Below are 121896 nucleotides of genomic sequence, written 5' to 3' on the forward strand. Positions count from 1 at the left end.
GACAGGAGATTGGATTGTGGACAGAATGTGCGGAGTGAAGTTTCGATTGTGGACAGCATGTGTGCAGTGGAGATTGGATTGTGGCAGGATCTGTGGAGTGGAATTTGGCTTGTGGACAGGAGGTGTGGAATGGAGTTTGGACTGTGGACAGGATGTGTGGACTGGAGTTTGGATTGTAGACAGGATGTATGGACTGGAATTTGGATTGTGGACAGAATGTGTGGATTCAAGCTGAAGTTTGGATTATGGACAGAATGTGTGGAATGGAGTTTGGTTTGTGGACAGGCTGTGTGGACTGGAGTTTGGATTGTGGACAGAATGTGTGGAGTGGAGTTTGGATTGTTAGCAGGCTATGTGGTGTGGAGGTTGGATTGTGGACAGGCTGTGTGGAGTGGAGTTTGGCTTGTGGAAAGGATGTGTGGAATGGAGTTTGGACTGTGGAGAAGATGTGTGGACTGGAAATTTGATTGTGGACAGGTTGTGTGGAGTGGAGTTTGTATTGTGGACAGGATTTGTGGACTGAAGTTTGGATTGTGGACAGGATGTGTGGACTGGTGTTTGGATTGTGGACAGGATTTGTGGACTGAAGTTTGTATTGTGGACAAGATGTTTGGACTGGAGTTTGGATTGTTGACAGGGCGTGTTGAATGGAGTTTCTTTTGTGGACAGGATATGTGGACTGGAACTGAAGTTTGGATTGTGGACATTATGTGTGGAGTGGAGTTTGGCTTGTGGAAAGGATGTGTGGAATGGAGTTTGGACTGTGGACGGGATGTGTGGACTGGAGATTGGATTTTGGACAGGATGTGTGGAGTGGAGCTTGGATTGTGGAAAGGATGTGTGGAATGGAGTTTCGACTGTGGAGAGGATGTGTGGACTGGAAATTTGATTGTGGACAGGTTGTGTGGAGTGGAGTTTGTATTGTGGACAGGATTTGTGGACTGAAGTTTGGATTGTGGACAGGATGTGTGGACTGGAGTTTGGATTGTGGACAGGATTTGTGGACTGAAGTTTGTATTGTGGACAGGATGTTTGAACTGGAGTTTGGATTGTGGACAGGATTTGTGGAGTGGAGTTTGGATTGTGGACAGGATGTGTGGAATGGAGTTTGGTCTGTGGACAGGATATGTGGACTAAGTTTGGATTGTGGACAGGTGTTTGGATTGTGGACAGGAGATTGGATTGTGGACAGAATGTGCGGAGTGGTGTTTCGATTGTGGACAGCATGTGTGCAGTGGAGATTGGATTGTGGCAGGATCTGTGGAGTGGAATTTGGCTTGTGGACAGGAGGTGTGGAATGGAGTTTGGACTGTGGACAGGATGTGTGGACTGGAGTTTGGATTGTGAACAGGATGTGTGGATTCAGGCTGAAGTTTAGATTATGGACAGAATGTGTGGAATGGAGTTTGGTTTGTGGACAGGCTGTGTGGACTGGAGTTTGGATTGTGGACAGAATGTGTGGAGTGGAGTTTGGATTGTTAACAGGCTATGTGGTGTGGAGGTTGGATTGTGGACAGGCTGTGTGGAGTGGAGTTTGGCTTGTGGAAAGGATGTGTGGAATGAAGTTTGGACTGTGGAGAAGATGTGTGGACTGGAAATTTGATTGTGGACAGGTTGTGTGGAGTGGAGTTTGGATTGTGGACAGGATGTGTGGACTGGTGTTTGGATTGTGGACAGGATTTGTGGACTGAAGTTTGGATTGTGGACAGGATGTGTGGACTGGTGTTTGGATTGTGGACAGGATTTGTGGACTGAAGTTTGTATTGTGGACAGGATGTTTGGACTGGAGTTTGGATTGTTGACAGGGCGTGTTGAATGGAGTTTGTATTGTGGACAGGATATGTGGACTGGAACTGAAGTTTGGATTGTGGACATTATGTGTGGAGTGGAGTTTGGCTTGTGGAAAGGATGTGTGGAATGGAGTTTGGACTGTGGACGGGATGTGTGGACTGGAGATTGGATTGTGGACAGGATGTGTGGAATGGAGTTTGGACTGTGGACAGGACATGTGGAGTAGAGTTTGGATTGTGGACAGGATATGTGGACTGAAGTTTGGATTGCAGACACGATGTGTGGACTGGAACTGGAGTTTGGATTGTGGATAGGACATGTGGACTGGAACAGAAATTTGGATTTTGGACAGGATGTGTGGACTGGAGTTTGGATTGTGGATAGGATTTGTGGAATGGAGTTTGTATTGTGGACAGGATTTGAGGACTGAAGTTTGGATTGCGGACAGGATGTGTGGACTGGAACTGGAGTTTGGATTGTGGTCAGGACATGTGGACTGGAACTGGAATTTGGATTTTGGACAGGATGAGTGGACTGGAGGTTGGATTGTGGACAAGATTTGTGGAGTGGAGTTTGGCCAGTGAACTGCATGTGCGGAATGGAGTTTGGATTGTGGACAGGATGTGTGGACTGGAGTTTGGATTGTGGACTGGATGTGTGGAGTGAATTTTGGATTGTGGACAGGATTTGTCGAGTGGAACTGGAATTTGGATTGTGGACTGGATGTGTGGAGTGAATTTTGGATTGTGGATAGTATTTGTGGAGTCGAACTGGAATTTGGATTGTGGACAGGATTTGTGGACTGGAACTGGAGTTTAGATTGTGGACATGTCATGTGGACTGGAACTGGAATTTGGATTTTGGACAGGATGTGTGGACTGAAGTTGGGATTGTTGACAGGATTTGTGGAGTGGAGTTTGGCCTGTGGACTCCATGTGCGGAATGGAGTTTGGATTGTGGACAGGATGTGTGGACTGGAGTTTGGATTGTGGACTGGATGTGTGGAGTGAATTTTGGAATGTGGACAGGGTTTGTGGAGTGGAACTGGAATTTGGATTGTGGACAGGATTTGTGGACTGGAACTGGAGTTTATATTGTGGACAGGACATGTGGACTGGAACTGGAGTTTGGATTGTGGACAAGATGTGTGGACTGGAGATTGGCTTGTGGACAGGTTGTGTGGAGAGGAGTTTCTATTGGGGATAGGATTTGTGGACTGGAACTGAAGTTTGGATTGTGGACATGATTTCTGGAGTGGAGTTTCGATTGGGGACAGGATTTGTGGACTGGAACTGACGTTTGGATTGTGGACATGATGTGTGGAGTGGAGTTTGGATTGTGGACAGGATTTGTGGAGTGGAGTTTGGCTTGTGGACAGGATGTGTGGAATGGAGTTTGGATTGTGGACAGGGCTTGTTGAATGGAGTTTGTTTTGTGGACAGGATGTGTGGACTGGAACTGAAGTTTGGATTGTGGATATTATGTGTGGAGTGGATTTTTGATTGTGGACAGGCTGTGTGGAGTGGAGTTTGGCTTGTGCAAAGGATGTGTGGAATGGAGTTTGGACTGTGGACAGGATGTATGGACTGGAGATTGGATTGTAGACAGGATGTGTGGACTGGAGTTTGGATTGTGGACAGGTTGTGTGGAGTGGAGTTTATATTGTGGACAGGATTTGAGGACTGAAGTTTGGATTGCGGACAGGATGTGTGGACTGGAACTGGAGTTTGAATTGTGGACAGGGCATGTGGACTGGAACCGGAATTTGGATTTTGGACAGGATGTATGTACTGGAGTTTGGATTGTGGATAGGATTTGTGGAGTGGAGTTTGTATTGTGGACGGGATTTGAGGAGTGGAGTTTTGCCTGTGGACTGCATGTGCGGAATGGAGTTTGGATTGTGGACAGGATGTGTGGACTGGAGTTTGGATTGTGGACAGGATGTGTGGAGTAAAGCTAGAGATTGGATTGTGGACAGGATGTGCGGAGTTGAGCTGCAGTTTGGATTGCGGACAGGATGTGTGGAGTGGAGTTTGGATTGTGGACAGGATGTGTGGAATGGAGTTTGGTCTGTGGACAGGATATGTGGACTAAGTTTGGATTGTGGACAGGTGTTTGGATTGTGGAAAGTAGATTGGATTGTGGACAGAATGTGTGGAGTGGAGTTTCGATTGTGGACAGCATGTGTGCAGTGGAGATTGGTTTGTGGCAGGATTTGTGGAGTGGAATTTGGCTTGTGGACAGGAGGGGTGGAATGGAGATTGGACTGTGGTCAGGATGTGTGGACTGGAGTTTGGATTGTGAACAGGATGTGTGCATTCAAGCTGAAGTTTGTATTATGGACAGAATGTGTGGAATGGAGTTTGGATTGTTAACAGGATATGTGGTGTGGAGGTTGGATTGTGGACAGGCTGTGCGGAGCGGAGTTTGGCTTGTGGAAAGGATGTGTGGAATGGAGTTTGGACTGTGGAGAAGATGTGTGGACTGGAGATTGGATTGTGGACAGGTTGTGTGGAGTGGAGCTTGGATTGTGGAAAGGATGTGTGGAATGGAGTTTCGACTGTGGAGAGGATGTGTGGACTGGAGATTGGATTGTGGACAGGTGTTTGGATTGTGAACAGGAGATTGGATTGTGGACAGAATTTGTGGAGTGGAGTTTGGTTTGTGGACAGGCTGTGTGGACTGGAGTTTGGATTGTGGACAGAATGTGTGGAGTGGAGTTTGTATTGTGGACAGGATGTTTGGACTGGAGTTTGGATTGTGGACAGGATTTGTGGAGTGGAGTTTGGATTGTGGACAGGATGTGTGGAATGGAGTTTGGTTTGTGGACAGGATATGTGGACTAAGTTTGGATTGTGGACAGGTGTTTGGATTGTGGACAGGAGATTGGATTGTGGACAGAATGTGCGGAGTGGTGTTTCGATTGTGGACAGCATGTGTGCAGTGGAGATTGGATTGTGGCAGGATCTGTGGAGTGGAATTTGGCTTGTGGACAGGAGGTGTGGAATGGAGTTTGGACTGTGGACAGGATGTGTGGACTGGAGTTTGGATTGTGAACAGGATGTGTGGATTCAAGCTGAAGTTTGGATTATGGACAGAATGTGTGGAATGGAGTTTGGTTTGTGGACAGGCTGTGTGGACTGGAGTTTGGATTGTGGACAGAATGTGTGGAGTGGAGTTTGGATTGTTAACAGGCTATGTGGTGTGGAGGTTGGATTGTGGACAGGCTGTGTGGAGTGGAGTTTGGCTTGTGGACAGGAGGTGTGGAATGGAGTTTGGACTGTGGATGTGTGGACTGGAAATTTGATTGTGGACAGGTTGTGTGGAGTGGAGTTTGTATTGTGGACAGGATTTGTGGACTGAAGTTTGGATTGTGGACAGGATGTGTGGACTGGTGTTTGGATTGTGGACAGGATTTGTGGACTGAAGTTTGTATTGTGGACAGGATGTTTGGACTGGAGTTTGGATTGTTGACAGGGCGTGTTGAATGGAGTTTGTATTGTGGACAGGATATGTGGACTGGAACTGAAGTTTGGATTGTGGACATTATGTGTGGAGTGGAGTTTGGCTTGTGGAAAGGATGTGTGGAATGGAGTTTGGACTGTGGACGGGATGTGTGGACTGGAGATTGGATTGTGGACAGGATGTGTGGAATGGAGTTTGGACTGTGGACAGGACATGTGGAGTAGAGTTTGGATTGTGGACAGGATATGTGGACTGAAGTTTGGATTGCAGACACGATGTGTGGACTGGAACTGGAGTTTGGATTGTGGATAGGACATGTGGACTGGAACTGAAATTTGGATTTTGGACAGGATGTGTGGACTGGAGTTTGGATTGTGGATAGGATTTGTGGAATGGAGTTTATATTGTGGACAGGATTTGAGGACTGAAGTTTGGATTGCGGACAGGATGTGTGGACTGGAACTGGAGTTTGGATTTTGGTCAGGACATGTGGACTGGAACTGGAATTTGGATTTTGGACAGGATGAGTGGACTGGAGTTTGGATTGTGGACAAGATTTGTGGAGTGGAGTTTGGCCAGTGAACTGCATGTGCGGAATGGAGTTTGGATTGTGGACAGGTGTTTGGATTGTGGACAGGAGATTGGATTGTGGACAGAATGTGCGGAGTGGTGTTTCGATTGTGGACAGCATGTGTGCAGTGGAGATTGGATTGTGGCAGGATCTGTGGAGTGGAATTTGGCTTGTGGACAGGAGGTGTGGAATGGAGTTTGGACTGTGGACAGGATGTGTGGACTGGAGTTTGGATTGTGAACAGGATGTGTGGATTCAAGCTGAAGTTTGGATTATGGACAGAATGTGTGGAATGGAGTTTGGTTTGTGGACAGGCTGTGTGGACTGGAGTTTGGATTGTGGACAGAATGTGTGGAGTGGAGTTTGGATTGTTAACAGGCTATGTGGTGTGGAGGTTGGATTGTGGACAGGCTGTGTGGAGTGGAGTTTGGCTTGTGGAAAGGATGTGTGGAATGGAGTTTGGACTGTGGACGGGATGTGTGCACTGGAGATTGGATTGTGGACAGGATGTGTGGAATGGAGTTTGGACTGTGGACAGGACATGTGGAGTAGAGTTTGGATTGTGGACAGGATATGTGGACTGAAGTTTGGATTGCAGACACGATGTGTGGACTGGAACTGGAGTTTGGATTGTGGATAGGACATGTGGACTGGAACTGAAATTTGGATTTTGGACAGGATGTGTGGACTGGAGTTTGGATTGTGGATAGGATTTGTGGAATGGAGTTTATATTGTGGACAGGATTTGAGGACTGAAGTTTGGATTGCGGACAGGATGTGTGGACTGGAACTGGAGTTTGGATTTTGGTCAGGACATGTGGACTGGAACTGGAATTTGGATTTTGGACAGGATGAGTGGACTGGAGTTTGGATTGTGGACAAGATTTGTGGAGTGGAGTTTGGCCAGTGAACTGCATGTGCGGAATGGAGTTTGGATTGTGGACAGGATGTGTGGACTGGAGTTTGGATTGTGGACTGGATGTGTGGAGTGAATTTTGGATTGTGGACAGGATTTGTGGAGTGGAACTGGAATTTGGATTGTGGACTGGATGTGTGGAGTGAATTTTGGATTGTGGACAGGATTTGTGGAGTGGAACTGGAATTTGGATTGTGGACAGGATTTGTGGACTGGAACTGGAGTTTAGATTGTGGGCAGGTCATGTGGACTGGAACTGTAATTTGGATTTTGGACAGGATGTGTTGACTGAAGTTGGGATTGTTGACAGGATTTGTGGAGTGGAGTTTGGCCTGTGGACTCCATGTGCGGAATGGAGTTTGGATTGTGGACAGGATGTGTGGACTGGAGTTTGGATTGTGGACAGGATGTGTGGACTGCAGTTTGGATTGCGGACAGGATGTGTGGAGTGGAGTTTGGATTGTGGACAGGATGTGTGGAATGGAGTTTGGACTGTGGACAGGATATGTGGAGTAGAGTTTGGTTTGAGGACAGTATATGTGGACTGAGTTTGGATTGTGGACAGGTGTTTGGATTGTGGACAGGAGATTGGATTGTGGACAGAATGTGTGGAGTGGTGTTTCGATTGTGGACAGGATGTGTGTAGTGGAGATTGGATTGTGGCAGGATTTGTGGAGTGGAGTTTGGCTTGTGGACAGGAGGTGTGGAATGGAGTTTGGTCTGTGGACGGGATGTGTGGACTGGAGTTTGGATTGTGGACAGAATGTGTGGAGTGGAGTTTGGATTGCTAACAGGATATGTGGTGTGGAGTTTGGCTTGTGGAAAGGATGTGTGGAATGGAGTTTGGACTGTGGACAGGACATGTGGAGTAGAGTTTGGATTGTGGACAGGATATGTGGACTGAAGTTTGGATTGCGGACACGATGTGTGGACTGGAACTGGAGTTTGGATTGTGGATAGGACATGTGGACTGGAACTGAAATTTGGATTTTGGACAGGATGTGTGGACTGGAGTTTGGATTGTGGATAGGATTTGCAGAGTGGAGTTTGTATTGTGGACAGGATTTGAGGACTGAAGTTTGGATTGCGGACAGGATGTGTGGACTGGAACTGGAGTTTGGTTTGTGGTCAGGACATGTGGACTGGAACTGGAATTTGGATTTTGGACAGGATGAGTGGACTGGAGTTTGGATTGTGGACAAGATTTGTGGAGTGGAGTTTGGCCAGTGAACTGCATGTGCGGAATGGAGTTTGGATTGTGGACAGGATGTGTGGACTGGAGTTTGGATTGTGGACTGGATGTGTGGAGTGAATTTTGGATTGTGGACAGGATTTGTGGAGTGTAACTGGAATTTGGATTGTGGACTGGATGTGTGGAGTGGATTTTGGATTGTAGACAGGATTTGTGGAGTGGAACTGGAATTTGGATTGTGGACAGGATTTGTGGACTGGAACTGGAATTTGGATTTTGGACAGGATGTGTTGACTGAAGTTTGGATTGTTGACAGGATTTGTTGAGTGGAGTTTGGCCTGTGGACTGCATTTGCGGAATGGAGTTTGGATTGTGGACAGGATGTGTGGACTGGAGTTTGGATTGTGGACAGGATGTGTGGAGTAAAGCTAGAGATTGGATTGTGGACAGGATGTGCGGAGTTGAGCTGCAGTTTGGATTGTGGACAGGATGTGTGCAATGCAGTTTGGACTGTGGACAGGATGTGTGGAGTAGAGTTTGGATTGTGGACAGTATATGTGGACTGAGTTTGGATTGTGGACAGGTGTTTGGATTGTGGACAGGAGATTGGATTGTGGACAGAATGTGTGGACTGGTGTTTCGATTGTGGACAGGATGTGTGCAGTGGAGATTGGATTGTGGGCAGGATTTGTGGAGTGGAGTTTGGCTTGTGGACAGGAGGTGTGGAATGGAGTTTGGACTGTGGACGGGATGTGTGGACTGGAGTTTGGATTGTGGAATTGATGTGTGGATTCAAGCCGAAGTTTGGATTATGGACAGAATGTGTTGAATGGAGCTTGGTTTGTGTACAGGCTTGGTGGACTGGAGTTTGGATTGTGGACAGAATGTGTGGAGTGGAGTTTGGATTGCTAACAGGATATGTGGTGTGGAATTTGGATTGTGGACAGGATGTGTGGAGAGGTGTTTGGATTGTGGACAGAATGTGTGGAATGGAGTTTGGACTGTGGACAGGATGTGTGGATTGGAGTTTGTATTGTGGACAGGATGTGTGGACTGGAACTGAAGTTTGGACTGTGGAGAGGATGTGTGGACTGGAGATTGGATTGTGGACAGGTTGTGTGGAGTGGAGTTTGTATTGTGGACAGGATATGTGGACTGAAGTTTGGATTGTGGACAGGATGTGCGGACTGGAACTGGAGTTTAGATTTTGGACAGGACATGTTGGTTGTAACTGGAATTTGGATTGTGGACAGGATGTGTGGACTGGAGTTTGGATTGTGGACAAGATTTGGGGATTGGAGTTTGGCCTGTGAACTGCATGTGTGGAATGGAGTTTGGATTGTGGACAGGATGTGTGGACTGGAGTTTGGATTGTGGACTGGATGTGTGGAGTGAATTTTGGATTGTGGACAGGATTTGTGGAGTGGAACTGGAATTTGGATTGTGGACAGGATTAGTGGACTGGAACTGGAGTTTAGATTGTGGACAGGACATGTGGACTGGAACTGGAATTTGGATTGTGGACAGGATGTGTGGACTGGAGATTGGATTGTGGACAGGTTGTGTGGAGTGGAGATTGTATTGGGGACAGGGCTTGTTGAATGGAGTTTGTTTTGTGGACAGGATGTGTGGACTGGAACTGAAGTTAGGATTGTGGACATTATGTGTGGAGTGGATTTTGGATTGTGGACATGCTGTGTGGAGTGGAGTTTGGCTTATGCAAAGGATGTGTGGAATGGAGTTTGGACTGTGGACAGGATGTATGGACTGGAGATTGGATTGTGGACAGGATGAGTGGTCTGGAGCTTGGATTGTGGACAGGTTGTGTGGAGTGGAGTTTGTATTGTGGACAGGATTAGAGGACTGAAGTTTGGATTGCGGACAGGATGTGTGGACTGGAACTGGAGTTTGGATTGTGGACTGGATCTGGAATTTGGATTTTGGACAGGATTTATGTACTGGAGTTTGGATTGTGGATAGGATTTGTGGAGTGGAGTTTGGACTGTGGACAGGATTTGTGGATTGGAGTTTGGCTTGTGGAAAGGATGTGTGGAATGGAGTTTGGACTGTGGAGAGGGTGTGTGGACTGGAGATTGGATTGTGGACATGATTTGTGGACTGAAGTTTGGATTGTGGACAAGATTTGTGGACTGGAGTTTGGCCTGTGAACTGCATGTGCGGAATGGAGTTTGGATTGTTGAGAGGGCGTGTTGAATGGAGTTTGTATTGTGGACAGGATGTGTGGACTGGAACTGAAGTTTGGATTGTGGACATTATGTGTGGAGTGGAGTTTGGCTTGTGGAAAGGATGTGTGGAATGGAGTTTGGACTGTGGACAGGATATGTGGAGTAGAGTTTGGATTGCGGACAGGATATGTGGACTGAAGTTTGGATTGCGGACACGATGTGTGGACTGGAACTGGAGTTTGGATTGTGGATAGGACATGTGGACTGGAACTGAAATTTGGATTTTGGACAGGATGTGTGGACTGGAGTTTGGATTGTGGATAGGATTTGTGGAGTGGAGTTTGTATTGTGGACAGGATTTGAGGACTGAAGTTTGGATTGCGGACAGGATGTGTGGACTGGAACTGGAGTTTGGATTGTGGACAGGACATGTGGACTGGAACTGGAATTTGGATCGTGGACAGGATGTGTGGACTGGAGTTTGGATTGTGGACTGGATGTGTGGAGTGGAATTTGTATTGTGGACAGGATTTGTGGATTGAAGTTTGGATTGTGGACAGGATGTGTGGACTGGAACTGGAGTTTAGATTGTGGTCAGGACATGTGGACTGGAACTGGAATTTGGATTTTGGACAGGATGAGTGGACTGGAGTTTGGATTGTGGACAAGATTTGTGGAGTGGAGTTTGGCGAGTGAACTGCATGTGTGGAATGGAGTTTTGATTGTGGACAGGATGTGTGGAGTAAAGCTAGAGTTTGGATTGTGGACAGGTTGTGCCGAATGGAGTTTGGACTGTGGACAGGATATGTGGAGTCGAGCTGGAGTTTGGATATTGGACAGGATGTGTGGAGTGGAGTTTGGATTGTGGACAGGATGTGTGGAGTAAAGCTAGAGTTTGGATTGTGGACAGGATATGCGGAATGGAGTTTGGACTGTGGACAGGATATGTGGATTCGAGCTGGAGTTTGGATATTGGACAGGATGTGCGGAGTGGTGTTTGGATATTGGACAGGATGTGCGGAGTGGTGTATGGATTGTGGACAGGATGTGTGCAGTGGAGTTTGGATTGTGGGCAGGATGTTGTGGAGTGGAGTTTGGCTTGTGGACAGGAGGTGTGGAATGGAGTTTGGACTGTGGACTGGAGTTTTGATTGTGGACAGGTTGTGTGGAGTGGAATTTGTATTGTGGACAGGATGTGTGGATTGGAGTTTGGATTGTGGACAGGATGTGTGGACTGAAACTGGAGTTTGGATTGTGGACAGGATGTGTGGAGTGGAGTTTGGCCTGTGGACTGCATGTGCGGAATGGAGTTTGGATTGTGGACAGGATGTGTGGACTGGAGTTTGGATTGTGGACTGGATGTGTGGAGTGAATTTTGGATTGTGGACAGGATTTGTGGAGTGGAGTTTGGATTGTGTACAGGATGTGTGGAGTAAAGCTAGAGTTTGGATTGTGGACAGGATGTGCCGAATGGAGTTTGGACTGTGGACAGGATATGTGGAGTCGAGCTGGAGTTTGGATTGTTAACAGGATATGTTGTGTGGAGTTTGGATTGAGGACAGGATGTGTGGAGAGGAGTTTGGATTGTGGACAGAATGTGTGGAATGGAGTTTTCACTGTGGACAGGATGTGTGGATTGGAGTTTGGATTGTGGACAGGATGTGTGGAGTGGAGTTTGGATTGTGGACAGGATGTGTGGATTGGAGTTTGGACTGTGGACAGGATGTGTGGAGTAGAGTTTGGATTGTGGACAGGATGTGTGGACTGAACTGAAGTTTGGATTGTGGACATGATGTGTGGAGTGGAGTTTGGATTGTGGACAGGCTGTGTGGAGTGGAGTTTGGATTGTGGACAGGATGTGTGGAATGGAGTTTGTATAGTGGACAGGATGTGTGGACTGGAACTGAAGATTGGATTGTGGACATGATGTGTGGAGTGGAGTTTGGATTGTGGACAGGATGTGTGGACTGAAACTGGAGTTTGGATTGTGGACTGCATGTGTGGAATGGAGTTTGGATTGTGGACAGGATGTGTGGACTGGAGTTTGGTTTGTGGACAGGAAGTGTGGAGTGGAGTTTGGATTGTGGACAGGATGTGTGAAGTAAAGCTAGAGTTTGGATTGTGAATAGGATGTGCGGAATGGAGTTTGGACTGTGGAAAGGATATGTGGAGTCGAGCTGGAGTTTGGATATTGGACAGGATGTGTGGAGTGGAGTTTGGATTGTGGACAGGATGTGCGGATATGAGCTGCAGTTTGGATTGCGGACAGGATGTGTGGAGTGGTGTTTGGATTGTGGACAGGATGTGTGGTATGGAGTTTGGACTGTGGACAGGATGTGTGGAGTAGAGTTTGGATTGTGGACAGGATGTGTGGAGTAGAGTTTGGATTGTGGACAGGATGTGTGGACTGGAGTTTGGATTGAGGGCAGGATGTGTGGATTGGAGTTTGGATTGTGGACAGGATATGTGGACGAAGTTTGGATTGTGGACAGGTGTTTGGATTGTGGACAGGAGATTGGATTGTGGACAGAATGTGTGGAGTGGAGTTTGGATTGTGGACAGGATGTGTGCAGTGGAGTTTGGATTGTGGGCAGGATTTGTGGAGTGGAATTTGTCTTGTGGACAGGAGGTGTGGAATGGAGTTTGGGCTGTGGACAGGATATGTGGACTGGAGTATGGACTGTGGAAAGGATATGTGGAGTGGAGTTTGGATTGTGGACAGGATGTGTGGATTCGAGCTGAAGTTTGGATTATGGACAGGATGTGTGGAGTGGAGTTTGGATTGTGGACAGGCTGTGTGGACTGGAGTTTGGAATGTGAACGGGATGTCTGAACTGGAGTTTGGATTGTGGACATAACGTGTGGATTGGAGTTTTGATTGTGGACAGGATGTGTGCAGTGGACATTGGATTGTGGGCAGGATTTGTGGAGTGGAGTTTGGCTTGTGGACAGGAGGTGTGGAATGGAGTTTGGACTGTGGACAGGATGTGTGGCTGGAGCTTTGATTGTGGACAGGATGTGTGGAGTGGAATTTGGATTGTGGACAGGATGTGTGGAGTGGAATTTGGATTGTGGACAGGATATGTGGAGTCAAGCTGAAGTTTGGATTGTGGAAAGGATGTGTGGACTGGAGTTTGGACTGTGGACAGGATGTGTGGAGTGGAGTTTGGATTGTGGACCGGATGTGTGGAATGGAGTTGGATTGTGGGCAGGATGTGTGGAGTGAAGTTTGGATTGTGGACAGGATGTGTGTACTGGAGTTTGGATTGTGGACAGGATGTGTGGAATGGAGTTTGGACTGTGAGCAGGTTGTGTGGACTTGAGTTTCGATTGTGGACAGGATGTCTGGATTGGAGTTTGGATTGTGGACAGGATGTGTGGAGTGGAGTTTGCCTTGGGGACAGGATGTGTGGAATGGAGTTAGGATTGTGGACTGTATGTTTGGAATGGAGTTTGGATTGTGGACTGGATGTGTGGACTGGAGTTTGGATTGTGGACAGGATGTGTGGACTAGAGATTGGATTATGGACAGGATGTGTGGACTGGAGTTTGGACTGTGGACAGGATGTGTGAAATGGAGTTGGATTGTGGACAGGATGTGTGGACTCGAGTTTGGATTGTGAACAGCATGTGTGGAATGGAGTTGGATTGTGGACAGTATGTTTGGAATCGAGATGGAGTTTGGATTGTGGTCAGGATATACATGACAGACGTGCAGGATAACTGTATCTCAGCATGTTCTGACACACTGAACCACACAATTCAGACCAACATAGAAGTTCTAAGTAGTTATCAATTCCTCTATTGAAATGCAATGCTTGCACTATGGTGCTAGTTTTTTTTCTGATTTCTGTGTCTCAGCGTACCACCCCTTCCACAGAATAACGACCCTGTGTCTGTCAATTGCTGTAAAGTAGTGTGGTATATGCTCAGACCATGAAAGGCTGAGCTTAAATGCAGCAATTTTTTTTCTTATATCTTAATTCACCAAGTTTAAACTCAAAACAATTTTCACAGGTGAAATTTATGATATTCGATTATGCTTTACTGATGTGCTTTACAGGCAAGGAGGATTCATATTTAACAGTGCAACACACGATAAATTGAGTTAAACATTGATAGAGTCTGACAACCCTGGGGACTACATGAATTTTGTTTTCTTGTAGGATTAACATGAGGGTTCTATCTGATGCACATCTTTCACGAAGATGAAAGATTTGATAGCCTTTGCTAATTCTCTGTATCTTATCGCGTACAGGTAGGGAGCCAGGGCTTTTGGACCCATCATTATTACATTAGACAGGGCCCAAGTGATGAAAGTTCCCTTTTCGAACTTAATCATGCCACAATAATATAAAATCCTTTCAATTATAATCAGTAGCATTGCACCAAAGTAAAAAACGAAGACAAGAGAGTGCATTAGAAAGGTGAGTCTTGCCCTGGAGGTAAACCCTCTCCATATCCTGGAATTCCTCGTCTTCCAGTACAACATGAAGTGACAGCCCAGCAGTAAGCATACACATGACAGCAACAGGGTAATGAACATCCCATAAAAAAGGTGAGCAAGCACAGCACCGTTTGGAACAATTAGGAAAATATAGTCCAGCTGACACATTCCCAGCTTGCAAAATGGAGACTGTTGTGTAGCTAACATTAGCACGGTGATGGTAAACTGCGGCAAAGTAACCAAGATCCATATGAAGATCACCAGTTTGATCGTCCTGGAGGGAGGGAGCAGTATGATATAATGCAGAGACCAGTTGATAGCTAAGTAGGTGTCTATTACCATGGCTGTGATTGTCATAATTCCACCACAACATGAAGACGCTAGAGTGAAAAGCAACAACTCACAAACCACCTTGGCTAAGCTCAGATGGAAAGCGTTACAAAGCTGGACGCAGAAGTTTATCACCATGTAAATCAAGTCACTGAGCAAAGTGTTGCTAAGCAGCAGGTATCTGGATTCTTGGCGGAGGCTGCTTTTGGTGAAAATGGTCAGTAAGGTTAGTGGGCTGGCTAGCAAAGATGCAAAGAAGCAGATTCCTCCTGGGATGATGATAAGCCCGCTTTGACCCCGTAACAAAGCTTCAGCCCATCGTAGGTTAATTTCAGCAATGGTACTGGAGGTGAATGTGGAGTTTGGGATCTCTATTGATGACTCATTGGAGTAGAAAATAAAAGTACACTCGGCACCAAGTGAAGCCATCTTGCTGCATTTAGTGAAGATTCACAAATCATTTATCTTTATAATCTTCTGGTAAAAGGGGAAGTGATCTCAAACAGTTAGAATCTCTTCTTTTCCTTCCTGAATTTTATTCAGTTCCAGTATTCTTCCTAGATAGTTTTAACCCACTGGAAGGAGTTAATTGAGAACCAAATCCTTTAGCAGTCAGAGCAAATCACAGGGAACACTGCAGCCCCTATCCTCCTATGTGCGTCCAAAATCCAGATCTCTCACTTCCTGAGCACTCGCGCTTTGACCTCTCAATAAAACAGCATGGTCCCCCACCTCTACATCAGGGTTAATTAGCTCTGGAACAGCATTCATCTCTGCCTCCCTCTGAGACTTCAGAGCAAATATTAGCTCTTGAAATCAGCCACAACTGATTCCCTTCCCTTCAGGTGTGTGGTGGTGAGCAGATGGAACAGTCAAAGTCAAATCACTGGATTACTGCTAATGCAAACATTCCACTTTCCCTAATGGGCTACTTAGGGCAGCAGGAGAGGCCTGACAACAACAAGTTATCCGTTCAGATAACAATGATTTATTACCTGTTAGCTTATCTGACCCTTTTTCTGAGAATGACTAAAATATCCTTTGTAGCCTTTCTTTCACACCTTCTAGATTTGAGGCAATTGACCGAACGAAGAGAGGAGTTTCATTTACAAATTTAACCCTGACTGCAATAGACAACCGAGGTTGAGAGACTACTAATATTATGAGTTAGTTAGCAGCTGTGCAAAGAGAAACAGATTTACATCACTGGCCCACTACTCTTTGGGACTTTGTTTTTCTTTCCATCGACGTTACCTGACCCACAGAATGTTTCCGGCATTTTCTTTTTTTTTTGTGTCGGATTTCTAGCATCTGCAGTTTTGTTTTGTCCTAATTTCATCAGTTTAGCTTTCAAGTATTAAATATCTGTACATGACATTCTCCATTTACCGTTTTAGTTGGTGTATTTGCCAGGTCACTGTAGGATCTGTAGGGTCATGCTCAGGCAAAGAAACAGATCTTGAATTTCCATTCAAAACAGCCCAAGTATTTATCTACCAAAATCAATCAGCTCAATTTTCAATTGACTAACATCATAGTCACTGGTGATATGGGCCCAAAATTTCCTTTTGCACATGTTTCTCAGTCAATATAACTTTTCTGTGTGTCAGCCTGAAACACCAGTGTCTCTTTTTTGGAAATACTAACCTTTTTTATATCAAAATAAAAACTATTCATAATAGTATTTATAAGAATAAATGGTGCAATGCCTTTTCATTCTTAGATTGCCAGTCAATGTTTTAAGTAGTGTTCAATACCAATAGGGTTGTTGCCACTCATATGGCTCCTTGGGGAGGTTCGCCACAGTAACTGAGGTGCTTCCTCACCCAACCTGTCCAGTACTGGAAGGACCCTATATTGCGGTCCTTCCCCACTGAGTTCTTGCAATGACTGCACCAAGCTTCTGTGCATCCCTCAGCACGTACCCCTGCAGCTCAGAATGTGCCAACTGGCAGCGTTCCTCTATGGACCTCTTGACGTGTTGGCAATCCAACAGATTTTGGGCCGACCGAAGGGCGTCTTTCTCTGAGTTGATGATCTGCCAGCATTACTTGATGGCCATCTGTGTGTCCGTCCCTGGGTACAGCCTGTAGATCAGAGTCCTCTGTCATGTTACCCGTAACACAGGCCCTCACAGCTTTCTCCGCAGGTGTTGTGTTGGAGCAAGAGCGGCCGCAGGGGATTTTTGGGTCGAGCAGAAGCTCTGCCAGACACCTTACATATGCGGTGTTATTGGGCTGGAAACAACCTTACTCTTGTACTTTCAGAAGTAGCATTTCATCAAATAAAGCCAATCTTTCACCCCAGTGGTAAAACTGAGTCTCTGTAGCATAGTCTTTATAGATAAGATTGGGTTTAAATTTTAAAAATATCCCACACTGATTTACAATTCAGTGAGGAGCTAGAGAGATTGGACATCAGTGGGATTCTGCGTTGCCTTGCATCTTCCCTATGTTCATGTTGGGGCCTTAATTACAGCCATAAGTACCTCCCCACCTTTTGGACAGCTGATGTTGGGACCAAAGTAGTTGCTGACAAGTATTAGCTACATATATTAATAAATAGAAGGAGGAGAAGATGGCTGCGCGACGGCAGCGTGTGCGGCCTCTTCGGTGATGAATATCTGTTACCTGTCAAGTAGAGTACCGTGCACAATTCTGATTTGATGGAGACAGACGTGAAGGTACAGAGGAACATCTGGAAAACTTCTGAAATGTCCGCTTTGCTGCCGCTGCTGCTGTGTGGTAACCGGAATCTCCGGAGCAGAAGGCCCCGAATCCTCAGCTTTGCTTGTTTCAGCGGCTGGGGCTAGGTCAAAGGCGCTCGGCAGAGGATGGGGCTCGGGAGGCTGTATCGGAGGGGTTGGTCGGACGGATAGGCTCAGTGTCGGCTGTGGTCGGCTGCTTCCAAGTCATCGGCAAGTAGACGGTGCCTGGAGGTTTATGGCAGGGAGTTTCTCCCTTTTGCCGCCTGCTATCGGGGACTCAGGAATCGATCGACTCAGGGACTTTTGAGACCTTATTTACCATGCCCATGGTTTGTTCTTCATCAAATTATGGTATTGCTTTGCACTGCTGTAACCATATGTTATAATTATGCGGTTCTGTCAGTGTTAGTCTTTGGTTTGTCCTGTTTTCTCTGATATCACTCCAGAGAAATATTGTATCATTTCTTAATGCATGTATGACAATAAAAGAGGACTGAGTGTTCTCATAATCTAAATACTATGGTGCCTCATGGGTTAAAAGGGCAGCACACTAGCGTAGTGGTTAGCTACGTAGTGGTTTACAGTACAACTGGCCCTGGTTCAATTCCCACCACTGCCTGTCGGGAGTTTGTACATTCTCCCCATGACCGCGTGGGTTTCCTCCGGGTGCTCCAGTTTCCTCCCACAGTCCAAAGATGTATCAGTTGGTTGGTTCATCGGTCTTTGTAGATTGTCCTGTGATTAGGCTAGGATTAAATCGGGGGGTTACTGGGTGGTGTGGCTTGAAAGGCCAGAAGGGCCTATTCCGTGCTGTATCTCAATAAATAAATAAATAAAATGATATTGTTTTAATTCAGCTTTCATCACTCATTTTTGAGGAGCTAGTCAATGCCAAGGCAGAGGAGGGAAGCAGATGTCTTGCTTGAAGGGTATTAGTGAACCAGATAGATTCTTTTTAATGACAATCGAATAGTCTGTGGTCATTATTACTAACTTTGGTTGTTATTCCAAATCACCACTGGATCCAAATTCCACCATTACCATGGCAGAATTTGAACTCAGATGTGGTGACAGAGTCCAGGCCTTCTGTTCCTGGTCCAGTAACTTAAACTCATTGCCGCCGTCGCTATTCTGAGATTGCGTTGCTACAGTAATTACTTCTGCTTCTGAAGGGGGCACTTTATAAACAAAGTTACCATCGCTTACTAAACTGAGCTTATGGTCACCTACCTCATCTAGAAACAGTAGTCAGTAAATAACTTGTGGGAGCTTATTCTCTGTCACTAAACTGTATCAACTTACCTGCAATTAAAATTTCCTCTCAGCGGTAATGTAGACACAACCTGTGTGCAAGCGACTCTTGTACACAAGTTATGCCTACATTAGTCACCTGCAGTTTATGTAACAGAGATAAGCCATCCACCCTATCATCTGTGCAGCTGATTCCTCTGTTGATGAGCATCGAAAAAGCTGGATGTTACTTTTCTAGGCTGCATGAATCGTTCTCTTCCTCACAATTTAGCCTTGTTCAATGTTTTGGTGATAACACCTCACCTCTCAGGTACCAAGCTTGGGCCCGAAACGTCGACGGTTTGTGCCCTTCCATAGACGCTGCCCCTCTTGCTCAGTTCCGCCTGCATCTTGAAGGTATAGCTCAAGATTTCTGGCATCTGCCGATTCTCCAGTGTCACTAATGGAGGACTCTGGCTGGGTTCCAACCTGTGTTAGTGTAAATCCTTCTACCTTCTCAAGTCAGCTCTCTGAAGTTGATAGTTCATTGGCCTATGAACTCTCTATTTGCAGCTATCAACCAGCTTTCAGTGATGCATGTGTGCACGGACCACATGATCTCTTTGCCCTTCAGTCACCTCTCTTACCATTCAGGCCTGGTCTTTTCCTCTCGGGTAAAGTAGGATTACCGCAACCCTCCCCAGATTTTCCACAGACTTTCCCAGTCAGTTATTGTATCTGTCTAACTTCTTTCCAACTAGGCTACTTTCAACAAATTTGGAAATACAATCAATGTTATTCATAAAAATATTGTGTGTGTGGGGGTAGGGTATAGGATAGATGGTCAGAGATTTTCCTCGGGTGCGGTAGTTTAAAACTAAAGGTCATAGATTTAATATGAGAGGAGAAGCATTTCAAGGACCTCTGACGACAAGCTTCTCACGTAGACAGCAGTGGTCGTGTGCAACAAGTCACCAAAGGAACTGGTAGAGGCTGATACAATGATAGCACTCCACTGGCATTTTTGACAGGTACTTGCATGGGAAAGAACTGGAGCAACATGGGCAAATACAGGAAAATGGAATTAGTGTGGATAGGCATTGTGGTTCGCACAGATGAATTGGGTCAAAGGGCCTATTTCCCCACAATGTAACTTTATGATTCTATGAACCTCTCAGATGCACAGAGCCTTCTGACCGACTACTTGCAGAAACTCCAGTAATTAGTGTATTTTTCAAATAGTTAAACCACGTCAGTTAATTTATAAACTATTGATTATCTATTCACTGCTGATTATACTTTATACTTTATTGTCGCCAAACAATTGATACTAGAACATACAATCATCACAGCAATACTTGATTCTGTGCTTCCCGCTCACTGGATTACAAATATTAAATATTAAAAATATTAAAATAGTAAAAATTAGTAAATAGAAAATAGAAAAATAGAAAGTGAGGTCGTGCAAAAAAACCGAGAGGCAGGTCGAGATGTTTTGGAGGGTACGGCCCAGATCCAGGTCAGGATCCGTTCAGTAGTCTTATCACAGCTGGAAAGATGTCACACTGGGGGGGCACTGGGAGCAAGGGTGGACCCAAATGCAGGACACATCTTGTGAGGCTACTTAGATTTAGTTTATTGTTTGATACCAGGAGAGCAAGGCAGGAGCAGGAAATAGCGAACTGGACAAGGACTCAGGACTACGACTAGGCTGGAACGAGGGGTCTGGGCTTGGACTCAGAATCAGCTCCCAGAACTAGAGGAGACATGAAGAGGCTAGGGTATGGACTCTGAGCCCGAGACTGGGCAAGGACCCAGTACTTGGGTCTTGCCTCGGGCTCGGACCCCAGAACCAGGCATGGACATGACATGGGCTCGGGAGAGGAGGAACATGGGAACACAGAGCCTCGCTCTCGGGGAGCAGGTACATGGAACCATAGACACATACACAGAACAGAGAGCCGGGACCCCTCCTTGGGTACAGAACATAGGGCCAGGACTCATGACCCTCCGCGGGGCAACGGCAAGATAGCCTGACTTACCCTAAGGAGGCGAGGACAAGACGAGCCAAGACATGACTCTCCGCGGGGCAACAGCAAGACGGCCAGACTTACCCCACGGAGGTGAGGACAGGACAAGACCAACACGAACGCACACCAGACAGCACCTATCTAGCTCCGGCGATAGAACTAGACCGAAGTGCAGGCAGGGGCTGCAGACGAGGGCTAGAGGTGAGAGGGGCAGAGAAGGGATTCAGACAAGGGGGTAGGACAGGAATCACAGACTGCCAGGGCCAGGACTTGACTCAGAACTGGGAAGCCGCCAGGGCCAGGACTTGACTTGGTGCTAGAACGCCGCCAGGGCCAGGACTTGACTTGGTGCCTCTGGGTAGTGGCGAGCTCTCGACTCGGCCCGGGAACAGTAGACAGCAGTTCTTGATTCCCTCCGGCGGATTAACTGACGGACTCATCTCAGTGAGGAAACTTTGCAGGCTCGCTTTGGTGAGGTAACTGGACAGGGTTGCTCCAGTGAGGAAAAGGCGAATTACCGGCACTCGCTTCAGCAGAGACTAGACTTGCTCCGGCCAGATAACATCGGCACACAGTACCTTAGATGACCTTGCAGACGCTCCTGCACCGAACGGCTGAAAGCCGGAGACTATAAACTATTGGTTCTGCCGAGTGTTAATTGCCTCTAATCACCAAAGTCGAGGGACACGGGAAAACAGGGAATCAACGGTCCGGATCATAACGTAAACAAGCTAAATTTAAAGGGACCCCGATCCGGACCATGACAAAAGAAGCTGTTCCCAAATCTGGCCATATGAGTCTTCAAGCTCCTAAGCCTTCTTCCGGAGGGAAGAGGGATGAAAAGTGTGTTGACCAGCACTCATTTTTCTGAGTGCTCTGTCACTGAGTCCATGGTAAGTTTTTGGTAACTTCCCTGTGATGGGTATTAGAAGGTAAACAAATAAAACTACAGATGAAAGAAAAAGAAAAATAAATACTGGAAGAACTCATCCCATTGTTGTTTGTCATCTATATCAATGGTTTGATTAAGAATGTACAAGGCATGGTCAGTAAGTTTGCAGATGACACTAAAATAGGTGGTACAGTGAACAGAGAAGAAGATTATCAAAAATTATTTATTTATTGAGATACAGCACAGAGTATGCCCTTCCAGTCCTTCGAGCCTCACTGCCCAGCAATTCCCGATTTCACCTTAGCCCCAGGACAATTTACAATGACCAATTAACCTTCCAACTAGTTGGTCTTTGGACTGTGGGAGGAAACTGGAGCACCCGGAGGAAACCCATGCGATCACGGGGAGAACATACAGCCTCCTTACAGGCAACAACAGGAATTGAAGTCGGGTCACTGGTACTGTAAAACATTGTGCTAACCACTACACTACCTTGTTATAGGGCGATCTGGATCAGTTGAATAAGTAGGCGAAGGGTTGGCAAATGGAGTTTAGCTTGGAGAAGTATGAGGTACTGCAGTTTGGAAAGTCCAGGAACAACTTTCACAGTGAACAACAGGACCTAGAAAGTGTTGTAGAAAAGAGGGATCCTATATCTTAGAGTACAAGTACATGGTTCACTGAATGTGGAGTCACAGGGAGACAGGATAAAGAAAGCTTTTGGTGTGTTGGCTTTCATAAGTCAGGAATATGAGTATAACAGTTGGTGTGGAGGTCATGGTGGGGATGTACAAGACTCTAGTGAGGTTGCATTTGGAGTATCGTGTTCAGTTTTAGTCTCCATGCTAAAGAAAGGATGTTATTAAACTGGAAAGGGCGCAGAAAAGATTGATAAGACTGCTGCCAAAACTTGAGGAACTGAGTCATAGGGAGAAGTCAGACTGGCTCAGACTCAATTCCTTGGAGCGTAGGGGACCTGAGAGGTGATTTTATAGAGATGTGTAAAACCATAGGCAGGGTAAGTGCGTTCGGTCTTTTTCCCAGGGTTGGAGTATCAGGAAGTAGAGGACACAGGTTCAAAGTGATAGGGGAAGGATTTAAGAGGAACTTGAGGGGAAACTTTTTTTACACAAAGCGTGGTATCTACGTGGAATCAGCTGTCAGAGAAAGGTACAATAACAACTTTTAAAAGACAGTTGGACAAGTACATGGATAGGAAAGGTTTAGAAGATAATGGGCCAAGTGCTAGTAGATGGGAATAGACTGAATGAAGCATCTTGGTCAGCATGACCACTGGGCCGAAAGGCCTGTTTCTGTGCTGTATGACCCTATGACTTATTACTCAAGCAGCACCTGTGGAAAGAGGAACCAGATCAAAGACCTTTCATCAGAACGGATACAGTACTCAATATACCAGTTTGCACTGACTTCATTTCTTATTTCCTTCCTTCTTATCTAACGCTGCAGCATTTGCAATAGTCAAATCCAATGCTGCAACTCCCAAGTTAGGGCTTGGAAAAAATTGACCAATGCATCTGCATTATCTTGTAGTAAATAGATCAAATAACTTCTGGAAAATGAGTGTAAGAATTTCTGGAGAGGGTGATAATTGAGAGACCAGGGAGAATGTCTTGTGGTGGGGTGCTGAGTAAGTAGTCAAGATAGCAATTACTTTAAAAACTGGCAGGTGGGGACAGAAATGAAGAAGAAACATTAAGATATACTTACTTCAATGGAGAGACCAGAATAAAGGAGAGGTTACACAAAATTGTTAAATTGAGAGCCTCAATGTACTCAGACAAAAAATGAGGCGCTGTTCCATGACCTTCTGTTGGACGTTGTTGGAGTAATGTGTAAGGTCAAGGTTAGAGTGGCCAGGATGGGAATAGGGCAGAGAATTAAAGCAGCAAGCGATGGGCAGTTTAGGATTATCTATGTGGTCTGAATGATATTCTGCAACATGGTCATCCATCCATGTTGTTTTTTTTCTTATTAGAGTTTTTAGTCCAAACCATTAGATTGGAAGAAGTGCAAATGTACTTGGAAGGTCTGTTTGGGTTACACTAAATTGGAAGAAGTGCAGTAGACTCCTCGAGGGTGAGGTACATTTCTCTGTAAGGTTTGTGATGAATGTACTCCTTTGATGTTAACAAGAGGATGATGATACATGGTATCATTGTGAAGTACTCCCTTTTTACCATTCAGGAAAGGGGATGTACTTATGGCTCCCTGGCCTGCTGTCCCCTCTCCACCAACATTGTCTATTTTACATCAACTTCCCATGCAAACGCGGGGAATGCAACCCCTCTTCCCATCCTGCCATCCAGAATATTGCACGGATTGATGATGGACATGCTCTTTATGATCAGATTTGGTTTTGGGGAGGGAATTAGGACTTGGATCCAATAACTCAACACGGGCATCAGTAGTGCCATCCAAATTAATGGAGGAGAAACAGAGGGCTTCCCCATCATCTGGAGTCAGGCTTGCTGCTCAGTCTCTTGTGCCTTGTCCCTGTATTGTATCAAGCCTTTTACCAAATCCAGCAGAAAGGACATAGGTAATGATGCCAGGCATTCGGGACATTCAGGACAAGGCCTCAGTGAACATGAGTGACGTCAGTGTCTTCTGCTTGGACCCACAACCTGTCAATGCCTTGCAGATGCATTGTTAAAGGAGGAAGCAAGACATGCCCTGACACATTGTAAGATAATATATTAAACTGATGCTACAATGAATGCAGAAAGTAATGTTCCAAATGAATTTGCTGTATATATTATGAATGAAGTATATTTTTGATATAAAAAGCTGTAATGTTAAACGCATCTCATCATCCATCAATTAAATATTTCCCTCCAGTGTCCTCTGCTTTTGAAGTGCTTTGAGCTCCTGTATCCAGTTTTCCACACCAGGAAAATGCTGCAGCTTTTGGCGTTAAATGGTCATCTTTTGAGATTGCTTACAGAAGGTGTTTCTGAAATTACAAAACTGTAATTGAAAATTGATTGTTCAAGTTCATATCCTGTCCATTATGAATATGTCCTAAACCAAATAATGTACATACAGAGGCTGGTCTGAGAAAACAGAACATATTGTTCACTTGAATTGGTCATGCACAGTGTGTGTGAACTGAAGCGTCAAATCAAATAGTTAGTCAAAGGTAATAATGGACAGGGATTCAAAAGCAGTAAGTTGAACTGAGGTTCTGCTGAAATCTCATCTCATTTGAAAGTGAACCCTATTGCAGTACTCACAACATTTCTGTGAGGATTGTGCTCAATGTTATTCATATGAAGAAGGTGGTGTTTTGTACTCAGATGGAATGAGACTGAGTGGCACTGCGAAAAATCTGAATCTCTGCTTTTTTCAGCTTCTACGAACTGACTTTTAAGCACGTTGCTTGGGAAACTAACCGAGAAATGTTTCAAAATTAGGTTGGTGCCTCATGCAGAATGTGCATGGTTTCTGCAATTTTCTTTGGAAGTATTTACTTTTTTTGGTGTTCAAGGAACTTACAGGTGTAACTTATATCTGGCAGTTGGCATATCTGCAGAAAATATTCAGACAAAGACTTGGCTACAGTCAGAACTTTAAAATAAGTGAAAGACGCTGAAAACCATTGGAATTCTGGATACAAGCAAGCACAAATCTTTGGAACTGTGAACTTACATTAATCTGCACAAAATGAATATATCTAAATGTGAAAATTGTGATGCTTCCAATGTGATGTCTCTTCTGGGGGAAGAAGTGGCTACAGTGCAGTACTCCATAAACGTGTCCCACACTGCAGAACTCCGTGCCTTACGTAACCTGGCCCAGAAATCATTTCTTACTATGTCTCAGCAGGGAATGAATGGTTTGGACATTCTTCTTGTAATCTGTCTTTTTGCCTCACTGCTGGCCACTCCCCTGGTCCTGATGGCCATCTTTTCAAACAGCAGTCTTCGTCGGGAGACCAGGTACCTTCTGCTTGCCAACACTATGACGAATGATTTAATCTATTCAATATTGAACACCTTTGTTGCTGTCCTTAATACAGTGAGAGCTGCAATGCCCAAAGTAATTTGTGAATTGATCTTGTTCCTGTTAACTGTGGCATATTCAAATGGAATTCTAACAATCACTGCTATGGTGGTGGACACTTATGTGGCCATTGGCTGGCCTCTTCACTATCCGCTACTTTTATCCCGTTCTAGAGCAATCAAGATCATTGCTTGCATATGGGTTATCTCTGTCAGCCTTTCTTCTATCTTGCTCATAGTAATGCTGTGGACACAGGACGATCCATTTTCCTTGTTCACAGTGTGTGTGGCACCCTTGGTGCTTTTGTCTTCTCCATTTGGAACATTTTTGTTAAAATGTTCATTTGGCATTGTATTTCTTTATTTTCTAACATGCTTAGTATTAATATCAAGTTTCTATATATTGTTATACTGCAAAACAAAGACATTGGGGATATGGGTGAACAACTCAAGGGCAAAACAGACCTATCTCATCCATTCAATGCTGTTACTTCTTTATTTCTCTCCTCTGGCTGTGCTGGTAGTCGGGATAGTGATTTATGGAATGCACCCAGCTGAGACCCAGGAAGCAATCTGGATCATTGTGTCAGTAAATGATATTCTGATGTTACCAAAGGCCGTGAGCCCCTATGTTTACGGGCTGAGATATCGAGAGATTACAAACACAATCCGATCATTCTTCCCTCTGAAGTCAAAAACTCAAGTAAGGCCACTGTGAAGCAATTTGAGCAGAAAGGTTTGTAGCTGCGATGCACTTGGTTTTCCCTCCTTATGTTACCCTGATCAGGGTTTTGCACAAGTAATACCCACTCTGCATTGTATAATGCACAGTACTTGGACCATGGCAGAGTCTGTCTGACGGATGCCCTAGAATCTGGAGTAGAGACAGGCTAGTCAGCTCGCCAGGTTTATCATCGTAGCACCCACACCTCAAAACTGTCTAAGTTATTATTGTGGAATTAAATCTTCAAATATTTAAAATTAAAAACACAATCGTTACATTGCCCAATCAGTACTTCTGATTTCTGACAGCTTCTCTTTTGAGTTTTAGTCCCTTTAAGTTAAAGGTCTACGGCAGATAGTTTTGGAAATCAGATTGCGATGGACAGCTATCGCCCACACTGGAGTCCATTCATTGCAACAGGAACAGCCTGTTGTGAAATATCAGTATCTGAGCAGGGAGGCGCAACTTTCAACATTCACCTGCATGTTTTGGTGGTTGAATCTCTGTAACTAGATGCTGAAGAGACTCATTGTGTTGGGGCGCTGCTTGGTGTTTCTGAAGCATTTGCAAAGTTTTGGGTGAGGAACAGCCATTGTTTATTTTTATATGGGATGACATTCACATTGGGGAAGGTGAGTGTTTTTCAGAGGAGCTTAAACCTTAGATATGCAATGAATGAAAGAGCATTTCCTTTAGGGGCGAAAAGTTAAATCTGTGTCTCCCCGGTAGAAATAAAGTCTGCATCCCAAATTGCAGCCACCTATCCTGGGGTCTTATAATGGCAGCCAAATTGTCTGTTTGAATCAGGAGACATTATTGTTGAATGCAAATCAATACTCCTACTATGTATGTACTAAGTGGACTGTGATCCATTGAAACAGACTCAGTGAAAACCTCTTAGAATCACAGGAGATACTCACTATGGTAAATGGAGCATACCTCTACAGGAATAAAGTGTACAGCATTAACTCAGGCTCTGTGTCCCCAAGATTATGCTCGCCTAACATGCTTACACTATGGGGAACATGTTTGCAATAGAATGTTATTAAAGCCCAGCCTGCAAAATAGACTTAAAACCAAATGCTGAGAATAAAATCTTGAGCAGCTTAGATAGCATCGGTGGGAAAAGAAACTACTAATATTTCAAGTCCAGGAGTTTTCATTAAAACTGTTGAATTCACTGTCACTTTCCTCCTGTGATGGCAGTGTTGAAGAAGTTATACTCTGTTCTCCAGCAGTAGTTCCGATTTCCTGTTTTTTTTAATTTCAGATTTTCAACACTTGGAGCGAGAGTGATTTTCATTTATTGCAAATTCGACTCCTGACAAGAAGACAAAAGGGCGGGGCAGGGGGTGGGTGGGTGCGATGCTGGAACAGATTCTTAGCAGGACTGTGCAAGACTATAGCAGATAACCTTCCTGTTATCTCTTTGTCTCTCTCTCTCATTGATTTTGTTTGAGAACTTTGTTTTCCTGTCTTGAGATTTTTAGTCCAATTCCATGCTCTTCTTTTGTTTGTGGCTTTGCTTCCTGTTGTTGGGAGTAAACTCTCTGCAATGCTCATCAAAATGACAACTATATGCTCAGGGAAAGCCCTTCAGCAAGGAATGTGCAGTTAGAATCAGAATCAGGTTTAATATCGCTGGCAAAAGTCGTGAAATTTTTTGCACTGCAGCAGTAATACATTGCAATACATAATAATAAAAAGCTATAAATTACAGTGGTGTGTATATTTGTGTATATATAAATATGATGGTGCTGGCTGAGTTTGCAACTTTCTGCAGCTCTTTCTGATTCTGTGCAGTCTGCCATAAATTACAGACTGTACCTGCTCCTCTTCCCAACAGAATTTTGAAAATAGAAAAAAACAATAAAAATGATTCACAATTGTTCATAGTATTCTATTTTTCCCTATCAAGGTTTCTTTGTTGTGCGAATGGTTAGTCATCAAACATTCCGTTCTTAATCAGTATGTGTCCGCGTGGTAGGCAAACAGTTGTAGTCATCAGGCTATCACGAGTGTGATTTTTGTAATATGAAGCAAGAAGTGCCCAGGACACACTTTAACAACTTGCGTGAAGTTTAAAACAGAACTGTAATTCATTCCAGGTTATTTCCCGGGTGATTTATGAGCAAAGTCATTGAAAGCTACAGAGTAGTATTTACAGATAGAGAACAGCTTGAGGATGAACTGTGGGCACAGATGATCATGTGTACAATGTCAAACAGAAGTATTTATGAATAGATATAATCAATTATGTGAAATATATGTTAGGTAGAGAAAACAGATCATTTGTACAACAGTTTAAAGTTTTTTACATATCTTTAATTTCAGAAAATGTCTTATTGTTTATTATTTGTAGTGTTTGTACACATTATTTTATATGTTGTATGATTGTTTTTAATAAATGTTTCAGAAGAACTCTGGGCTGTGGTGATCTGTGAGCCTTGACTAGGATTTTTTTTTAACTTGGATAAATTCAGGTTGAACCCAGTGGACAGGTATGAAACCACCTACAGTACGGAGCACGATCTGGAACTCAGTAAATCTGAATGGTTGCTCATCAGAATCAGAATCAGAATCAGGTTTATTATCACTGCCATGTGTCGCGAAATCTGTTAGCTTAGCAGCAGCAGTTCAATGTAATATATAATATAGAAGAAGAAAAAGAATAAAATAATAATAATAAATAAGTAAATCCATTACAGTATATGTGTATTGAATAGATTAAAATCGTACAAAAAAACACAAATAATATATATTAAAATAGTGAGGTAGTGTTCACGAGTTCAATATCTATTTAGGAATTGGATGGCAGAGGGGAAGAAGCTGTTCTTGAATCACTGAGTGTGTGCCTTCAGGCTTCTGTATCTCCTGCCTGATGGTAACAGTGAGAAAAGGGCATGCCCTGGGTGCTGGGGGTCCTTAATAATGGATGCTGCCTTTCTGAGACACCGCTCCTTGAAGATGTCCTGGGTACTTTGTAGGCTACTGCCCAAGATGGAGCTGACTAGATTTACAACCTTCTGCAGCTTCTTTCGGTCCTGCGCAGTAGCGCCCCCCCCCGCCCCATACCAGACAGTGATGCAGAATGCTCTCCACGGTACATCTATAAAAGTTGTTGAATGTTTTTGTTACCATACCAAATCTCTTCAAACTCCTAATAAAGTATAGACGCTGTCTTGCCTTCTTTAAAACTGCATTGATATGTTGGGACCAGAGATCTTGACACCCAGGAACTTGAAACTGCTCACTCTCTCCACCTCTGATCCCTCTATGTGGATTGGTATGTGTTCCTTCGTCTTGCCCTTCCTGAAGTCCACAATCAGCTCTTTCATCTTACTGAAGTTGAGTACCAGGTTGTTGCTGCAACACCACTCCACCAGTCGGCATATCTCACTCCTGTACACCCTCTCGTCTCCATCTGAGATTCTACCAACAATGGTTGTATCATCAGCAAATTTATAGATGGTATTTGAGCTATGCCTAGCCACACAGTCATGGATATAGTGAGAGTATAGCAGTGGGCTAAGCACACTCCCCTGAGGTGCACCAGTGTTGATCGTCAGCGAGGAGGAGATATTATCATTAATCCACACAGATTGTGGTCTTCCAGTTAGGAAGTCGAGGATCCAATTGCAGAGGGAGGTACAGAGGCCCAGTTTCTGTAACTTCTCCATCAGGATTGTGGGAATGATGGTATTAAATGCTGAGCTATAGTCGGTGAACAGCATCCTGACGTAGGTGTTTGTGTTGTCCAGGTGGTCTAAGGCTGCGTGAAGGCCGCATTGAACTCATTCTGAGCTATAGACTTTTGACAAGTGGAGCCCACTGCCTGGATTCCCCACTTGGAATCCCCGTTCCCCCGCATTTACCTGAATCAGATCTGAAAGTTTGAACGTGCAGGCTGAAGGCATCCCGAACATGTCCTGTGGTGCCAGAAGTTCATGTCGAGTTCAATTACAGAATGCACTGACAAAGTTTCAGGCTCTGATCTGTCACCAGCTTTGCGATTTCATCTCTGTATCCACAGTATATGGAGATCAAAGCACATTGGAGCACTGTGCTTAATTATTTCAATTGCTTTAAGAACGTAAGACATAGGAGCAGTGTATGGCCATTTGGCCCATTGAGTCTGCTCTGCTATCATGGCAGATTTATTATCCCTCTCAACCCCATTCTCCTGCCTTCTCCCCGTAACCTTCGACACCCTAGCAAATCAAGAACCTATCAATCTCCCATTTAAATATACCCAAATGACTTGGCCTCCAGAGCCCTCTGTGACAAGGAATTACTCAATTTTATCACCCCCTGTCTTACGAAATTCCTCCTCACCTCTGTTCCAAATGGACACCCTTCTATTCTGAGGCTGGTATTGGAGTCCTCCACTATAGAAAACATCCTCTCCACATCCACTCCATCTAGGCCTTTCAATATTCAATAGGTTTCAATGAGATTCCCCCTCATTCTTCTAAACTCCAGCAAATTCAGGCCCAGAACCATCAGGCACTCCTCATACATTAACCCTTTCATTCCTGGAATCATTCTTGTGAACTTCCTCTAGACTCTCTCCAATGCCAGCATAATACTCCATGTGGTCTGACCAATGCCTTATAAGGCTTCAGCATTATATCCTCGCTGTAATGTTCTAGTCTTAAACCATGGATACTCATAGATGGTGGATTACACAATCTTACTAAAAAGTAATTGGTGATGAATTCATTTTCAGTAATTAATAAATAAAAGGCACTAGGCAACACAGGGCATCATGACTGTGTAGTGGTTAGCTAAATTAATGACTGAAATCCATTTAACAACTTAAACTACAAAGGATTCAAGTTTTTAATGTTTCTTTACAAAGCTATTAAGTTGCTTTGTAATTCTTTCTTGCTAAATAGTTAATGAAGAATCCAGCTCCTAGTCATGTATGAAAATGATTTATTGGTTACAAATAAGTCATCTGTATTCTGATGCAAAAACAAATAAATAATTGAATATAATGAAAATTATTTAGCATCTCAATTGCAAAGCATTGACAGACACTGTCACACAACTAAATGAGCAGTAAACATTAAACAGGCTATTTGAAGTATCAGCTTGAAAAATCAGCTTTAACGGATACTGAGCATAACCATCCAGTAATAACCAAAAATGTGGCTATAGTTTGGGTAAACTGATTTAATATCAATTCCTTAAATTACAGACTCAAAGCTTTTAAGAGCCAATTCATGAATGTGTGTGTGTGTGTGTCCATGTGTAAGATAGAGAGAGATGCATATATGTAAACAAAACATATGCATCTGTGAGCGAGAGACTAACTGTGTGAGAGAGAGCTATGTGCAAGCGTCAATGAGAGGATTCCTCTGTCTCTTATATTTTGGTAATGGTTAAAAAAAAATCCAAGAGGACCACCACTTGTCGTGGTTTGGGGGCTTTTGTGCCTCAATGAGCCAGAAAGCTATGTGTTGGCTGGAGTCAGGGCTTTATGTTTTGGCTCTTGGTAGAGTTGCCCATGCCAACAAGGTCAAAGGGTAGAGGGCAGACTAAAAGTGGTCCACCCATACTCTGGGTTTGGGGTTCAGCTCAGGCTAACAACACTGACAGGTGAAACAAAATCGTTATGGAAACTATACGAAGAATCCTTCTGCATATGAGTGCAATGGTGTTCCTGAGTCTCCACCAGGGACTTGCATGACAGACAGTAGTAAAAACCGAAAGAAAGCTACTGACTCGATGAACACTGCCAGACATGGAGGACTGTCATTGCTGCCCTAAACACCAGCAGCATTACAGGCAGTAAGTAACGGGAAAGAAAAGGCAATCACCTAAACGAGTGAAGTGTGGAAGGACCTTAGCGTTCTAGTGCATGAATCACAAAAACTTCGCTGGCAGGTCCAACAAATAGCTAAGAAGGCATTTTGGCCTTTATTGCCAATGGACTGGAGTTTACGAACAGGGAGGTTTTGTTACCGTTGAATATGGTGTTGGTAAGCCTGCACCTGGAATACTATGCACATCTCTGGCCCTCTTAAATAAAAAAGGACATAGTAACATTGGAGGCATTTTTCAAAGGAGATTCACCAGGCTAATTCCCGGAATGAAAAGGTGTTCATATCATGAGACAGTTTCAGCCTTTATTCCTGGGAGTTTAAGAAATGATGATGATCTTATTGAAGCACACATGATTCTAAGCAGGCTAGACAGGTAGATGTTGGGTTGATTTCACGAGTGGGACAGATACAAACAAGATATCATACTGACAAAATAAGGGAATGGTCATATAAAATTGAGGTGCATAAAAATTTCATCTTTTAGGGAAAAGTGAATTTTTGGAATCATCTACCACAGACAATGCCATGTCATAAAATATTTGAAATATCATGCAACTGAGGGTCAAGGGATAATAGAGGAATTGAGGCCAGCATAATCAGCCATGGTAATATTGAATGATGGGGCAGGGGTTGAAGAGTCGTGTGGCTTACTACTGCACCTATTTTCCTGTGTCTTTCTTGTGAATGAGAGAGCAAGATGTTCATGTGTATGTGTGTATGTGCGTGTGTGTGTGTGTGTGTGTGTGTGTGTGTGTGTGTGTGTGAGAGAGAGAGAGAGAGGTGCAAGTATAAGTGGGAGAGAAATCCAAGTGTGAGGGATACATATGTATGAAAGAGGTGTGCATGTATGAAACTGATGTGAATATGTGAAAGACACATGCGACAGCAAGAGAAATGTGCATGAATTAGTGAGAGGGAAAGCTGTGCAAGTGAACGAGGCGAGCACATGTGTGTGAGAGTGTGTTTCAGTTGTGCTATGTTTCGTAACTCCCAAAATTTAAATTAATAGAAAGCAAAACACGGACCAGGATAATTTGTGTGTTTTAGTTTCGTTTTTACGAGAGGCGATTGATAAGTTTGTGGCCTAAGGTAGAAGGAGTCAATTTTAGAAAATCTAGCACATTTATTTTTCAATATAGTCCCTTCCTACATATACGCACTTAGTCTAGCGGTCATGGAGCATACGGATTCCTTCTTTGTTGAAGCTGGTGTCTCGGACCTCCAGAAAGTGGGCCACAGCAGGGGTGATTGATAAGTTTGTGGCCTAAGGTAGAAGGAGATAAGTTATATAGCTCTTGTTACATGCACGTGCAGTTCAACTCTTTGAGTGATTATGCAGAAAGTTTGAAGTTAATAACTCACCTGCTTCTACCTTAGGCCATGAACTTATCAATCATCCCTGCTGTGGGCACTTTCTGGTGGTCCAAGACGCCAACTTCTACAAAGAAGGGAACTGTATGCTCCACGACCGCTGGACTAAGTGTGTAAATGTAGGAGGGGACTATGTTGAAAAATAAATGTGTTAGGTTTCCTAAAATTGACTGCTTCTACCTTAGGTGACGAACCTATTAATCACCCCTCGTACTTTAAGCAAGGCACACATGTATGACATGGTGGTGTGATGATGTATGCTATTCAAACATTTTTACATATAACACACAATGATTTATTTAAATAAACAAAGAATGCTTAATCGAACAATACGTTTACAATGTTACTCAAATATTAAATACACAACACTCCTCCCTGCTTAGCTATAAACTCCAACTCAATAGAGAATATAGAACATAAAACATAGAATAGTACAGAACATTACAGGCCCTTTGGCCCACAATATTGTGCTGACCCTCAAACCCTGCCTCCCATATAACCTCCCACCTTAAATTCCTCCATATACCTGTCTAGTAGTCTCTTAAACTTACTAGTGTATCTGCCTCCACCACTGACTCAGGCAGTGCATTCCACGCACCAACCACTCTCTGAGTAAAAAACCTTCCTCTAATATCCCCCTTGAACTTCCTACCCCTTACCTTAAAGCCATGTCCTCTTGTATTGAGCAGTGGTACCCTGGGGAAGAGGTGTTTGCTATCCACTCTATCTATTCCTCTTATTATCTTGTACACCTCTATCATGTCTCCTCTCATCCTCCTTCTCTCCAAAGAGTAAAGCCCTAGCTCCCTTAATCTCTGATCAGAATGCATACTCTCTAAACTAGGCAGCATCCTGGTAAATCTCCTCTGTACCCTTTCCAATGCTTCTACATCCTTCCTATAGTGAGGCAACCAGAACTGGACACAGTACTCCAAAGTGTGGCCTAACCAGAGTTTTATAGAGCTGCATAATTACATCGGGACTCTTAAACTCTATCCCTCGACTTATGAAAGCTAACACCCCATAAGCTTTCTTAACTACCCTATCTACCTGTGAGGCAACTGAACTATCTACCTGTGAGGCATCTACCTGTGAGAATGCATCTCAACTTATATAAATATCTACTGTATTATACAACTCTATAAAGACATCCACAGCATAGTAAATTTTAAATTGCGCCATTCAGGCCTAAAGATTTCAGCTCTGTGGAAGATTTCTTACTCTTGTGGCATAATGTCTTTCCTGACAAGGGAGGTCACTTTGTTGGGCCGATGAGAGTTGTGGCTGTGAAACAATCTCAGGTTCTGGGGCCTCCTCCGTGGTGTTTGTAGGAGATGATTATAGAAATGCAGGAAGTGGTTTTGACAGTTCTGGATACCTTTCTTCTGGATGTGTTGCCATCCCAAAGGGTGCATGGCAAGCTTCACTGGATGATACGGATCATAATGTGTGAGTACAGTGTCTGACATCACCATTTCTTTCACCTTTTCGAAAATCACCTCACACTGCTTTGTCCATTGCCATTTCTTCCTGATCTGTAGTAATGAGTTCAAGATGTGGAACACAATAGCCCGGTTTGGCAGGAACCTGTTATAGTGATTGACAAATCCTAAAAAGGACTGCAACTGTGCCATGTCCTTTGGCATTGGGGGTATCCATCACTGCTTGAATTTTCTCAGCGCACTTGTTTAATCCTTGTGCATCACAATAGGTGATGAGGTGATGCTTGGTTTAAAGAATTCACACTTGTTGCATGATGCTCTGAGTGCATAATCTTTTTTACACTGTCTTGAAATTTTGGAGATGTTCCTTGTCATCCTCACTAGTAATAACAATGTCATTCAGGTAACACTATGAGCCTGGGCAGCCTTGCAGTACTTGGTCCATTGCTTTCTGCCAGAATACAGGTGCAGATGCTACTCCAAAAATAAGCTTATTATAGTGACGAAGTCCTTTGTGAGTGTTTATGGTGAGAAAACACCATCTCCATCTGTAGTTAAGCCTCAGCTAGGTCCACTTTGCTGAAGTGTTTCCCTGCAGAAAGGTTTGCAAAGATAGCCTCTATCCCGGGCAGAGGGTATTGATTTCCTTTCAGTACTGGATTAATGGTGACCTTAAAATCACCAGACATCCTGTCAGACCCATTCTTCTTGGCTACTGCCCATGGGCTCGACTCAACTTAGAAAAGAAATCCTTCAGCCTCCATGTGATCCAGCTCACTGGCTACTTTATTAAGGATTGTATAAGGAACCTGTTGGGCTTCACAAAACTTGGGTGCGACATTTTCATTTAGCACTATTTTACCCTTAATATGTTTGAGTTTTCCAATGTCATCCCTGAACACTACTGTGACATCATCCAATACCTTTCTTAATTCGCTTCTAGTTGACTCTATTACAGGAAATGAGGCATGTAAGTAGTACATGGATCTCCAATTAAGCTGCAGTTGTGTCAGCCAATTAAGCCCCCACAATACTGGCCCTCCTATTTTGACCACATATAAGCCCAAATTGGCTTGTTGGTTGTTGTATCTCACTGTTGCAAATGTCATTCCCACAGGAAGTAACTTTTCTCCAGCTCTTAGTTGGACATCTGCAGGCTTCAGTCCAGTATCTTTGAAATGCCGCTCAAACTCATTTTGTAGAACGACTGTAACAACCAAGCCGGAGTCCAATTCCATCTTAATTAGTTTGTTGTTCACTTCTGGTGTAAGCCATGTTGTTTGTCTACTGTTAGTTTTCACATTGTAAATCCCATGGCTAATCAATCCTGTGCCATTCACTTCATTGTCAGATTTTACAACATCTGACGCAGATTAGTGCTTTTTTTAAAGCTGCAATTTGACTTTTTATCCTTTTCTTTTCCCTGTGCAGTTCATTTATTTTTGTCTGCCCAACATGCTTTTTGTATGTTTCTTACTTTGCTGCATTTTCTGCAAGTTTCGCCTTTAAACCTGCATGAGTCTGCTGTAGGCGAACCCCTGCCACAACAGTAAAATAATCTGTTTGGCCAGGGTGTTTTCTGTTTAGATATAGCAATTTTGTTCACGCTCACTTTCATTCCTGACTTCAACTCAATTGCATCTCTCTCTGCTGTTTCCTTTGATATAGCTATTTTAACTGCTCTTTTAAATGTAAGTTGCACTTCAGTTAGGAGGCAGTTTAAATGTTTTGTTGTAAAATTCCACAAACTAAATGATATCTCAGTGCATCGTTAAGCCCACTACTGAACTGACAATGCTCACTCGACAACTTCTTCAATTCAGTCATGTAAACTGAAAGGAACTCCCCTTCCTTTTGATTCTGCTTATGAAGCCTAAAGCAATTAACAATGGGTTCGTTCTAAATATTCCTGCATTACTTTCACAGTGAAGCTAATTTTGGCTGATTTACTTCTGGTAAAATGGTGGTGCATGCAAACGCAGTGGCCTCTCAGGAGCCAACCAATGGTGCTTTGTTCTCTGTAAAATTTGTTTTTTACAATCCAAAGACTATTCTACTCCAAGAGCTTCAGGCACTGCAGGGCTAATCCATCAGTGAGCTGCTCGTTGATGCTCTTTTAAAAAAAATTATCATTATTATCACCCGGTACTCGCTGTTTATGAACTTGTGAATTCTTCCATTTTCTGCCTTTTTTTTTAAAACTCTAATTTCTCACTGCGCTTCAACAGGTAGGTAGTCACCTCGGGTTCATTTCAAACTTTCTCATCACCATTGTTATCGTTTGTAACTCCAAAATATTAAACTATTTGAAAACAAAACACGGAGCCAGGATAACTCATGTATGTTACTTCCGCTTTTACTTTAAGCCATATGCGCATGTATCACGCAATGACGTATGCCATTCACATATTTTTACATATAACCCATAATTAATTATTTAAATGAACACGAATGCTTAATCAAACAATATATTTACAATAATACTCAGATATTAAATACACAAGTTATGCATGTGTGGATGTGTGAGAAAGAGAGATATACATGTATGTGTATGTATGTGATATGTACTAGTGAAGGATAGGTGAATAATGTTTTGTGTTCTGGAAACCTTGTCCTCATATTAATTACTTTCCTGTCATGTATGCAAGTTGCATCAGTGTTGAGTTGTGAACATCCTTCCAGCAAAGTTAATTGTTTTGTCCACTGGTTCCAAATAAATTTACCTTACACTACTGTGTTATCTGAGCTTGTTTCTCTCTAAGATTACTTGCAGTTAGATGACTCTTAGACTGTACCACTGACTAGTTAGTTCCTAAATTAGCCTCTAACCTCTGTCCTTAAAAAAGCTAGAAATTGTACCTCATTACATTTGTAAATCAACTAATTAACAGAAGAATAAATTAAATAAAGAAATCTTCTTCAAAACAGGAGGTAGAACCATTTTTGAACAACCCACATCCTGGATAGATTCACCCATTTTGTGCCATTTATCCACAATAAGACAGTAATGAAACATGGTTTTTCCAGTTTGGATGATTACTAGTACTTTTAAGGATAGAGGCTAGAAACTGATTTGTGGCTTAAATTGTTATTTGGACATTCTATGAGTGTTATTTAATTGCAAATAATCCAAGAGGAAAACTATCTCAAATACCAACACTGTGTAAAGTGCATTCATTTGGAATCAGAGTGCAAATAAAACAGGTAACATTGCTGGAAAGAAGTTCATAAATCATCTCTGGAGCTAAGTTTTGTGCCAGGAAATTAAAGACATTAGTGTGTGGCACACAAAAGCTATATGGAATCATTATTCATTCATGAATTACTAAGAGGTTCATCACTTTAGTTCAGCCAACAATAATGAAGTAGGGATCCTAAATGCAAGCCATTGGCAGTTTTCCTATGGTTGAAAGTTTTGTTTGAATGAATCAAGTATCAGTAGATTTGTTTGAATGAATCAAGTATCCTGATGGTGCTAATCAGTGGGGTTTATACGCCTAATATGTCTCAGCAATGGTAAAGTTTGGATTGACTTAGTCACCTCTCGGTACCGCAGTGCATAAACATATGGGGAAACTGCTCTAGGTAACATCATAAGGAAATTTGTCATTGACCTATTGATCCAGAGTACTGTCACATAGGAAATCAGGTCCATTTCTTGGAGTGCACCCCCTGCCACTAGACCAAGCAAGGGAATGAAGTAAAAGAATAGCAGCATTGACTGAATAAAGTAAGTCTGCCTTGCCCTGGAGTTGCCAGTCCATATTCCTGACGTCTTAGTTTTGCAGTATAACATGACATAGCTACTGGAAATCAGTACTAAACATATTAGAAAGTAAATTACTGTAAAACTGTAATACATTTTTAAGATAGGTAATCGAAGGAAAGAAAACATGAATATTAAAGGTAAAATACAAATCGATAACGTGGACAATGGATTCTGTTGAGTTCCTAGTGTTATTATAAAAATGACAGATGGAGCTGCGGCAGAAACAATACAAATACAGATAATGATTTTCAGGGCCCTGGATCGAGGTAAAAGTGAGGGATAACGAAGCGGCCAGCTAACAGCCACATAAGTGTCCACCACCATTGCAGTGACTGTCAGAATGCCATTACAATAAGACACGGTTAACACATACAATAGTGTTTGGCAAACAACTTTAGGCATCCCGACACCTGCAGCATTAAGGATGTCGATGAAGGTGTTCAGTACTGAATAAATTAGATCATTAACCAAAGTGTTGGCAAGCAGCAGGTACCTGGTTTCCTGATGAAGGTTGTTGTTTGAAAAGATGGCAATCAAGACAAGAGGTACAGCCAACAATGAGGCAATAAGGCAAATTATCAGAGGAATCATCAAAATATGTGTTTTGGAGTGTCCCAAAGCATTCACCCATGCTTGGATGTCTTCGTGCTGAAGAAAATCCATGGAATGGGACGCATTTGCAGGGAACTGCACAGTAACGTGTTCTTCAGCTAGAAGAGACATCTCATTGTGGTCGGCACGATGATTGCAATTATATAAATTCATTACATACCACTTGAAATCAACTCATGACCACAAATTAGTGTTTGCTTTCATCCAGTACAGCAATGGCCTTCAACTTGATTTGGTCATTTTGATCAAAATCCCTTCAGGCTTACTGCAGATAATACTTGTACTCATGTGATCCTGTATATTCTTGAAACGTAAAGAAGAAAAATCCTCCTCTTCAAATGTAAAAGGAACCATTCTTCACGCAATTCCTATATGCAGCTCGGAGCTGGTGCAGTATGTGCTTTCTTATTTTCATAAACATATTCATACAAATAAATCTTGCAGAGGCTGAAACCAAGATCCAGACAAATGGAATTTTATCTTCATTTGATTAAAAAAAATTCTCTACCAAAAATGATGTTCAAATGGAATTGGTTTAGTGCCCTAAAAATCAGCACAGCACCAAATCTGTGGCTTGTAGCAGAGCAGAGACACACTGCCACTTCATTTGCCAGGAGACAGGTTGTTGATTTGACACTCATTGGACACACTGTTTGATTTGACACTCATTGGACACGTTTTATCTGATCAATGCCAGCGAACAGAAGGATTTCATTAATTAAAACAGATTCTAAATGAGTAACAGCTCCATCTCGCAGCTAACACTAAACCACATTTGTCACTTCTCATGCTCCAATGACTGAATTTGTTTTTAATAGCAATATCATTATTGGTTTTGTACAGAAAATCCTATTAGTAACCTGTTATAATAATGCGACATTGGTACTGCAGTCATCTGAATAAACTTACCCAAGTAGATCACCTTGCAGTTTTTGACCTATTACATTGCCCAACTATTGATCGACACCTCATTCCTGTAAGTGGCCACCCCGAGCACGCTTTCCATCCGTGCCGGGTTGAGTGTCGAGCTAGCCACTCAGCCTCGTAAAAAATACAAGGATCGAGTCAGGAACGTTCATAATGTGACCCAATTAATCCTGACACCATGTGCCAGACAAGAAAAAAAAAATTCCTGTAAGTGTTAAGTTTGCCTCACGGGCACAGGATGGGAATGTTGGGAGAACACACACCAGACCTTTTTGAGCGGTAGGTGGTTGAGATGACCAACCTCTAGATCCCGAGCACCATCAACTCAGATGATCTCAAAGATGAGAAAATCTTCAGATGCTGGAAATCCGAAGCAACACACACAAAATGCTGGAGGAACTCAGCAGGCCAGGCAGCATCTATGGAAAAGAGTAAACAGTCGATGTTTCAGGCCGAGGCCCTTCCTCAGGATTGCCTGTTGTATTCCTCTAGCATTTTGTGTGTGTTGCTTTGTCTCAGATGGTCTATTTTGGGCCCAACACATTGATGAGGGTGGCATGCCAGCAGCTCTTCTTTGTCATAAGTCTGAGGAGATTTGGTATGTCACCAGAAGACCCTTGAATATTTCTAGATACATTCAGTGGGCACTTTATTAGGTATCTCTTAATATTGTGATCTTCTGCTGCTGTAGCCCATCCATTTCAAGGTTCAGCATATTGTGCATTCAGTGTTGCAACTGAACATAACATTTAGTGCTGCCCTTCTGCACATCACTGTTGTAATGCATGATTATTTTGAGTTACTGTCACTTTGGACACAGTATTTAGTTACACACAGCACACATAACTACGGTAAACTTCAATACAGACACAAAATAGTATTAGCACCAGTCCTCGAGTTGGATGGCATGAAGATTGATGGTGCACAGTATTTGTGGCAATTATACGTTTTTGCACAGTTCTGCTGCTACAAAACAAAGTTCACCTCAACTAAGTCAGTGACAATAAATTTGATTCTGATTGCCAATAACTTATTCTTATGATGTCCCAGGAGTTCACTGATAACCTATTTTCAATCTGATGGTGTGGGTTCTGAGGTGGCTAACGAAGCCACCAATGACAACTCCTGACACTTCTGCAGACAGGGCATCTGGTGTTAGAAAGTGTGGGTGGCTCGCGAGGAGATAAGTTTCATTTACTGCTTTTGCAAGTCTGATGCATGGTTTTAGTTCTCAACACCATCCAGGATACTTCTTCCCCACTTGGAATTTGCTTGTTATTGACACATGTACTGATGTATAGTGAAAAAATTGTTTTGCATGTCACCCCTACAAATCATTTCATCATATCAGTACACTGAAGTCATACATGGAAAAGCAACAAGAGCTTGCAGAATAAAGTGTTAGTTACAGAGAATGTGCAGTGCAGGTGGACAATAAGGTAGATAGTGGGGTCAAGACTCGATCTCATCATGCTAGGAACCACTTTAGCAGTGGGATAAAGCTGACCTGCGCCTGGTGGTACATGCTTTAAGGACAATATTTTCCTCTGTCTCACTGGTAATCTTTTCCCATTTTGAGCTCAGAATGGAGGGTCAGCTATGCTAATGATGTGAATTGTTTAGTATTCAGTCCAACTAAGACCTTTTGGGTTAGGGTCTAATCTGTTATTTAACTGTTTTTTATGCTTGCTCACATTTATATAATCCCGTATTTGTAATTTCAGTGAATTTTCAGTAATTTACACTATCTTCCTTATTGCAGCCTGTGTCATGCCATAAATAGAACTGTTTCATAGGGTGATCTTATAAAGGAATTTCCTTCCATGTCTAGCTTGAACTAGTTTTCAGTATTATGAAAGACCACAAGGAAGATCATTTATTAGAGGGAGCTGGTTAGAGTTAGTTACCTGTTGCTGTGTTACTCACTCACAGTACCTTACTGTTATTGCTTTCTTTTCAGCATCTAATAAACAGCTGCGACTGCATGATTTGCACCTCATTCTTGCCTTCTGGACAATATTATCTCCAGATCCAGCAAGAGAAAATCTGCAGATGCTGGAGATTCGAGCACCCCACACATAATACTGGAGGAACTCAGCAGGCCAGGCACCATCTATGGGAAAAAGTACAGTTGACTTTTCAGGCTGAAACCCTTCAGCAGGGCTGGAGAAAAAAGCTGAGGAGTAGATTTAAAAGGTGGGGGGGGGGGTGCGGGAGAGAGAGAAACACTGGGAGTGGGGGGGGGATGAAGCAAAGAGCTGGGAAGTTGATTGGTGACAGAGACAGGCCATGGAAGAAAGAAATGGGGGGGGGGAGAGGAGGAGCACCAGAGTGAGGCAATGGGCAGGCAAGGAGATGAGGGAGAGAGGGAAAAAGGGGAATAATGAAGGGGGGGGTTTGGGGGGCATAACTGGAAGTTTGAGAAATTGATGTTCATGCCATCAGGTTGGAGGCTACCCAAACAGAATATAAGGTGTTGTTCCTCCAACCTAACTCTGCAGGTGATGGGGCAAATTTGCAGCCATTGGAGTGAGTTGCAGTGCAATCAAAGCAAAAAGTACCAAATACTGGTCTTAAGGTGTTATACTTAAATGCACGCAGCATAAGGAATAAGGTGGATGATCTTGTCGTACAGCTACAGTTTGGCAGGTATGATATTGTGGGATAGGCAGGTAGGCAGAGGGGGTGGCGTGGCTTTATTGGTAAGAAATGATATTAAATCATTAGAAAGAGATGACATAGGTTCAGAAGGTGTAGAAACTTTATGGGTTGAGCTAAGAAATCGCAGGGGTAAAAGGACCCTGATGGCAGTTATATACAGGCCTCCAACTAGCTGCAGTGATGTGGACTACAAATTACAACAGGAAATAGAAAAGGCTTGTCAGAAGGGCAGTGTTATGATAATTGTGGGGGATTTTAACATGCGAGTTGATTGGAAAAATCAGGTCGTCACTGGATCTCAAGAGAGAGAATTTGTAGAATGTCTGCGAGATGGTTTTTTAGAACAGCTTGTTGTTGAGCCCACTAGGGGATCGGCTGTACTGGATTGGGTATTGTGTAATGAACCAGAGGTGATTAGAGAGGTTGAGGTGAAGGAACCCTTAGGAGGCAGTGATCATAACATGATTCAGTTCACTGTGAAATTTGAGAAAGAGAAGCCGAAATCCGATGTGTCAGTATTTCAGTGCAGGAAAGGAAATTACAGTGGCATGAGAGAGGAACTGGCCAAAGTTGACTGGAAAGGGACGCTAGCAGGAAGAATGGCAGAGCAGCAGTGGCTGGAGTTTATGCGAGAAGTGAGGAAGGTGCAATACAGATATATTCCAAAAAAGAAGAAATTTTCGAATGGAAAAAGGTTGCAACTGTGGCTGACAAGAGAAGTCAAAACTAAAGTTAAAGCAAAGGAGAGGGCATACAAGGAAGCAAAAATTAGTGGGAAGACAGAGGATTGGGAAGTTTTTAAAAGCTTACAAAAGGAAACTAAGAAGGTCATTAAGAGGGAAAAGATTAACTATGAAAAGAAACTAGCAAATAATATCAAAGAGGATACTAAAAGCTTTTTCAAGTATATAAAGAGTAAAAGACAGATGAGACTAGATATAGGACCTATAGAAAATGATGCTGGAGAAATTGTAATGGGAGATTAGGAGATGGCGGAGGAACTGAACGAGTATTTTGCATCAGTCTTCACTGAGGAAGACATCAGCAGTATACTGGACACTCAAGGGTGTCAGGGAAGAGAAGTGTGCACAGTCACAATTACGACAAAGAAAGTACCAAGGAAGCTGAATAGTCTAAGGGTAGATAAATCTCCCAGACCAGATGGAATGCATCCTCGTGTTCTGAAGGAAGTAGCTGTGGAGATTGCGGAGGCATTAGCAATGATCTTTCAAAAGTCAATAGATTTTGGCATGGTTCTGGAGGACTGGAAGATTGCAAATGTCACTCTGCTGTTTAAGAAGGGGCAAGAAGCAAAAAGGAAATTATAGACCAGTTAGCTTGACATCGGTGGTTGGGAAGTTGTTGGAGTCGATTGTTAAGGATGAGGTTACGGAGTGCCTGGAGGCATACGACAAGATGGGCAGAACTCAGCATGGTTTCCTTAAAGGGAGATCCTGCCTGACAAACCTATTGCAATTTTTTGAGGAAATTACAAGTAGGCTAGATAAGGGAGCTGTAGTGGATGTTGTATATTTGGATTTTCAGAAGGCCTTTGACAAGGTGCCATACATGAGGCTGCTTAACAAGGTGAGAGCCCATGGAATTAAGGGAAAGTTATATATGTGGATAGAGCGTTGGCTGATTGGCAGGAAACAGAGAGTGGGAATAAAGGGATCCTATTCTGGTTGGCTGCCGGTTACCAGTGGTGTTCCACAGGGGTCCGTGTTGGGGCTGCTTCTTTTTACGTTGCACATCAACAATTTTGATTTTGGAATAGATGGCTTTGTGGCTAAGTTTGCTGATGATACAAAGGTAGGTTGAGGGGCCGGTAGTGCCGAGGATACAGAGAGTCTGCAGAGAGACTGGGATAGATTGGGAGAATGGGCAAAGAGGCAAATGAAACACAATGTTGGCAAGAGTATGGTTATGCACTTTGGCAGAAGAAATAAACGGGCAGACTATTATTTAAATGGGAAGAGAATTCAAAGTTCTGAAATGCAACGGGACTTGGGAGTCCTTGTGCAGGATACCCTTAAGGTTAACCTCCAGGTTGAGTCGGTGGTAAAGAAGGCAAATGCAATGTTGGCATTCACTTTTAGAGGAATAGAGTGTAGGAGCAGGGATGTTATGTTGAGGTTCTATAAGGCACTGGTGAGACCTCACTTGGAGTACTGTGGAGTTTTGGGCTCCTTATTTAAGAAAGGATGTGCTGACGTTGGAGAGGGTTCAGAGAAGATTCACTAGAATGATTCTGGGAATGAGAGGTTTAACATATGAGGAACGTTTGTCCGCTCTTGGACTGTATTCTTTGGAGTTTAGAAGAATGTTGAAAGGCATGGACAGAGTGGATGTGGTAAAATTGTTTCCCATGATGGGGGAGTCTAGTACGAGAGGGCACGACTTAAGGATTGAAGTGTGCCCATTCAGAATAGAGATGTGAAGAAATTTTTTTAGCCAGAGGGTGGTGAATCTATGGAATTTGTTGCCATGGGCGGCATTGGAAGCCAAGTCATTGGGTGTATTTAAGGCAGAGATTGATAGGTATCTGAGTAGTCAGGGCATCAAAGGTTATGGTGAGAAGGCGGGGGAGTGGGACTAAATGGGAATGGATCAGCTCTTGATAAAATGGCGCAGCAGACTCAATGGGCTGAATGGCTGACTTCTGCTCCTTTGTCTTATGGTCTCATCATCTCAATGGAGGAGGCCATGGATGGGTATATCATAATGAGAATGGTTAAGTGGAATTAAAATGGGTGGCTACTCGGCGATCACATTTGTTCTGGCAGACGGAGCGAAGATGCTCGGCAAAGCAGTCTCCCAATCTACATCGGGTCTCACCGACGTACAGGATGCCACATGGGGAGCACCAGACACAATAAATGACCCTAACAGACTGACAGGTGAAGTGTTGCCTCACCTGAAAGGACAGTTTAGGACCCTGAATGGTAGTGAGGGAGGAAGTGTAGCACTTGTTCTGCTTACAAGGGCCAGGAGGGAGATCAGTGGGGAGGGACAAATGACAAAGGAGTCACGTAGGGAGCAATCCCTGAGGAAAGCAGAAAGTATGAGGGGTGGGGTGGAGGGAAAGATGTGCTTGGTGGTGGGATCCCGTTGGAGGTGACGGAAGTTTCGGATAATTGTGTGCGGAATCGGGGGCTGGTAGGGTGGTAGATGATAACAAGAGGAACCCTATCCCTGGTAGGGTGGCAGAAAGATGGGGCAAGAGCATACGTGTGTGAAATGAAAGAAATGCAGTTGAGGGCAGTATTGATGGTGGAGAAAGTTTGAAAAAGGAGGACATCTACTTCGTTCTAGAATGAAAAGCCTCATCTTGATCCTGATCGTCATCCAGATCCAATAAGCCTTGTTGCAGCAGATGTTAATGCGAGAGAAGAACAAGGTCGATTCACTTGTCCTTCCAGTGAATTTGGAAAACTTAGTCAAGAACACATTGGTGCTAACATTCCAGTGCTTTAGGATGCCGGCTGCATGTGGTCCCAGTCTCAGAATTTTAAATGAGAACAGGGATCGATTTCTGACAGCACATCATCTTCACACTTGTTAAGCTGTTCTTACTCCAACTTGTATACAAGTCCTCTTAAATGTTTGTGCTGTTTCCAATGATCTGTATGGACGGCATGTATAACAAAGTAGCTGCTACAATAATACATGAATTAACCAACCTCAAGAAACTGCAGTGACACAAAGTACAAAATTTAAAATACAATAATAATGCAAAATATTCACATAAAATCCATTTCTACCACCAAACAATAATAGAATAACTATAATTTTGATGGCTTCAAAGGAAAACAAATTAATTTTAATTTTGAATGACCTGCAGAATGGGAACTTCCCTCTCATCCTTATTCAACCCAAACCCCCTCTTCACTCCACAACCCAAACCCCCTAAATCCCACAACCCTCTTCCCCTACACTCCCAACTGCTCTTCCCCATGACCCTCCAAATCCCCTCTTCACCTATGACCCTCCAAACCCCCTCTTTCCCATGACCCTCCAAACCCCTTCTTCCCCAAGACCTTCCAACCCCCCTCTTCCCCATGACCCTCCAACCCCCCCTTCCCCCATGACCCTCCAACCCCCCTCTTCCTCTATGCTCCCAAACTCTCTCTTCCTCTATGACCCTCCAACACCCCTCTTCCCCATGACCCTCCAACCCCCCTCTTCCCCATGACCCTCCAACCCCCCTCTTCCCCCATGACCCTCCAACCCCCCTCTTCCTCTATGCTCCCAAACCCTCTCTTCCCGTATGACCCTCCAACCCCCCCTTACCCTATGACTCGCCAACCCCCTTTTTCACCTATGACCCTCCAACGCCCCTCAAACCACCCTCTTCACCCAATGCCCCCAAACCCCCCCTTTCCCTTACGCTCCCCAACGCCCTTATTCCCCAAACTCCAGTCCCGCCACCCCCATCCCCATCCCCATCCCCATCCCCATCCCCATCCCCATCCCCATCCCCATCCCCATCCCCATCCCCATCCCCATCCCCATCCCCATCCCGATCCCGGCTTCACAGCACGCGCACGCGCACGCGCACACACACAAACGCGTCTCCGCCTTTATGAACATGGTCTCTCGGCCCTGCCCTCACCGGAAATCACTTGACGTACCGGAAGTGAACACCAACAAGCATGGCGTCTGTGTGCTGTGCGGCGGCTGTTTCCCGGCTCCTGAGGGCGGGGAGTGCCCGGGGCAGCAGGTATGAGGGCGACCTGGGAAGGCCAGGATTTCACTGGAGTGCGGGTGGCAGAGATCCAGTGTAACAGAAGCAGAATCGGGCGGCGTTGTACAAGTTTCTGCGGCCGATATGCCGTCCCGGTGTCCCCATCGCACTCCTTCCCCGCTCACTCTCCATTTTCCGGAGCCCACACCTTCTCTCCCCGCACCCTTCCCAAACGCATACCTTGCCCATATCCCCATCTCACCTTCCTCCAACCCGCTAAAGCCCGCACTCCTTACAACCCATATCTACCTGCCAACGCCACCTCCACCTGTCTGCTATACTTCCAGCACCTAGATCCCCACCCAGCCATTCAGTACCAACCTCCTCCATCTTCTACTTTCTAGGCTGCTTTTCTCCCCTCTTCCTCCTTTGCCCAGTGCCTCTTGTTCTGCTTTGCTTCACCCCCTTTCTATTCTGCATCTTTTTTTTTGTCCCCATCACTACATTTTGGAATGAAGAATCCAAGAAGTCACAATCTCAAAAGGGACGCAAGAACAGGGAGGTCTTTGGTGTTTCTGTTTAATTTGTTGTAATTGGTAGGAAAACAGCAGGGGAACCCTTTAATTGTTCAAGTTTGTAATACCATTCATCTAGATCAGGGGTTGCCAACCTGGAGCCCACGGACCTCTTTAATGGTAGGGGTCCATGGCATAAAAAAAGGTTGGGAACCCCAGATCTAGATTGTGGCTGACCCACCTCATCCTCATTGTCCTCTCCCTTAGATTCCCCTAAAATCCAGAAATCTGTTGACCTCTTTTATTGATTGAACTTGATGCCTGAGACCCATGGACATCCAGAGTAGAGAATTTAAAATATTCACTTCCTCAATAGGAAGATCCTCCTTTCCGGTCCATGCTAAGTGCCCTGCTCTCGATTCTAAGAGTGTGATCCATGAGTCTAAATGATCTACTTATCTGTTCTGTGCACCAAAATAAGTGAATGACTTCATGCTTTTCCATATTATGCTGCCCCTGACATTTCTTCCATACTTAATGTGATTATACCACAATTAGTGTTTTTTCATCCTACCTTCCCAACTAACCAGAATTATCAGACAACTTATTTGGTACCCCGGTCAAGTCATTGACGTAGATTGTAAACAGTTGGGCTTGAGGACTGATCTGTGTTGTACTCCAAGAGTCCGTGCCCATGAATCCAAGAACAATGATTTTTCACGCTCTGATTTTGTCAGATAACTAATTCATAATCCATGTAATACTATAAAATACTTACGATGACCCCATTTGTAGTATGGCTGGCTCACTGCACTAGCAACTTGGGTTCAATCCTGGACTCTGACGTTTAGTGTAGGATTGGGATTACCATGCTTGTCAGTCTGGGCTGAAGGGTCCATTTCTCTGTAGTTTGACTATTGACCCCCAGATCTGCATTCTTTAACTTTACTAACCAACATCACCCATGGGACTTTTGAACTCCAAATGGATCACATCGACTGGTTCTCCTTTGGATCTATTCTATGAGTCACATTCTTAAAGAAATAAATATTATTAAATATTATTTTTTGTTTCATAAGTCCATTCTGACTCTAATGGTGTTCTAAATGCCATCCCTTCCACTGAAGTTAGGCTAACACATAATTAGTTCCATGCATTGTCCCTCATCTCTTTTTAAATATTAGGGCTACATTTGCTATCTTTGAGGTCATAAAAACAGATCCAGAATCTGGAATTTTGGTAGATCATAGCCAAAATGCTCACAACAGCCACATCCTTTAAACTGTTGAGATATTGATCATTAAGTTATTGGGCTTATCTGCTTTTAGACTCACTAACTTTTGCATTCTTTTCTAATGCATATTCCCTTGATTTTATGGCATTTTGGGCAAGTATTTTTATTTAATTAATTCCTCTCTGCTTTCCTTATTCTCCTTTATAAAATCACTGTCTAGAAGAGATCCATGTTAGTTCTTTCCCTGTTTTATGTCTAACAGAGCTCTAGTATTTAATAGCATGTATATCTTCCGTGTGAATCGCACATGGTCGACATTTCCTCTGGGCTTTTTGTGCCTAATGTTTTGCAGCAAATCATGTACATCATAACTTCCAATGCATTTTTCAAATCATCAAGATTCAATTCACTTCAAACCTTCAATTGAATTGCTCAAGCTCTGTAAAATTTAATCACTAAGAACATGCTTCCTAATGGCCCTTTTAGGGTGATTGTCAATTTCTCATTGCACAAAATGAGATTCAAAATAGCTTTTCCTCTTCAATATTGACTCAGAAATATACTTGTGTGACATGTTTCATGAATTCATTCCCCACCTTATTACCTCAATTTGACTTGTCCAATGTATGTAGTTTGATGTTTTCTGATTACTTTACTACATCGTGTTCCTTTCACCTGATTTATATCATATTCAATATAACAAACATTATTGGCAACATATTCATAACTCTTTAGTATTCTTTGCCATTCCCTTTGTAATTAAATCATACTCTTTAACTTCTATTTGTGCCATTAAGAAAGCAGTTAGGGGGGAAAAAAACAAGATCTTGCCGAGGCACAGCGACAACTCGCGGATACCTCCTCTTATTTACCTCTCGATCGTGACCCCACTAAGGAGCACCAGGCCATTGTCTCCCACACCATCACTGACTTTATCCGCTCAGGGGATCTCCCATCCACTGCTACCAACCTTATAGTTCCCACACCCCGCACTTCCCGTTTCTACCTCCTACCCAAGATCCACAAGCCTGCCTGTCCTGGCAGACCTATTGTCTCAGCTTGCTCCTGCCCCACCGAACTCGTTTCTGCATACCTTGACACGGTTTTCTCCCCCCTTGTTCAATCCCTTCCTACCTATGTTCGTGACACTTCTCACGCTCTTAAACTTTTCGATGATTTTAAGTTCCCTGGCCCCCACCGCTTTATTTTCACCATGAATGTCCAGTCCCTATATACTTCCATCCCCCATCAGGAAGGTCTCAAAGCTCTCCACTTCTTTTTGGATTCCAGACCTAATCAGTTCCCCTCTACCACCACTCTGCTCCGTCTAGCGGAATTAGTCCTTACTCTTAATAATTTCTCCTTTGGCTCCTCCCACTTCCTCCAAACTAAAGGTGTAGCTATGGGCACCTGTGTGGGTCCTAGCTATGCCTGCCTTTTTGTTGGGTTTGTGGAACAATCTATGTTCCGTGCCTATTCTGGTATCTGTCCCCCACTTTTCCTTCGCTACATCGACGACTGCATTGGCGCTGCTTCCTGCACGCATGCTGAGCTCGTTGACTTCATTAACTTTGCCTCCAACTTTCACCCTGCCCTCAAGTTTACCTGGTCCATTTCCGACACCTCCCTCCCCTTTCTAGATCTTTCTGTCTCTATTTCTGGAGACAGCTTATCCACTGATGTCTACTATAAGCCTAGTGACTCTCACAGCTATCTGGTCGATTCCTCTTCTCACCCTGTCTCTTCCAAAAATGCCATCCCCTTCTCGCAATTCCTCCGTCTCCGCCGCATCTGCTCTCAGGATGAGGCTTTTCATTCCAGGACGAGAGAGGTGTCCTTTTTTAAAGAAAGGGGCTTTCCTTCCTCCACCATCAACTCTGCTCTCAAACGCATCTCCCCCATTTCACGTACATCTGCTCTCACTCCATCCTCCCGCCACCCCACTAGGAATAGGGTTCCCCTGGTCCTCACTTACCACCCCACCAGCTTCCGGGTCCAACATATTCTCCGTAACTTCCGCCACCTCCAACGGGATCCCACCACCAAGCACATCTTTCCCTCCCCCCCCTCTGCTTTCCGCAGGGATCGCTCCCTATGCGACTCCCTTGTCCATTTGTCCCCCCCCCCATCTCCCTCCTGGCACTTATCCTTGTAAGAGGAACAAGTGCTACACATGCCCTTACACTTCCTCCCTTACCACCGTTCGGGGCCCCAGATAGTCCTTCCAGGTGAGGCGACACTTCACCTGTGAGTCGGCTGGGGTGATATACTGCGTTCAGTGCTCCCGATGTGGCCTTCTATACATTGGCGAGACCCGACGCAGACTGGGAGACCGCTTTGCTGAACACCTACGCTCTGTCCGCCAGAGAAAGCAGGATCTCCCAGTGGCCACACATTTTAATTCCACATCCCATTCCCATTCTGACATGTCTGTCCACGGCCTCCTCCACTGTAAAGATGAAGCCACACTCAGGTTGGAGGAACAACACCTTATATTCCGTCTGGGTAGCCTCCAACCTGATGGCATGAACATTGACTTCTCTCACTTCCGCTAATGCCCCACCTCCCCCTCGTACCCCATCTGTTTTTTTTTTATATACATACATTCTTTCTCTCACTCTCCTTTTTCTCCCTCTGTCCCTCTGACTATACCCCTTGCCCATCCTCTAGGTTCCCCCCCTCCCCCCCCCATCTTACTCCCTGGGCCTCCTGTCCCATGATCCTCTCGTATCCCTTTTGCCTATCACCTGTCCAGCTCTTGGCTCCATCCCTCCCCCCCTGTCTTCTCCTATCATTTTGGATCTTCCTCTCCCCCTCCCACTTTCATATCTCTTACTAACTCTTCCTTCAGTTACTCTTGACGAAGGGTCTCGGCCTGAAACGTCGACTGTACCTCTTCCTAGAGATGCTGCCTGGCCTGCTGCGTTCACCAGCTACTTTGGTGTGTGTTGCTTGAATTTCCAGCATCTGCAGAATTCCTGTTGTTTAAGATCTTGCCCTGTAGAGTACAACAGCAGGGAAGTCACTACAAGCTTTATGAAACAGTGGTTTGATAACAACTAGAATACTGTGTCTGGGAACTGTTCATTAGGAAAGATAGGCTCATACACAACAGAAAGAGGCTCTTTTAACGCAGCATGTCCATGCTACTTGCTGTACCTACTTTAAATTTTATTTACCCATTTTAGACTGTAGTCTTCTATGCTTTGTTGAGTTAGGTTCTTGTCTAGATGCTTTTTCATGTCGTGAAAGTATCTGCAATATACCTCTTCAAGCTATGCTGTTTCTGCTCAACTCTCTGAGCTATCACTTTAAACCTCTTGCCTCACCCTCCCACCATGGAATCCATCTACCCTATCGCTCCCATTCATACTTTAAATAACTCTTTCAAGTCACCAGTCTCCTCTCCTCAAGGGGAAACAAACCCATTCATCTCAATCTCTCCTTATAACTGTAATGCTCCAATTCATGCAATATCCTGTTGAATTTGCTCCACCACAGTCATATCTTTCCTGTTGTATGGTGACTAGAACTGTACATAATATTTCATATGTGGCCTAACCACATTTTATGGGTCTGAAACATGACATTCTAGCTCTTATATTCCATGTCATGAGTACCAATATGCCTTCTTCACTACCTTATTCATCTGCATTGTAAATTCCAATGATCTTTGGGTGTATCCCAAAGTCTCTCTGCTCGTCAACACTTCATAGGGTTTGTCACTTGTCTCAGCTTACCATAGAGGACCTTGTTAAAGGTCCATTTAGTAATGTATACAACATCTACTACACTTACTCATTAATATGCTTAGTTGCCTTCTCAAAGAATTCTATCAAATTTGAGTGACCGTATTTCCCATGAACAAGGCTATCCTTAATCAACCCCAGTCTTTCCTGGTAAAGATAAATTCAGTACATTGGAATTTTTTTCAATAATTTCTGTGCTACTGAAAAGTCTAGCATGTAGTTTCCAGATATCCTTGCTTCCCTTTTTGATTAAAAGAACAATATTTGCTAATCTCCAGTCATACAGTACTTTGCAGCTAATGAAAATGCCGAAGTACCTGTTAAGGTCCCAGTAGCCTCCTTTACCTCCCTCAGCAGCCTGGGCTACATTTCATCAGGCTCTGGGGACTTGCCCACCTTCATGTGTCCCAACACATCTAGCACTTCATCCTTCCTAATGCTGACATGCTGCTGAACATCACTATTGTTTTTTCTAAACTCTCATTGTACCATGACTTTCTGGCTGAATGCAGAGAGAAGTATTTATCTGGGACATCCCCTTATCCTTTGGCTTCACACTCAGATTTCCCCTATAATCCCAAAGGGGCCTGGTCTTTTTCAGATTACTCTTAAGAATACCTTGGAATTCACTTAATCCTGTCTTTTCATGACCTCTTTTTGCCTGCTAATTTACTTTCTAACACCCTCTATCTTCATAATTATGCCATTTGCCATTGCTTATACCACAATTTCAGGCCAAGACCCTTCATTAGTAATGGAAAGGTCCTTTCCATCCCTGAACCCAACCTGACTTGCAGAGTTCGTTAAGCATCTTGTGTATGTTGCCTATCTATTAGATGCTGTTTTACTCAGAATCAGCTGCTCCTAATTTATCAGGTCCTGCTTAAGTTATTGAAATCACTTTCCCCCAATGAAAGCCTCTAATTTGCAGACCATACTTCTCACTCACCATAACAGCCTGAAACTTACAGAATTACAAATTCTGTTCCTGAAATACTCATCACTGACTCTTACGCTACTTGCCAGGCTGTTGGCCTATCTTCCTCCCTCTGTTAGGGGGTTCTGGCAGGGGCACTATAATATAACCCCACTAAAGAGATAGCCACTTCATTATTTATGTCTCTTTGGCAGAGCCTTCCAAGTCCTCCTTCCTGTCTACTACAGTGATGTTTTCTGTAAGCGATCGTATGATGCATCACAGGCTCCTTGTATTAAAATCGGTGCGCTTATGTTTTATCACACACCCATCTGCTCTTGGGAAAATAATTCCAATGTATTTGGGCTGGAGATTCTGGTGATTTCTCTGTGCCAATGGAAAACAATTGCAAGGAAGTCTAACGGGTAGTTAAGGTCATGTAGCTGGAGCAAAACTTTGCATTGCAGGGGATCAAGAACTAGAGGATGTAGAATGAAGGTGACTGGCAAAAGCACCAAACCCAACATGAGGAAAAGTTTTTTACAGCGAGTGTTCAGGGTCTGCAATTCACTGCCAGCGATTGTTGTGGAGGCAGATTCAGTTAGGCATTCAGAGGGGAGTTGGATAAGTATCCGAGAGGGAATTATTTACAATGGAGTTAGTTCTATCGTATTGTTACTAGAACCCTTAAACACCTTTCAATGCTGTAAATATTATAATTTATTCAGAGATCCCTTTAACCAATTTAACTCTTCGCCAGTTTACAAGTCTGTAAGTTTATACACTTCAGTTAAATCTATGGTCATTGTCTGTCTCTGTGCATTTGGGCGGCTGATGAACTGATTACTCGGGCTCTGATTTCGGGTCCACTAACAAAGTGCTTCTTTGCATCCAGTTCCTCGTCCACAACTGCTGTTGACTTGAGCCATTGCTGTTTATCTTTTCACTGTCTGGCCTCTCTGAGCAGAGCTGAAGATTTATTTTCCATCCATATTCACTGCCATCCAGTTGATATAATAATTTATTTTCATTAGTGTGTCAAAGATTTGTAATTTATTTGTGCAGTATAATAGTCGTGAGTATTTACATGATCTGGAGGCTCGCTGGTTTTAAATGGTTTAAAATGGTTTCGATTAGTAAATGTTGTCATGTTCAGTTACTAATTTCAGTAAGTAACTGAGATTAGCCTGGCCGTTTGTACGCTGTAGGTCAATTTAATCTGGCAGCATTTCCCTCATTGCAGCACTTGGTGCCACCAGTAATGCAGCCCTGACGCAATGTGTGGTGAGCTTTATCAAGTGCTGCGTTTCTCAACAGTTCTGATCTTTATCTTCCAGGTTAATTTTTTATACTGTATCTAGACGTGGGTTTAGAAAAGCACCAAAGAAAAATGAACCTCGGAAAGTGGAACCAGAGAAAACGGCTCAGAAAGATTTATCTTCGAATGTGAACCAGAAGAGCAAAAGCAGCCTGACCCCAATGCTGGAAGAGCCGTTCCCATCTAAATCAGCATTGTCATTCAGGCGACTCATCAAACCCTTCGTGTTTACTGTAGGGGTAAGTTGACATTGCTTGAAGATAAATTCGTACCACTTCTGAAATAGTTGAGATATGCTGAGATATTCTTTCATGGGTACTGGCTACCTCTTGGTTTTGTTCGAGTTCCTCTGGAGTTAACATCAACAGGCCATAAATTGTCTGTAGATTCTGTCTTTCCCACTGTACTTGTGTAGACTCACTCTACAGAAGTCACGATAAGGAATGCTGATTGGTTTAAGTTTTAGACATGGAGGTTAACTGTTCCACACAATCAGGAAAGCTCACCAACGTCTGTACTTTCTGAGGAGAGCTGGACTATGCATACCTATACTCACGACCTTCTGCAGATGTGCATTAGAGAGCATTCTAACAAGCTACATCACTGTATGGTACAGAAGCTGCTCTGCAGCGGACAGGAAGGCTCTAAAATGGGTAGTCAAAACTGCCCAGTTCACCAGCAGCACCAGCCTACTCACCATCAAGGACATACTGTGTGTGTACAGAAAGGTGCTGGAAAGGGCCCAGTTTCACCATGGAGGATCCCACCCTTCATGGACTGTTTCTCCCACTCCCATCAGGGAGGAGGCTATATAGCATCTGCAGCAGTTCCACCAGACTAAGAAACAGTTACTTTCCTCAGGCAGTAAAGGCTGATCAACATCTCTAGCCACATCCCCACCACCACTGCTTTTATCATTTCTTGTCAGCCGCCTTATGTATAAATACTTCTGTGCCTAGCATCACTTTATGGACATACAATCAATTTATGTATCAAACCTATCTTGTGCATTTATATATATCTTGTTATTGTGTTCTTTATCTTACTGTGTTTTTTTGTGTGTGCTGCATTGTATCCAGAGTAACAATTAGTTTTTTTTTTCTCCTTTACACTTGTGTACTGGAAATGACATTAAACAATCATGAATCTTCAGGATTGTTGATCAGGCAATGAACACAGTGAACTGGCTTTAAAATTTTGTTTGCCACATTAGCACTATGTCTTTGATTTCAATTTCTCATTGTCTTTTATTTTCTGTTCCACAATTCTGTTGCCTCTTTATCATTTGTAATCTGGTATGGTGCATTCCATGGTCTCATTATTTTTAGCTGCAAGTTTATTCTCATACAGTGTCATGTTATTTATGTATTTCATTACAGAAGGAGATAATCTATCTTTTCAGATCTATGCTAACTCCCAACAGAACAGAGTCCCAGTCGCTTCCACTGTTCACCCTGTTATATCCTCATAGCTCTATCATATAGCCATCAATTCCTCTGTGGTTCTTTTATATTTTACCTACATTAAGGGATAATTCACAATAGTTAATTAACCTATCACAATGTCTGGGAAGGATGAGGATACTAGAACACTCAGAGGGAACCCAGTGCAAACTCCACATAGATTTCACTTTAACTCTTTTTCATCTATATTACTCTTTTTTTAAATAGTAGTGTAATGTTTTCTACCCTGCAATCTGCAGGGACCATTTAGGATCTGTGGAATTTTGAAAGATGATCAAATCATCTATCATCAGTCACTTCTTCCAAAATTCTGCAATGTAGATCCAGTCCTTAGGATTTATCATTTTATGGACAGTATTTCTATTATTTCCCTGGACGTACCTTCTCTATTTTGCATAGCCATTAGCCAGAAGAGTCCCAGGAATCAGTGGGGAGTCAGTCTTTGTATATTCATGGCCTTTTCTTCTGTCTTCTTGGTAATCTCTTCTCATTTAAAGGTTCAGAATACAGTGCTTATTTTGGAAGTCATTGTGAATGAGATGACTTGCCTAATATATCCAATTGTGTAACTGCAAAGTTGTGAGAAAAAGACTGGACAAAAGTACTGGGGCAATTACACATCCTAAGGAGGAGGAGAAGATGGCGGCACGACAGCAGTGCGCACGGCCACTTTGGTGGTGACGTCCGTTATCCGTCAAGTAGGGGACCGTGCACAATTCTGATTTGTTGGAGACAGACATGAGAGTACAGAGGAACATCTGGAAAAGTTCTGAAATGCCTGCTTCACTGCCACTGCTACTGTGTGGTAACCGGAATCTCCGGAGCAGAAGGCCCCAAAATCCTCGGCTTTGCGTGTTTCAGCGGCCTGGGCGAGGTCGAAGGCGCTCGGCAGAGGATGGCGCTCGGGAGGCTGTATCGGAGAGGCTGGTCGGAAGCTCGAAGTTTTTGGACGGATGTACTCAGTGTCAGCTGTGGTCGGCTGCTTCCAAGGCATCAGCAAGTTGACAGTGCCTGGAGGTTTATGGCAGGGAGTTTCTCCCTTTTGCCGCCTGCTATCGGGGACTCGGGGACTTTTGAGACTTTATTTACCGTGCCCATGGTTTGTTCTTCATCAAATTATGGTATTGCTTTGTATTGCTGTAACTATATGTTATAATTATGTGGTTCTGTCAGTGTTAGTCTTTGGTTTGTCCTGTTTTCTGTGATATCACTCCGGAGAAACATTGTATCATTTCTTAATGCATGTGTGCATTTCTAAATGACAATAAAAGAGGACTGAGTGTTCTCATAATCTAATTTGATATTGGTTTGTACTGAGGCAGACTGTTATAGATGCCTTAGTATAGTGGTTTGCATGCCATCATGGTGATGTGTTTCTATTGGCATCCAAACATGAAGACTTTTGGTTGGGTTGAGTTGTTCTCCGATCTTGCTAATCCATTTGCAAATGTTTCATTGCCATATGAGGAGACATCACAATTGAACAGCACACTGAAGATGTCTCTTCATATGGCAACAAAAAATTTGCAAATGGATTGCCAAGATCAGAGATCAATTCAACCCAACCATCAACCACCCAAGCTACACATTTTCTTAGTTGTTTCCATGAAGACTTTTTTCAGCCTCTTGAATCTACGTGGCCTCTTGGTTGAGCAATTTAGTCATCTCGTTTGCTAGCTATTTCTCATGTGTCTGTTGACCTTCCGTTTGGAAACATTGGTCAATTCTGTTCAAATAGCCCTACAGTTAATGAGTTCTGAATTGTAGCTACTCTCTTTTAAATAAGTTTTTTCTCCTTTTAGACCTCTTGCATTTTTGTTCAAAATTTTGGATTTGTTTTTGCTGGTCATTGAATTGCTGTCAGTGCAGACCTTGCTGATCTTTGACGTATATAAAGGCCGGCAGCACTGTTGATTGATAGATTAACCTTTGATTAACCTTTGATTAATCACTGTTGATTAACCTTTTTTTGGTTAAAAGGCAGAAAGCAAAGCTCAAAGTGAATTTTAATATCAAAGTACACGTATGTCTCCATATACAACTCTGAGCTTCATTTTCTTGTGGGCATACTCAACAAATCTATAGTGTAGTAACTATAATAGAATCAATGAAATACTGCCCAACTAGGGTGTTCAACCAGAGTGCAGAAGACAACGAACTATGCAAATATAAATAAATACCAGTAACTAATGAGAACACCAGACAGAGAGTCCTTGAATGTGAGTCCTTTGGTTGTGGAACATTTCAGTGTGGAGCAAGTGAAGTCGAGTGAAGTTATCCCCTTTTGTTCAGGAGTCTGATGATTGAGGCTGGTGGTGTGAGTCCTGAGGCTCCTGTACCTTCTTCCTGATGGCAACAGTGAGAAGAGAGCATGACCTGGGTGGGAATCCCTGATGATGGATGCTGCTTTCCTACGACAGCATTTCATGTAGATGTGCTCAGTGGTTAGGAAGGCTTACCCATGATGGTCTGGACCAAATCCACTACTTTTTATAGGATTTTCCATTCAAGGGCATTGGTGTTTTCATACCGGGCTGTGATACAGCCAGTCAATGTACTGTCCAATACATGTCCAAGGTTCTGAGAATTCCTATATTGGTGTTCCCTAAGGGCCAGTGCTTTTTTGAAATTTATTATTTCCCTGGATTTGGGTATGCAGGTTTAAGGTTACTGATTTGTAGATTAGATTAGATTTGTAGATGTATTGAGCACTGTTGTTTGGTTTTGCTAGGCTACTGCTGTGCATGTAACTGCAAGAAAGTGCAGAGAGTTGTGGGCTCATCTTAGCACATCATGGAAACCATTCTTTCCTCTAAAGACTCTTTCTTGCTACCTTGGTAAAGTAGCCAATGTAATCAAAGACCACACCACCCCAGATATTCTCTGTTCTCTCTTATTCCATTGCACAGAAGATATTGAAGCCCGAAAGCACCTACCACTAGGCTCAAGGACAATTTCTACCTGAAAGTTATAGGAGTACTGAATTGTTCCTTAATACAAGATGGGACTCTTGACCCAACAATCCACCTTATGATCTTGCAGTTTATTGGTCAACCTGCACTGGACTTTCTCTGTAGTTGTTGTACTTTATTCTACAGTTTGTATTCATTTACCACAATGCACTGTAATGATATGATTTGTATGAACAGTATGCAATACAAGCTTTTCGATGTATCTTGGTGCATGTGACTATAATGCGGGAGGAGAAGATGGCAGTGTGACGCAGCGCGTGCAGCTCTCCGGTGAAATGATATCGTATCTGCTAAATAGGGGTCGTGGACAATTCTGATTTGATGAAGACAGACGTGAGAAGCAGAGGAACATCTGGAGAAATTTCTGAAATGCCTGGTTTCGCTGCCGTTGTTACTGTGCGATCGAGAATCTCCGGAGAGAAGGCCCCAAAATCCCCGGCTGCCTGCTGCTGGCGACCGAGGCTGAGGCCGAAACGTTCGGATAGAGATGGTGCTTGGTATTCGGCGTCGGAGGGCTGATCAGAGCTCAAAGTTTTCGGACGACTCAGAGTTGGATTGTGGTTGGGCATGGCAGAGTTTTCTTCCTTCTCCCGACTGTGTGAGATGTGGGACTTTTGAGAAACTTTGAACTTTTTTTTACTGTGCCATGGACTGTTCTTCATCAGGTTATGGTATTGTTTCACTGTTGTAACAATTTGTTATAATTATGTGGTTTTTGTCAGTTTTTCAGTCTTGGTCTGCCCTGTGTTTCTGTGATAACACACCGGAGGAATATTGTATCATTTCTTAATGCATGCATTACTAAATGACAAGAAAAGAGGACTGCGTGTCCTCATAATCTAATCTAATAATCTAATCTAAACCAATTGAAATTACAATTTGTAGTATCATCACTTTCAAAGATTATGCACACATGCACGGAACCCCCCCCCCCACCCGGTCTGTAGATTCTGTAGAGATTTGCAAGTCTATTATCTTTTCCTCTTGACTAGTTTCACGTACATGAATCTTTGTCTTCCACATGGTGGGTTGCCCAGTAGGTTATATAATTTCATGGAGGTTGTAAACATTACACCAAATAGGAGTCAAGACTTACTTAATTGTGAGTAATGCTATATACAAGACTCTATTTTCAGGCAGAAACTGAGCACTAGTTTATGTAGTTCACAGGGACCACATTTGGTGTGGCAGCCATTTGGCAGTATGAAACACTCAAATCCAGAGTTCAAAGTTACTTCAATGACCTGCGATTGGATTGGTTAGAAAAACATCAACCACCTAAAGCCGGAGACATCAGAAAGCAGGTAAATGATTCTTGAAATGTTTACTGCATGCAGTTTTATTTTGTTTTCAGTTTCTTTCAAATTATTAGATAATAATTAATGTTATTTATTTCCTGGATACAGTTCCTATAAAATGTAGCCTCCCCCCACACCCTTTGGAAGTTTTCATGTTTTATTTTACAACATTGAATCCCAATGGATTTAATTTGGCTTTCTTGACACTGATCAACAGAAAACAGGTCTCTACAAAATGATCTAAATTAATTACAGATATAAAACACAATAATTGATTGCATAAGTATTCACTCCCTTCAAGTCAGTATTTAGCAGATGTACCTTTGGCAGCGATTACAGCCTTGAGTCTGTGTGGATCGGTCTCTATCAGCTTTGCACATCTGGGCACTGCAATTTTTCTCCATTCTTTACAAAACTGCTCAAACTCTAGCAGATTGAATGGGGATCGTGAATGAACAGCCCTTTTCAAGTCCAGCCACAAATTCTCAATTAGATTGAGGTCTGGACTCTGACTTGGCCACCACAGGACATTAACTTTGTTTTTGAGCCATTCTTGTGTAGCTTTGGCTTTATGCATGAGGTCATTGTCTTGCTGGAGAAGAGATCTCCCGAGTTGCAGTTGTCTTGCAGACTGCATCAGGTTTTCCTGCAGGATTTTCCTCTATTTTGCTGCATTTATTTTACCCTCTACCTTCACAATCCTTCTAGGGCCCGCTGCAGTGAAGCATCCCCACAGCATAATGCAGCCACCACCATGCTTCACAGTAGGGATGGTGTGATTTTAATGTATGGTGTTTCACTTATACCAAAAATAGCATTTAGTCCAAAGGCCAAAAAGCTCAATTTTGGTTTCATCCGACCATGGAACCTCTTCCAGCTGACTTCAGAATCCTACGTGCCTTCTGGCAATCTAGTGGAGATTTCATGTGAGTTTTTTTAAACAGTGGTTTTCTCTTTGCCTCTCTCCTATAAAGCTGTGACTGGTGAAGCATCCAGACGACAGTTGTTGGATGTGTGGTCTCTCTCACCTCAACCAATGAAGCTTGTACCTCCTCCAGAGTTGTCATGGTCTCTTGGTGGGCTCCCTGACTAGTCCCCTTCTTGCACAGTCACTCAGTTTTTGAGGACAGCCTGCTCTAGGCAGAGTTACAGCTGTGACATATTATTTCCATTTCTTGATGACTGACTTAACTATACTTCAAGGGATATTCATTGACTTTGAAGATTTTCTTATATCCATCTCCTGACTTGTGCTTTTTGTGGAGTTGCTTGGATTTCATTTGTGTTCATGGTGTAGTTTTTGCCAGGGTACTGACTCACCAGCAGTTGAACCTTCCAGATACAGGTTTATCTTTGCTACAGTCAATTGAAATATCTTGACTGCACACGGGTGATCTCTATTTAACTAATTATGTGACTTTTAAAACCAGTTGGCTGCACCAGTGATGATTTGGTGTGTCATATTAAAGGGGGTGAATACTTATGCAATCAATTATTCTTTTATATTTGTAGTTCATTTAGATCACGTTGTAAAGATCTGTTTTTACTTTGACATGAAAGAATCTTTTTCTGTTGATCAGTGTCAAAAAGTCAAATTAAATCCACTGCGATTCAGTGTTGTAAAACAATAAAACATGGAAACTTCTGGTGGGGGGGGGTGGTTAATACTTTTTATAGGCACTGTATGTTCAAAGAGTTGGGGAGCTTCACATAGTTCTATTAATGTCTTAAGTCTATGTATTTTAATAAGCTTGCTTGGGATATCTGTGAGCACGTGAAGGGTTACTTTATTAACTAGATCTTGAATAACATACCAGTCCTGGAATGGTTGGAATGGTTCCTGGTGATTTACTTTAAGGAAGGAAATCTAATATTCCTCTGCAATCTGCTCATTATGTAACTCCAGACTTGTACCTCCATGGTGCCATTTACATGCACTGTCGAATTGCCAGAAAAGCCACTTGGTTTATGAATTGTTAGAGGTGAGGCTGTAGTAGCAATGTTTATGTCCCATGAATTTAAACAGAAATGGTAACAACTATTTTTTTGTAATCCCTAATGCTCTAAGGCACTTCTTTAGCAAAATTATCAAGCAAATCTGATGATAGGCCATGTAAAGAGATTTTGGGGCAAATTGAAGTCAAATCTTAGAAGCATCTTAAACCAAGAAAAGGTTATGGATAGATTTACGGAAGAAATGCTACAAGTTGGGTCCTTACTATTGATGGAACAGTCATCCATAGTGAACATTACAGCAGGAAAAAGCCTTCTGTCTCCCCAAGTTTGTTCTTCCATTTAACCATCTCAATTCCATGTTCCTGCCCCAGTATCATTTTCCTTTGATTACCTAGATGCTAAAGCATTGTCAATCTCAACCTTGACTGAACTCAATGACAAAACATCTGCAGCTTTGAGAGTTAGACAGAGGTGCACAACTCACTATGTAACCTCAGTGATAAATGTCCGGCCTGTTTTCCTGAGATTGGCTTAAGAGTCTAAAACTACAGGGCACAAAGGGTGTAACGTATTAGTGTTATATCTGTCGTCCTTCAGACTCCTCTGTTTTAAAATCCAGAGTTTTTCTATTTCAGTTGGCATGTGTTTTTCCAAATTGACTGCCTATACCAGGGTTCCCCAACCTTTTTCGCACTGCGGACCGGTTTCATATTGACAATATTCTTGCGGACCGGCCGACCGGGGGGGTGTTGCCAACGGACAAGAGTAGCAGTTAAATACGCTGGGTTTACCCCGAGAAAGACTATAATGACCATGAAGCCTTGTGCAGGCACCAGCGCGCATGCGTAACTTGCGCATGCGTGTACAACTTTTTTCCACAAATCATTTTTGGCAATTCTTTTCGGGCGGTGGGGGGGGTGGGTGTTAATCACGACTGGAATACAGATGATAATTAGCTAATGCACTCAATTTCGTTTCTAAAAGGGTTTATCTAACGAATTTAATATTAAACACACAGCGCATATTTTCCTCACATGAATATAGTGATAAGTCAATTATCAGGGGAGCTTGAAGTAAATGTTAAACGAACTTCCAGTAGAAGTGGTAGAGACAGGTTCGATATTATCATTTAACGAAAAATTGGATAGGTACATGGACAGGAAAGGAATGGAGAGTTATGGGCTGAGTGCAGGTCGGTGGGACTAGGTGAGAGTAGCGTTAAGCACGGACTAGAAGGGCAGAGATGGCCTGTTTCCGTGCTGTAATTGTTATATAGTTATACAAGTCAATGGCATCATAACATTTTAAGTATCGTTTGGATATTAAACACGCAGCACATAGTTTCCCCGTATGAACATATAAAATCATTGCAACACACCAATATTGCTGAATCAGTGGGAGCCCTGGGCTTGTTTTCCTGCAACAAGACGGTCCTATCGAGCGGTGATGGGAGACAGCGATACTCGAAGGGGGTTCCTTATGTCCAGTCTATTCCGCAATTTAGTTTTTGTTGCATTCATTGCAGAGATACGTTGGAAATGGAAGCAACATTTTCAGTGCTTTCGTGACTATCTCAGGATATTTAGCCTTGACTTTGATCCAGAATGCCGGCAGAGATGTTATGTCAAACATACTTTTCAGCCCGCCGTCATTTGCAAGCCCGAGGAGTTGATCTTCTTCCCGTGCTGAAATGGATGACGTGCGTGTAATGACCTCGCATGCGTAATGGCTCAACAGTGGGCGTGACAGGGAATGAGGAAAGGTGCAGCTGAGTCCTATCGCCAAATCACATCGTTTCCTTGCGGCCCGGTACCAGTCCGCGGCCCGGTGGTTGGGGACCGCTAGCCTATACTAATTCAATGAACCTGCATATAGACTTTGAGCTTTATATGCAAAATTTTCTGAACAATTATTAGTTTTTCAGTTGAGAAAAATCTTCATTTAACTATATTTCATACCAAAGTGAGTAACTTGCCATTTTCTTACATTACTACTCCATTGGCACCTTCTTGTCCAATGGTACCTAATTAGCCCCAGCTTTATATAGTCAGCAAACTTTGATATAATATGTTTAAGCTCATTTAAATCGTTAATATTGTTTCTAAATAACGGACATCAAAACACTGATCCTTGCGGTATGCCACTAATTATAGTCGACACATTTGAAAATGTTCCCTTAATTATACATTGTTTCTTTCTGGTCATCAGTGCGTGATAAAATGCTTCTCCGAACCCCACAAGCTCCTGTCTCATTTATCAACTTTGGTCAAATGTTTTTATGAAAATCCAAAATCACAGAAGTGCAGCTTAGAAACAGGCCCTTTGGTTCAACTGGCCCACGGCAACCAGGGTGCCCAGCTAAGCTGGTCCCATTTGCCTGCATTTTACCGGCATCCCTCTTTAAACCTTTCCTATTCATGCACTTATCCAAATGTCTTTTAAATTACACCTAACTATGTTCTCTGACAGCTTGTTCTATGTATGCACCAGTGTCTGTATGACAAAGTTGTCTCTTGGGTCCTTTTAAATCTTTCACCTCTCACCCTAAACCCATGTCCCCTAGTTTTAGTTCCCTTTCCTCAGGTTAAAGACTGTGTGTGTTCACACTATCTGTCTCCCTAATAATTTTATACAAGAATCTTTTAAGGAATAAAGTTCTAGCTTGTCCATCCTGTCTCTATAACTCAGGCACTCGTGTCTTGGCAACCTTCTGATAAACTCTCGTAAATCTGAGCATACTACAATCAGTCATTCCAATCAGTCAGTCCACTTCCTGTCAAGCCTCTTCGTTTGCAAGTGTAGATGCTGGTATGAGGTGAGGGATCAAGATTTTTTCTAATCTTAATAGTTCTCCAGCAAGTATTCTTTACTGGTTAATTATTTTAGACTCATTATTCTTATTAACCTGTTAATTCCCAGCTGAAATGCTTTTCTGCTATTTGCAATAAGACATACAAGATATGTGTAATATCTCAGCAATTTTGTTATTCTCATCACATTATTTCCTGTTTCAGTACACAACTACCATTCATTGTGTGTTTACAACTTGCTGGTTTAGTTTCCAACTTGTCAATTTTCATATTCAGTTATTTACTTTTTATCACTGTTTTTGTCATCCATTATTTTTAAATGACCCTGAATCCTTGGTTTTCCTGCTTGACACCACTCTGTAAGCATCCTTGAATCTATAATGTTACCCTTAACTTTTTAATAAGCCACCAATAACAAACTTTTCCTGTGGAAAGTTTGTCTCAATGGAAAGCAACTTTAAGAATTTTCAAATATGACTTCAGACTTTTTAGAGGGATGCAGCACAGTAACAAACCTGTGCCCCCCCCCCCATTACACCCAAGTGACCAGTTAACCTACTAACCTGTACACCTTTGGAATGTGGGAGGACACCGGAGCATCTGGAGAAAACACATGCAGTCACGGTGGGGAGTACAAACTCCTTGTGTCCAGCGTCCAGAATTGAACCTGGGCTACTGATAGTGTTACACTAACCACAATGCCACTATACTGCCCCCTTTGTGTTTCATCTTGGCCATTATTTACTTCCTATGTATGTAAATGATTTAAAATTGAGAGACTTGTCAAGAGTATATGTATCATTATCAGTCAAAAGATGACTACTTTCATATTGCAATCTTTCACTATGAGAATGTTAATTAATCCTGAATTATTATACAAGAAGGGGTCTAAGATAGCTAACTCACAGGTTAGTGACTTGAAATGTTGAATGTGTTCTATACATGTCTACTAGTGTATTCTACTGGTCTGATTTGTCTAGATATGAAAATTAATCTCGTAGAACAGTGCAGTACAGGGGCTGGCTCATTGGATTTAGACTAATCCCATCTGTCTGCATGTGCCCTATATTCCTCAGTTCCATGCCTGTTCATGTGCCACTCTAAATACTACTTCTGCTTTCACCACTTCCCTGATAGCACATTCCAAGAACCTACCAAGTGTTATCTCTTTCAAACTGCCCACCCATCTTAAAACTATGACTTCTAGTGTTTAACATTTCTACCGTGTGAAATAATACTGACAGTCTACTCTGTCTATGCTTCTGTCAGGCCAGTCCTCATCTTCCATTGCTTTAGAGAAAGCATTTGAAACTTTTCCAACCTCGCCTGAAAGCTAATATCCTTTGACAAAGACATGCATGTACTACATTTACTATAGTACTATTATTATTTTTTTGGTTGATGCCTACTCCTTTGTAGGAAAGATGTAAACAGTTGCCACCACTGTTATCTGTCTTGTTTTTCACCCCTTCCTAACCTGATTCTTTATGAACCTCACAACTTAAATCACAACTGACTACTGTCATTTTATCATCCTTTAATTTCAGCTCTTTTCTTCACCTCACCCTATCCATTTTCTCTGCCTTTTCAAAATGTCTTGAACCTTTTACTTTACTTTATTGTCGCCAAACAATTGATACTAGAGCGTACAATCATCACAGCGATATTTGATTCTGCGCTTCGCGCTCCCTGGAGTACAAATCGATAGTAAATAGTAAAAATTTAAATTATAAATCATAAATAGAAAATAGAAAAGGGAAAGTAAGGTAGTGCAAAAAAAACCGAGAGGCAGGGCCGGATATTTTGGAGGGTACAGCCCAGATCCGGGTCAGGATCCGTTCAGCAGTCTTATCACAGTTAGAAAGAAGTTGTTCCCAAATCTGGCCGTACGAGTCTTCAAGCTCCTGAGCCTTCTCCAGGAGGGAAGAGGGACGAAAAGTGTGTTGGCTGGGTGGGTCGTGTCCTTGAGTATCCTGGCAGCACTGTTTCGACAGCGTACGGTGTAAAGTGAGTCCAAGGACGGAAGATTGATTTGTGTGATGTGCTGGGCTGTGTTCACGATCTTCTGCAGCTTCTTCTGGTCTTGGACAGGACAACTTCCATACCAGGTTGTGATGCACCCTAGAAGAATGCTTTCTACAGTGCATCTATAAAAATTAGTGAGGGTTTTAGGGGACAGGCCAAATTTCTTTAGCTTTCTCAGTAAGTACAGGCGCTGGTGGGCCTTCTTGGCAATGGACTGTGCTTGGTTGGACCAAGTCAGGTCATTTGTGATATTGGGCACAGTGTAAGCTCACTCGCAACCATGAAACTCTTTTTAATTTATTGAGAGAACAGCATGGAATAAGCCAGCCCAACACTTTTAGCCATGTCGCCAAGCAATCCCCTGATTTGATCCTAGCCTAATCGCAGGACAATTTTACAATGACCAATTAACCTACCAACCGGTATGTCTTTGAGCTGTAGGAGGAAACCAGAGCACCCGGAGGAAACTTGCTTGGTCACGGGGAGAATGTGCTAACTGCTTCCAGGCAGTGTCAGGAATTGGACCTGTGTTGCCTGTGCTGTAAAATGATGTGCTAACCACTACACAACTGCGCTGCCCCAATCTGTTCTCTGTATTTTCTCCACCAAGGGAAGAAAATTTCTTAACCATTTACGTATTGCCTTTTACCATTTTTACCTGTTTGGACTTTTTTTTGCTGAAGCATTATTTTTAAATTGTCTCTTCTGATGTAATGTGCTAATCCCTAACTTGCACATAACAACTAATTGCATTTTGAACTACCAGTGGTATAGAATCAAAATTTGCAAATACTAAAATTGGAGATGTGGTTGATTCTCTTGATGTGAAAGGGAATTACAGAGGGACATGGGACAAAGTGGGCCTGATGTCAGATGGAATACAATGTAGGTAACATATTTTGGAAATGAAAGTGGGAATAATTATATTCCAACATAACAATGCTGTCAAATGTGAGTCATTATTTTAGTGGCATATTTCATTAGAGATTTCACATTTAGAAGTTCAGATATAAGTAGATCACTGTGATGCTACAGCATAGCGGTATTAGATGTAATGAAATCAGAAAAACTCATTAAGTCGGCAGAAAGAGAAACAGTTAACAAAGATGCTTCATCAAAGCTCACTGATCGCTTAACTATTGATCATTCCACGATGCTGCATGACCTGCTGAGTGTTTCCAGCTTTTCTGTTTTTATTTCAGACAGTATTTGCAGACTGTTCGATTTTTTTTGTGAAGTGAAGGATATAAGCTGGTTGTGTGTTCTGTATGCTTTTAGCTGGAGGAGAGTGATAAAGAGGAGAGTGATTTGTTTACAAAATATTTAACATGATTTTAAAAAACTCAGGAATTAAAGAAAATATTGTTGAGGAAAATAAAATGTTTCTAGAATTATCTTGTATTTTCTTTGGATTTATGCTCGTAGTTACCTTATTTATGTACAAAGTAAATAAGGACGTTCCAGTATTAAAGGAATGTCAAGAGTATGTACAATATGTTTTAATGAACGAGTTGGAGGAAAAGGTTGTGAGCTTTGATAGGAGCGGTAGTTAAAGGTGGAAAGAGCTTTGGAAGAGTTGGGTCTAATGGGATAAGGTTTGATGAAAGAATTATGGTCAGTGAGCTCTGGGATACAAATACTGTGAGTTTTGATTTGAAGACTTAGTTTGTAAGTTGTATGGCCTTTGAGAAAAGTTGCAATAGTGGTGGTGAGCTTTGGAGAAGTTGAGTTGCTAGTAAAGTTGAGCAGGTTAGAGTATTGCAGAATGAGAACTTTGAGAAAGTTGGTGCACAACAACAGTAAACACTTGGAGGTTGTTTGCTACAAAAAAGATCTGAGTGAGGGGAAAGGGATTTGAAGAATGAGATTGGGTGTAAGATAAACAAGCTTTTCCAGGTGAATATGCTGTCAGAGGGATGGGAATAATGAATCTTGTATGATCATTTATTTCAGAAGCAATTCTTGCTGTGTTTCAGGTGAACCGGTGGTGGAACAGTCTTACCGAGGGGCAACGGGCTGTCACAGGTTTGTGTTAAATGCAGTGAACACACATGGGAAGGCTGAGAAAGTGTTGAATATTGAGAAGGTAGTTTTTCTATCACAGGACAGCTGTCCACTTTAGCCACTTGAATAAAGATGCCGAAACATGCTTTAAAAGTTTTTCTTCCTCTGTATAAGCTGAAAAGCTTGAACATATAGACATTAAGAAAGAGGATGTGCTGGATCTTCTGGAGAGCATCAAGTTGAATAAGCCACTGGGACCGGACCAGATATACCCCAGGCTACTGTGGGAGGTGAGGGCAGAGATTGCTGTCTGGTAATGATCTTTGTATCATCGAGGACAGGAGAGGTTCCAGTGGATTAGAGGGTTGCAGATGTTGTTCCCTTATTCAAGAAAGGGAGTAGAGATAGCCCAGGAAATTGTAGATCAGTGAGTGTTACTTCAGTGGTTAGTAAGTTCATGGAGAAGATCCTGAGAGGCAGGATTTATGAACATTTAGAGAGGCATAATATGATTAGGAATAGTCAGCATGGCTTTGTCAAAGGCAGGTCGTGCCTTACAAGCCTGATTGAATTTTTTGAGGATGTGACTAAACATATTGAAGGTAGAGCAATAGATGTAGTGTATATGGATTTTAGCAAGGCATTTGATAAGGTACCCCATGCAAGGCTTATTGAGAAAGTAGGAGGCATGGGATCCAAGGGGACACTGCTTTGTGGATCCAGACTTGGCTTGCCCATAGAAGGCAAAGAGTGGTTGTAGACAGGTCATATTCTGCATGGAGGTTGGTGAACAGCGGTGTGCCTCAGGGATCTGTTCTGGGGTCCCTTGCCTTCGTGATTTTTATAAATGACCTGGATGAGGAAGTGGAGGGATGGGTTAGTAAATTTGATGATGATACAAAGGTTGGGGGTGTTGTGGATAGTGTGGAGGGCTGTCAGAGGTTACAGCGGGACATTGATAGGATGCAAAACTGGGCTGAGAAGTGGCAGATGGAGTTCAACCCAGATAAGTGTGAGGTGGTTCATTTTGGTAGGTCAAATATGATGGCAGAATATAGTATTAATGGTAAGACTCTTGACAGTGTGGAGGATCAGAGAGATCTTGAGGTCCAAGTCCGTAGGACACGCAAAGCTGCTGTGCAGGTTGACTATGGTAAGAAGGCATACAGTGCATTGGCCTTCATCGACCGTGGGATTGAGTTTAAGAGCCGAGAGATAATGTTACAGCTGTATGGAACCCTGGTCAGACCCCGCTTGGAGTACTGTGCTCAGTTCTGGTCACCTCACTACAGGAAGATTGTGGAAACTAGAAAGGGTGTAGCGGAGATTTACAAGGATGTTGCCTGGATTGGGGAGCATACCTTATGAAAATAAGCGGCAGAGGATGAGAGGTGACCTGATAGAGGTGTATAAGATGATGAGAGGTATTGATCGTGTGGATAGTCAGAGGCTTTTCCCCAGGGCTGAAATGGCTAACACGAGAGGGCACAGTTTTAAGGTCTTTGGAAGTAGGTTCAAAGGGGATGTTGGGTTAAGTTTTTTATGTAGAGAGAGCTGAGTGTGTGGAATGGGCTGCCGGCGACTGTGGTGGAGGCGGTTACAATCGACTCTTTTAAGAGGCTCCTGGATAGGTACATGGAGCTCAGAAAAATAGAGGGCTATGGGTAGCCCTAGGTAATTTCTAAAGTAAGTACATGTTCGGCACAGCTTTGTGGGCCAAAGGGCCTATATTGTGCTGTAGGTTTTCTTTGTTTCTATATATCATACAACAGCACCATTTTGAGATTTTTTTCTAATTTGTTTAGAATTCTATTCAAGCATGATAATATCCCTTTAATTCAAGGACTTTGCAGGTAGAGTATAAGATTGCTCTAAAAAGGTGTTCCTAAGTCTGTAATCCTGACATTTTACATAGAAACACCGAATCAAAGAAATCTACAGCACATTATAGGCCCTTGGAGCCACAATGTTGTGCCGACCATGCAACCTGCTCTAAAACTGCCTAGAATTTCCCTAACGCATAGCCCTCTATTTTTCTAAGCCCCATGTACCTATCTAAGAGTCTCGTCAAAAACCCTATTGGATCCGCCTCTACCACCGTCACTGGCAGTGTATTCCATGCACCCACCACTCTGTGTGGAAAAAATTGCCTCTGACCTCCCCTTTGTACCTACTTCCAAACACCTTAAAACTATGCCCCCACACATTAGCAATTTCAACCCTGGGAAAAAGCCTCTGGCTATCCACATGATCAATGCCTCATCATCTTATACACCTCTATCAAGTCACCTCTCATCCTCTATTGTTCCAAAGGGAAAAAGACCAAGTTCACTCAACCTATTCTCTTAAGGCATGCTCTCCAATTCAGGCAACGTCCTTGTAAATCTCCTCTGCACTCTCTTTTTGCAATATGATGAGATTTGGTTGTTGTAGCAAGGTATCTGCAACATTTGTCATTGCTACCACAAGATGGCGCGGTATGACAGTAAACGGCAGATGTACAGTATCTCAATAGGCCTGAATTCATCCTGTGAAGCTCCAATTTTGGCCTTCTCTGCATGAGCAGATGAGAAGTATTAGAATATCTGTTTCTTCATTTTTTGGGGCAGGGAGAGGGTACAGCAACATTGCAATTCTTGCTGTGATTCCCAGCCATTATTTTAGAGAGTTTGTACAGAGAACTTGTGACAGGTAGGATTGAAATCTTCATTGATTTAAGTAGGGATTATAGAAATGAACATTGGAAGGCAAAAGGGATTTTAAGTAAAGTTTATTAGGAATTAGGGCCAATGCCTCTTGAATTATGCCATTTGAGACCTTGTTGCTCGACTTGAACATGCAGAGAAGCAATGAACTCAGTCGTAATTCTGGGATCCTGGACCATGGGAAACATTTGGGGATAATTTTAATTTGGGTGATATTTTATCTATCAGGTGACATTTTGGACATCTTTCATAGTGCCATAAAGTTGCACAACCCCCTTGGCCTACCATGTCCATGCTGACCTTTTGGCTCAACTACACTTATCCCATTTCTCTATGCCTTGCCTATTTAAGTACCTGTCTAAAAGCCTCTTAAACATAGTAATTATCTGATTCACCACTTCATCAGGCAGAATATTGCAAATATCAACCACTCTCTGTAGGAAAAAAAACTCATGATTCCTTTAAGTCTCCTACTACCTACCTCTGACCTTAAACCTATGTTTTCTTGTTTTTGATACCCCTACCGTGAGGGAAAAGGATTCTAGGTATCAACTGTATCTATACCCCTCATAATTTCATCTGATTATCAGCCTCCCTATCAATCCACCTTTTGGCTGCCTTCACTTAAAGAAAACAAGCACAGCCTCTTCAATCTCTCCTCATAACTAAAATCCTCCTTTCCAGAAAATATCTGGGGTAAATCTCCTCTGCACCATCTCCAGCACAATCACATACTTCCTATATGGTAACAAGAACTGCACAAACTATTCCAAGTGTAGCCTAACTGGTATGTGTGCTCCTGGTGCATGAGAGTGAGGTTTCCAATAATTACCTGAAAGCATCTTTTCCATTTAAAGTGGTCATGGGCCAGAAGTTTCCAGGAGCCAGTGGGGATGTTGCATTACTTCCAGGAAGTTTCGAATACATCCTTGAACCACTTTCTTTCCACTTACTAATCTTTTCCCTTGGTTGATCTCAAAATAGGGTGTCTGGTTGAGGAGATTTTCTGGTGGTAGTATGTAAACTATGTAGTCTGCCTACCATAGACTACTGTTTGCACTCGGTAAGTTATGTTGGATAGGTCGAGGAAGGTTGGACAGAGAGAGGATGCTGACAGTTCTCTAATCCTTCCAGTAATATTTTTCCAATCTCTTGGGAATTCTGCTGTAGGTCTCAGAAGTATGTAGGAGGGCAGGGTCACTGCTCCGCAAGACTATTAGCTGTGTGCTTGGTCTGAGCATTTGATCTTCCAATTCTTTTCCTCAATCTACCAAGAACTTGTGGGCACAGAAGATGATGGCAAACTTAATTACCAATCTGAGAGGTGGTTTCTTTGATAGAGGAAATGGTTCACACTTTCACTGTCCTGCTGTGAATCTTTATTGTTGGACTGGAGTGAGATGCAACAGGGACTGGTTGCAGATATTGGTTGTAAAACCTTTCCTCTCGCATGCTCTGGCAAAACACAGCATTATAAATAACAAAGTTTCTTTCCCCGTGAGCTGTGTCTTTTATGCTCCCTTTGACCTACAGAACATAGAGGCACTTGTAATAACTTCCACAGCCCCTGACGACCCTGTGATCTTGGTCTCTGTGGCTGACGTGACAGCATCCTTCAGGAGCGTGAGCACTTCGAAAGCCTCTGGCCCAGATGGTGTACCTTGCCAGCAACTGAAGACTTGTGCTAATCAATTGGTTGGAGTGTTTACTGGCATGTTCAAACTCTCCCTCAGCAGTCTGAGGTACCCACCTCAGTAGCATTTATATCCACTGTGATGAAGTGCTTTGAAAGGTTGATTATGAAGTGTATCAACTCCTGCCTAAGGAGTGATGTGGACCCACTGCTATTTGCCTGCCATATCAACAAGTCCACAACAAATGCCATTTGTTCAGCTCTTCACTCAGCTCTGCAACATCTGGATGATGAAGGTGCATACATCAGGATGTTCTTCATTGACTACAGCTCAGCATTCAACACTTCCATCCCTTTTGAACGAATCACTAAACTCCTAGACCTAGTCTTCGATACCTCTATGCAATTGGATCCTCTATTTCCTCACTTGTAGATCGCTGTCAGTATGGACTGGCAGCATCTGCTTCACAATCACTATCAGCATTGGTGCACCACAAGACAATGTGCCTAGCCCCCTGCTATCCTTGCTTCATTACCTGTTATTGTGTGCCTAAGCACAACTGCACTGCAATATTTAAGTTTGCTGATGTCATATTGTTGGCAGAATCAAAGGTGGTGACGACTCGGGATATAGAAGGGAAATTAAAAATCTGGTTGAATAACAACAGCTCTCTCAATGTCAGCAAGATCAAAGAGCTGATTTTTGACTCCAGGAGGAAGAAGTCAGAAGTCATAAGCCAGTCCTCATTAGGAGATTGAAGGTGGAGAGGGTCAGTAACTTTAAATTCCTTGGTGTCATCATATCAGAGGATCTGTCCTGGGACCAGCATGCAAGTGCCATCACAAAAAAAGGCATTATAGCACCGCTACTTTCTTAGAAGTTTGTGTAGATCCAGCATGATTTTATGGAGAGTATCCTGATTGTTTGCATCACAGCCTGGTATGGATCACCAATGCCCAGGAATGGAAAAATTCTACAAAAAATGGTAGATACAGCTAAGTCCATCGGAAGCAAAGCCCTCCACATTATTGAGCACATTTACAGGCATACTGCTACAAGAAAGTACCATCCAACATCCAGGCCATGCTATTACCATCAAGCTCTTGAACCGCCATGGGTAACTTCACACACATCAACCCTGAACTGACTCCACAACCTGTAGTCTCACTTTCAAAGTCTCGATAACTCGCATTTTCAGTATGATTTACCTACTTATTTGCATGATTTGGCTTTTTTTTTGCACATTGGATGTTTGCCAGTCTATTATTCTATAGTTTTTTCCCATAAATTCTATTGTATTTCTTTATTTTCCTGTAAATGCCTATAAGAAAATGAATCCCAAGGTTTGGCGTTTGGCCTCTGCACATGTGCAGATTGTAAGCATTGTCAGTGTAGCCCACCTCCTGAGGGCAGGGTGTCCTTGGTTCTGGTGAGTAATTTCCATAGTTTGAATAATTTATCATCATTTCTGATGATTTGCTCCAGTTCAACAGGAAGTATACTGGAAGTGAGGCGCAACATAATTGAGTGAAGTGTTGGTGGACTGACACCATCTTGTTTAACACTGGTTTTGAATGAGATACAGTGTTCAGAGTAAGTTTGTTATCAGTATAATATAGGTCACCTGCGATTTGTTTGCTTGTGGGCATGCTCAGTACATCTAAGTAACATAACCAAATCAGTGAAAGGCTGTACGTAACAGAACAGACAAACAACCAATGTGCAAAAGACAACAAACTGCAAATACAAAAGGGGAAAAAGGTAATAACATTAATAAATGAATATGCAATAAATATTGAGAACATGAAATGAAGAGTCCTTGAAAGTGAGTCCATAAGTTGTGGGAACAATTTAGTGATGGGGCGAGTGAAGTTGAGTAATGTTAGTTAGTTCAAGATGGTTGAGAGGTTTTAACTGTTCTCGAAGCTGATGGTGTGGGTCTTGAGGTTCCTGTACCACCTTCCTGATGGCAGCAGTAAGAAGAGACCATGGCCTGGATGATGGTGGTCCTCGATGATGGGTGCTGCTTTCTTGTGACAGTGCTCTGTGTACACGTGCTCAGTGGTGGGGAGGGCTTTACTTGAATGGTTTAATGTCTGGTACTCACCAGACAATTTGTGTAACTTTGTTCTTAGAGTCATAAAGTCATAGAGTACTGCAGCACAGAAACAGACCCTTCAGCCCATCTAGTCCATGCCAACCTGATCTTCTACCTAGTCTTAACTATCTACACTGGGACCATAGCCCTCCAAATCCTTCCCATCCATGTATATACTTACCCAAATTTCTCTTAAATGTTACAATTGAATCCTCATCTACAACTGGTACCATATTTGCACCACCCTGTGAGTGATGAAATTGTGGTTATTTGTTCTGTCTTAACCAAATTGGCAACTGCTTACTAGTGAATCCTTATCATAGAGCTTTACCTACCCCAGTTAATTTAATGCTGATTGAACAGGGCTCTTAGTTAGTGAAGCCACAAGAGAACAGGAATACCTAAGTCGCAATCCAGAAATGCCATTGGTAGTAAATTTAAAATTAGCGAGTATTTTCTCCTTTGTAAGGCCAGAAGGAATCCAACAAAGATACATCTGTACTTATAATGGAATATAGACGTATTTAAATTGAGTCTTAATGCTTTCCTTGAGCACCCTAAACTGCAGGCTACTCTTGAAGTGACCAATGTTAAATTTAGTTGTAGCAGGTTTCACAGCAGTAAATAGTTTAAAATGTTGGGAATACATAGACTAGGTCATTATACACCTGTAGAGAGCATAGTCATGCTGGTAATCCTTCAGCTGTGAGGTGTCAAATGTAATCATTCACAGTCATAGAATTATATCGCACAGAAACAGGCTGTTTGACCGAACTCATTTCTGCCAACAAAGGGGTTTTCCTAAATTAGTCCCATTTCCTTGCATTTGGTCCATATCCATCCTGTCCAAATATATTTTTTAAATATTGCAATTGTACCAGCTTCTACCACTTACTCTGGCCACTCATTACATATACACACTGCAGTCTGGAAGAAAAAATTTGCCTCTCAGGTTCCCCCATATATCTTTCTCCTTTCACCTTAAAGCTGTACTCTAGTTTTAGACTTCCCTACCCTGGGAAAAAGGCCATCTAACTCATCTGTGCCCCTCATGATCTTATAGACCTCTACAAGATTACCCCTTCAGCTTTTGCTCCCAGATGACATCAATGCATTTTATGCTTGCTTTGACCAGAAAAACATGGAGGTATCTTCATTAGCTCCCACAGCTCCCAATGAGCCTGTGATTTTAGTCTCTGGGGGCCAATGTGAGAGCATCCTTCAGGAGGGTGAATTCACGGGAAGCATCTGGCCCAGACAGGGTACCTGACCAAGTACTAAAGACCTGTGCTGATCAACTGGCTGGAATATTCACCAATATCTTTACTGTTGCTTTGACAGTCTGTGGTACTCACCTGCTTCAAAATTTGAAGCATATCAGCTCCTGCCTGAGAAGCGACTTGGATCCGCTGCAATTTGTGTACCATCACAACAGGCATTTCATTGGCTGTTCGGTCAAAGGTGGTGAATAATCAGCCTATTGGAGGGAAATTGAAAATCCGGCTGAGTGCTGCTACATCAGCAACTTCTCACTCAATGTCAGCAAGACCAAGGAGATGATTATTGACTTCAGAAGAAAACCAGACCTCACTGGAGATCCGAGACGGAGTGGGTCGGCAACTTTAAATTGTTTAGTGTTATCATTTCAGGTAATCTCTCCTGGGTCTAGTACGTAAGTGCCAGTTTCAAGAAAGCACAGCAGCGCCTCTGCTTCCTTAGAAGTTTATGGAGGTTTGGCGTGTTATCTAAAACTTTGACAAACTTCTATGAACGTGTGGTAGAGAGTATATTAATAGGTTGTATCACAGCCTGGTATGGAAACATCAATGTCCTTGCATGGAAAAGCCTACAAAAAGTAGTGGATATGGCCCAGTGAATCACAGGTAAAGCCCTCCCCACCCTTGAGCACATCTACACAGAGTGCTGTTGTAGGAAAGCAGCATCAATCATAAAGAACCCCCACTCACCATCCAGGCCATGCTCTCTTTTTTGCTGCTGCCATTAGGAAGAAGGTGCAGGAACCTCAAGACTGTACTGTCGTGTTCGGAAACAGTTATTATCCCCTCAACCATCGGGGATAACTTCACTCAACCCATCACTGAACTATTCCCACAACCTATGGACTCACTTTCAAGGACTCTATCTTGTGTTCTTGATATTTATTGCTTACTTATTATTTCATTTTTCCCTTTCTTTTTGCATTTGCGCAGTTTTTTTTTAACACATGGTTGTTCATATTCGCACTTTTTCATTGATTCTATTGTGTTTCTTGTAATTACTGTGGTTGCCCGTAAGAATATGAATCTCGGTTGTACGTTTATGATGACACATATATACTTTTACTTTGAAGTTTGAACTTTTAGGGGAACACGTTGGATTTTGTGATCGTAATTCCAGTAGTTTCAAGATAATGATGGAGAATAGAATTGGCCTTTGGGTTGAGGTTCTAAATTGGAGAAAGGCCAATTTTGATGACATCAGAAGGGGTATGGCAGGTGTAGATTGGGGTAGATTGTTTTCTGGCAAAGTGAGACCTTCAGAAGTGAAATATTGAGAGTACGGAGTTTATACTGTATGTTCCTATTAGGATACAAGGCAAGGCCAATAGGTTTAGGGAACCTTAGTTTGCGAGGGGGAATTGAGGCCTTGGAGTAGAAGAAGTAGAAAGTACATAGCAGGTATAGGCAGCAAGGAACAAATGAGGGCTTGAGGAGTATAAGAAATGCAAGAAAAGACTTAAAGGGGATATCAGAAGAGCTAAAAGAAGACAAGAAGTTGTTCTGGCAGATGAGGTGACAGGCTTCTACAGATATATTAAAAGCAAAAGGATGTCAAGGAACAAAATTGGTGCACTTGCAGATCAGCGTGGTCATGTATGTATGGAGCCTAAAGAGATGCGGGAGATCTTAAATAGATTTTTTGCATCTGTATTTACTTGGAAGACTGATAAGGAATCTAGAACTGAGGCAAAGTAATACTGAGGTCCAGATTACGCAAGAGGAAGAGCTTTCTGTTAAGGCAGATTATGGTGGATGAGTCCCCAGGGCCTGACAAGGTGTCCCCTTGGACCTTGTGAGAGGTTAGTACAGAATCTACAGGGACCCTGATAGAGGTACTTAAAACACCCTTGACCATGGGTGTGGTGCCGGAGGAATGGAGGATAACTAATGTTCCGTTGTTGATGAATAAGCTGGGAAATTATCTTCAGATGAGTCTGACATCTGAAGTGGGTAAATTATTGGAAGGTATTCTAGGGGACAAGATATGTAAATATTTCGATAGATAGGGTTTCATTAGGAATAATCAAATGGCTTTGTGCATGATGGAGTGTGTCTATGCATTTTTATAGAGTTTTTTGATGAAGTTACCAGGAAAGTTGAGTGAACGAAGGGCAGTGGACATTGTTTACATGGACTTTAGCAAGGCCTTTGACAAAGTCTCGCATGGATGTCTGGTCCAAAAGGTTCAGTCACTTGGCATTCAGGATGAAGTAGTAAATTGGACTTAACATAGATTTAGCAGGAGAAGCCAGAGAGTGGTAGTGGGTGGTTGCTTCTCTGACTGAAGACCTGTGACCCTTGATGTTTGCACCGATCAGTGCTGTTTCTCATCCGTTATTGGTATGGTTGATAATGTGGTAAACTGCATCAGCAAGTTTGGGGATTTAGAGGACAGCAAGGAATGCTGTAAAGGCTTACAGCAGGATCTGGATTAGCTGAATAAATGGCAGATGGAATTTAATGCAAACAAATATGAGGTTTTGCAGTTTGGATTGACAAACAATGTAAACAATGCATACAGTGAACTAAGGGCATAGGGCACTAAGGAATCTGGTAGAGCAGAGAGCTCTGGGAATGCAGATTCATAAATCCTTGGAAGTGGCATCATGAGTAGATAGAGTCATAAAGAGACCTTTTGCACATTGGCCTTCATAAATCAAGGTATTGAGTACAGGAGATGAAGTATATTGTTGAAGTTTTTTTAAGACATTGGTGACTCCATATTTGGAGTCTTGTGTGTAGTTTTGGTCACCTACCTACTGGAAAGATGTCAAAAAGATTAAAACAGTGCAGAGAAAGGATGTTTTGAACTTGAGGACCTGAGTTATGGGGAAAGGTTGAATGGGTTTGGACTTTATTCCTTGGAGTGTAGGAGAATGGGTGGAGATCTGGTAGAGGTCTACAAAATTATGAGGGGTGTAGATAGGATAAATGCTAGTGGGGGTTTTTCCACTGAGGTTGGGTGAGACTAGAAAGAATTAGAGATCATGGGTTAAGGTGACAGGCAAAAGAGTTAAGGGGAACCTGAGAGAAACTTCTTCACTTAGAGGGTGGTGTGAGTGTGGAATGAGCTGCCAGCGGAAGTAGTGGATGTAGGTTTGATTGCAACATTTAAGACAAGTTTGGATAAATATATTTATGCGAGGGGTATGGTGGGTTATAGTCCAGGTGTGGGTCGATGGGACTAGGCAGAATAACAGTTTGGCATGGACTAAATGGGTGAAGGGCCTTTTTTTTTGTTGTACTGCTCTATGACTATGATTCTATATAGTCTTTCTTTATAACGGAAGTTTTCTGTTCATGGAACCATCCTTGTGAATCTTTTCTCCACTCTCTCTAGTTTAATCACATCCTTCTTATTGTATGGTGACCAGAACTGTGTACAATATTCCAAATAGTTTCTTACCTATATCTTGTACATGATGTTTGATCTTTTGTACTCAGTTCCCTGTCTGAATCAAGTGTGTCATTTGTCCTCCTCACTACCCTGTCTTATCTGTATCACCACTTTCAGGGAGCTATGCATTTGTATTGTGTATTCATTGTGTTCTGGTCCTATCATTGTGGTTCTAACAATCCTGCATACCAGTCCAGTCACTGTCATTCATTTCCTGTTGTGAATATGCTGTTCAGTCACCCTGACATTTTGTTCTTTTTGCTGTCTTTTGTAAATTTATTGCTGTGGAACTAATTGAGCTTGTCCTTTGGCTTCACAGGTAGATTGCTTTGTTCCTGAATACCTGACCATCCTTTGAGCTGATTTGTGGATTTAATCACTAACCATCCCTGGCATTGCAATGTTTCCTGTTATGCCTGCTCAATTTGGATGTGCATGTGATAATAGTGTTAAGAAATATGATATTGCAAAATTCGTTAAACAGTGCTGCAGAACCTTGCTGTGGTGCCGCTCCCGTAATTGGACAGATACGCCTGGTATAGTGTGTATGTGCCAAATGTACAACAAATTTTCCAATTGAGCCCTAGAGTGGAGAAAAAAAAGAACTCCAATCTACCAGATGCTTTATAGATCTGCTGTTACCTTACTCCTATTTGTTTGTACTTTAGTGTGCTTCTTGTCTGATATACTCTTATTGAATGTCAAGTGAAGGTTGCAAACTTTACAAAACAGAGCCCTAAGTTCCTGAAAAGTACAAATTTCCTCATATTTTTGGAAAATTTTAAAACCAGAACCAAAACTCAGATCCTGTGTACAGTTTGTTATACTCCTCAACTAATTCATTTCAGAGTATTAAAAGATTCCGTTCTCTTGCAGGGATTATAGCGGTCAATGCATTAGTGTTTTGTCTGTGGAGAATTCCCTCAATGCAGTGGACTATGGTCAGGTACTTCACCTCAAATCCTGCTTCCAGTAAGTTTGACAAATCACCTTTGGGGTTTTTGATACAATCCATATGGATTAATCAGCATTTTTTCTGTACTTTACAAGCATCCTTCTTGTATCCCTTGCATGTCTTAGAATTCTCCTCGTACCTTTTAAAATAGGCATTTCAGTCATATATTATATTGTACCTAAATATTTATGTCAAATTTTGACGAAGAGATCCAGCTTTAACTGTGGAGTTACTATCTCTTAGACCTTGGCTGTATGTTCCAAATGAAATAAATCTGAAGCAATTTTAAGCAGTTTCTCACTCAGTGATGGTTAATTATGACATTTTCACTTGAAGAACCATGTATTGTACCCTTGCTATACCTAAACTAGTGACATTTGATGGAACCAGAGCTGTGTGAGCTTTACTTTGGATCTGAACTAGCGCTGGGTAAAGAGCCTTATAGTGTATATAACGTATGTTTAACTGTCCTGGGAGTATTTGAGGGGAGATTAAAGTGAGCTTTGTTGTCTAACCTATTTATTCTAAATTATTTATCCTGTTCCTTTATCGGAATTGGGAGTGTGTTGAGGGAAGTTAGTTATGCTGTCTTAAAGGAAGTACTTGATAGGTAGCTGTGGAAACATTTTACTCTTTTCTACAGCTGATTTGGGAGGCCTGAATACAAATCCATAGAATTTGGTGTTCTGTTAATATATGTAAACTTGCATTTAAAATGGTAGAATTCAATGACAGTGCTGTATGTCCTTTACAGCCTAGCATGTGGCATTTTCACACGCCAAGTTTAGGTATCTGTTCCAGATTCCATTGCTTTTCTTTCCATTTAGAGGAATTAATCTAATTTATTTGTGTACATTCATATCAATTTCCAAGAAGAGAAAGAATAATGATGACTATCACAGAAAAGCAAATTTAAAAAGTTATAGTTTCACAATTCTGAACAATAATTCAAAGTTAATAAAGTAACTGTTTTAAAGTTCCATGGTCGTATTAAGACAACAGTTTAAACATTTCACACATTTGAGTAGGCAAGCCCTCACTTTGTTTAGTGGCTCTCTGAATTGTGCACAATAGGCCGTTTAGATATCAACTTGGTGCTGGCTGTTTTGAAGAATAATCCATTTAATCTTGTTCTACTCCTGTATTTCCCTATGATTTTGTTTTTTTCCAAATGCTTATGCCATTACCTATAGAAGTCGCCATACCTTCTAAGGCTAGTACTTCACACTGATTGCACAATTTTGTGCCACCCAACTCCCCTTTAACTCTTACTGATTATCTTAAATTTGCAGATCTTGATTAATTACGTCACAGCTAATGGAAAGTTATTATCAAAAACAACAGGAATTCTGCAGATGCTGGAAATTCAAGCAACACACATCAAAGTTGCTGGTGAACGCAGCAGGCGTTCTATATTATTATTCTATAAAGTTATTATATCTACAGTATATAGAGCTCACAATTTTACACAGATCTCTTCTTTCTTTTCTTTTTAAATCTTTTTATTGAGTAAGTATACAAAAAAGGTAAGCCATATAAACATTAATACAATGTTAAAGTATAATAAAATTCCAAAAGATAACAATACCAAAAAGAAAATACTACAAACAATGTAATTTAAGCATAAGAAACCAAGATAACATAATAGTATACTAGATTTTATATATATCAATGGAAAAAAAGAAAAAAAAAACCCCAAAAAAAAACCCACCGTGCAACTAACTAAAAGCAAAGCAAAGCAATGGGCTAACTTGAAACCAAACAGAGTTAAACTTAAAATCACGTCCTCAATCCCGACCTCCATTAAAACAGTGAAAAAAAACAAGAAGGGTAAATATTACATTAAATGAAAATATCGAATAAAAGGTCCCCAAATCTGTTCAAATTTAAATGAAGAATCATAAAGGTTACTTCTAATTTTCTCCAGATTCAAACATAAAATCGTCTGAGAAAACCAAAAAAAGGTAGTTGGAGCATTAAGCTCTTTCCAATGTTGTAAAATACATCTTTTCGCCATTAAAGTAAGAAATGCAATCATTCTACGGGCTGAAGGGGAAAGATTACTAGAAATTTTAGGTAGTCCAAAGATAGCAGTAATAGGGTGAGGAGAGATATCTATATTTAATACCTTAGAAATAATATTGAAAATATCTCTCCAAAAAGTTTCCAAAGTAGGGCAAGACCAAAACATATGAGTTAAAGAGGCTATCTGCCCCGAACATCTATCACAGAAAGGATTAATATGCGAGTAAAAACGCGCTAACTTATCTTTGGACATACGTGCTCTATGCACCACTTTAAATTGAATTAGGGAATGTTTAGCACAAATAGAGGAAGTATTAACTAATTGTAAAATCTGCCCCCAATCATCCACAGAAATGGTAAGCCCCAATTCCTGTTCCCAATCTACCCTAATCTTATCAAATGGAGCTTTCCTAAGTTTCATAATAATATTATAAATCATAGCCGATGCACCTTTCTGACATGGATTAAGGTTAATTATCAAATCTAAAATATATATAGGAGGAAGCATTGGAAAGGAAGAAAGTATAGTACTTAGGAAATTTCTAACTTGTAAATATCTAAAAAAATGTATTCTTGATAAGTTATATTTATTAGATAATTGTTCAAAAGACATAAGGGAACCATCTAAAAATAAATCCAAAAACCGTAAAATACCCTTAGTCTTCCAAGTTTGAAAAGCGCGATCCGTAAAAGAGGGAGGAAAAAATATGTTACCTAAAATAGGAATCGCTAACCCGAATTGATTAAGATCAAAAAATTTTCTGAATTGAAACCAAATACGCAAAGCATATTTAACGATCGGGTTAGAGACCTGCTTAAAGCGTTTCGAATCAAAAGGAAGAGATGAACCTAAAATAGAACCAAGTGTATAACCCTGAACAGATTGTAATTCCAATGCTACCCATTTAGGAATAGATAGTATATCCCGGTCAAGTAACCAAAATTTCATATGTCGAATATTAATAGCCCAATAATAAAATCTAAAGTTAGGTAATGCTAAACCTCCATCTCTCTTAGCTTTCTGTAAATGTATTTTACCCAGTCTCGGATTCTTATTCTGCCAAATAAATGAAGAAATTTTAGAGTCGACTTTATCAAAAAAAGATTTAGGAACGAAAATTGGTAATGCCTGAAACACATATAAAAATTTTGGCAAAAAAAACATCTTAACTGCATTAATACGACCAATCAAAGTTAAATATAAGGGAAACCATTTAGATGAAAGTTGAGTAATATGGTCTATTAATGGTAAAAAGTTAGTCTTAAATAAATCTTTATGTTTACAAGTAATTTTAATCCCAAGATATGAAAGGTAATTATTAATCAATTTAAATGGAAATTTATAATATAAGGAAAGATGTTTATTAATCGGAAAAAGTTCACTCTTACTAAGATTTAATTTATAACCTGAGAAAAGACCAAATTGTGCTAATAACTCTAAAACAACAGGAATAGATCTCTCAGGATTAGAAATATATAAAAGTAAATCATCAGCATAGAGTGATAATTTATGGGACTTTAATCCCCGAGTTATCCCAGTAATATTTGAAGATTCTCGAATAGCAATTGCAAGAGGTTCTAATGCAATATCAAATAATAGGGGACTAAGAGGACAGCCTTGTCGAGTACCACGAAAGAGAGGAAAAAAAGGTGAGTTTAAAGAGTTAGTACGAACCGAGGCTACAGGGGAGTGATATAACAGTTTAATCCAGGATATAAATTTCAAGCTAAAATTAAACATTTCAAGCACCTTAAATAAATAAGGCCATTCTACTCTATCAAAAGCTTTCTCGGCATCTAAAGAAATAACACACTCAGGAACATTTTGTGAGGGAGTATAAACGATATTTAACAATGTACGAATATTATAAAAAGAGTAACGACCTTTAATAAAACCCGTTTGGTCTTCCGAAATAATAGAAGGAAGTACTTTTTCTAGTCTATTTTGCTAATAACTTAGAAAAAACTTTAGAATCAACATTTAATAAAGATATTGGTCTATAAGATGCACATTGAGCAGGGTCTTTATCCTTCTTTAGTATTAAAGAAATTGATGCTCTATTAAAAGATTCCGGAAGTTTACCAAGTTTCAAAGAAGCCTCAAAAACCTTATAGAGCCAAGGAATCAATAAAGAAGCAAAACATTTATAAAATTCAACGGTAAACCCATCAGGGCCAGGAGCTTTCCCCAGATTCATAGAAAAAATAACATTCTTAATCTCATCCATTGTAATGGAAGTATCTAATAAAGAAGACATATCCTGTGAAATCTGAGGAAAGTCTAACTTATCTAAAAAATCATTCATATATTTAGAATCTCGAGGAGACTCTGATTGATATAAAGAAGAATAAAAATCACAAAAGGTTTGATTAATCCCCACATGATCCAATATCAATCGATCATTTTGGTTATAAATCTGATTGATTTGAGATTTAACATAATTAGATTTCAATTGATTAGCCAGCAGCTTGCCAATTTTATCACTGTGAACATAAAAATCACTTCTTGTTTTCTTTAATTGGTTTACAATCGAGGACGAGAGTAGTAAACTGTGTTCCATTTGAAGTTCAGTTCTTTGTTTGTATAGCTCCTCAGAAGGAGCCATAACATATTTCTTATCAATTTCTTTAATCTTGTCCACAATTGCCATCTCCTCCTGCTTCTGTTTCTTCCTCAAAGCAACGGAATACGAAATAATCTGACCCCGAATATAGGCTTTAAAAGTGTCCCAAAGAGTGTTAACCGAAATATCTTCTGTATGGTTAATTGTAAAAAAAAGCTCAATCTGTTCATTCATAAAATTAACAAAGTCCGAGTCCTGAAGCAACAGCGAATTAAAACGCCATTGTCTATTGTTTGGTATATTGGCCATAATTTTAATAGAAAGCTTAAGTGGAGCATGATCCGAAATGGTTATAGAATCATAATCACATTTAATCACTGAAGGAATGAGACGAGAATCAATAAAAAAATAATCAATTCTTGAATAGGAATGATGAACATGTGAAAAAAAGGAAAAATCTTTTTCCTGAGGATGCAGAAAACGCCAAATGTCCGTCGACCCAGAATCAGAAAGGAAAAAATTAATCAAATTTGCAGATTTATTAGGTAAAGTCCGTAAAGGAGCCGAACGGTCCAAAGCTGGAGATAAACAGGTATTAAGATCTCCGCCCCAAATCAATGAAAACTCGTTCAAATTCGGAAACTGATCAAACAATGATTTATAAAATTCCGGACAATCCATATTAGGAGCATAAACATTAACCAAAACTACTTTTTTATTAAATAGTAAACCACTAACCAATAAAAATCTACCATTCGGATCAGAGATAATATCCTGTTGTATAAAAGTAACTGAGGAATCTATAAAAATAGAGACGCCTCGAATCTTAGCATTGGAGTTCGAATGAAATTGTTGTCCCTTCCAGAATTTGAAAAAACGTAGTCTGTCCCCCCTCCGTACATGGGTCTCTTGTAAAAATAAAATTTGTGCTTTAAGTCTCCGGAACACTTTAAAAACTTTTTTTCTTTTAATAGGATGATTAAGACCATTAGTATTCCAGGAGACAAAATTAATAATAGACTCCATAAATCCTAAAGTCAACCCACAACAAGGAGGATTGACAATAGGCGCGACCCACAAACCCGGAGAGGAAACAGAACATACAAAAGATACCGGGGAAAAGGACGCAACCAGAACTTCAATAATGTATATAGCCCAAAGGAAAACAAACTAAAACGTGAAGCCCCTCCCGCCACCCCCCAGCCCAAGACCCCAAGGCAAAATCTAAAGCAGACCCGCCAGAAAGAAGCAAGCGCTAAAACTACCCCCATGACTTCCGGTATACGCTCCCTAAAAAAAAGGTATAAATATGAAAAGGATCAGCTAATTGTAAAACAGTAAAAAAATAAGTAAAAAAAAAGTTAGCTCAATTAGAATACACACAGAACAGAACAAAAGCCGGAAAATAGATATTAAAAAAAAACCACAATAAACCTCAAACTCATGAATAGACACAGCAACAAAAAAAAATAGGATTATTAACATAAAGTGATTATAAAAAGCAAAACAGAATAAAATTTAAACAAAAACTACAAAATTTAAGGCCGCACAGGAAATACGTAAGATGACAAAAGGGAAGTAACCACCCAGAATCCCCTGGGAAAAGAAAGAAATGACGCAGTTAAAAAGAAAGTTTAGCAGCCATATTAAGAAATCGAAAGTAAACTTTTCTGCCCAAATAGGGCACAGAAAAGTTAAAACCAACCAATTCACAGCCTCCGATCAACGGAGAAAATTAAAAAGAAGGCAATTAAGATGTTGGAGATGAAAGTTGATCCAGATAACTCTGGGCATCCGATGGAGAATCAAAAAAACGAAGGGCTCCATCTGACATGCGAATCCTTAGACGTGCAGGGTACAGCAGCGCTGGTCTTAAATCCATCTTATAGAATTCCGACATCACGGATCTGTAACGGACCCGTTGGTCCCAGATTGGTTTACTGAAATCTTCCACGAATCGGAACTTAAGATCCGAAAAATCAATGAAACCTTTAGATCGAGCGAATCGAAACAGTCTCTCCTTGTCTTGAAAGTAATGAAAACGTAAGATAACATGCCTAGGTCTATCTGACCTAGACGAGTATGATGGGATTCTGTGAACACGATCCAGTAGCGGTGGTTGGTCAGGAAATACAGTAGGGAATGCATCTTTTAAAAGTTGGGAGAAATATTTCATGGGGTTGTTAGCTTCAACGGCTTCCCTCACGCCAATCATTCGTAAATTCTGCCGTCGCATTCTAGATTCCAAGTCAGAGTTTTTAAAAGTCAAAAAGTCAAGTTTCTTCTTCATTACATTAATTGTTTCTTCGATTTTCCCCATCTTAAGCTCACTTTGTTGCGCGAATTTTTGAAGATCAGATATAGCCGACTGATGTTCCGCAATACATGTTTGCATCTTATCAATTAAATCGGCAATTTTCTGGAAATTAGTTGAGATTTCCGTATGAATCAGGTCTTTAACAAAGCCTGCAATTTCCGTACGAATCATCTCCCTAACAGAGGTTGAAATTTCCCTCTGAATTAACTCCGATATCGCTTTCAAAGTCACCGGTGATTCAGTCGGAGGGAGATCCGTAGCTTTTGGTTTAACCGGAGGTTTACCATCCTTGCCGTCTTTCCCGTTCTTAGACATAGCAGATCTAAGTATCATCCAATTGTCAGAGAATTCAGTTTAATTCAAAGTATTGTAAAAATTGATGCCTTAATGGTTAATTAAAGTATAGCTGACCATAGAGAAAAAAAACTCAGAGGTAATGGAGCGAGTCAAGAACGCGACTTCACTCCATGAGCGCTACCGGAAGTCCCCACAGATCTCTTCTAACCTTCTATCTCTAACTTCCTATGGGTTTTCTATTCTTTAAAAAAAACACATCACATCTTTATCTGTCCAGTATATAGTCTCTCATTCATGGAACCATTGTAATGAAAATTTTCTCCAAAACTTTAGCGTACTTGGTAAAATATAGCACAAAAAGTTGAATTCAGTAATTCAGCCGGATTTGAACTGCATTTTATATTATTAGTGCAGTGGAACTTCGTGAATTATCTTGGTCCTGCCTGAAGACCAAACTCTCAAATCGCCTATTTACTATCTGGTTAACATGAACTTCCACCACCTTCAGATATTTGTAGATAAACATCTCTAGGTTCCTCTCCCTTTGCTTAGTCTTTAAAATTAAAACATTTAACATGTTTTATCTCTGATTCTTTCCATGTAATTACATAACCTGAGACCTTTTTATATTTTCTAGGTGGTTAGATGATTTGTGGGTGGATATACATTACACATGATTGCAAATTGTGGAGTTTTATTTCTTGCTTTCAGAGTCGCTGTGCCTACCTATGGTCCTGTCAGTGTTCAGTCACTACTCGTTCTTCCACATGGCAGCAAACATGTATGTGTTGTGGAGTTTCTCCTCCAGCATTGTATCACTTCTTGGACAGGAGCAATTCATGGCAGTTTACCTGTCAGCAGGTAATGTACTTCTAATCAGTAGAAAAAGCTTTTTATTATACTCCATCTTTATTATTTATATTTTTGAGTATCATCATTTGGCCTTGTGTAAAAATAAATAAATAAATCTATTGGATGAGGTGATAAATTTTATTCACACTGTCAGATTAGATAGGAAGGTGAAAGAATATGTACAACAATATGTACAGATAATATTGAAAGAGACCAAAGCTGCTTGTTTGGGAAGGTAACATACTAGAAGAGCTTCCCAGGGATGAGAGCTGGGTCCCTGCTTTGGATTAATAACAGAATTGTATTTTGTACAGTATAAAAGGTAGAATCAAACTTTGACACACATCAGGAGCTTGAAGGCATGTTAATCAATCTAAAGGCTCTGTAGGTGGAGCTAACAAGTGAAATGAAGCAGATGGGAGGAATAAAAGGTTATATATATATATAAAAAAAGAACATAGAAAACATTCAGCACAATACAGGCCCTTCGGCCCACAAAGCTGTGCTGAACATGTCCTTACCTTAGAAATTTCCTGGGAAACCCATAGCCCTCTATTTTTCTAAGCTCCATGTACCTATCCAGGAGTCTCTTAAAAGACCCTATTATATCTCCTCCACCACTGTTGCCAGCAGCCCATTCCACACACCACTCTCTGCATAAAAAAAACTTACCCCTGATATCTCCTCTGTACTTGCTTCCAAGCACCTTAAAAATGTGCCTTCTCGTTCTAGCCATCTCAGCCCTGGGAAAAAGCCTCTGACTATCCACACGATCAATGTCTCTCATCGTTTTGTACACCTATCAGGTCACCTCTCATCCTCCACCACTCCAAGGAGAAAAGGCCAAGTTCACTCAACCTGTTCTCATAAGGCATCCTCCCCAATCCAGGCAGTATCCTTGTAAATCTCCTCTGCACCCTTTCTGTGGTTTCCACGTCCTTCCTATAGTGAGGCGACCAGAACTGAGCACAGTACTCCAAGTGGGGTCTGACCAGGGTCCTATATAGCTGCAACATTTAAAAAAAAATGTTATAGTTATTTAGAATTACATAGTGGCTGATCCTTGAAAGGAAACTAATGACATTCAAGTCAATGACTGGTAAACAATTGGGATTAATAATATGGTTTGGCTTCACTATCGCTGTCCTACCTGGGATTGAAGGTACTAGTACAATATAGATTTTTGGCCTATATCTCATCTCCTTATTATTTATTCCCTCAATTAGAGGTAGGGCTCAGTTAAAATCAGCTTCTGCCTGGTATGTTTCCTTAGTCCAGTCTGATCCAATTTTCTTTTCCTTTCTTATTTAACTGACATCCTCTGTGCATTAACAACTTCATAATTTTGTCTTTTTTGCCTTTCTAGGGGTTATTTCTACATTTACTAGCTATTTATATAAAACGACCACTGGCCGTTTGGGAGCATCACTTGGAGCTGTGAGTGTCCTATTAATTTTTATTAATTAAGCTATTTGTTGTCCGTCAAGATATTTGTGCAACTTGACCCTGAAAAATAGAACCTTTTGCCTCTGCAGTTTTCCTTGGCAAACTAGTCCGAGAAAAAGACACAGCTCTCATAAAAGTAACTCCTCATGTGTCCTGCCGGTTACTTTAATCATTTAGTTTTTCAGTCCCTTCCATTATTTATCTACCTTTCAAAGTAATTAGACTTGACTGGTTCTTTACTTATTAATCCAATTACATTAACTATGTTATCCTTTCCTTCCCCTCAGTTTAACATCTCTAATGTTCCAGTTCCACGAAGCTGTAACCCGTTGTCACCGGTACACTTATTAAAGTTGTGAATTTTGTTTGCACCAGCTTCATGTGAGATTTCAAATGTGTGCTCTCCTCCAGATACAGTAATGCCCAGCGGTCTCCTTGGTGTCAGTAAATATCCAAAGATTCAGACTTTTTTCTTATGTACTCTGAATTTTGTTGTTCTTAGATAATGGCGTTAAATTTTCTAGTAGGTGAGTCACCACAGAGAATGATCGACCTATCTGCTTAATTCATTTATTATTGAGCAGATTTCCCAGCAAGTATTTTCATGTCAGGATGTCCTGCTCGTTGTTAGAAGGGTGCTGCGTAAATCTTACCATTGGCTGGTACCAGAATACATCCCCCCTACAGAAATACAGTGAATGTTTTTGACAGTGTCTTAGCCAAGCTCCCTTGCTTAGCTGTCAAATCTTAAAAGAGGAATGTTGTAGGATGTTTTTGACATTCAAAGACTTTGAAAATAAAACATTTAATATGAAATTGATGTTGAGGGAAATAAAATTTATTTTTGTAAAAAGTAAAATTTAAGCATATCACCCAAGTTAATCAAAACAAATTAGCTTAAACTCATCTCTGTCTCTCTAAGCCATTCTTCTTTATACAAATGAATAGTTTCACATGCTGATCAGCAGTACAGTGTGGTTTGGGAAATAATGAACACTGTAACCTTGACCTATTTTGATGAGTTGGTTTTGATCAATCCAGCAGTCAACAATTCAAGTTGTGTGTGGTTGGCATTATCTTGCAGTAAAGTGTCTTGGACTTCCATTCTCTCAAATCATTCGTCCATTTATCAGTTCCATACACTTTCAGGAGTTGGGAGGATTGCCCCCCTCCAGTCCCATGTATTTAATCTCAAATAAATGGGCTGTTGGCAAACAGATCAAATAAAATTTTTTTGGCTGTGTGGTACAGAGTATATTGACTGTTTGCATCATGGCCTGGTATGGAAACCCCAACACCCTTGTTTAGAAAGGCCTAAAAAAAGTCGCGGAAAGGAAACTATCAGTCCTTTCATTATTGATCCAGGATTTATCAAGATAATGGTTGATTTCCTATCTTAGTGACATTTTCAGAAATGTCAGTCCCATAAAGCCTTTTTAAAAATAGGAACTATTGATCTCCCTTTTGATAAAACACAGTGACAGAGCCTGCACAGGTGGTTCTGGAAAAGAATCCCTATGAGTAAAGCTTTTGCTGAAGAGCATGGTGATATACCCAGTCTGTATTCTTCTGCTGCTAGATAATCTTCATTGCTAGTATTGCTTATTATGCTGTCTCATCATTAACAATGTGGATCAAATGTTTTTTTTGTCTTCTCCTTTGTCCAGTCTGGTGCAATAATGGCTGTACTTGCTGCAGTCTGCTCCAAAATGCCCGAAGCAAAACTGGCCATCATCCTACTGCCAATGTTCACCTTCACAGCCAGCAGTGTAAGTGTTACCTGTACTCTAGTTGCAGTGTACTTTCTGTTTGGTATTTTATTCATATTGTTTGCTTCCGATACACTTGAGTATAAGGGAATTATCTGATTGACTTGAGGAATGTGAATAAAACTGGAAGGAGCATTCATGGCCTAGTGGCGGAGTTTAGATCAGAGCTATACCAGATGGGATTAAAGGCTTTCTTTCTCTGAAGGACATAATTGAAGCTGTGGCATAGTATAGTAATCTGGCAGATATTTCTATTTTAGTTATTCACTATCTTGACATAGCAATTCAAAATCAAGTTATTCATCACAAACCATTACAATTTGACGGGTATATCATGCAGCATATCTATGCAGTAAACATAATTTTATGTATTGTAGCAGTATAAGGCACAGTAGAGCCTCTACTTCCTTAGAAGTTCGCAAAGATATGGCATAACAGCTAATACTTAGAAAAACTTTTATAGATGTGTAGTTGAGAGTTTGACTGGTTGCATCACAGCGTGGTATGGAAACATCAATGCCCTTGAATAGAAACTCCTACAAAAAGTAGTGGATACGGCCCACAGGTAAATCTCTCCTCTCCATTGAGCATATCTATGTGGAGCGCTGTTGCAAGAAAGCAGCATCCATCATCAGGGACCCCCACCATCCAGGCCATGCTCTTTTCTTGCTGCCATCATCAGGAAGAAGATACAGGAGTCTCAGGACCTACACCGCTATGTTCAGGAACAGTTATTGCCCCTCAACCATCAGACTCTTAAACCAAAGGGGGTAACTTCACTACACTTCACTTGTGCCATCATGGAAATGTTCCCACAGCCTATGGACTCACTGTCAAAGACTCTTCATCTCATGTTCTCAATATTTACTTCATATGATTTTTTAATCTTCTTTCGCTTTTGTAATTGCACAGTTTGTTGTCTTATGCATATTAGTTGTTTGTCTTTTAATCAGCCCCTGATAATGTGCTACTAACGTTGCACTTTTTATTCGGCTGTAAAAAGATGTACTAAAAGGGTTAACTTGACTCATCACTGATTTTGCAAACATAAATTCTGTTTAATAACAAAATCACATCTTGTGCAGTTACAACTATGGACGGTTGTGGTAACATTTTGTAGGTACGTTTTCAACTGTTTTCAACTTTTTTCCCCCGTTGCAGGCTCTGAAAGCTATCATTGCCATGGATACAGCAGGCTTAATTCTGGGATGGAGATTTTTTGACCATGCAGCTCACTTGGGTGGTGCACTTTTTGGAATGTAAGTCACACAAATGGTTTTATTTTAATTTGTTTTAAATCCACTTGGCAGATTCTTTCCTGTCATGATGATATCAGCAAAATACACTCTTTTGTCATGTGTCCAGAAAATAATGCTTGTAAAAAGAAAACTTACTGGTTTGCCAATCTGCAACATAATAGACTAACCTAGTAAAGGTAATCAGTGTTAGTGAATCTTTAATCAATTAGAAATTACTTCTGGAATGCTGCAACTATTCCACCAGTGGTCAGAGAAAAGATGCTAACCAAAGGAAGGATGAGGAATGAATGCAAGAACAAGAACTGGGAGAATTATAGAAACAAAACTAAAAAAAAGACGTTGGTGGTTGTGCAATTGATTCAGGATATCGTTGGCAGTGTAGAGTGAGAAATATTTTAAAATAAATATATTTAGCCTACAGAGAATTTGTGTATCAAAGAAATGTTTAATCTGCACTGTTGATAGTTTAAGTGGCAGAATTTGGAAGTAATTGATGGAAATGAGGAGGGAAAAAAGGGTTAGCAACCCTCTCAATGGGTTGTATACCAATTTGGCTTGTTAGCTAATTCTGCTAACAGCCATGTGACTCAGTGGTGAGAAGGTCACCTTTCATAAGCAACATGCGTCTAGCTTTGATGATTTGGGGTTCAACCAAACAGGAAAGTTGGAATGTTCTGATTAAGGAACATTGATTGTAGTGAATGCTGTGTAAATACTGCTTCATGCAAAGGTATCATTCACCAGAAAATTAACAGATCGTACACTGGCATAAAATTACAAAGGAAATGTATTTATTAAATTTTCAATGCTAACAGTTACAGAAAAAGAAAAGAAAAATAAAAGGCCCATTACAGTTAAACTAGTCCAATGTGCACATAAACATTGGAGCTCATTTCTGGACTAGTCGGGTGTATTGCTTTACTCCCATGCTGAAACCATGGTCTGCACCAGCCACAGTTTGAACTTGCCTCAAAGACCATCTTCTGAGCTGGGTCTCTCAGGAGTATTGACACTTCCCCCTTGGAGCTATTTATCTGCACAAAACACCTCCTACAATGGGGTGTCTCTTTTGAACAGCATTCTGTGGCATCTTCCCTTGTACCCCGCTCAGCAGTTCCTGCCCAAAAGACTCCAAACCAAACCACTGTCCTTCAGAAATCTGATCCTGCCCAGCTCTCCTGAATCTTCCACTGGACAGAAAGTTACAATTAGCTGACACAACATTCTTAAGTTGGACAACATGGCTCCTTATCTTTAGTCAAAGCCAAAACGCTCTTAACAGCAGGACATACTGCGTTTGCAGAAAACTGCTAAAATAAAAAACCTCTGAGCATAGTGGTAGAAATCTTAACCAAGGCATTATATGTAAAATTGGGTTCTTGAAGGTTGATATGCACTCAATGGGACAAAGTGTAGTACCTCTCTGAGTTGGTCGCAGTTAGAATTTAGATTTGTCAAAATATTCATGGAGTATAAAATGCCACCTCAAACAGGTCAATCTGTTATTGTGAAATACAGTAATTAGTTTTGTCTTTCACATTTGGAAGGACATACTGCTCTTGAAGAAATTGCAACTTGGTCACTCTGTTGATAACTGCACCCTTGAACGCATTTAGTATAGATGCAGTATAGGATGAATACAAAGCATATTTTCCTCTATATGTCTTTGCCCAGTCACACACAAGCTCTCTGTACTGCAAATGTGGAATTTTACTACTTCCCACAACTGCAAGAGAGACGTTGTCAGTTTAATGCTGAATTAGAACTGGTTTTTGTAAGGTGGCAAGGCAACTGGAATCTAAATGGAAGTCCTGGGTTCATCCATGTCAGGTTGGATTTTGAACTGCAGTAACACAATTCAGCTACCCTACCATCTGAGAAGAGCCCCTATATCCCCTACACCAGCACTGATGCATTTTATAATGTAGTGTTTCATTTGCTACTCAATGGGAAGATGTTACATCATTAACTCCCATTATAGTCAGTTTGCTTTCAAATCATTATCAACAAAAAATTACGATTGAAATTACTATGATAAATGCGACAGGATATAATATTTCAAAGAAAAATATTTCTTAACAAAACATAACATTTGTAAAATATATTTCTCATGTTTAAAAGTATAACCAATGTACTTTAATTGCATTTCTTTATACATCCCCTCAAGTGGATGCTGAAATCAATCAGTAAATGAAATTAATCTGTTTAAAAAAGGTATTTAAAATAATAAACAGATGCTGCAGCTGCTGAAATCTAGAGTAGCGCACACAAAATGAGGAATTCAGTAGGTCAGGCTGTGTCCATGGAAAGCAATAAACAGTCAACAATTTGGGCCGAGACCCTTCACTGGGACTGTTTATTCCTTTCCATTGATGATGCTGAGTTCCTCCAGCAATTTGCATGGACTTAAAGTACTTGGCCTTAAAAGGTTTATTTAAAATTAAATCTATTTGACTTGCTTAAAACTCAGAAGTACTTCTGAGTAGCTGAAGAAATCTTAATTCCTGAAGACAGAATAAAACAATGCAGGATAGATGTTTTTCAACTTAGTAGAAGTGTTTGAATTGAGTAACGTGTTTGAAGTGGCATTCTCATTTGTATAATAGGTACTTGCTTCATTAAAATTGACTTTTTCTTCCAGTTGGTACATCTTTCATGGCTACGAGCTGATATGGAAGAACAGAGAGCCTCTGGTGAAGGTGTGGCATAACCTAAGGACTAAGGGTCCTGGGAGTGGAGGAAATGGCCCCTCCTAGGGAAGAAGCTGCATTTTTAAAATATGATTCTTGAATGGATTGAGAAGAACACTGGACAGAAATGAAAACTGGGAGGAAGAATTTACAGCAAGATCTGAACGCAGCTGCAAACTGCTGCAAATTTTAACTGATATTGAACTAAATACAGAACTGCACAGTGAGAAATAAACACATGTATTTTGAAGAAGCAGTCTTGGGCAGACATTTACCAACCTCAAAATTTTAAACCTAAATTTTTAAGCTGTTTGAAACAGATTCATTATTATTCATAATGCAGATAGTCTCTGTTAAGATTTATGCCATAATGGTAAGTTGTGTAAACTCATCCACTTTTCACCCCTCTTCTGTCAAGTGGATGAATTACTAAAAAAAACTAAATTATGTCAGGCAAATGTATCTGTTGTGTTTAAAATCTGTTATCATGGGATAGTCTTAAAAATGTACGCAGTCCAGTAATGGTTTGCCTAATACTGAGCACGTATTTTCAGAGTTACACAAATCTGGATCTACTGCCATGACTTGCAGCAAGCTCAAAGTATGTGCAGTGGAGATTAATCAGCTAAATCCATGCGGTTTATTAGCAGGGTTATGACCTCTCTGTACTGTTTTTCCAGCCAGGTGCTATCACTTGCTGTTAGACCATTGGCTGGCACAATTCTCTGGAGCCAAAAGGGAATGTTATTAGTCACTGGTGTACTTTGTACTTTGAACTTTAATTCATAATCTCAAAATTTAACTGTGATGAAACCAAGTTGTTCACTTCAATCAACTCCGGAGAAGATATTATGTGAGAATTATGGCTTATAGTTTGCCATCACATTACATAGAGGTTTCAGCTTTCTGATATACTGCTCAGTAAATGGGCTTCTCCCTGCCAAAGCCCAGCCATGCTGCCTAGATGACAGTACAAGTCAAAAACACCTACCTAATTTTTTTTGGGTCATAAAGCTTTGGTGAATTGTATGTATTACTCAATGACAAGTGTGCATCATTAGGAAACGTTACAGTCATTGCTGTTTTATTTGGCATATCTTGTGCCTGAAAAGAAAGCAAAAAAAAGTGTTTTTTTTTTGCTTCCTTTTCAGGCACAAGATAAAAAAGTTTAGACGAAGGGTCTTGGCCTGAAACGTTGACTGTGCTTCTTCCTATGGATGCTGTCTGGCCTGCTGCATTCCACCAGCATTTTGTGTGTGTGGTTTGTACAGCCTCAACATATTTTCCCAACTCTTGTTGCAGTGCCATAGCCTATAGAGGTGAGCATAATTGCCACCTTCTCTACACTTTGCACCTCTATCACTACTTTCAGTGAGCTGTGTGTTCTTGTCACTTCATTGAATTTACACAATATATTTCCACTAGTTGCATCTGAGGTTACTGTGTGCACTGCATGTTTACACAGGTTGTTTGAAGGATAAGGACACATCCAATCTAAAGTAGTCAAAATAAAAACTGCAGGCATTTGTCTTTAATGTTTTAAGTAAGAAGAATGGAATTGGGAACTGAATGGAACAGAATGAAAATTTAGATCCAGCGACAGGATAATTACCTTATCTAAGCATGTACTCAGAGGACACACTGGAGGGCTCATCCACAGAGACAGTTTGGGCGGAGTGATGAAATAAGTAAGAAAGATGCAGTAATGCTGAAGGGATTATACTACAGCCCCCTTCCCCAATAGCCAATGAGGTAAAAGAACAGATATGTAGACAGATCATAGAAAAGTGCAGAAACAGTTTTGACTGAAATGTTGTCAATAAAAAAGGCTTGGATAGGCCAAGATTTCTTCAGTACATCCAAGAGGGGTTCTTGCAATAGTCTGTGGAGAGTCCAACCGGAGGAGCTGACATACTGGGTCCGGTTTGGGGAAATGAGCCAGACCAGGTGATAAAGCTGATAGACAAAACATTTTGGAAATGGTGACCACAATGCTTTATGCTTTAAGACAGTTATGAGTAAGGATAAAATCAGATCTTGCGAGAAGTTACAAAATTGGGGGAGGGCAAATTTTGGCAGCATCAGATGGGCTAAGGGGCAATGATTAGGAGTAGCTGCTGTCAGACTAGTCCACATCTGAAATATGGGTCCAGCTGATCAGAGTTTAGGATCGACAAGGTCCAGTGAGTAAGGATAAGGTTGGTAAGGTAAGGGAACCTTGGATGACCCAAGAGGTTTTTAATTTAGGAAGAATAAGGAAGCATACACAAGGTTAGAAAGCTAAAATCAGACTGGGCCCTTGTAGAGTATAAAGGTAGCAGGCAGGTGATTAGGAAAGCCAATATGGACCATGCATGACCTTGATGAGTAGGATCATGAAGAATACCAAGGCATTTTATACTTGTATTAAGAAAAAGGGTGAGGGTAGGTTCATTCAAGGATAAAGGAGGGAATTTGTGCATGCAGTCAGCAAGTGGCTGAGGTACTGAATGAGTACTTCTTGTCAGTATTTACCAAGTAGAGGAGAAGGATTTGGAGAATAGTGAAGGCAGAGTGGGCCTTTTGAGATGGAGTTGGAGAATAGTGCTTTATCTGCTGGAAAGTGTTAAGGTGGATATGTCCCCAGAACCTGATGGGATATATCCCAGAATATTTAAAATGCAAGTGAGATTGCTGGAGCTTTGCAAAAGATCTTTATGTCATTGCAAGTAACGTACAAGGTCTCAAAACTGGAGAATAGTAAATAATGTTTTTTTTCAATAAGGGTAATTGTAGTCAAGTGGCCTTACATAAGTGGTAGGGAAGCTGTTGGAGAGAATACTGAGCAATGGGACTTCTACACATTTATCAAGTTGTAGCTTTTTACAGAGTAGGTCATGCCTTATAATTTTGATCAAAGTTTTTCAGGAGATAACCAAGGATTTTGATAAGAGTAAGATAGTTGATGTTATCTACATGGACTTTACTAAGGCATTTGATAAGGTACCCCATTATCAGCTGATTGAAAAGATAAAGATGTGTGGGATGTTTTGATTCTGAACTGGCTTGCCCATTGAAAACAAAGCGTAGAGCTGTTATTCTGGCTGGAAGTCCGTGACCTGTGATGTTCTACAAGGATCACTGCTGGGACCCCTGTTTGTGATATATATTTGTGATGCAGATGAAAATGTAAGTAGGGTAGATTAGCAAATTTGTGAATGGGACCAAACTCAGTGGAGTTGTAGATGGGGTAAAGGACTTTCAAAGAATATAAAATGATATAGATCAGTTACAAAAATGGACAGAGAGGTGGCAGATGGAGTTTAATCCAGGCAAATGTGAGATGTTTTTTGGGAGGTCAAATGAAAGGAAAAATGATACAGTAAATGGTAGGCCCCAACTTGCTTTGAAATATTGAGGGATCATGGGATCCAGGTCCATAGTTCATTGTTAGTGGCTAGATAAGGGGATAAAGAAGGCTTGCCTTCATTGGTAGGAATATTGACTATAATGGTAAGCAAGTCATGCTACAGCTATAGCAAACTTTAGACCACAGGTGAAATATTGTGTGTGATTCTGGTAGTCCCATTACAGGAAGGATGTGAATACTGTAGAGGTGATGCCAAAAAGGTTTACCAAGATGCTGCCTTGATTAGATGGTATGACCTATAATGAAAACTTTGACAAACTTCTGGTTGTCCTCTCTAGGATGCTGAGGGGCTGAGGGGAGACTTGATAGATGCTCTTAAAATTATGTGGCTTGGATGGGGACTTTGAGATAGGGTCAACAGACAGAATCTTTTCCTTAAAGTAGGGATGTTAAACATCAGAAGTCTTGCTTTTGAGGTTGGGGGAAGTTTTTTTTAAATACTGAGTGGTAGGTGTCTACAATTGGTCAGTAGGGGTATTAGTTGAAGCAGGCACTTTGAGGTTGAGGCATTTATAGACACATGAATATGGGTGATATCTTGGAGGAGGACGTTTAATATAAATTGGCCTCATGATAGGCATCCAAAATCCACAGGAACTGAAAGTGAAATGGGAAAACAGCAGATATGCAAGAATGCACTTCTCTTAAATGTATTTTTGTTCTTACTCCAATTCTCTCCCCTTCTGCTGATTCTAGCTGGGTTTAGCACTGCAATCACACATCAAGAAACAAGTAGGCCTTGTGACTCCATAAACATGCTCTACCAGTCAATGAATTCATGGACCCTCTGGTGTCGCTCCCACCTTTGTTTTCCTTTATCCCTCTGGCCCCTTAATCACTTTACTTTCCAGCCTCACCTTCATAACCTACCCATCACCGACATCTTTCTTCCTTATGTTCCCCACCTCCTTCCCTTTGCTCCATAGTGTACTGTCTTCTCCGATTCCATTTTGTTTAGTCCTTTGCCTCTTCCACCTATCACCTCCCAGTTTCTCTCATAATTCCCACTTCTCACCCAACCCCTCCTACCTACCTTCCCCCTCACCTAGCTTCACCCATTATCTATTAGCTCATGCTCTTGCCCTTTTACTTTGGCTTCTGCTTTCTTTCATGCCCTGAAGATGAGTCTCACCCAGCAACGTCAGCTCCATAGATGCTGTCTGACCTGTTGAGTTCCTCCAGCATTTGTGTGTGTTGCTCTAGAATTTGTAATTCCCATTGACATTGTGGTTCCCCCAGTTTATGCTCTAGCTGGAGAAGTTTGGCTCTTAAAATGATGCTGGTTGTTGTGTGCCTTCCTCACAAAGAAACAATTGGCAAGAGGCAAGAATCAGTTGATATTTAGATAGAACTTAATTATGTCCTGCGGCTCTCTGCTTACTACATTGCATATGATAAACACAACAGATTCTACAGATGTGAAAAGGTTCCTCCAAGGTTTTGTGTGTATGTGACCTATCACCTTATAGCTTGTCCTGCTTCCCTTCTTCTCCCCCCCACTCCCCGCCAACATTTTTATTCTGGTGTCTCTTCCCCCCCCCCCTCCCCCCGGCCTTCCTTTCCAGTCCTGAAGAAGCATCTTGGTCCAAAATATTGACTGTTTATTCATTTCCATGACACTGCCAGACCTGTTAAGTTCCTCCAGCAATTTGTGTGTGACTTTGCATACAACACAGTTCAATAAAGAGTACACAAATGATTAAACAGATTTTTGATCTGAGGGAGGAACTGGGAGAACTTTTCAAAGGTTGTGCCATTAGATACTTTGCATCCACTGGAATACGCTGCCATATTCTCGGTTTAATGTTCTGAATCACTGTACATCCAATTTTGCTGGATTCAAGTCCCAGTCAATATTATATGAAGAAGAATACAGTACCACTTGAACCCAAAAGCATCTGATCGGTTGCTAGTGTGCTTGCTTGTCACTGGGACATGGCAAGGACCTGGTGCAGTGAATACAATCTATTAATGAAGAAGGCTGAGATTAGCAGCATTTGAGTAGGTTTTCTCCATCACAGAGATTCCATGGAGCTGCTTTGTTTGCACCCTGTGTTACCGTATAAAAGAAATTTCATGAGATTTTAGTAAAGCTGTATTGTCATGTTGTGTAATTTATATTGATATGACATTATGAAATGATGATTTCTTGTTTTTTTTTAAAAAAAGTGATCATTTGACCACTTTTCAGTCCAAACCGTTACCTCATCAAGGTCAGTTGAAGTTCGCAGTACAGATTAAATGCAATAACATTAGACACTTTTAAATGAAAATTCTTAGCATGATTATCTGTAAATATGAAACAAAGTAGATAGCTAGTTGCTGCAGAAAGAAGTAGAAGACAGACAAACATTCTATTGTACTCGACTGAAAATTTCAATTAAAGTGGGATTAAATTGTCATTCCCAATGTATGACTCATTTATTTTTTTTATTTAGTTTATGGTTAACGCGGTACAGCTTTTGCCAGCGACCTCCACATGAAATGGGTCACTGCTAATTTTTACTTGTTACATAGTGAAGGTTTGGTGCATTGATCTATGCTGACTCATAAAGAAACCCCATTTCCATGACAGCCACTTATTCCTGTAACCTATCTTCCCACCTATTACCATCCTTTTGATTCTCCCACCAACCACGTACACTAGGGGTGGTCAGACATCTTTGGGATCAAGTCTTAGAGCTCAGTCCCTATCAGCCCTCTATATCTATGCCAACTGTCAGGTACCCACCTATTCTGATCCCATTTATTGCCATGTGATTCGTGCCTGCTTATGCCCTGGCAATTAAAATGATTGTTTAAATATTTAGAGCATAGAAAACCAACAGCACAATACAGGCCCTTCAGTCCACAAAGCTGTGTCGAACATGTCCCTACATTCGAAATTACCTCAGAAAACACATAGCCCTCTATTTTTCTAAGCTCCATGTACCTATCCAGGAGCCTCTTAAAAGACCCTATTATATCTCCTCCACCACCGTTGCCGGCAGCCCATTCCACGCACTCACGACTCTGCATTAAAAAATATACTCCTGACATCTCCTCTGTACCTACTTCCAAGCACCTTAAAAAGGTGCCTTCTCATGCTAGCCATCTCAGCCCTGGGAAAAAGCCTCTGACTATCCACGCGATCAATGTCTCTCATCATTTTGTACACCTCTATCAGGTCACCTCTCATCCTCTGCCGCCCTAAGGAGAAAAGGCCAAGTTCCCTCAAGCTTTTCTCATAAGGCATGCTCCTCAATCCAGGCAACATCCTTTCTATGGGTTCTACATCGTTCCTGTAGTGAGGTGAGGTGAACTGAACTGAGCACAGTACTGCAAATGGGGTCTGACCAGGGTCCTATCTAGCTGCAACATTACCTCTTGGCTCTTAAACTGAATCCCACGATTGATAAACACCAATGCACTGTATGCCTTCTTAACCACAGAGTCAACCTGCAGAGCAGCTTTGAGTGTCCTATGGACTCTGACCGCAAGATCCCTCTGATCCACCACACTGCCAAGAGTCTTACCTAATACTATATTCTGACAACATATTTAACCTACCAAAACGAACCACCTCACACTTATTTGGGTTGAACTCCATCTGCCACTTCTCAGCCCAGTTTCACATCCAATCAATGTCCCACTGTAATCTCTGACAATCCTCCACACTATCGACAACACCCCCAACCTTTGTGTCATCAGCAAATTTACTAACCTATCCCTCCACTTATTCATCTAAGTCATTTATAAAAAATCATGAAGGATAGGGGTCCCAGAACAGATCCCTGAGGCACACCACTGGTCACTGACCTCTATGCAGAATATGACCCGTCGACATCCACACTTTGCCTTCTGTGGGCAAGCCAATTCTGGATCCACAAAGCAATGTCCCCTTGGATTCCATGCCTCCTTACTTTCTCAATAAGCCTTGCATGGGGTACCTTATCAAGTGCCTTGCTGAAATCTATATACACTACATCTACTGCTCTACTTTCATCAATGTGTTTAGTCACATCCTTAAAAAATTCAATCAGGCTCATAAGGTATGACCTGCCTTTGACAAAGCCATGCTGATAATTCCTAATCATATTATGCCTCCCCAAGGGAGAGCCAGTGGATGTAGTGTACCTGGACTTTCAGAAAGCCTTTGATAAAGTCCCATATAGGAGATTAGTGAGCAAAGTTAGGGCACATGATACTGGGAGCAGAGTACTGACATGGACTGAAAATTGGCTGGCTGACAGAAAACAAAGAGTAGCGATTCACGGGTCCCTTTTGGAATGGCAGGCGGTGACCAGTGGGGTACCGCAGGGTTCAGCGCTGGGACTGCAGCTGTTTACAATATATATTAATGATTTAGATGAGGGAGTTAAAGTAACATTAGCAAATTTGCTGATGATACGAAGCTGGGTGGCAGTGTGAAATGTGAGGAGGATGTTATGAGAATGCAGGGTGACTTGGACAGGCTGGGTGAGTGGGCAGATGCATGGCAGATGAAGTTTAATGTGGATAAAAGTGAGGTTATCCACTTTGGTGGTAAGAACAGGAAGGCAGATTATTAACTAAATGAAGTCAAGTTAGGAAAAGGGGAAGCACAATGAGATCTAGGTGTTCTTGTACATCAATCACTGAAAACAAGCATGCAAGTACAGCAGACAGTGAAGAAAGCTAATGGCATACTGGCCTTCATACCAAGGGGAATTGAGTATAAGAGCAAAGAGGTCCTTCTGCAGCTGTACAGGGCCCTGGTGAGACCACACCTGGAGTACTGTGTGCAGTTTTGGTCTCCAAATTTGAGGAAGGACATTCTTGCTATTGAGGGAATGCAGCGTAGGTTCACAAGGTTAATTCCCGGGATGGCGGGACTGTCATATGTCGAAAGATTGGAGTGACTGGGCTTGTATACTCTGTAATTTAGAAGGCTGAGAGGGGATCTTATTGAAACATATAAGATTATTAAGGGATTGGACACACTGGAGGCAGGAAGCATGTTCCCGCTGATGGGTGAGTCCAGAACCAAAGGCCACAGTTTAAGAATAAGGGGTAAGCCATTTAGAATGGAGTTGAGAGAAAACTTTTTCACCCAGAGAGTGGTGGATATATGGAATGCTCCGCCCCAGAAGGCTGTGGAGGCTAAGTCTCTGGATGCTTTCAAGAAAGAGTTAGATATAGCTCTTAAGGATAGCGGAACCAAAGGTTATGGAGATAAGGCAGGATCTGGATACTGATTGTGGATGATCAGCCATGATCACAGTGAATGGTGGTGCTGGTTCGAAGGGCCGAATGGCCTACTCCTACACCTATTGTCTATTGTCTATTGTCTATTGTCAAATGTTCGTAAGTCATGCCTCTTCTCTATCAACTTACCAACCACTGAAGTAAGACTCACTGGTCTATAATTTCCTAAGCTATCTCTACTCCCTTTCTTAAATAAGGGAACAACATCTGCAACACTCCAATCCTCCGGAACCTCTCCCATCCTCATTGATGATGCAACGATCATTGCCAGAGGCTCAGCAATCTCCTCCCTTGCCTCCCACAGTAGCCTGGGGTACATCACATCCGGTCCCAGTGACTTATCCAAATTCATGCTTTCCAAAAGCTCCAGCACATCCTCTTTCTTAATATCTATGTTCTCAAGCTGTTCAGTCCACTGTAAGCCATCCCTACAATCGCCAAGGTCCTTTTCTGTGTGGTGAATACTGAAGCAAAGCATTCATTAGGTACCTCTGTTGTCTCCTCTGGTTCCATTCACACTTTTCCACTGTTACACTTGATTGGTCCTATTCTGTCATGTCTTTCCTCTTGCTCTTCACATACTTGTAGAATGCCTTGGGGTTTTCCTTAATCCTCTCCACCAAGGCCTTCTCATGGCCCCTTCTGGCTCTCCTGATTTCATTCTTAAGCTCCTTCCTGCTAGCCTAATAATCTTCTAGATCTCTATCATTACCTAGTTTTTTGAATCTTTCTCTTCCTTTCTTCTTGACCAGATTTACAATTGCCTTTGTACACCACTGTTCCTATACTCTACCATCCTTTCCCTGTCTAATTGGAACATACCTATGCAGAACTCCACACAAATATCCACTGAACATTTGCCACATTTCTTCTGTACATTTCCCTGAGAATATTTGTTTTCAGTCTATGCATCCAAGTTCCTGCCTGATAGTCTCATATTTCCCCTTACTCCAATTAAACACTTTCCTAACTTATTTGTTCCTATCCCTCTCCAATGCTATAGTAAAGGGGAGAGAATTGTCATCACTATCTCCAAAATGCTCTCCCTCTGAGAGATCTGACACCTGACCAGGTTCATTTCCCAATATCAGATCAAGTACAGGCTCTCCTCTTGTAAGCTTATCTACATATTGTTTCAAGAAACCTTTCTATACACACCTAACAAACTCCATCTCATCTAAACCCCTCACTCTAGGGAGATGCCAATCAATATTTGGTAAATTAAAATCTCCCACCACAACAACCCTGTTATTATTACACCTTTCCAGAATCTGTCTCCCTATCTGCTCCTCGATGTCCCTGTTACTATTGGGTGGTCTATAATAAACACCCAGTAGAGTTATTGCCCCTTCCTGTTGCTGTTCCAGAGACTCCATAGACAATCCCTCAATGACTTCCTCCTTTTCTGCAGCCATGACACTCTCTCTGATCAACAGTACCACACCCCACCTCTTTTGCCTCCCTCCCTGTCCTTTCTGAAACATCTAAAGCCTGACACTCGAAGTAACCATTCCTGCCCCTGAGCTATCAAAGTCTCTGTAATGGCCAAAATATCATAACTCCATCATAACATTTCTAAAATGTTATCAGCATGTCTGCTCAGACATAGCTCTCCAGATTACAGCCAGCCTCTGGGTGAAAGTATTTTCCCTTAGTTCTCCCCTGTCCTTACTCCTCACCTTGAACCTGTGCCCTCTGGTTTTAGATGTCTCCATTATGGGAAAAGCATTTTCTCTACCCACCTTATCTTTGAACCTTATTATTTATTATACCTGTATCAGGTCTTTCCACAGCCTCCTCCAGTCCAAAGAAAACAAACTCGGCTTATATAGCCTCTCTTTGTAATTAAAATGCAACAATCTGGTAAACCTCTTCTACAACCTCTCCAGTGTAAGCATGTCCTTCACATAGAGTCGAAGAAAATGGTCCTTCGGCCCATCTAGTCCATACCGAACAATTTAAACTGCCTATTTCCATAGACCATACCCCTCCATACCCCTGCCATCCATGTACCTATATCAACTTGCCTTAAACGTTGAAATCAAGCTTGCATGCACCACTTGTGCTCGCAGCTCATTCCACACTCTCACGGCTCTCACGGAAAAAGCCTGTCTGCATTTACCCTATCTATAGCCTTCATAATTTTGTATACCTTTATCAAACCTCCTCTCAATATTCTACATTCTAAGCAATAAATTCCTGACCTATTGAATCTTTCCTCTTAACTCAAGTCCTCCTCTGTACATTATTACCATCTTTCTGGTAGGTAGGTGAACCAAACTGCGCCCAATACTCCCAATGAAGCCTCACCAATGTCTTATACAACTTCAATGTAACATCCCATCTCCTGTGCTCAGTATTTTGATTCATGAAGGCCAATGTGCCAAAAGCTTTCTTCAGAATCCTGTCAACTTGATACACCACTTTCAATGAATTATGGACATGTGTGGTGACCACAGCTGCACACGACACTCCACCTTGTGACCTAACCATAGTTTCTTACAGTTATACCATGATGCCCATGCCCTGGCTAACGAAGGGACCAGCATTCTGCACACCTTCATCACCTCATTTACTTTGCTGCAACCTTTAGGGATCAACGTCAGCAGAAACTCACACAGACAGTCACGGGAGAGACATGTAACATTTAAAGGGGAGATCAGAGTTAAACCTGGGTTAGAGGAACTATGAGAACACAGCACTATCTGCAGCCGCTGTGCCTCTTCAGAACATTAACCCTAACAGCAACAGTTGCTAGGGTATTTGCTCATGGTTGGAATATACTGAGAACCAGTCGACATGAATATAGTCCGTCACCGGATGTAGGCTGATACGGGCAGCATGTTAAATAGGGAAGAATTGTGTTTTCTCCATCACAGAAATAATGGAACTGTTTTGTTTTATTGTGCTCCCTGCAATGGTCAAATATATTTCCTCATTACACAAGCCCTGTGATTGCACAGTATTACTGTATGAAATAAGTTTTGTAAGATTTCAATGAATTGCTGCATAGTCATAGTGTATCATTTATATTGGTACATTGTAACATAAATATGCCACTATGTTCCAATGTCAATTTCCTGTAAATAACTCCTTTATTTGATCATTCTGATCGTTTGACTGCACCTCAATCCAAACATTTACCTAATCAAGGCTATTTGAAGTTTGCAATACAAGATTAAATGCAAAACTTTTCAAGGTAACTTATAAAAAAAATCCTAGTTTGACCATTTGTAAATATAAAACAAGATTAGTCCCCGGGTTGCATGTCTCCAAACACCACTTTAAGGATCATTTTAATCTATTAATAGATAAATTACTAACCAAGTTAAATAACTTCTAATCACTTTTCAGACTCCTATGATTTTGTTTTTGTTTCTTTACTTTGACTCCCTAACTAATCCCTTACCTTAATGTATTTATAAACCCAAGCAAGAAAATGTTTTAATATTTTCCAGATGTTTACTGCAGTGGAGATAGATGAAGAAATTTCTCAATGAAAATAAAGGAAATCAACCTTTGTTTTGTCTGTAGTTTTCTGTGGGATAGATTTGTATATCCAATGTAACCAGTCCTCTGGATAATGTACAGCCGTTACCTTCAATCCAAAAGCTACTTAAATCTTCTTCATCCTTGGGTTGCCTATCTCATATGTACTGTATATATAGCTAGGGTGCCTGAGCCTTTTCCACTGTACTGTATTTGTCAATGTGGAGCAAAGAGTAAGTTTGTAAATCTGACAGGAACATAAGATGTTGGGAATGGCGGGAGTGGAATGCTGCGGGAGGGGTGGGCAACAGAGGAGTGCCGGGGAGTTGGAATGGAGGGCCGGGTGGGGGGGTGTGGGGTGGGTGCAGACACACTCAGCCCTGACACACCAGGCAAGATCATTTGATTCTAAACAATCGATCTATTGATCATTACAGAATGGCTGTCCAGTGCTTCCCATTTCCCAACCATGATTCCCCTCTCCCTTGCCCGTTTTCCACTCCCAGTCCACAATAGAGACCCATATCAGAATCATGTTCATAATCACTCACTAGGACAACTGCTCTGATCCAGAGAGCTCTATATGAGGTCATTCTTACCCTCAGCCATTAGACTCTATAATGAGTCAACCCATAGCCAGGGAAGCGATGACCCCCTCCTGTTAGACTGTATGAGATAACATTTTTTATTCTTTCTTACTTCTCTTCTAATATTTGTATATCTGTGAAATTGTAATGCTACTGTGACATTGTAATTTCCTTTGGGATCAATAAAGTATCTATCTATGTCAAGAAATTTGTGTTTTTTTGGTAGCAGTTCAGTGCAGTACATAATACTATGCAAAGTCTTAGGCCACACTAGCTACATGTATGTGCCCTAAGATTTTTGCACAGTACTGTACTGTTGATACTGCAATGAACAGTTGCTTGCATGGATATGGCTAAATTATCTTCTGATATGGAATTTAAATCGATTGAAATTTTAGCAGGATCTTTCTCACAAAATGGCCTTCTCCAAAGTGGTGAAAGTAACTACACTGGTACCAGAGAAATTGCTGAAAATCACCTGCCATTAGCCGGAGGTATGGTAGCAAAGTGGTTAAGTTGCAATGGATAAGAGATATGAATCTGAATCCCAGCAAAGCAATTCAACAAATTCAAAGAATTTGAATTGAATTGATTTTATTTCTTACGGCCTTCACAAACATGAGGAGTAAAAATCTTTACGTTCTGCCTCCGTACAAATGTGCAATGTGCAACTTATAGTAATTTGTAATAAATAGTATGCACAACAGGATAGTCAGTATAACATAGAAATATAATTGTATCAGCATGAATTAATCAGTCTGATGGTCTGGCGGAAGAAGCTGTCCTGGAGCCTGTTGGTCCTGGCTTTTATGCACCTGTCTCTGTAAATGTCCTGAATAGTGGGAAGTTCACATCTACAGATGCGCTGGGCTGTCTGTACCACTCTCTGCAGAGTCCTGCGATTGAGCGAAGTACAGTTCCCATACCAGGCAGTGACATAGCCAATCAGGATGCCCTGTAGAAAGTCTTTAGGATTAGGGGACTCATACCAGACTTCTGCAACCGTTTGAGGTGAAAGAGGTGTTGTTGTGCCTTCTTCACCACACAGCCGGTATGTACAGACCTCGTGAAACCCTCTGTGATGTGTATGCTGAGGAACCTTAAACTGTTCACCCTCTCAACCCCAGATCCATTGATGTCAATAGGGATGAACCTGTCTCCGTTCCTCCTGTAGTTCACAACCAGCTCCTTTGTTTTTGTAACATTGAGGGAGAGGTTGTCTTCTTGACACCATTGTGTCAATGTCAGTGTCAAGGCGTTGACACCACTAAGTTGGAATCAAAACTTAGTCTCAGTAAATTGATCATGAATAAAGCAAATAGATAGGAAAAAATTATTTATTTTATTTCAAGATACAGCACAGTAAGAGGCCCTTCTGGCCCAGTGAGTCTGTGCTGCCAAATTACACCCACGTGACCAATTAACCCACTAACCTGTACATCCTTGGAATGTGGGAGGAAACTGGAGCACTCGGAGAAAACCCACATGGTCACAGGGAGAATGTGCAAAATGCTTACAGATCGCGGCAGGAATTGAAGCCAGGTTACCAGTGCTGTCATAGCGTAATGCTAACCACTACACTACCATGCTGCCCCGGGGAATTCAGGGAATTGTTAACCAGTCTGGCTGAGAAGTAACTCAATTCGTTGACTCTTAACGACCTCTGAAAATAGCTTGAAAGCCACGGTTCAAGTAATGTATCAAAAATGCTGATCTTGAGATTAATATTTAGTGAAAAGCAAAGGAAGTCTACCTGTTCTAAGGAAGACCAAACTATAAGGAAATAGAGTCATTAGGCAGTCAGTTTCAGGAAGGTCACACAGCTGAATCTGTACTCCTAAGTTGTAACACAATGTGTCATCAAATGTGCATTTCATTTTGGTGTCGTGATAAAGAATGGCCCCTACATCTCTTAACTTCAAGTGAAGCAAAATCCGATCAGTTTCCAGATTAGTGTAACAGGGTTTTTTTTTTGTTGGTAAGATGGGATAATGGATAGAGACCACAATGTCTTAAGGAATTATGTTGATGGCTATTACAGAACACAGAGTATCTCCGGAAGGTTGGCTGGAATAATGGCTATCAGAGAGCATGGTTTCTTCTCAGGATGTAAGGCAGAATGATGCACATTACAGTGGCTGACGTTCCTCCAACAAACCCTCCCCAACCTATTCTAAGAGGTTAGTTGTGCTGACTTCTGGATTAACAATCATCCTCTCATGAAGACATAGGTATGAGAATATCTGGTGCTCGCACAGGTGGTAGGGTGAATTGAATGACATCTGTGTGACTCTTTGCTAGCGTTTTTCAGTAAATGCTCATTAGCTGGACAATTCCCACTGTGCAACGAGTGGCTATAAGATGGGTCTGGCAGGAAGGGTTGGGGAAAATTCTAAAAGGTTCTATGGCTATATTAAAAGTGTGGCTATTGAGAGAGTAAGACCCTTTAGAGCTTAGCAGGGCCGTCTATGTCTTGAGCCACCAGAGATGGGTGGCATTTTAATTAATATTTTTCCTTTGTGTTTATTGAGGAGAAAATCATGGTTGCTCAGGAGATAAGGAAAACAACTGGAGATGTTTTGGAGAACATTCCTAGTACCAGAGAGGAGATATTTCCAGAGTTACAGTGTAATAAGTTGAATAAGTACTCAGAGAAAGTTGTAGAGGTCCTGGTCGAGATATTTCCTTCATTGCTAACCATTGCTGAAGTTTTTGAACACTGAAAAGTTTCTAAATTTGTTCCATTGTTTGAAAAGGTTAATAAAGAAGAAGAAGAAGAAGAAGAAGAAGAAGAATATCTTTATTGTCATTGTTGTGGAGCAATGAAACACAGTTTAGCAGCTCAACGTTTTGCAGCATGACAAAGAATATATACATAAAATAAACTCTAAAACCTTAAGAGCGCAGTCCAAAGTTAATAATATATGGATGGGGGTGGGGGGTGGGTAGGACTATTGCACACCTGCCATTCCTGGAAGTGTGATGCATTTAGCTGCCGCCATCTTAGGAGGGAGGCAGGAGAAGGGAAGGGGGTGTTATACATTTCACTGCTTGTGGGTAGAAGCTGTTAAGGAGTTTCTTTATTTTCATCCTTAATGCTCTGTATCTCTTCCCAGAAGGTAGAGGGGAAAACAGGTGATGTCCAGGATGAGTGGGATCCTTTGAAATAGACAATCCAGTGAACTATAGGCTGGTCAGTCTGAAAGCAGAAGTGGAGAAGTTACTGGAGAGAATTTTGAGGAGGAGGATCTACCAGTATTTGGATAAACATTGAATAATTAGGAGGAGTCAGCATGGTTTTGTGCGTGGGATGTCGTGTTTGATGACATAACTGAAGAGGTAACTGAAAAGGTAGATGAGAGTAGGACGGTGAATGTTTGGATTTCAACAAAACCTTTGACAAGGTCCCTCATGCTAGCTTGGCCTGGAAGATTAGACCCAATGGATTTCAAATTCAGAATTGTCTGGGAGGTAGAAAACAGAGGATCATGGATGAAGGTTGATTCTCAGAATGGTGACCAGTAGTGTTCTGCAGGGGTTGGTGTTAAGAACCTTGTCATTTGTATAAATTATACAGATGCAAATGCACAAGGTTTGATCTTTATGTTTGCAGATGAGACAAATTAAAAGGGGTTGTTCGTAGTGAAGAAGGCTATTGTAGGTTACAGGGGGATCCTGATCACTTTGGGAAGTGGGCCAAGGAGCGGAAAATGGATTTCAGTACAGGTAAGTGTCAGGTGATGCATTTTGTAAAGTTAGACCAGTGTAGGACTGGTCTCTGAATTGGGAGTGTAATTGACCAGAGTTACTTAGGAGTACAAGTTCATATTGAAAGTGGCATCACAGACAGGGTGGTGAAAAAGCCATTCAGCATTATGTTGCAATTAGTATAAGTCATTGGTGAGGCCACGCTTGGGGTTCTGTGTATAGTTCTTGTCACCCTGTTATAGGAAAGATATTGTTAAACTGGAAAGAGTGCAAAAATGATTTACAGGGATATTGCCGGGATGAGAGGGCCCGAGTTATAGGGAGAGATTTGCCAGGCTAGGTGTCTATTCTTTGGAACCTTGGAGGATGAGGAGTGACTTTATAGAAATGCTTAAATAATGAGAGAATTAGACAAGATGGATGGAAACAGTTTTTCCCAGGGTAGGGGAGACCAAAACTAGGGGCATTAATTTAGGTTGAGAGGAGGCAGACTTAAAAGAGTCCTGAGGGGCAATTTTTTCATGTAGAGGGTGGTGAATAGCTGCCAGAAGAAGTGGTTGAGGCAGGTACAATGTTATCATTCAAGAAGCACTTGGACAGGTGCATAGTGGGGTGGGGCTCAAAGAAGTATGGGCAGAATGCAGGAAATTGTAACAAGCTGGATGTGTGTCATGGACTCGTTGACTCTAAACCTGTTGTATTGCTCTGTGACTCTAATGCTGATTTACTTCAACTGCAATGTCAAGTTATTTTATTTCCTGCATTTTAAAGTAGACCGCAAGCCCTTTCTACTTAAAAGTCAAAACTCTGTGACTGAAGCTATTCATTCAGGTGAGTAATGAATAGCAAGGTGTGACTTTCTTGTACCTGGATATGAGGTCAATTGAGGTATCCTCTACTTGGAACAGATAACAAATGGCACCAAGATAGCTGAGATTTTCCTGTAGAATGCTCAAGAATAACATGCCACTGAAAAGTGAACAATTGCTGAACATCAGATCTGGTAACTGAATAATTTCAAAGACTTTCTGTGCAATGGACATTGGCTTCATGTGGTATTGACAAAGAACCAAACAGCAATCAGTCCCTTAAACTCACGATCATCCCGCTAGGAGCTTTGAAAAACCGACACTTTATTGCAAAGTATATAATTAAAGAATGAAAATCTTTAAAATGTTAAATGTGAAACTAATGATATGGGTTTTAAAATTTAATCTGCAGGTAAAATGAACAAATACAAAATGCTGGAGGAATTCAGCAGGTCAGGCAGCATCTATGGAGATGAATAAACAGCCGACATTTCAGGCTGAGACCCTTCTTCAGGACTGAAAAGGAAGTGGGTGGGGGGTGACACCAGAATAAAAAGGTGGGGGGGGGGAGAGGAATGAGGCTAGCTGGAAGGTGATATGTGAAGCCAGGTGGGTTGGAAAGACAAAGGGCTTGAGAAGAAGGAATCTGATAGGAGAAGAGAGTGGATCATAGGAGCGGGAAGGAGAAGGGGACCTGAGGTGGAGTGGTACGCAGGTGAGGAAAGGTAAGAGGCTAGAGTAGGAAATAGAAAAAGAGGGGAGGGATAGGAAATTATTTTTACCAGGAGAAATTAATATTCATGCAATCAGATTGGAGGCTACCCAGATGTAATATAAGATATTGTTCTGGCATCTTCCCCCTTCCTTTTCAGTCTTGAAGAAGGGTCGCAGCCTGAAATGTCGACTGCTTATTCATTTCCATAGGTGCTGCCTGATCTGTCGATTCCCACAGCAGTTTGTATGAGTTGCTTTGGATTTCCAGTATCTGCAGACTTTCTTGTGTTTATAATGAACAATCAGTCATCTTTATGAGACTTAAATAAAACAAAAACTTAAAGAGCTAAATGTTGAAGGGGACAAAATCAGAAATGCAATTCCATAGAAATCCAAAGGAACGTACCAATTGTTGCAAAGGAATGCAACAAGTGCCTAAGAAGATTAATGCGGGCTGCCTTAATGACTATCGCCTGGTAGCACTCATCGACAGTGATGAAATGCTTTGAGAGGTTGGTCATGGCTAGACTGAACTCCTGCCTCAGCAAGGACCTGGACCCATTGCAATTTGCCTATCGCCACAGTAGGTCAATGGCAGATGCAATCTCAGTGGCTCTTCACATGGCTTTAGACCACCTGGACAACACAAACACCTATGTCAGGATGCTGTTCATCGACTATAGTTCAGCACGTAATACCATCTTTCCCACAATCTTGATTGAAAAGTTGCAGAACCTGGGCCTCTGTACCTCCCTCTGCAATTGGATCCCTGACTTCCTAACCGGAAGACCACAATCTGTGCAGATTGGTGATAACAACTCCTCCTTGCTGATGATCAACACTGGTGCATCTCAGGGGTGTGTGCTTAGCCCACTGCTCTACTCTCTATATACACGTGTGGCTAGGCATAAATCAAATGCCATCTATAAATTTGCTGACAATACAACCATTGTTGGTAGAATCTCAGGTGGTTACAAGAGGATGTACAGGAGTGAAATATGCCAATTAGTGGAATGGTGCCACAGCAACAACCTGACACTCGGTGTCAGTAAGATGAAAGAGCTGATTGTGGACTTCAGGAAGGGTAAGATGAAGGAACACATACCCATCGTCATAAAGGGATCAGAAGTGGAGAGAGTGAGCAGCTTCAAGTTCCTGGGTGTCAAGATCTTTGTGGATCTAACCTAGTCCCAACATATGATGTTGTTATGTTGTTATAAAGAAGGCAAGACAGCAGCTATACCTTATTAGGAGTTTGAAGGGGTTTGGCATGTCAACAAATACACTCAAAAACTTCTATAGATGTACTGTGGAGAGCATTCTGACAGGCTGCATCACTGTCTGGTATTGGGGGAGGGGCTACAGCACAGGACTGAAAGAAGCTGCAGAGGGTTGTAAATTTAGTCAGCTGGCATCTTGGGTACTAGCCTACCAAGTACCCAGGACATCTTTAGGGAGCAGTGTCTCAGAAAGGCAGCGTCCATTATTAAGGACCTCCAGCACCCAGGGCATGCCCTTTTCTCACTGTTAGCATCAGATAGGAGGTACAGAAGCCTGAAGACACACACTCAACGATTCAGGAACAGCTCCTTCCCCTCTGCCATCCGATCCCTAAGTGGACATTGAATCTTTGGACGGTACCTCACTTTTTTTTTAATATACAGTATTTCTGTTTTTAACCTTTTTTAAAAATCTATTCAACATATGTAATTGATTTACTTGTGTATTTTTTTTCTCTGCTAGACTATGTATTATGTATTGAACTGCTGCTGCTAAGTTAACAAATTGCACGTCACATGTGGTGATAATTAACCTGATTCTGATTCCGATTTTACTTTAAATTATATGTTTACTGATTAAGTACTTAAACACTTTACAACTGATATTATTTTTAAAACACTAAAATAAAGGTAAGGGAGGTTTGCATGTAGGGGCTGGAGGGGTAATGAGTAATCATAAAATCACTGGATGTGTCAAGATACAAGTGTATGCTTTTATTTGTAACAGTCCAATGGGATCATCACATAGTCCAGTGTTAACTGAAATAGTTACTGTCCCAGATCCATTGCCCTCTCACTTCAGACAGTCAGCACTTTCCGTTCCCAGTTACAGAGCACTGAAATCCATCCATCTCCTCACGCTTTCCAAGTCATTCTTCTAATTCTAACTGGCACTCTTTTCTATTTTAGTTTAAACTGCCGCTCCTATAATTCAAACTCAAAATCATCAGATGTCCACCAATTCCAAAATCATCCAATCGCCTTTCCCTTTAAGTCTGTTTCCAGTGGTGCCCCTCTTCTCTGTAGCACTACTACCAACTTTTGTCTCTTCCACTTTCTCCATTAATCCATCCATTCCTGTGTGCAATCCATGAGACACCATGGTCTCCTTTATTCTTCCTTCTGGTTTGTTTCTACTTGCCCTTCTTGCAGCATTTCTTTGTCATCCAGTTCTCTGCCTGTTCCCCAACAGCCTCTACAGAATCTCCTTTATTGTCCATGTTTTACTTTTGTGTGTCCTATTCTGGTAGCCTAATTTTACGATGGATGTGGAAGCTTTAGAGAGGGAATAAAGGAGCTCTACAGTTTGCTGCCTGGATTAGAGAGCATATCTTATGAGGAGAGGTTGAACGAGGTAGGACTTCTCTCTTTGGAGTGAAGGAAGATGAGAGGTGACTTGATAGAGCTGCATACAATGATAAGACCGGCTGGTGGCATAGTGGATAGTGGCATCAATGCTGGACTTCTGGGCGAGAGGTCCCAAGTTCGAATCCGGCCGGCTCCTGTGCACGCTCTCCATCTGTGGGTTGAATGTCGAGCTAACAACTCGACCTCGTAAAAAAAAAACCTGGAGAGGGATGGGCTCCGCCAGGTTTCAGATGCCCAAGACACGCAGTACCAAAAAAGCTTGTCATGACAGTGCCCCGATGACTCCGCCAGGAGTTAAGGGCATGCGCGCGCACACACACACACACACACACACACACACACACACACAATGATAAGAGGAATAGATAGAGTGGATGGCTAGTGCTTTTTTCCAAGGTGGAAATGACTAACATGAGAGGGCGTGATTTTAAGGTGACTGGTTATAGGGGCGATGTCAGAGATAGGTTTTATACACAGAGAATGGAGGGGTGTGGGGCAGATATATTAGGGATATTTAAGAAGCTTTTAGATATGCACATGGATGAAAGAAAAATGGAAGGCTACGCAGAAGGGAAGTGTTAGATTGATCTTGGAGCAGGTTCAAAGGTCGGCATGCCATCACGGGCCAACGTGCTGTGCTGTTTCATGTACCATGTTCTTGTCCTCTCATTCCTTTTCAGTGGTTTTATTCCCCTTGCCTTGGTCCATGTAGTCCATGTAGTGAATTTAACTTCAAAACGTTGTTGAGAAACATAAAGCCTTACATTTTGGTACAAATAATGAGGGGAAGCAAATATAAATTGTAAGGAATAATTCTAAAAAAGAAAGAAGTACAAATAAATCTGTATAGTTTGTTGAAAGTGGATGGTGGGCTGGGAGACTGATCTGATGATAAGTTGTGAAATGGATGCAAAGAGGCTTCAAGGCAATTCAGGGAAGTTGAGGGAGCAGGCAAATAGCATCAATAAATGAGAGGTTATCCACTTCTGTAGGAAAAATAGAAAGTAAAGTGAGTTTAAAAGATAATACAATGGAAAATACTGATATATAAAGGGGGTATATCATGTACACCAAAAACCAAAAGCAGGCAGTAAAGAAATGGTATACGGCCAGTTTGCAAGAGGTTTTGGGAGTATAGGAGTAAAGGTGTGTTTCTAGAGGAACTTCGTGAAACCATGTATACTTTGTTCAGTTTTCACCTTTTTTAAGTACAACTGGGGTGATGGGATCACTGAGGGGAAATAAGGTTAATTAGACCTGTATTCATTTTACTTTTGAAAAATGCGAGGAGATCTCAAAGGCTTGTTTTTCTGCTGCTGTTATGTTGCTTGTTGTGTTCTGTGCTGCTCTGGCAAGCATTTTGTGCATGCTATATTAGAACCGGTCTGTGTGGGACACCTGCAGACTACCCTCAGTTCATCCCTTGGTGTGCTCGTTGTTAATACAAATGACACATTTCACTATATGTTTCAATGTACGTGTGACAAACAAATCTTAATCTGAATCTACCAGAAAATTATTATTCCCTTTTTCACTATTCAAGATGTATTGTCAGAGAAGGATTGTTTGGCCTTGAACAGACTGCAAACAGGTATTTGATGGCTTGTTCCCATAACTGTGGTAAACATTGCAATTGCTCCTTTTCAGTATTCAGTGATGTCATGTATATGTTATTATTGCTCAGATTTGCCAGAAGATGAATTAAAAAACAAATTAAAACAACTTTCTGACTTGGCACTGGAAAAATGACCGCCTAAAGTCCGTTGTCCATGCCATCTCTGAACTACTTCGGGATGTCCTTGCTACTTAAAGTGAAAATTTCAGTACAGCCAACTTGAGTTTATTGTTAAAGTATGGGAAATAAAATTGCTTTTGACTAATTGTTCTTTAAGGATGTTGAAAGTAGTGAATGAATGGCTTTAGTTTTGTTTTGGTTAGCATAGCAACAGGTTAGCCTTTCCTCCCTGTGTATACATTATTACTAACTTGTACTTTGTTTATAGTCAGCCTATTTTGATTAAAAGTTTCAACTGAAAAAGTAAGGGAAAATGATCTCACAAAACACCACGGTAGCGTAGCAGTTAGCACGCTATTACAGCTCAGGGTGTTGGAATTTGGAGTTCAATTCCAGTGTCCTCTGTAAGGAGTTTGTACATCGTCCCAGTGGAATGCATAGATCCCATCCGAATACTCTGGTTTCCTCCCACAGGCCAAAGACACACCCGTTGGTAGGTTAATTGGCCATTGTAAGTTGTCCCATGATTGGGCTAGTGAGATGCTGGCAGTGCAACTCAAAGGGCTGGAAGGATCTGTATCTCTAAATAAAAAATAAATATGGAATACGGAGGAACATCTGGAAAACTTCTGAAATGCCTGCTTCCCTGCCACTGCTACTGTGTGGTAACCGGAATCTCCGGAGCAGAAGGCCCCGAAATCCTCGGCTTTGTGTGTTTCAGCGGCCAGGGAGAGGTCGAAGACACTCGGGAGGCTGTATTGGAGAGGCTGGTCGGAAGCTCGAAGTTTTCGGATGGATGGACTCAGTGTCGGCTGTGGTCGGCTGCTTCCAAGGCATCGGCAAGTTGACGGTGCCTGGAGGTTTATGGCAGGGAGTTTCTCCCTTTTGCCGCCTGCTGTCGGGGACTCGGGGACTTTTGAGACTTTATTTACCATGCCCATGGTTTGTTCTTCATCAAATTATGGTATTGCTTTGCACTGCTGTAACTATACGTTATAATTATGTGGTTCTGTCAGTGTTAGTCTTTGGTTTGTCCTGTTTTCTGTGATATCACTCTGGAGAAACGTTGTATCATTTCTTAATGCATGTATGCATTTCTAAATGACAATAAAAGAGGACTGAGTGTTCTCATAATCTAAAAAAAACCATTTCATTTACGTAACTATAGTCTAACCTAAGAATTTACGGCTATTTTGCTCTTCACTAGATTCTTCAAAGATCTTTTAACCAGACATTGATGATTGTAATTGAAGAAACATCAGTCAAGACACTTAGAAAACATCTACCATCCATTCAATGGTCTGAAGGAGTCTTTGAAGTCTGAAGTTGCAGATGGTGTCTGGCTTTGATTATTAGAGGACTGTAATTATATAACTGCTTTTGACTAAAATTTTTGTATTGGTTTCAAATGTCTTTGGTTTAGTATCAGTGCTCTTACTTTGATTAGCTAATCAAGATCCTACCTCTGCTGTAATATTGTGGGATGATTTCTGGGGCAGTGCTACACTTTGGAATCATTGATGGCATTTGGCTTTTAGATCAGACAAGTTGACACAAAAAATTCTGTAGGACTTTTTGAAGAAGAGCACAAGAGTTGTCCTTCAAACACAAAATAAATCATCACTATCTGATGAGAATGATACAGGGCCTACCAAGACCAAATCTGTTGTGATTTATATCATTACTATTAGTGATACTTTTGTATATAAATTCATTGTTATATCTTTACATTACAATATAAGAAAAAGGGATAGTCAGTCTTACCTTTCAGGCCTGTTCTGCCACTTATTAAGATCATAACCTCCTATCTCAGTGTCTTTTTAAAGCACCATCACCATATCCCTTGATTTCCTTAACATCCACAAATCAATCGATTTCTGTTTTTCTCAATTTCTCAACAGCTCTAGGAGGTAGAGAATTTCAAAGGTTCTTCAACCAATGGGGTGAAGAAGTTTCTCCTTATTTCAAAATAACCTATCCATTTTAAAACTCTGCCCTCATGTCCTAGTGTCCTGAGCCAGCTATTTAAGTTTTTTAAAGTTTTGATGGGATTTGCTTTCATTTTCTAAATTCCACTCGATCTCTTCTCATACAGCTGCATACCATCCACGGAACCAGTCTACTAAATCTTCAGTGCACCTCTTTGGCAAGTACATTTTCTTTCTCAACTAAAAAGACCAAAACTGTATACGGTACTCCAAGCATCATGTCACCAAGACC

General features: G+C 41.7%; 4 protein-coding genes across 4 annotated transcripts; 2 read left to right on the top strand and 2 right to left on the bottom strand.

The window, feature by feature from the left end:
- Positions 1-14289: 14289 nt before the first annotated feature.
- LOC134345963 (olfactory receptor 4K14-like) lies at positions 14290-15327 on the bottom strand. Its single transcript, XM_063047307.1, has one exon. The coding sequence runs from the start codon at positions 15325-15327 to the stop codon at positions 14290-14292; it is 1038 nt and encodes a 345-aa protein (XP_062903377.1).
- A 10156-nt stretch (positions 15328-25483) lies between these two features.
- On the top strand, positions 25484-26497 carry LOC134345964 (probable G-protein coupled receptor 148). The gene has a single exon (XM_063047308.1). The coding sequence runs from the start codon at positions 25484-25486 to the stop codon at positions 26495-26497; it is 1014 nt and encodes a 337-aa protein (XP_062903378.1).
- A 12125-nt stretch (positions 26498-38622) lies between these two features.
- Positions 38623-39681, bottom strand: LOC134344861 (probable G-protein coupled receptor 148). The gene has a single exon (XM_063044973.1). It carries the CDS (start codon positions 39679-39681, stop codon positions 38623-38625), a length of 1059 nt encoding a protein of 352 aa, XP_062901043.1.
- An 8069-nt stretch (positions 39682-47750) lies between these two features.
- parlb (presenilin associated, rhomboid-like b) lies at positions 47751-103145 on the top strand. The gene is made up of 10 exons (XM_063046077.1): positions 47751-47839; positions 55555-55774; positions 61134-61274; positions 70036-70084; positions 82054-82149; positions 90047-90196; positions 91554-91624; positions 93301-93402; positions 94564-94661; positions 97303-103145. The coding sequence occupies exons 1-10, from the start codon at positions 47772-47774 to the stop codon at positions 97415-97417; spliced, it is 1110 nt and encodes a 369-aa protein (XP_062902147.1). The 5' UTR covers positions 47751-47771; the 3' UTR covers positions 97418-103145.
- The last annotated feature ends 18751 nt before the right edge of the window (positions 103146-121896 follow it).

This window comes from Mobula hypostoma, chromosome 4, assembly GCF_963921235.1.
Source record: "Mobula hypostoma chromosome 4, sMobHyp1.1, whole genome shotgun sequence".
Taxonomy (NCBI): domain Eukaryota; kingdom Metazoa; phylum Chordata; class Chondrichthyes; order Myliobatiformes; family Myliobatidae; genus Mobula; species Mobula hypostoma.

Coding starts and splice junctions, on each gene's coding strand:
- LOC134345963 (XM_063047307.1), bottom strand. CDS start 15,327: ATGGCTTCACTTGGTGCCGAGTGTACTTTTATTTTCTACTCCAATGAG.
- LOC134345964 (XM_063047308.1), top strand. CDS start 25,484: ATGTCTCTTCTGGGGGAAGAAGTGGCTACAGTGCAGTACTCCATAAAC.
- LOC134344861 (XM_063044973.1), bottom strand. CDS start 39,681: ATGAATTTATATAATTGCAATCATCGTGCCGACCACAATGAGATGTCT.
- parlb (XM_063046077.1), top strand. CDS start 47,772: ATGGCGTCTGTGTGCTGTGCGGCGGCTGTTTCCCGGCTCCTGAGGGCG. Junction 82,150..90,046: donor CACCTCAAATCCTGCTTCCA/GTAAGTTTGACA, acceptor TCTTGCTTTCAG/AGTCGCTGTGCCTACCTATG. Junction 93,403..94,563: donor TCACCTTCACAGCCAGCAGT/GTAAGTGTTACC, acceptor CCCCCGTTGCAG/GCTCTGAAAGCTATCATTGC.